This window comes from Anas platyrhynchos, chromosome 13 (genome assembly GCF_047663525.1).
Source record: "Anas platyrhynchos isolate ZD024472 breed Pekin duck chromosome 13, IASCAAS_PekinDuck_T2T, whole genome shotgun sequence".
Taxonomy (NCBI): domain Eukaryota; kingdom Metazoa; phylum Chordata; class Aves; order Anseriformes; family Anatidae; genus Anas; species Anas platyrhynchos.
The window spans coordinates 22,457,039-22,601,217 of NC_092599.1; the positions used below are offsets into that span (position 1 = coordinate 22,457,039).

The following is a 144,179-nucleotide window of genomic DNA, read 5'->3' on the forward strand; positions in this document are numbered from 1 at the left end:
TAGCCACAACAGCAGGAGGGGTGTACTTAATGATACTGAAGACTGTGCCTCTTAAAGAGCAGCAAGGGTATGGTCCAGCAACTAAGTTTCAGGCTTTTGGTTTATCCAAGTGTGCCAGGGTGAGCATAGGATTCAGAGCCACTTTGTGCTGACTTTAGGAGCTTGGAGTAAAGGGACAGAACTTCAGAAGTTGCCCACTAACCAGTAGTGATCCACCCTCTGACTTTTCTAGAAGCAGATGGACTAATTTGGATATAACACCCTGGAACTTCATCCACCCTATAGCCATAGCAAAAAGTTAATAAGGACTCAAATTATTTATTTTTGTTATCCACTGAAGTTTAAATGTATTGCAATGGGACCTCTTCCTGGCAGTCCTAATGCTGTCCATTTATTTACCAAATGGCTGGAGAACCATTTTGTGAAGTTTTCTGCAAAGTCTCCCAATATTTCAGCGACAGGGGTACATGGCTTGAGTTGCCACTTAACAAATGCATTGCTGCTCATCTCAGTGAGATACCATTAATTAGCTGCAGACAGCACCAACAGGTTTTAAACTACCTTTACTTATTTGGGGGGAGGCTAAGGGGTGGGAAAGGGAGCAGAGAGGACACACCAAATTAGTCTGATCCACACTGGACAGGAAACAGAGGTAGCAGATATTGGTATGCTATGGCCTCAGTTTCACCACTGTTCCAGTAAAGATAATGTAAGTAAAATTTAACTGAAGAAAAAAACAGATGAGAAAAGGATTCATCTGTAATAGCTACCAGCTATGCTCTAGCAGTTTTTCAGACATTAAAACCAAGGATTAGCATGTCAGCCTGAGGACAGTGCAGCTGTACTAAGTGCCAGCTGAAGGAAGTTCTCCTTCAAGCACCAGATTCTTCTCCACAACAGACACCACTCAGTTGAAAACCAGCACAGCTCTGACAGGATGGGGCACTTCACTTTCACAGGTGATGGGCACCACCCATACAGAAGGGATAAGAGAACAGTAGAGCAGTTTAAATATATTAGGTATATTAGATAGGCCCTTAATACCTGGATAGCATACAGTTATGCAATACTTAATTGGGCCTCAATTATGATTTTCATGACTGACAAGAACAACCCACAAGAAACATCCAATGTCTCCCTGTAACAAGGGAGCCTGGACAGTCAGATACAAATACCACCTAATCCTTACATTTCCAAAGTTTCTAATGCTAGAAATAGTATTAAAGAGAGGCAAGGAACCAAGATGATGGCTCAGACTGCAAATGCAGCAATGAATAGCTAATGCAGAAACCAGATACTGTGCTTTGTGAATGGAGGAATTGTGACTTCAAATCTCGGGACAACTAACAGGGAAAACCCTTGGAACTAACATGACCCCAATGATAGCTAGGAAAAGTGGCTGAAGAATGAGAGAAGAGGTTAAACCATCAGCAAAGTGGTTTCAAATCAGGGGAAGATGATATAGCAGGAAGGAAGATGCTGTTTCGGTTAGCAACCGACTATTATCCTGCTTCTCAACTGATCCTGGTTAATTTATGACTTCCAAGAAATAAGGCTGTAAACATGAAGCATGCTACCAAGCTGAGGGGTTCAAATATGTCTTTTAAAAGTAGCCATGATCTATAAACCTACCCTTTTCTCTTAGAATCATAGAATATCCTGAGTTAGAAGGAGCCCACAAGAACCTCCAAGTCCAACCCCTGGCTCTACAGAGAACCAACCCAAAAACAAACCCCATGTCTGACAAAATCGTCCAAATGCTTCTTGATCTCTGGCAGGCTCGGTGCCATGCCAACTGCCCCAGGGGAACCTGTTCCAGTGACTGACCCTCCTTGTGAAGAACCTTTCCCTAAAACCCAGCCTGACCCTCCCCTGTCCCAGCTCCATGCCATTCCCTCGGGTCCTGTCGCTGTCCCCAGAGAGCAGAGCTCAGTGCCTCTTCCTCCGCTCTCCTCACGAGGGAGCTGCAGGCCACCATGAGGTCTCCCCTCAGCCTGTTATGCAGGCAAGAGGCAAGGCTGAATGAACCCAGACCTCACCCACTCCTCATACATCTCGCCCTCCAAACCCTTCACCATTTTCATAGCCCTCCTTTGGACACTAATAGTTTTACGCCATTGTATTGTAGCACACAAAGCCACACACAGTGCTTGAGATGAGACTGCACCACAGCAGAGGGGGAAAATCCCTTCCCTCAACCAGCTAGCTACACCATGCCTGATGCACCTGAGGAGACAGCTGGCCCTTTTGGCCAGGGCACACCGACACATTCATCTTGCCATCAACATGAGAACCCAATTTGTGACTGACATGCGAAGTAAGAGTCCTGGCCAGCACAGCAGTTGAATGTGCATAGAAAAACAAGGCACTTGAATTTAGTCTTTGTCCTGTACTCGCAAATTCCCTTTCTTCTGACTAATCAGACACAAAAAACACTCTTGGAACTAGGTGTCATGGCTGATGAATGTTAGGTTGATTATCAGGGACAAGTTGTGCCAAGGGATATAATGATGAGCTGATGGATTCTGAACAGGCTTTTCTTTATTCACATTAGGCTTTTGTGGCTCATGTCCTTTACCAGGAAAGGAAGGAGCTGAACGGTTCTCCCCCCTGAAAAATCCTCAGCAAGAGAAAAACAAACAAACAAACAAACAAAAAAAGGAAAAACAAAAACAAAAACAAAAACAAAAAACCAAAACAAAACACAACTTTTTCTGATGAGGAACCTATTCTTCCACTCCCCAGCTTTCTTGCTAACATGCAAACATCAAAAGTTACATGCAGGATGAGATCATGTTGGTGATCTCAATCTGAATGTTACCATATGGGTTAATAATTTTGCTGGCTTCCAGACTGGAAGTAGTTTAAATTTTCCGTAAGTTCAGCAGCCCAATGTAAGAAAACAAAACACTCCCTAAATTTTAGACAATCTCTGGTGCAATTCCAGTGCAATCAAAGAAGCCACATGATGCAAAAAAAGTAGCAATTTCTTTGCATCTCAGACAAGATTAAGGTTACATGGGCCATATATACAAAAATTTTCTTCCAAGTCGAAAATGAAACTAAACATTGACAAAAAGAAAACTGGTTCAGGCTACATTCAAATACTACACTTATATTTGTTAACACCTACATTTCATATACATCAAGGACACAGTAATGAAATAAAATACTCAAAATCTCATTCCTGCCCCAAGCCATGATCAAATTTAATCCTAAGGTAAGGTTTTCCATTTTTTAAAATATATTATATAACTGGATCTGAAATTTGCATATGTGCACATCAGCTGTAAATAGCTTACAGCAATGGATTCCATCTATGGGTAGTAACTGAGGTCTGGAGTCTGGTTTTATAACCCTTTAGAACTAGAGGATTATGCTCATTATTATTAAAAAACAAAAACAAACAAACAAAAACAAAAGCAAAGCAAAACAAAACAAAAACAAACAACAACAACAACAACAACAAAACACTAAGGTCCCTTCTATTGAAGGGTTTGGACTTTTTTGGAAACGTAACCTATTGAAATCTTTATGCAATATGAAATTGTTCTGGTACACTGTACTCGTGGAAGCAGATAAAGCTTTTAGTGAGATGGAGTTTTCATTGCTTTTGCAGTGAAACATTGTTGAAATTAACAATTCTCTGTGTAAGAGTTCAGGAAAATGAAGGAAGAAATAATGCATGTAATTCTTCCGAACTTTGTAGATGGAATAAGTACAATAAGAATCAAATGACATAATGAGAATTTAATATTTTAACTACTTAAGTAGACTTTTGTAGTATTGTGCCTCTATAAATAGTGGTGATAATTCTCCCTGTACAAGTTTGGCAGTGTTGTCAGTAGCTTGCTATATGTACTTAGTTGCATAGCAAAGCTTATTAATTGTCTAATATAAGGCATAGTTCTTGCCTGTAACTTTGCACAGGACTTATCACAGTAGAACCATCTCTTCTCAAAAGCAGCTCAGTACATTTACAATCTTAAAGCCATTGAAAATATACAGCCAGCAGGTCTTTCCAATTACTGTGGAAGAACAAGCACAGGGAGTACCATCTGAATATGACAGGGCATTTCTTTACTGTGAGGGTGACAGAGCAGTGGAACAGGTTGCCCAGAGAGGCTGTAGAGTCTCCTTCTCCGGAGATACTCAAAACCCACCAGGATGCCATCCTGCACAATGTGCTTTAGGTGATCCTGCTTGGCAGGGGGGTTGGACTAGCTGATCTTCAGAAGTCCCTTCCAACATTCCGTGATTCTGTAACAGAAAGTAGCATGAAACATTGAAGCTGTAACTCACGTGTTTCTCCAGCAATTCATATTCTGCTACTGCTTCTTAGAAAGCTACAGAGGAGGTAGAGCTGATGAGGGCAGGGAGGTATAAAGAGATCACTTCAGTTAAAGCTTCTTAAAACTTAACATGAAGCACCCTTGACATAGTCTCTGTCTCACAAACCAAAAATAAGTAAACAGTATACTTTCATTGAAAAGTATAAAAAACTATTGTTGAACAGAGGACTTCAGTAAGAGTGAATGAAACTTATAAGAAATATCTTATTCTTCCTGTTGTTCCATCCCCTCCCCTCCCAGATTTTGATAGTTTTTCCAGAATTAGGTATGTTATTTTTCTGAAACACAGTAGAACTATGTATTTATTGTTGCTAACTACATTTTATAGCATAAGCTGTAGTCAATTTCTGACTTACACCTGTTCGGTGACATTTCACTATCAGCTTGTTCAAATGTCATTAAATACAGTATTTTTAGTAGTTAAGCATCAGATTTCCCATCTCTACTCAGTGAATTATTTTTTACTGCTCTTTTAACATGTCAAAGCTGATCACTCTGAGCACTGCTAGACATTTAGTGGGAACATGTAACCCAGGAGGGATTGGGAACAACAGAGGAGTGAAACTTGCAGAAACAGTAAACAAGCTGTTGTATTAGCTTGCAATTTCATAGAACAGTCCAATTAGGCAGGTTCTAACAGAGCAACGTTTAAGTACTTTGTTCAGAAACTATGAGCTAGAGGTTTTATAGTCTCTATTGGGACTTAACTGGCTGCAATACTATAGTATCATTTGAGATGGAGGTAATGGACATCAGTGAGAAACTGAAGTTGTGAAGTTACCATAGTAACTTCCGCAGTAGATATTCTTATGACTCTTTTAAAAACATAGTGGTACAACTATAAGCACAGTTAAAAGAACTGCATCTCTATCAGTGAACATGGTACAGAGCAGTGTGCTTATTCTATAGCATGTGAGAATTATTTCCTGGCTGGATGAAAACAATAGAAAATCATTACTTCTAGAGTAGAGTTCTTTACGGAGAGATGAAATGTGAAACTAGTGCACTTGGAAGCTGAGGGAAGAATATTACTGAAGAGGAAAAATAAGGCATGGAATGGTTGAAATTTGCAGGAGATTGATTGTATGAGAAGCTGGTGGTTGGGTCATAGATGGATCTAAATGTGAATCATTCTTATGATTAAGGACAAAAAAATCTGTCATTGCAATGAAATTAATCTGATAGAAAGGTAGTTATTTTCTTTACATCTATCAGAAATGATTGACTTCCTTGGCAATTAATAGTGAAAGCTTTTATTTTACGCAGACTTTTAATTTTGATTTTCAACAACTACATTGGGCAGAATACATGGAACACTACTGCATGGGAACAAAGAAATATGCATTGAAGGAAGAAATGTCTGGCCTCCCTGCAGCTTGGAAACACTTGAATAAGTAAGTGTGCATCTTATTTTTGTTTCTCTGTCTTTGTCAAGTTTTGCTTTTCCATTTTATAATTTACTCTTCTTTATAGCACTTGTTTAGTTCCACCAGAGTTCTTCTATTCCAGGCATATTGTCTAAAGCATTTCCTAATGCTTTTGTCAGGTGCCATCTTTCTTCTTTCATTTGTAGATTTTGCTTTGTGCTCTGTATTAGTAATCCTAGTATGTCTGGGTTTATGCATATAGCTCTGATCACTAGTGTATACTGGAATCCAGGTTTCTGATGTTGTGTATACTTTCTGGAACATCAAAAAGGTACACAATAATATGGGGTAATAATGGTTTGTTCAACTACAGTGGTTTAATACAACAATAATTGTTTCTTTTGGGAACATGACTGCTGGAAGCAGGCAATTAAACAGGCATGGACTTCTCACCTCAGCACAGGAAACTTTGATGTTGGTGCTGTAAGATGAAGTCTTTTAGCCTCTTATCTGTGGCTTAATTTCTCCAATTTGAATGTGTTGTAATTATTCAGAACTTTGATGGCATAGTTCCATTTGTTTTATTCTTGGGCAATTCATAGAGACAGTTGATAATCTTTTTGATTTTTCTCTTTAAAGAATGAAACAAAGAACAATTTATCTTGTTCTGCAATATTGCTTATCTGTTATGCTGACAACCTGAAGGAAAGTGGACTAGATCATCTTCAAAAGAGATTGGCATGTCACAATCTCAGTGAGAATTCTGGCCAAACTTGCCAGTGTTAACCTTACAACAGCATATTCAGAGACACAGCTGTAATACATGCTTGTAATATACACATGGTATAGCAACAAAGTAATCTGAATTTATGTGAGAAATTATGGGCTTCAGCTAGATGTGTTGTAGGCCTGAATTACACATTTACAGGCAATTTTTAATGAATTAACACTGATAGAATAAAAAGATTGAAAAAAAGTGAGGGATCTAAAGGACTAAGTGAATATGCTAGTATGTTTACTTTAACTCATTTTTCCTGAATTCTCTTATGATGTGTCTCTTTACAAAAAAAAAAAAAAAAGAAAAAAAATACAAATAAATTTAAAATCTCAAATATACTCTTTAAAGATGGTGATCTTTGATAATGGTGGGCATAGCTGAAGAGGTGTCCCCTTCTAGTTTTGGACTTAGATGCAGTTCAGAAATGCGCTGAATACAATTGACATTCTTTGTACAAAGGATCATGCCAAAATAACACCCAGTATGCCTGCACAGTGACATAAGGCCAGTGAGTATTTTCTTAAGAAGAGCTGCCTTTCAAATACAAATTGTTATGGTTTACTGAACCAAAGATGTCATGTTCTTTTTAAGAAATCTGAGCAAATTCTGGTTTCAAGTCATCTTGGAGTTTCTATTTTTACATGAGAAGGTTGCTAAAAATCACAGATACCCTAAAACAGCACTTCCTTTTTCCTAATCCTTAAAGGATTAAGAAGGAAGTTCTCTGAGAAAGAACGAGTTTAAAATTGCCATGGAGACTATGAACTTTGCAGATGGAAAAATCTTAAACTTTTTTGTCAGCAGTAATAGATGTTTTTACAAATACATCATTTTAAATACATACCTATAAGTGCTAGGAAGGGAGCTAGGGTGAAATTAGCCTGGTTTTGGGTGAATGGCTGTCTTAAGGTGAGTCAATGTGGCATTCAAAGGTTTTACCAAGCAAATTCTGAAGCAGTAATATAAGTAGTTAGCTACAAGGCTGGTTCTATTCCTGAATTTTCACGCTTCTCTTTGAGCAGCAAACAATTGAAAAGGCCTTCTCTGCTTGTTCTTCAACTTACTAGCTTACTTAATGCACTAACTTAATATAAATTTAATAAAGTATCTTGAGTTGAATAGATGAACAAATTAAATTCTACATTAGAAGTTATTTTAATGTTCTTTTCCCTGTAGTTCTTGGTACCTTGGCTTTTATGTTTTGTTTTGTTTTCTTTTCTTTTCTTTTTCCCCACTTAGGTTAAGGAATATATGCTATGGATTCAATACAAGTCTTGTGATCCTGATCTGGCGTATCTTTATTGCAAAATCACAAAAGGCAAGAAATATCTGGTACTTTGTGGTTAGTCTGTCTTACAAGCTCCTCTCGTACTTCAGAGCCTCCAGTACTATGAGATACTGAAGAAGAGACCTGAACATTAGGGCATGTATGCATATGGTGGTCTAACTACACAAAGCCTGTAATGTAATCATCTCACATTTTGTAAAAGCATAATTTCATCTTAAATTGGAGTGCAAAATATGTGGTATGGTATATGTACTGTTAGTTGTATATCTTCCAGAAGACATAGAAAATAAAATGGTCAAGTGCCGGTCTCAATTGGCATTAGACAAGTATTTAAATAACTTTAATTCATTGACCTGGGGAGAGAATGTTTTAGACCACTGACCAACATAACTGTGCAATTTGGAACGTTTTGATTGAAGTCTGCCTTAACATACTTATTTTTTTCTTTTAATTTTTACACCACATTGAGGAAGGTAAATATTGTCATCGTAATTGTTAGTTATTGACCTATTTATTTGAAATCCTAAAACTACAAAGGATTTTGATTTTCAGAAGTGTATAAAAGCGGGTGGATATCCTGGAAAAAACTAGTGGAGGACTTCTATAATTTCTTTACTTTTGCCACTTCTTCCCTTCTCAAAGTAGGGTCATAATGGTGACTACTTTGCTTTTAAAAGGAAAAAAAAAAAAACTCCCGTCATTATGGAAAAGCCTTTTGTCCTATCTGTTTTTCAGAATGCACTCAGTGATTCAGTTCTGTGATCAAAATTAGCCCAAAATTTTGCTTAAAATCTGTGTTTGGCAGCATGAGCAATTTGCTTTTCCAAAAGCAGAACTGATCTTATCATTGAAAAGATGCAAGGGAACATTACCATGAGGGGGGAAAATATTAATTGATCAACCATCCTCTTTTTTTTAGTGATTTTTGTTGGGAATACAGAGCCAGCACTTGATTGTTACATTTCCGACTTCAAAAGGTAAATGTATTTAAAAAGAATTTATTATGCCTAGTTGATGCTTATGTTACTGGTAACTGTAGTTGGACAAACTGTAGGCCTTTATTGATAGATAGCTGTTCTTAAATTCTAAGTAATGCTAGCAAATACTTCATGAATTAATAGCTTTTTAAAAACTCTGAGCTATGAAATTTGATGCATGGATAGACCAATGCATAAGCACGCTCTCATCCCTGCCCCAATAAAACCGTTTTGTTTCACCGGGCAAGCAGAGCAAGAGACATCTTGCTTCAAAGTTTGAAATATGTTAACAGTTTTTCATCTATTACTTAGATTTCTTCAGATTTAAACCTAATAATTTAAACTTTTTCTGTGTAATTTGTTTTGGTAGGTAAAACTCAGACAAATAACAAGTTGTAAGAAAAGCCTGAGTCCCTGTTTAAGGCAATACATAAAGTTTCCTTGAAACTCTGGTTGCACAGAATTCTATTTGAGAGCACTGTTCCTCTTACTGATGCACCCTTGCCCAGTGTTTGTTCATTAAAATCAATTTATACTGTGTGTGAATGTTCTGGAATCTGCTTGGAAAGGCAAATAATAACTTAACTACACAAGAGCTACATTTTACTTGCCCTTGGTAGTTTTTTGTCCTATTTGAATTAAGTATGTAAAGAACTTATTTTGCTGTTCTTGTGGAAACTTACTTTAAAGAGAACACCTTTCATGCAGGTATATATCATTTTGAAAAGATAATGGCTTCCTTGTTGAAGCTAAGTATTATGTAGTTAGTAGTTCAGCTGTAATTCCTTTTTAAATTGTCCTGTGTGTGTATATATATGTAAGGCTAGCAATGGAAAGCCTAAATGTTCTGGGACCACACCTTGTGTGAGAGACCTGACTGTGGCTGAAAATAAATTATGGCTTCTGTGACTGAAGATGTTATCCTTTAACAAGTACAATAGGTATGTTACATTTTAACTTACCTCCCCAGACTTTTTACTAGATCTGAAAGTATGCTTAAGCATTCCTGCACTGCAGACGTTTTTTCAGAGGTGACTACAATCCAATGATGTCCCTCTACCTGTGTTGGCATGTGACTGAAGTTTGCAAAAATGCATGCATCATATTCTGAAAATTATGTCTGTGAAGCAGTTGACTTAGAATTTTTGTTCTTTATCACCATTATACGTGATACTTTTAATGTTGATTTGTTAATACTGGGAACTATGAAGCAAATTAATTGATTATTTCTGATCCATACTGCTTAGGAATCTATTCTGTTGACTATGAAACTGAAGAAAAGAATTGCTTCAAATGTAAGGACACTTAACCTCTACTCCTTAAACACTTGGCAGTTTAGAAACCCACCTTTCTCTTTGGAGGTTGTGGTTATGTATCTGTTGACTATTGGTATCTTTACCAAGTGGATGTTGGTAATGGATGTTGGTCAGAAACAGACTTAAACTTTATTTTGATAGAGAAAGTTTGATTCACTGTACTGACTAGGAGGTTACACAAGGTATTCTAATTGGTTAGGTAAGAGAAGAAGTTGAAACAAGAAACAACTTGGTCACTTAACAGTTACTGGTATTTAAATTTGGGACCAGGGAAAATCTGCTTTTTCCTGTAATGTTTTTCTGCTATAGGAACACACGTTTGGAAACAAATGCTAAATCTGTGAGCTTTTATAAGATAAACAGAAATATTGTGTGCCTTTGTTTGTAAACCAAAAATAAACAAAACCCCTTAAAATGTTGTTAGTGTTTATTGCATTTTTGCATGGTTTTAGTGTAATTTGTAGAAAATAGCTAAAATGTATAAATTCTGTCCTACTATACATATACATGAACATGTTCTTTCCCTTACAAGAGACTTGGAAAATCAAGTTAATGGCGAAAATTGCACTTAAAAATCAAAAAAGCAATCCAACAACACCTTCTTTCTCTCCCAGCATCCTCCCAAATCAACCCCAAAATAACCAAAAGGTAAAAAATTAAATCTTTATGAGGTGATAACGAAACACGTGGTGCATGGTCATGGAAACTTTTTGAACTTCAGGTAGTTTTCTCTTTACTGTTACTGTCATCTCACTTGTAGTATCAATTTCAGTTTTGCTTAAATAGGTAGGTGCTTTTTCACATAAGTTAAAGGAGCCCTGTAGTTTAGCAGTAGCTTGTGGATTACCATTTCAACAACTGCAAGCAACCACAGCTGTTGTAGCACCTACATTTTTTGGTGAGGTAGAGGAAAGTACCATTGTTAGTGTATTACCTAAATGCGGTGGCTTAGTCTGTTTGGCTTCTGTTTAAAATGTTAATTGCTCAGAATCCTCAAACTTAATGGATAACAACCTTAAGGTGCTATCCCTCATGTTTTGTGCTGTTAAACATTTTGCCCTTTCTGTGTATTACATAATGTATTTTCAAAAATGATGTACAGGCTGATAGTGGTAACTTGAATCTGGAAAGTATTCTGTACAGTGTTGGGAAGCATAACTCTTCATAATACCTTTTTTTACATATTTCACAATCTGCTGAGACTAAAAGAGAAGTGAAACAGTAACCAGAGAAAGGCTACTCAGGAAAAATGTGGGTTGCATTAAAATGTGTTTTGCTGGTTTTCCATCTCTGTGCCGACATATGTGAGATTTGTTTGGGGTCATTCATTGTGTATTTGAATAAATCCATAGAAATTTTAAAACAGCTTCAAAGGAGCTAATATGTATTGTCTACCCCAAGTTTTAAAATATACTATAACTGTAAACTTAAACACAAAAGTTGGCAGGTACTTTAAACTCTAGGTTTTCTTGCTTTCTTTTTCTAGAGCATTCTTTAGAGCTTCTTCAGACACCTTTGTCTTCCTTTCTGTCTGGAGATGACTGCAAGTTAAAGGCTATTTAACCAAACTAACTTAACCAAACTGAGCTACTTCTGTCATCCTGAACTAAACGTAACCCTGTGCTGCTTTTTAGATATTTGTTGTCTTCTCTAATGCTATACTGGAGCTTCAGTGCATAGTTGATATGTACTTTGGCTTTCTTTGCTTTGCAACCACTATGACTTACTAATAGTAGTTATACAATTGGTGATAGTAATTATACAATAGGTTTGTGTGGAATATTGAACAGTGACAGCTTTGAATGGCTTTTATTCTGTACATGTGTGCTCTTAATTCAGCTATATTCATTAATTGCAGGTGTAGCAATTATTACCAGAAGCTTTTAATTTCATTCTAATTGATTTTTATTTTTTTCAGGATGGTAATTCTGTAGTTACAAACAAACAAACAAACAAAAAGATAACATCCTGGTGTAGAAGCAAGATCTACTGATTTTTTTTTTTATGGACACAAGGAAAATTAAAGCATTAACTTTTATCCTAAGTCATTATCAAATTTCCATAAGGTTCTTTGAGGAAGTGAAAAGTTAAAAACCACTGCTTGATTAACCTTTTATGGATATAGGAAAAGCATTAAATCTTCAATTGCTCTTGGCTCATAAAGTATGGCATACAAAGGACATATGGGACAGTTCTATCTGTACTGTAGAAACAGCAGTTTGGCCTCTTACCAGAAGGGTCAGAAAGTAGTTGTACTCTTGTTTTTTGTTGACAGAAGTCTTATTTACTAATTGCACTTCAGTGCAAATTATTTAATGCTTAGCCACTATTAACTTTAAAGTAGCATGTTAGCCTTAATCCAGATTCAAGACAGTGTCATGTACCTGAAAATTTTTATCCTTATGAAGTTCCATATTTCATCTGTTCCTTCATTTCTGATGAAATTATCTCAGAAATGGATGTCTAGAGACACAAATAGTTACTGTTTTAGACACATAACTAAGGTGGAATTCAAGAATCTGAAGTTAGGAGGCACGATTTGCTCTATTATAGGTATTTTCTTAGTAAGATTCAGAATCATAAGGCAAATGCTTAAAATAATCAGGGTCTTCTCAAAAGCAGTCATACTGCAGGGTGGAGAGAAATATATCCTTTGGAAGTGGAAGGAAATAGTATCAAGACTGTTCCCATCATTCAACTGTCAGTATTTGTTCTCATTTTAATAGGTATGTGGCGTGGCTGTATTGACACTGTTCTGTGGATTGTAATTTGCATTGTATATAAAGCTTCTTGTCCAAGAAGATAAATCAGGGAGCAGAAGTTAACTCTTAGTCTGAGTAAGTCTGTCATTAGGTAGGTTCTCACTTAATATACTCTCATAGGACAGTAGTCATTCCAAGTTAAGGGACAGCAGCTAAGGAGATGCCTGTTTACAATATTGCTTACAGTGCATGGAAACTTGCGGAGTCTGTGGAAGCTGAGATCTTTTTCGCAATTTATGGCATAGAAACATTTTTGCAAGTTTATTTACATGACATAAAAGGCAGCAGTGTGTTCCTCAAGCACACATTAACCACTCCTATGCAATATCTTTTCAAATGGGCTTAAAATGTATCATATACTTCAAGGAGCTAACAGATCTTGAACAAATTGCGTAGGCTAGAACAAGACATCTTGGTATCTACTGCAAGTCCTTAGCAGGAAGAATGGACACTTCCAGATCCATTTGCTGTACTGTTACACTTTCTTGCTTCATGTTCCCTCAAGGACATCTTGTTCAACACAATTTTTAAATTGTAAATTAATAGGTAAGTATAATTATTCAGCTGTTAGTCTAGCTTTTTCTTTGCCTGTATCTTTCAAATCCATCTTACCTTTTCAATTTCACACAGGCCCTCCCAATTTTCATCAGCAAGATGCTTTTTGTTGCATAAAGCACACAGCACATACTTTCAGAGTTTTGTGCATAGTAACTAGGAAAAGGATTCAAGTCTAATATAGGCCAGAACAGCACAATCCTCCTGAATCTGATGAGCCTTCACAGAGTAAACTGTGAATCAACATATGCTATTCTGACTGTTAATGTGATGTTTTCCAAAACTGCAAGTGAAAGACCTCTCTTCTAATGCTGTGTTGGAGGATTCATAAAATAATTTCTCACTACATTGTTCGTTTGTTGTCAGAGCACTTGTCTGTAATTCTGTATCTGTTATTTAACAACAGATAGCTTAGGACTCACAATCATCACTCATCTCTATATCATACTGTACAAATGACAATCCTGTAGGTTGCTTCTGTGTTTGGATTTTTACTCTCCCATTTCTGAGGGCGTGCTTTTTTTGGCTTCTCGGGTTTCTTCCTCCACTCAAGTTTTACCATTGGTTCCTATGCTCTTGCCACCCACTCAGTTGACTGACCCTAGTCATAGTGCTAGGCTTACTGAGATTAAAAAATGGTATGCTTTTGATGGTAAACACTTCTTTAATTCCAGGCACTGATCACATCGGGAAATTGGCCAGATTGTTACTTTAAGAAAGAATATTAAATTCTGACTCTTGGAAACAAATGAAAGACTTCTAGGTCCTCTGTGATAACAAATATCAGTCTAAATTATACACTTGTGTGGCCACTGAGCAGAGCAGATCCCTCTACTTTTCGATCTGTGTGTGTGGTTTTAAGCTACAACTAATCTTTCTTTATCAGTCACACCTGTGTTTTTCCTGTTAAATATTTTATTTTGAAAGAAAAACATGCAATGTAACTTCCACTCTTTGACTTCAATTTAAAACCAAGCCTATTCATTTTTAACAGGAATGTGTTGCTCTTAAGCTAGTAAGTCAGTTTCTGGACGAATTAGTTACTTTATTGCTGTTTCATGTGCCATGTAGTTTCTGCATTTCAGAACCAATAGGTGCTTAGCATCTATATATACATATTCAAAGCGTATGAAATTACTTGAAATTAGAATAGTAGGCTGCTGAAAATATTTTATATTCTTTCCAACAGTATTCCACGAAGGCTTTCTTTATAAAAATCTTTCGTTAGAGAAAGGCAAAGAACACTTGACTTTTACAAATGTTAAGTGATAACACTTTTGGATCAGTCTCCACTATTAGAATGGAGAGAGAGTTAAACCACTAGTAGGAAATACTAACTAGCTATGTCTAAATTGAACTGTTTTTAGATCATTAAACCAACTTCATAGAAGAGAAATACTGGAAGAATTCAGAGCTGCAAAACATGGAAGCAGCTGGTGCTTTTCTCTTTAAACATAGTGCCACTACCTATCAAATAACTTTATTTTCAATTAGAACTTTACTGTTACTTTGTTAGTTTTTTTCCTTTCAAACCCAACACCAGAAAGTAAGTATTGGGGGGTGGTGTGGAAATCAGTCCTTGACATTTTTTTGTTCTTTTTCTTCTAGAATTAAGTGTGATCTTGTCATTTTAATCATTCTGTTATAGATTCGCATTTTGTGCTTCTTGTTTGTCTTTTGTGGAAACGTCAGAAGTTATTACCCTGTGTGTCAGCAGTGATCACTTTAGCTGGCAATTAAGCTGAATGGGGAATCTGAAACAGATGCTCCCTTCACTCACAGTAGCTTCACAGGTACTTGGCATCCAGATTTAGTAATTAACCTTTTTATGTCTTACATCTCTTAGAGTAAACTGGATATGAAGCTGAATATGCAATGCCATGGTAAGATAGCTTGCCTGAAAAGGCCATCTCTTTCAGTCACCTGTGGTGGGGAGAGCAGAAAAAAACAAACACAAAACAAACAAACAAAAACAACACCTAGAATGGCAATGCAAAGTGGAAAGCCGGTGTCAATGCAGTGTCACTGTATACTTTAATACCCTTTCTAACTCCTGAGGTGGTGTTTCCACCCATGAATGTTTTTGCATTTGAATGTTTTGCTCCAAGACCTGTTAAAACACAAGTGAGGGTGATGACTTGCATCTTGATTATAATATTTAAAGCATGAAATCTCTTTCAGGACATCTATCTGTTAGTTCTTCTTCCCACCAATGAAAGCATTGGATGGCTTCTATGTTATGACAGATTGCCTTAGAAACCCAGGTGGGAGAGTTTAGAACAGGTACTTAATATCTGTTTTTGTAAAAAGACACAGGTATTGCACATAATTAACTGCCTGGGGCTCTGATATGGAACAAGAATCCCACCTGGGACCCCAGTCCTGGTGAAAGAATGGGCTGCTACTGCTTTCAACTGAAAGTATCTGTTGTTAGTCTTTCTGCACATTTTGCTTCCCATTCCTTTCATTCCTTGATCTTCAAGGTTGTTCACAGCTTCATCTTCTCAATCACTTTTAGAAGCTTTTGCTTACTGTCTTCATCAGCAGTTTCATAAGGTTCCATGGAAAATTGGTTTAGAGATGAACGCAGGCTTTCAGGTAAGGCAGAAGCATAAATGCGTTGTTTATCTACGAGGAGAGAACAGAAAAAGACTGAGATGTTCTTCTGAATAGCCACTTGGTTGAACTGACCCACAGTGAACTCCTTGCTGATCTGCCTCTTTATCTTTTCCATGTAATAGACACGCCCCTCCATGCTGGCTTATAAAGAGTTGCTTCCAGAAAGACTGTTTGCTTCCTCCACTTCACTGCAAATAATTAAAGTATTTGTCCTCAAATGCAGGCCTTTTGGCAAGCGTAGTTGTTTTGATATGACAGCATTTTTTTTTTCTGTTAGAATTTATATTGTGTTAGCTGGCATTCAAATTTGTTTAATGGATTTTGGGTTTTGTAGAGCTTCTGAACTGTCCTAATAAATATATATATATATATTTTTAATGTGAAATGTTGTATACTTAAAAATGACTCTTTGACTTTTCCAGATGGGTAATGTGCTATTTTTTAATTGTTAAGTTTTATGTGACTAACTTTACATGCAGTACATACAGTTTCTGTTGTCCAGCCTTCTGGCTCTTCTATTTACGCTCCTTGGAAATAGTAACCAGTAGTTTCTTGCATGATTCTTTACTTCCTGTAACAATGAAAATGCTAGACGCTAGTTGAATTATTAACTCTTCATGGTCTTAAATCTGGAATCCTTCTGGCAAGGTGAGAAGACATTTACCCAGTGTGTAACAGACCTGAAGTCTCAGCTCTGCCTGTTTTAAAAGCAGGGACCTGGACTTCATCCCAGATACCAGTTCTTGCTGCTGGTTCTTCTTGCCTCATCTCTCCACAATTCTTTTAGCAAAGACCTCAGTTGTTGTGTTTACATATTCAGAATTCTGAAAATGCTTAATATCTTGTAAGACAGACTTCTAATTCCCTTTTTTTATTTTTTTCTTTTTTTTTTTTGTACTCATAGCTACATCTACTACTGCAGAGACAGGGAAACTGTCTCCTTGACTTCATTAGAAGGCTTTTGTACTTCTCTTTAATCCTCCTGTGTGGTATGTACTGCAGCACAGCATGCACAGTCTATTTCACTAAAAGGGAGAACTAGTAGTTCCATTGCTGGTTGATAATACCTAAGCAGTGAGTGTCCTATGGCAGAAAGTACTGCAGGTGGTTGTAGTGGTAGAAGCAGCTTGTTTCTTGGAGGCAGAGGGTTAGTTACAGAAGTAAGCATGCTAATCTAGTTAGGAAATTTTAAGCTAGCTAAAATTTAAACAATTCCAGGAAAGTTGGACAATGCTGTATCAGTGTATAACCACATGCTAGGATTATCCATGTGTACTAGGATGAATCCTGCTTAGATTTGTCAAAGGGAGAAACAATTCAGAAATGACTGTCACTTGCAGTCAGCATGGGTAAGATACAAAACTGGCAAAGCCATACAAAAATCATGTAGGGAGAGCAGTGTTGATTGTTTCACTGTTATTTCTAGTAATTTTCCTTTTGATTAGATAGCATTTTAGGCTTCTTGGTTTTCTTCAAGTTCTCTCTGCTGTCATGGAAACAGTTTAGAACTGACTTTTTGAAAGTCTGTTAAGAAGATTATGAACAAGACTTTTGATCGGTCTGATGTGACTTTAGATATTTCACTGGATTTAAATGAGGTTTGTCTTACACAACCAATAGCAGTACAGGAGGAAAAACTTTTTTCTATGGATATTTTCATTGCAGCAACTATCAGACTGTCAGATGTAGCTCAACTACACCTGTGACAGAAATGGTGTTGCTCTGCCACCTTATGGCAGAGCTGAAGCCAGAAGACACCAATTCCTACTTTAATTTCAATGGAGATTACTGTGTATGTATTAACGTGTGGAAGCTAGAACAATAAATAGGAGTGCAAATGCTTCTGAAAGGGGCTGTGTTTTAATTATAAATTAAAAAAAAAAAAGTATTTTCTCTTATTGTTCTTATTAACTTTTCACATCTCTACTAAATTACCTGCTCTTTGGGCTTGGACTGACCTTCCTTGTACTTCCTGTGTTACTGTGATAGTGTGAGATAAAAACAGAACTGTCTACTGGCTCTGTTAAAGATTTAGTCTCTGGCTTTTCTGCCTCTGTTTCCCTATTTAAATGTACAGACTGTAACTTCTGACATCTTTCACCAAGAAAAAAAAAAAAACAAAAAACAAAACACAAAACAAAAAACACAACACACCTACTGCACTCTCCCCCCAACAAAACAATAACAACAACAACAAAAAAAAACTATCATCCTGCTCTGATTTCAGTCTGAAAACTACCCCTAAAGTTTAAAAATCTGCCTTTCTGCACAAAAAGTTTTCTGGGCATGTTTCTTTTGCCTTTCTCTTCTTTTCATGCTGGACCTCTTAATCTAAACCAGTACCTGCAGGCTGTTACCCTGCTTTCTGCTTCTTCCTATGCTGACTACATTGCATACTGGGTCCTGAAAATAAGCTATTAAGCCACAGAGACCATGTATGGTCAAGACTGTGGTTATGTGCCACTTTTATACAATAGCGGAAGCTGTCTCATCAACTGCTCAGGAGCAAAAACAGGGATTACTTCAGGATGTCTTGCTCCTGGAATTTTGAGCTACTTTGACAAATCTTTCATCTCTAATACCATATCATTTGGACTTGGTTTTGCCTCTGCACTGGTAAAGCAGTGATACCCTCACTGAAATCAGCTGCACAATGATACTGAGTTTTAGACTTAGTATATTGGACTTAACGGCATCATAGAGTGTGGTCCTTTTATGTCCTTGTGTTGATGTGATGTGAAGTACAGACATCACACTGGCAGGATATCCACGCTAATGTGCTAGACATTTATATTTAGTATGTTTCTGAAAAAATATGAAAGAATTTATCTAATTGCTGTTTGACTGAGATGGAACAGTCACGTATTTTGAGCATATTTCTTAGCACTGTAGTGCTGTAACTCCTTTTCCCGAGTGTTAAAATCAGACACTAAAATGTGCATTCACTATGTTCTCTGAAAATCAAGTTATTTGTTGGCTTTATTTTGGATGATGTGTCTGTCATGCATCAATTTAATAAGAGATGTGCAATTTAATGAGAGATGTTCTCCTTCTAGGCCTCGCTCTGTTGTATGTGTGCAAAACTGCAGACTGAGACAGCTGGTGGGAATGGACGGCCTGTTTCTTCAGTGTCAATCATTTATCTCTTGTAGTTGAAATGCCTGCTGAGTGGGGACATGCCCCATGCCCTTTGTGCTCATAATAACTGTGGTACAAGGCCTCATGAGCTCAGGTTCATTGCGTTTCAGGCTTTGTTCTTCTGGATGAGAAAGGGTGCTAAGTATAAATTCTATGTGCCTGCAGAGGAGGAAAACAAACAAACAAAAAACAGTAAAAGCTAGTATGTTAGCTCAGCATATGGTAGTACAGTTGCATGGAACTAATGCTTTAGTGTTCCTACATTTGTTTTATGTTTACTGAGGAGCTTCCACTGTTCTTGGACTATGTATTTCATTAGTAAAATACATTTCTGAGAGGATGCTATATGTCTGAGAGCTAAGCAACTAGGGTACTTCTGACCAGCACTGATTTCCTTAGTACATATGGCAGTCTTTCCTTAGCTAAAAAAGTGTAGTATTGATCTTTTCTTATGAAGCATTTTGAGATACTCTGGCCAAATACTTAAGCTAAGCCAAATTTTGTTCCTTCTCTTTCTTCATTTGTCCTTTACCAATTAATCAGTCATGCTCTAGGTCTAAGGCTGGACTTTATCCAAGGAAAGCTTTGGCCTCTTTCTTAACGTGTCATGCTTTTTATAGTCTGCAGTGTTTTTGCATTTGTTGACATCATTCATCTTGATTGGTTTTGATCTTGTTTCCTCTGAAGGATAAAATCATCATCAGTTAGAAGGCTTAGTTACAGAGGGAAGAAGTATTTCATGGCATTATCCATTACAGATACAAGTAACTGAGCGTACATCTATAATACTCATATACTGCTGAGTTCTGAGAGCAGAAATAACAGAGCTACTGTGAAAAGTGGGAAAATGCTAGCAGGTGTTGTTTCTAATGGTTTTCAGTCACTTTTGGCTAGTATAGCAACTATTCCGCTTTGCGTTGCATAATGAAAAAGAGCTTAATGCATTTTCTTTTGAAGTTGCACTTTTTCTTTGCACAGGAAACTCAAATAGATTTTAATGTGTATCCAGAAGTTTGAAATGAAGACTAAATGTTCCAGGGAAATAAAGTTTTGGGTCACTTCTGAGGGCTTTTATTCTACCAAGTAGTCTTTTGAACATTCTTGCTATTGTGTGCTTTGTTTTGTGCCTTGACGGGTCAACTTAAGAATTTAGAAGGGTGTAGCAAGTTAAAGTAAAAACACTGTCAAAAGCCAACCTTTCTTGTTTTACTGCTCCCTCTGAGTCCTTGCCTTAGTTGATTAGAAGCAATAAAACATAACTGAATGTCTCTCTGTGAGGCAAGAACACTGGCCCTTTCACTTGTGCTCTAATGGGAGCACAGTGGTAATGGGGGAGGAAATGATGAACATGAAGTCTTAGAAAGTAGTCTGTATCTGAGGTAATTTGTTATATCAGGCTGACTAATGTTTGGGAGGATGAGGAGTGGGTGTAAGCTGTGCAGGGGTGGTAACAGCTATCCTGTTGAAGCTATGGAGATATAGGGTGACCGTGCCCTTTAACTTTTGTTATGCTGCATTAGGATGCTTTGTCCTTTCAGGGATCTTCATGCTCTAAGAAAAAGAACTTTTTAGTTCCCAGAGTGTGGTAGTTGAGAGTTAAATATCACAGAATGTTCATCTCCGATGTATTTGCTAACCAGATAGGAGGTCGTGGCAAAGCTTAGAACAGAACTGAAAACTCTTAAGTCTGGTTTCAGGACAATATCATGTCTAAAGTCCAATCTGGCTTCAGTTTCATGGTTGGTTTAGGTATTCTTAATCATGGAGGTTGCAATCAAAAGCAGAGGTTGCAATCAAAAAGAATGAACTGATCTGTTTAATGTATGTATTCATTTCTCCTCCTTTGTGTTGGCACAAGCATTCAATTTTTGAGTAACAGCTTTAATCAAGAAGCCAATCCAGCTATAAAATCAAACCCAGCTACATTAAAAAAAGAAGAATATTCAGCTCTCCTCACATCCTGACCGTAACTGGGGCTAGTGAAAGGGGAATAGTAGTAAGAGTGGCTTTTTTTAAGATTGGCACAGCTGTCTTTTTGGTAGCAGCCTGAACTTGGGTTGGTTTAAAGCAACTGAACCTACAAGCACAAAGGGAACATACTTATCACTTGTGAAGAATTTGCCTTGTGTGTTTTTAACAGTTTGTCCTTTGTAGAGTAGCAATCCATCATCAGCGCTGTTTTTGTTAGTAGATTCAGAATGGTCAGAACAGTCCTTGCCGAACACTTTTATCTCTGGCCATTTTTAATAAATATTTATTTGCTGAATTTTCAGTCAAAATCTGTCTTCCTAAAAATGTTCTAACTGAAAAAACATGGGTATAAATCTTTCTGGAAAATGAGTTGATAGCATTGTGAGTATTATTTAGCAAAATTTTAGTTTGTTGATCTTTTCAGCAATGTTTGCCAAGCTTAGCTATAATCATAAACCATAAAATAGCTGAACTAGGAGCTGCAGGATTGATGTGGGAATATTGAGGTGAAACTCTGTGGTTTGTAGTATGCAGGAGGTCAAACAAATTTATTGAATTATCTCTGCTGGTCTAAAAGTACACAAATCCCAGCCGTGTAAATCCCAGCTGAAGGTATAAAAATATGGCAGAGTAGCATGGTTATGCTCTGAGATGAAACATAATTTGTGGAGGCAGAGGAGAAAATATGTTTGTGAGTAGATGAATTATTGAATATTTTTGACTCTAGGAATGGATGATTTCAAGGAGGGAACTCCTCCAGCTTTTCAATACACTGCTCTCTGAAGTAAGATGAAGGTTTTGTCTGAAAAAAGTGAACAAAAAGTTAACCATTCATGTGTGCGGTTTGTTTTTATGCTCATTAAAAATGAAGTGACTGGTTTTTGTGCTGGTTACATGTGGTGTCTTTTATATGTATCTAAATTACTTTTACTTTTGGAAGATGTTAGGCAATAATGGAATTATGAAAGTTAAACTTGATTTGTTGTTACATCAGACTGAAGCATGATTTGAATCAAGTAATTGGAATTACAGTAGGCTAAAATTGCTGAAAAATGAGTTTGGAAAGTTGAAATACATTTATTTCCTATTAAACCTTAATTAAAATATTTGGTTCTGTTTTCAGTTAAGAACTACTGGATTCATAAGTGTAATACACAAATGATAACATTTATGAAGTTTAATATTTACTATTTAATATTTAAACCATATTTTCAAAATACAGAATTGTTCATTTTATCAAATAAGTTTTCCAGTTTTCAGGCAGTGACCTTGCAAACAGTTCAAATGATCGGTGACCCTTAAAAGCACAAGCCAGTGTTTTCAAAACAAAACAACAAATCTCTTATTTATAGCAATTGCTGATCAATTGCTGCTTATGTTACCGTCCTCATCCTCCATCCTTCACTCCTCATCTCTTCTCTTAAACTTCATGTTTTCACTGTTATTTTCCACCTTTCTTCTTAGATGGATGGAACAACACGAAACAACATGAAACAACTTTTCTAGTCAGGCTAGAATAATTTCTGAAATTTATGTATTTACATATTTCAGTCTGGTCGTATCAGTGGTCCACTGACCTTAACTGAACAGCAGCATTCATTCTCTCCTACCAGCCCCAACCACCCCCCAGACGAGAAGAACTGAGCAAACATGCTGGAAGGTTCTGATGATGAATGTTATCTATATTATTTTCATTCCTCCAGTCTTAAACTTATTTGTACTTTTTTTGTTTAATAACCTGATAGGAAGAAGTAGCTATATACGTTTCTACAGCATTAAGCATCCTATGGAGAATAAAATGTTTGTAAATCAAATGTACAGCAAAAGAAGAGACAGAACAGACAATGTTATTGATTCATGCTGTTATTCTGTGGCTAGGGACTGGATCTACCTGCTAAAATGGGGATCAAATCTAGATTTTAAGCACAAAGTAATTTTGGAAAACAGGTGATTTAGTGGCTTTGACTGGTCTTACTTTGAAGATACAGGATGCTAATGAGGTATGTAGCTAGCTCTGCACTGGGATTTGGAGCACGTGTGGATGGAGATGAAGTCTGAGATCTGATCTTTGCTGTTCTTTCAGGAACAATGCTGGTGGTGCTGCCTGCCAAAGCCACAAGTTTTAGGAGCATCAGCAGCTAGCCAGTGAGAAAAGTAGATAAAATCATTGGTGCCTTTGTCCGTGGACACAGTAACAGCTTCAGAAGGAGAAAGATAAATCAGTAGTGAATGAGGAAAACAAAGAATAGTTAGATGAGAAAGGCTGCACTCCTGTTTTGTCATCCCAGACGAAGGGCAGGTTGTACAGAACATGCCATTCTGTGCTTTGTCTTTCTGACCTTTTTGGCTGCTGCACAGTAAGTGTTGCCTCACTGTCATGAATTTGAAATGAGCTGATTGTTTCTCTGTTTGCCAGTGGGCTGGATGTTTCTATTTCTCATCAGTAATGTGACAGGTAATGTTTGCACAGTGTCACTTAAAAATGCTGAGATTGATTCTTCTTTTTTTTTTTTTTTTTTTTTTTTAATATCATCCTGTTGGATGGCATCATTCCAAGAGATGTCATTGTGGTGGTTAACCAGAGAGCTCAACGTTACACAGAGCTGATTTGGGGGATTGGGACTCTTGTTTTGTCACAAAGGAACTAATGATAGAAAGCAGCCTTCAAAGTTTTTGATTATAGCTCATCCTGTCTGTTTGGAATGATGTCGGTGATGCAGGTTTCAGAAGTTGCAGAATTAGGGATCACTGCGTAACCAGTAGAAAACCTGCAATCTTAAGAAGCTCTGTATATTGATAACAGAAGAAACAACAGTTTCCATAACAGGGTTTGTATTCAATTGCTTGTTATGAAATTGCACATTCAGGGTAAAATCTTCATCTGACTGGCAGAGGAGAAGAATAACGAAAACCTAGAACTGAATAAATACATAAACGATTGTTGGGATGTTTATTGGTGCAGTATTTGGGGATAGGAGGTATTGTGAAATCTTTGGTCAAATAATAGAACACAGTAGACTGGGGCTGGGTATAAGATAGTTTTCTTTGGGAGACAGAGCAGAGTCAAAAAATGTAAGTCTTCTCCGTTCGGATGATAACTACAAAAAGAGAAGCTGTTTCATTACTGTTGTAAATTATGTTAAAAGCAGATATATCTTGCTTTTTCCTGTTGGCATCTTGAAAAAATAGTTTTTTTTAATAGGTTATGTCTATGAAACTGTTCAGAATTGAAATGCATATTAGCATGCATATATTGTTCACCTTGTATCTCTCTGTCTTCAAAGTTTAATGCATCTCTCATGAAAAAATTATGTTTCTTGTGGGATAGTTTAAGGTGAAAATATTGAATCATTTTTTTCAAAGACAGGGAAAGCTGAGGATCTCAATCAGTTAAGCCGTGGGGGGGGGGTGGGGGAACAACAACTATCCTTTTCCCTGTCTTGTATAAATATTTATTTATTCCCAGGTATAAATATCCTTTTCCCTTTCTGGCATAAATGAAACTTATTGCTTCTGTCATCTAGAGTTAGTTCTGCTGATTTTCTCGATGTTTTTAATGTCTTTCTTGGTGCTTATATTTTTCATATGGATTTAAGATTGTTTGGATAATATTTTGATTGTAATTACCACTTCATTCAGTCATTTCTAATGCAGTACCTTCTAAAAATGATGAGACAAAAGTTTTAAGTGGTGAATTCACAGGGTAATTTAACCTACGGTTTCTGTTTTGTGAAATTTCTTAATTTAGCTGCTGTGTTCTTTATCTAGGATTCAAATATCCTTCTAAGAGACTCACACTTAAATTATTTTTAAAAATGGAGCTTAGCCATTGAAGTGACTGGTGCTGCTGACTGCAAAAAAGCTGAAATTATTTTTAAAAAGCTGAGCCCTGTCTTCCTTAATTGCTTTTAAAAATGGGTTGACAACACCAGTCCTTTGGAAGAATGATGCTTTGACGCAGGGAGCTATCTTTGTTGACAGTATGCTGTGTTGTATGTGACAAAGTGATAATCTCTTGGTATGTTTCTGAGGTCTTTGAAACTGGCTAAATATAAAATATACAGGAAATAAAAAGTATTGCCTGTTCAAGAGACGTAGAAATTGTCAGTGCAAATAGCAACTGATATTTTATTCAGGTGTGTTCTATGTGCAAATTAGCCTGGGTAAGTGTTGATAGAAGAGTGTGCAATGGTAACTTCTGGTTCTGTCATTTTGCTTGGAAAAAAAAAAAAAAAGTTCTGGGGGGATTTCAGCTACTATTTTACAGCAAATGCCAGTATTGAATTATAAAAGAATCATGCTCTGGTAAATTTGGAAAACATATTTGTACAGTTAAGTGCTCTATGTCTGGATTAATGAGTAACTTCTACTTCAATTAGTTGTTCTCCTGCGGTGTAATAGTTGGGCTTCTTTTTCTCTATAAAAACTCTCCTTGTTTTCATTTCATCACTTAGCACCCCAAGATGCACATTCCCCCTGGTAAGCTGCCATTACTCCTGATGGGGATAGTTTGTATTACAGAATTTCATGCTGTACCATTCGTTCTTCAGAAAGGTAGGATCAAAATTTCACACCTAACTTTAAGAGTTTTCTAAATACTAAAACTTTTGTTCATACCCAGTGAAAAGCAAAGAAGTTTTTATTCTTATGCAGCTTTTGTCAGATTCCTTAATGATTCAGTATGAATAAAATTAAATAAATGTGATTTTTTATAACTAAGTAAATAAAATTAAGTACTCTCAAAGTAGCAGCAAGTTAATGAAGGTCCTGGTTTAGCATGTTACCCTTGAGCTGCAAACAAAATACAGTGAGTCTTCTCTTACATTCTTGTATCTTACAATCCGGAGCACACTTCTTTTTGGCACAATTAATGATTGTAATTGTTCCATTTCCTTCATTAAGATTTACTAATTTGTGTAATTGTACACAAATGTACATTAGTGTACAATTGTACATTTGTGTACAAAACGTACACATTGTACATTAGTGCCTCTGTGCCAGGCCATGCCTTCCAATTTCAATCTGCTAAAAAGCAGAAAAACATTAACCTAAAATAAATCATTCCTTCTTTTTCCCCTTCTATTTCTCAGATCCTAAGTGTGGGCAGAAAGTTCATGAGACAAATCCATGGAGTTACCTTAACCTTTTCACTCGGATTGTTGGGGGAAGCCAGGTGAAACAAGGCTCACATCCGTGGCAGGTTTGCACAAGCATATGTCGTTTTATCTTCAGAACAAAGTCCTTTCTTTCTTCATATTCACAGAAATGACAAAAGAAGACTGGTATACTTTGTGCTTACTGACACTTAATGACATATTGTTGAGCTCCACCTTGCATTTATGAAAAGCGGTGAAGCAGGCTGAGAGGACATGAATCTGTCCTGCTCTCTAAGAAACCTTTGCGTATTGTTTATCATTAATCTAAAGATACTCTTTCAGAATTAGTCTATGTAAAGATGCATGGGTGAAACTGCTTAGAAATAGGATTACCCCAACACCCATAAACATTGTCAGGCATCATGGATTTGCATTTTGGAAGATAGGGTACCTCATGATGCTTGTGGTGATTTAAGCTTACAAACTGAATAAAGGTTATGGAATAGATGTCAAGGGCTCTGCGGTGCTCCCAGTGACCTACAAAGGAAAAATTCTTGACTAGCCAGTAGCCTTTACAGCATGCTGAATAAGTCCGTGAATTGGCATTTTTTATATGTAAGATGCTTTTATCTAGGTATCAAGTCATAGACAATGAAAACAGCAAGGTTTAACATCTCTTAATCTCAAGGAAAGTAGGAATACTGTGAATTCATCTTTGCTTGAAGTGCAGCATGTACCTTAGCTATCTGAATCTGCAAAGTCTTCTTTATGTGATACAGGTTTCCTTGAAACGAAGGCAGAAGCATTTCTGTGGAGGCACCATTGTTTCTGCTCAGTGGGTGGTCACAGCAGCTCACTGTATCTTAGAAAGGTATGGATGTGATATTTCAGGAGCATTTTGCAGGTGCAGAAAAATATTGTGTGTGCCGTAGCATTTTTCTTTGGAGATTACTTCCAAGTACTGCTCTTCCACCAATATTTTCCATCTTTTAACAAGAAGGGAGAGGGAAAAAAAAAAAAAAAAAAGACAAACAAAACCTTTGAACGTTTCAAAAACTAAGAATAAAATAGCCATACAAAGTGAGATGAAGACTGACTTTCAAGTAGGTAAAGAGTAGGTAAAAATCTATTATGGATGTAACCTAATTATAATTATCAGGTGATTGCAATATTTTTTTTCCAGAGGTAGTATCTAGCACCAGAGGTGCAATTAAATGGTGAATAGACACAGTACTTACTTATTGCATGCTGATGACATTAATGACATTCAGCCTTAGTTGAAAAACAAAAACAAAACACAAGGTTTCAGTCCTGATTCTGTTGTGGCTTCAAAGAGATTTTGAGATTCTACATTCTAATTCCCTGGCAGTTAATACTGAATCTTTATACTAATGGATCACTTAGAATTTTACATTTGATTTGAAATAGTGTGTGACCACATCTTGGTTAAATTAGCTATAACTAACTACAGAAGAACTGGCAGTACCTGAATCAGCATAAAGCCTCCTGACACAAAAGTAATACATCAAGTTGGTGAATAAATCTGAAGCAGAATAGCAAGTTCATCATTATTGTTTTTTTTTGTTTGTTTGTTTTTGTTTCCTTGCTGTACATTTTGATTCAGTACTAGGAACCCCAAAGCAGGATTCACTATGTTTGAAGGCATAAACAGGGAATGCTAAAGAAGTGTTTTTTTTTTTTTTTTTTTTTTGTACTTCCCTATACTCAAATTTTCCATTCTCTGAAAATTCAGTATGATCAAACATTTTTAAACAGAAGAATAGGAGCTGGTTCTATAGCGAACCACTTAAGCACAGTCAGGGGTGTAGCAAAACGTATTTCTCTCGGTCCTTTTATTTCTCAATTTCTACTGTTGGGCATGCATATTGACTGTAGATGTCCATGTAAATGCTTTAAAATTTGAAGATGAAAGGTATTAAGTATCAGTAGTAATAACTTCTCTGTTTGTAAACAACTACATTTTTACTTTCATTTTGAATATTCTATAGTTGAATTTTTATTTTACTCTTCTGCAGGAACATACTCGAGTATTTGAATGTCACTGCAGGAGAGTATGATTTGAGGATCAGGGAGAATGGAGAGCAGACACTCCCTGTTAAATATGTCATTAAGCACCCAAACTTTGACCCCAGAAGGCCGATGAACTACGACGTTGCCCTTCTGAAGCTAGATGGAGTCTTCAAATTCAGTAAGACCATAGTTAAATATGGGAAATGTGAAGATGGAAAAGCAAGGATAAATTGTCAAATACCTAATTAACATTTCAGACACCACAAAAATAATTAGAGAACTAGACAAAAAATAAAGTATTTTTTTGTTAATGCTTTTTCAAATATTTATCAAGAAACTTCATGTCCATGTGTGGCAGGTTCATCAGTTTTGCCAGCATGTCTTCCTGATCCAGGTGAGAAGTTTGAAGCAGGATATATCTGTACTACTTGTGGCTGGGGACGTTTAAATGAGAGTAAGTCACTGGAATTGTTCTTAAACATTCTAGTTTTATTGACACTGGCTGTGTCAGTCTTTACTTCCTTTGTGCATCCTTCTCTTGCCAATGGGCAAGGACTTGTATAGCAACTTTGTATCTGTGTAGCAGGTAGTTATTTTCAGATGAGCAAACATTCTCTTACCATATTGTTTGGTTTCAGATATTTACTTGAAAATTATGTCTGTCCCAACATGCAGTGTTAGCTTATTTCTGAAGCTAAGAGCTTTGCATAGGCTATAGATAGCCCAGAAGAAATGATAAACTGGTCATAAGAACTGTAATCTCAAAATGGGATCTTTGCTAGCTTTTATGTCTACCTGTGAATTACCTCGATGGATCACTAGAGTACATGGACCCGTATTTCATGTTGGAGACACTTTGAAGTTTATTTAAGTAAAATTGCCTATGTATGCAAAACTGGATGTTTATCAAAATATGCTTGTAAACATAAAATGGCCCAGAGCAAGTTTCCAATTGTTTTTGTTTGTGTATTAGCAGTGACATTAAGTTCATCTCTCAACACTTCTTATGAACAGGTTTTTTGTGTTTCAGACGGAGTACTCCCTCAAGTTTTATATGAAGTCAATCTACCAATTCTGAATAGGAAGGAATGTTCAAGAGCATTGTCATCTTTAAAGAAGCCCATCCAAGGTGACACTATAATGTGTGCTGGATTTCCAGATGGAGGAAAAGATGCCTGTCAGGTCAGCTGAACAGAGGGCATTGTCTACTTACAAGTATTCCTCTGATGCTCAAGGCTCTGTGCACATAAATGAATAAATACACTGCACATAGTGATATTTGGAGTGTATTTCTTTTGATGTGTGAATTCTTGGAAAAGTTCTGTATGGAGGAATGCTATTAATTGCATGATTCTATTTTAATTATTGTGTGAATTGCATGATAAGTGTCTGACAGCATTTTCACAGTGTATCCCACTGCAGTAATGCATAGAGCTTTCTAACTTTAGAAAACTTGATACACATTGATTAGTGAATGCAGCTAACATAGTATTGAGGAAGTTAGAAAGTTTTGCCTTGGAAGAAAGTGAGATAAGATTGATTGTTGCTTATCATGTAAAATTAAAAAAAAAAAAAAGTTCTTCACTCCCTTTTTCATGCTGAAGCACAGCAGATGTGCGCTTCAGAGTGAATTAATCTCTCCCCATCTTCAAAATCCTGCCTACTATGTCTTTTTTTTCTTTTTTTGCTTTTTTTTTTTTTTGAAACTACTATTTTGTTTTGTGGCAAGTTTATTAGTATGATTAAAAAAAGGCAACTCAAATTCTTAGAGGTTTGCTCAGTGGTTGGTATGCATGCACTTTAAGCTGTGGGTTCTGGGGGTTCTTACAGGGAGACTCAGGGGGCCCTCTTTTGTGCCAACGTAAGCATGGTGTGTGGATTCTCGCTGGTGTGGTCTCCTGGGGGATGGGATGTGCTCGTGGCTGGATAGGTAATGAGAAGAAGAAATATTATGAAAGAGGATCACCAGGAATATTCACAGACCTCAGTGCAGTACTTTCGTGGATTCAAGAAAATATGAGTGCTGGTATTAAGTCTCCACAGTAATTTCTCTTTGTGAAAACTTTTCTGTCTCATAACAACATTTCATTTATCTTTTTCAAGATACAGTACTAATATTATCCCATTATTCCTGTCAAAGTATTATAGCTTTTCACAATGCCTTTAAGTAGATGGTACTGATTGGTAATTGCCAAAACCAAACTGAGATTATTGTAAACAATTGTTTCTCTTCCACTTTGTCTTCTACCTGGATGATATATATATTTATTTATTTAGTATTACTTATTCATATATTACCTTTAAGGAGGATCCTTTTATCCAGCTAGCCAGTTAGCCTGGTATTTTTGGTTTTAAGTGGAAATTTAACCAGTTGAAAGTCTCTGAAATTCCATATGCACCTCTTTGAAGTTGCTTATCATTTTTCTCAGCTAAAATGTGTTTATTGGGCATTTGACTGGATGGGGAAAAGTCATGGTCTCAGAAGCATTTCTGCTTACTCTGCCCAAAAGGCTACATGTCCTCTGTACAACGGAGCAGCATGAAAATTATCAACCACTTCCAAAGTCATGCAGATAGAGATATAAATAACATCATGTCTAGGTGTTAATGTCACTCAGAGCATTAAGACTCTGAATTAATATTTTCTCCCAGTTTGAGCTATGTTCTTTAAAAGATGTTTGTAATAAAATGTATGTGGAGAATTGGAAAACTGAGGAGGTGTGTTTGAGAGGTTTTGTTAGTCAATGCTTTAAAAAAAATGATGAGGAAAAAAAAAAAATGTCCTAGCTTCACTTGCCACTCTTTTACACTGTTGCACTGGCACAAAGAATCTGCAGTGTAACTGCTGTCAGGCTCAATGTCTCTGTGTCCCTGATGTGGTGGAAGCAGTTGGATTCTGCTTCCCTGAAATGTATCATATCTACTCAAAACAGAGAGAGAGTGCTGCTCAGATTGAGCAGTGGCCTATCAATGTGTGGTTAATTCTAGAAGTGGTTGCTCTAGAATTGTTTATTCTGAAATTAGCATTGCATGAACTTACAATTTTGTTTTAGTTCCAAGCCTAATTTACTGTAGGTGCTATGTCCCCAGGAAGCATTCAAATTTGTGTCAGTGCTAGCTGTATAAACTTACTATTTCACACTGTTAAAATTAGAATGTATGTTGTGAATACAAAACTACAGTAATATATTCTTCTTTTTTTCACCCCCTTCCTCCCTTATGAGACCTGAAAATGAAAAGTTCTACACGTGAGTACAGTATTTTTTCAGAATCTTTTATCTGTGTTAGAGCATAACCAATCTGCTCCCTGAATAGTCTGATATATAATCCGTGAAGGAAGAAACATATTTATAGCATGACTCATCAATGCACTTTAAAATGTATACTTTAAAAATACACTTTTTTCTTCTGACTCAATTAAAAAAAAAAAAAAAAAAAACCAACAAACAACTTATGTAGGATACTACTTATGTGCTGGTGACTTCAAAAAGGAATTTCCCTTAAGACAGCTACGTATGAAAAGCAATACCTTTTTTTGAAATGTAAATAGGATTAATGGGAAAAATATAGAACAGAGCCTCAAGCAATGCAAGAAATCCAGTTAGTGAGGTTGATTCTGTATAATAATATAGATTATTATACAGGAAGTATGAGATAAATTGATAGTATTTCTGAGCAGTTTATGATGAATCTACTTGTCTGATGTCCATTTCTGTGAATAAAATATAAAAAACAAAATCAAAAGCAAAAATAACTAAAAAAACGAAATATGATATAATTTGTTTTACAATTGAAGTTTTATTTTGATTTTGGTATGTTTATGGTTTTTTTGGGCACAGTTCAACTACATACAATTTCACATAAGGATAATAGTAACTCCTGTGAACTAGATCATAGAATTTCAGTTTTTACTATCTAGAAATTTCTCAGATGACAAATGACACAGTCAGTTTGCATAGACTTGTTTATACCAATGAGCATTCGGTGTTTAAGTGCTGTCAGTCTTTTTTAAATTTTTTACTGGTCTTCCTAGGACAATTTAGGTAAGATAATCGTTAAAATTGTTAAAGTACATGACTCTTTTTTTTTTTTCCCCGTGAAGTGTTGATAAATGTCTTACTAGCTTATCTTGGCAAGGAGAAAGAAAGGCAAGAGGAGGTAATTTTTGTAAGTAGTTATAGTTTCCAGCAGTAGCTATCTCGACAGAAAATCTTTTGCTTCTTCCAATACCATGTTACAGAAGTTTCCTGCTGTAATATAGCTAAGAACATTATTATAAATGGACAGCAATGAATACTTATGTCTTGTGATATGCATTTTTTGTCCCTGAAAAATACTTCAACCAAAATCTTAATTTAGCAAATAGTTTATTCAAGGTAAAAAGCAAGCACTGCCATTTTTACAGTAAAATATGATAGGGCACTGGCAGTGCTTGGTTTTTGCCTTCAAATTCTGTGCTTTAAAAGTGGCTTGCTGTAATTTTAAATAAAAGAAGGAAGACAGGAAAGACCCAGCATCATTCTGCCATCAGTTACAAGTTACAACATCAGTTACAGTTACAACATCAGTTACAAGTTACTGCTGAGCAGTCTTGAGTCTCACAATAGTCTCAGATAATTGCAAATGTATTCTTCCTATTTTGTTTTTACACTGCAATGCAGCATTTTGTGGTGTTCAAGATGGCAAACTCCCAGACAATGAAGGAGAATTACATTTTCCTGGAAGTCTCAAACAGTTCTATCAAAACCACCAGTGAGTAGACAATACGGAAACCTTGCCCAGAAACTCTTCCTGGTACCTGTGTGGTTGTTTTATATTGTAGTTTTGACAACAGGAACAAATCTATCATTCCAGATTGTGTGTATGGACTCTACTTGTACCGGAAGGAAATTATATATTGCTTCATTTTTCCCACTTTGATATAGAGCCAGAAACATTTTGTGACTTTGATTCTTTATCAGTATATTCAAAAGACAACAGACTTCTTGGTGAGTTACTGTCCTCTTGTTCTTTGGAATAATCTGTTAGCATAACCTTTCGTTCTAAAGGTAACCGAACCTAGAGAGGACATTGCAGTTGATGATGTTTTGCTCATGTTTTCATAATAAACACATTGTGACATGTGATCTAAACTAAATGATGAGAGGTTATGAGGGGAAAAGAATGGAAGAATACCTGTTACGGAGCTGTGTCAGCATGTGAATTGATGGTGTCAAGGATTTTCAAATTTTAATATTTTAATTCTACTTTTAATATTTTTATTTTCTTTTATTTGGGCTAATGGATTAATAGTGAATAGAGGGGATTGGGTAGGCAATTTCCTTTTCATCTTTGTTTTTTTATAGCCAGGTACAAAAAATAGTACCTCAAAGTTTTCTCAAGTGACTAAATATTCTGAACTATGATTACTATGATTATTACTATGATTACTGAACTATGATTATATCTTGTTACAGGAAAATTCTGTGGAGGAGATCTTCCATTACCTATTTTGATTGGCTCCAATAGTATAAGGCTGAAATTTGTTTCTGACAGCAAGGATTATGGAACTGGTTTTTCCGTGATGTATAAAGCTCTTACACCAGATATACTTCCTAGTAAGTCTAAGTCTAGTAATATACCTGTCTGTGCTCTTGGGCGGTTGCCTGAAAAAATAAACTGGAGGAGAACACAGAAGAATTTAGCTTGCTGCTCTTTTTCTGTTTTCTTTCTCAATTGTGTGAAAGCACCATGAGAGGTTTTCTGGATTTTATTTTTATTTTTTTCCAAATGATTTAAGAGGTGCCTCCTTTTTTGTTTTTCTCTGGATTTCCAGATTCTGACTGTGAGTCCATAGCTGTCCTTTTTGAAGAAGGAGTGTTACAAAGTATGCACTATCCAGAACAGTACAGTAATCTGGCAGACTGTCAATGGATTATTTATGCACCAGAGGACCATGTAATCAAGGTATAATATGAGTGCTTCTTGTGTCTACAGAATGGAAGCGGATAACATTTAGTAGACACGAAAGCGTGCTGCTAAGGACAAACAAGATCTCGCAGCATAACCTTTAATAATGCCACTGGATACAGTTAAGAGAAATTGCTTTCCATCCCAAAAGCCAGATAGGTTTTGATTTCTCCTTTAGGTTAATAGTAAAATAGGATTTTCTGGTTTATCATGTGTCATCTTATTTTGACACATTTTTCTATGAAATTTAATATGACGTGTCACTTGTTAGAGGTCTGAATGCCACAGAAACCAGACCCTAAAATAATCTTTGAGACTATTAAAGATATTTTTGTAGATAATTGAATTTTAATTTGTGAATTTAACAATATTTTTTTTCTTTAATGTAAAGCTTACATACAAATCTTTTGAAGTAGAAGAGAGTGAAGATTGCTCTTACGATGCTGTGACTGTATATGAAGATGTGGGAAAAGAGGAGGAAATTGGTTTGACTTTCAATTTTCAACATATTTTGGGGATGAACTATCAGTCCTATGATTTTCAGTAGCTCTGTTTTACAGTGTAAAACCAAGTTCAACATTAGAATATCGGGTGATGTTGAAGGTACCAGTCTGAGTACCTTGAAAATACATGTATTGATTCTTCTGTTCCACTTGTTGAGGCAAAAAGACATCTAATAACTATTTGGTGTATTTAAGTTCTATATGGAATGAAATCTGAATTCATGTAAATGAAGAGAAGAATTTAGGACAATAATTTGTTTTTATAGTAATTATGTTGGTCAGATCAGGAACAGAAAGCAACCCATGGGTTTCAGAGTCCAGTTTTTCTTCACTCCAGATGTGCATTCATGTTATTCTTACCACCCTGATAGAGATTCCCCTGGCTTATATCAAAAGAAAGGAAGACCTGTGCCAATCGAATCTTTTCAACACTAATTAATGCTGTTGCTTAGATTAGCACTGGCAGATGTTAGTGCTGAAACAGCAGTAAGGAAACCAATTTAACAGTGTGTTCTATATGTAATGGCAACCTAAGAGCGTGAGTGCTGCAATATTATCTTGCAAAATGATACATGATTCTCCTTGCTCTTACGAGATAATTACTAAACAGACTGACAAGAATAATAGAATTGTCCTTCAGCCTCAGTCTGGTTATCTATTTCTCTCTTGTGTACAGTTCTTTTTTTTATTATTATTTTTTAACCTTCCTATGTGGCAGCTGGAATGCACAGACTGTTGAAAGAGATAAGGATGAAAAACTACCTTCTAATCTTCTGTGAACATCTGCTTTCTGATCTCTAGCTAAGTCTTGTGGATTTGACCTACCAGCACCTGTTTTAAGCTCCTCTGCTCTGATGTTTGTTGTCTTTCACTCTGATGAAACAAAGACCTTTGGAGGATTCAAAGCTACAATCTCTTTTGTTCGTGTAACAGGTAATAGAAGTAACTTGGGAGACTGCCTCACTGGGGCAGCACAAAGGGCTCTGCACTGAATCTGGATATTCAGAATGATTTTGTTCTAGGAGATTTTCACATAGTACATAGTTTCAGTGAAAAATAATATGAACCTATTGAGACATTGAACAAATGACTTACTGAGCAGGTAAAGAGAAACAATGGATCTCCCCCAAACCTCAGGGTTTTGTTTTGTGTAAAAGTATTTTGGTGCATTTTAAATGGTACTTTAGTACCATGTGAATATGTAATAACACAGGCCCCTGCTGTAGAAATCTATTCCTTCTACAAAAATGATAATAGGGAAATAAAAATAATTTTGAAATAAAAGTATCATTCAAGACAACCCACTAACACATTTGTTATTTTCATTTGCTAGATTTAGATACTCTGAATTCAACTAGTGAAGAAGTTTTTGAAGATATGGATACGACTGTAGAAGAAATACAGGTTACAACAGGTATGTCAACCTGAAGTATGTTTTCTTCATGGGAATGTGGAGTACCTCTAGGACTGAAATAGTGTTTTCTCCAAATATTTGATGGCTGCATTCTGAGTTGTCCTAAGATTTTTTCCTTAGGATGCGTTGAGGAAATAAAAAGATGAATAGTAACCTTTCTATGTTTTAGCTTTTGAATAATAGAAGACTTTTTTGCTTGTTTCCTTCATCTTCTTCAGTCACTTAGAGCAATACACTGTCATTTTTACAGCCTGTCAGTCAGTTTTACACCCTGCTTCTTGGAAAATAATTGCAAAGAGTATAGGGTCTTTTCTGTTTCAGATGATATTTGTGGAGTGCCTTCAAATCAGCCCAGGTTCATCTTCAGTAGGATAATTGGAGGTGAAGAAGCAGTACCATACTCATGGCCTTGGCAGGTCAGCATACAAATTTCAAATGAGCATATCTGTGGAGGAGCTGTCCTTGCCAAAGAATGGGTTGTCACAGCTGCTCATTGCTTTAATTCTAAGTAAGTACACTGGGATGAACCCTTTGCTGTGAATATCTGCAATTGCACAGTGCATCTCTGCAGTGTGGTGGTCCTGCCTAGGGAGGCTGGTATGGTTTTGGTTACTACCTACTTGCAACTCAGTCAGGACTCTTTCTCTACACACACATATTAGCCTTACAGTGGCTACTTAGGAAGCAGCCTCATTCTGTAGGATTGGTTTCCTTTCAGATCAGTCTACAGAGGAGATGACAAGACACTGTCATCTTGTCATCCATTGTTTATTCTCAGGCAGTTTTTCTCTGGGTCATTTGCAGAGCATGATTTCCTCTAGGTAGAATCAACCTATCAAAAAGTCTTAAAATTACTAAATTTATATAGACTTTAAGAGGACATAAAGGTAGGTTTTGTGCACAGAAGCCAAGAGGGCAGTCTGTGAGACTTTCAGACTCTTTTTAAAAACACTTTATAAAATGTGCTTTAATTATTCATCTCATAGACTGAACTACCAATTTCAAATGAATCACACTTAGATTTTTAAATTAAACTTCACATACTTCACATAAATTAAACTTCACATACATCTTGAGTCATTAAAAATGACACATCTTGAGTCATTAAAATATTTTATAAAAATCCTCCCTGATAATGAGATATTCTGGACCAATTTTTAAATAAAGTAGTAATTACTTGAAAATGAGAGGAAGTGTTCAAAAGCTAAGAATGACAAAGATGTTTAGATATGTACATGTATATTTTCTATTGAACTCTGAAATGGAAATGTTGTTTTGAATTTTTGACTTTGTCTTTTAAGTTTCTAAATATTAGTTTGCAAAATTTTATGTCTGGAGCATTGTTGTACTGTGTTGAAAGTACTGCTCTAAGAGCAACAATATGGAGGATTTTTCTGTCACACATTGCCATTGCATCAGAATTTGTGTACATGGCTTAATGTGATTTTATCAAGGAGTTATGACATGTTTTCAAGGAGCTGAAAGGATTTGGTTAAGATAACAGAGGATGAAATGAAATGCACCTGTTGCATTTCTTCATATCATTTGATGAGTAGTTATGATGTATAGGTTACCCATTTTTTTTCATTAAGATAGGGACCAGCGCCATCCCTGGATGGTATTGACCATGCAGGCCTTGAGTCCTGCAGCAGACACTCTAAGTCTTTTATAAAGCTTATCTTTCTGTTAGTTCACTATGTGTTTGAGATATGCTATGGCTTCATCATGAGATTTCCATAGATTTGTATGGTAGTGTGGTCCTCAGGTGGTGTTGGTCCAGGAATATGTAGGGCTCTAGTATTTGTTTTGGGTGAGGGAGGTTATAAGATTCTCACGTTTTATGAATGTTGTTATAGCAGCCTGAGAATGTGCTTATATTGTATTTACATTTTTTTGGCAGGGAATTGTACAGAGACCTATGGATGGTGGTCACAGGACTTCATGATCTTACAGAGCAAGAATACAGACAGGTACTATAAGTTCTGCTTAATAACAGAAAGCATATTAATCTTACAAAATACATTTTAAATGTAAATGTATCTTTCAAGTTGTTCATGATGCAGCAATTTAACAGCCTGAATGCTGGTTTTAATCTGCATTTGTGCAACATTTTTTATTTGTCTGACAGAGAACTTGCATCAATATAGTGTCAATTAATCCATCAATTAATGGTGTCTTCACCATTAATGAAGTGTAAAGCTCAGTATCCTGGAAGATGTCTGAGGAGTATATTGTTTCTAAATTTTGGTAATAGTTGGCTTGGTAATAGTTCCCAGAAATAATGAGGACACAGCTTTGCTTTCCACTTTGCTCAGACTGGACAAATGTTTTTCCAAGACCCTTTTCCTACATTTGGTGGATGAAGTTTCTTGCACATTTCCTGATCCATGTCCAAGAAGCATAACCCTGACTTCTTAATAAAAGCAGCTGCTGAAGTTACCTGCTTTCTTATAAATATTTCTTCCTCCTCAGACATTGTGCAAATTTATAAGAGATTTTAAAAGAGCTTTAAAAGAAGATCTATAAAACCAAAGACTCAAATTCTCAAGTCACTCAGCAAATGTCAATGTCCTTGCTTTCCTAGAAAAGATCAGTGAAGCAGTATATTATACATCCAAGCTTTAACAAAACCACAATGGACTCAGATATTGCTTTACTGCAACTGGCCAAGCCCTTAGAATTCAACCACTATGTGCGGCCAGTGTGCCTCCCTGCGAAGGACGAAGTGATTCAGCCCTCAACAGTGTGCATCGTCACAGGATGGGGGACACATGAAGAAGGTATGTAGTCTTTGCCCTTTTGAGGGCTGATCAAACTGTGGCTGTCTCTTATGGTTCGTTCTGTGTTGTAATGTTAATTCTATCTATACTTAGTCTCCTGGAGAACTGATTTGCTAAGAAGTTTTCACTTGTGTAAGCTCAGCTAGACGTGCGTGGATCTGAGTAGGAGTAAAGCAATCAGATAATACAGATTTATGCTATTTGAAAAAGAGAAGAGTAAAGCTGCTTTCTGGAAGCCTTAAATAATCAGGCTGTCAAAAGCACTAGAGATATACTGTGGAGAGCAGTCCTGCTCTGGAGGAAGAAAAAACTGAAGGGACCCAGAGATATTTCTCCCTTTTTGTGATGTCAGGTGAGGCAGGTATTGTATCATTAATCAAAACCTCTGCTGGTTTCTAAAATGTTTTTTTTTGTTGTTTTTTTTTTTTTTTTTTTTTTAATTTTTTTTAAAGACAGAGAAAAGAGTAAAAAACTACGTCAGCTGGAAGTCCCTATCCTGGTGCTTGACAGATGTCAGACCTATTACATAAATCTGCCCAGTAAAGTGACTCAGAGGATGATCTGTGCTGGATTCCCTCTGGAAGAAGGCAAGGACTCATGCACAGTAAGTTGCACACATCACCTTTGCTTTCTAATACTTGGGGTATGTCCAGATGTGTTCTGAAAAGACGGGAATGTTGAAACCTCCCTAGGAGCTGTTCTCTTGCAAACAGGTTGTAGGTGATTTACAGTGGAACACACCTTAACAGTAGGATTTTAATTAGTCGTATTGTATAAAAAGGTACATCCCTTGATGAACGGTTATTTCTCTCACTGCCCTTAAAAACATGGGCACCCAAACACGTGAGCAACCTTGAGCCTATTGTGTAGCTGAAGTTATCTTTCAAAAACATAAGGAGTGCTTTTGGATTGTAACAGGATTCCTTTGTCCTTGAGCAGGGTGATTCTGGTGGTCCATTAGTTTGTCCTTCAGAAGATGACTCACGATTTTATACCCTTCATGGAATCACTAGTTGGGGCTCGGGCTGTGGAAGGAAGAGCTACCCAGGAGTATACACAAATATCGCGTTTTTTGTGGACTGGATCAAGCAGAGTGTTAATACTAGTGGTATGTATGCAAGCAAGCAAAAACTGATTAAATTAATCCTTTTGCTGTTGCTAGCGGCTCTCTTTGAGGCCTTTTCCAGGATGCCACTTTTATACTTGGGCGTCTAGCACTTTCTGAAATCTAGGCTGCTTAAAATACAACTAGCTGAGTGCCCAGAAGCTGGTGAATCTAAATCAATAGTCAGTTCTGAAAATCTTACTACTTCAGGATGTATTGTTATTCCTCTTCACCGCATTTCCCCTCCTGAAGAACAGTGCTTTTTATTGTTGCTGCTTTGCTGCCTCATTTCTAAGGGTTGGGGGAGGTAGGGAGGTGTGAAATGATGCTTGATGACAGGTGAGTCCACTTCGAGGAGTTGACTGACAGACTTTGGTGTTTGCAAAGTTTACCTGGTGTTTTTTTTTCCTTTCTTGTAGATCTTCCCATGTTCATGGTGTAGCTGTCAAAAGAGCAGTTCTGATGGACTACATTGTAAAACACTTCCAAAGTACAAATGTCATTGAAAGCAACATTTGGTGAAGCGTATTAGATTATGACTGGTGAACAGATTACAAAGTAGCTGATACTTAGCTTGATTCTTGTACTGCCTATTTATCCAAGAGAGACTTTGACCATACCTGTATGTTCTTGGGAAATACAAAGGTTACTCACATGCTTCTGGCACTGTCGGTCTGTATTAGAAGGAACGATAGGAAAAATGAGTCACCTTATACATGTACTGTATGTCAAGCATGTCCTTGAATGTAGCACTGGAGAGAACAAAAACTAAGATGAAATAAGCACTTGTGTAAAACAGCTTGAGGAATAGTCCGTTATCTTTCCATTAAGGTCAATGAGAGTGTTACCTCTGGCTCTGAAAGGACCTAGGCAGTGGCAGTAGTAGTGCATTTGTGAGGAGCAGAAGAACATTGTCTAGTGATTAGTCAATCAAATTGCTGTGAAAATTATATTTTAATATGACCAAGCGATGGTCCCTATAGGCCTGATCTGACCAATTTGATTGTTAAAATACTCTTTTCAGCTGAAAAACCTGGCCAGTCATACCAGTAATAAAGGTACCCGCTGCAGCAAGGAAGTTGAATTGCAGTGTAAAATACATTTTTTTTTCCCTCTGGTTCTTTCCTATTATTTTTAATTTTTAAAAGCAATGTTTTGTTTAAAGAAGTCATGCAGTTTTGAGGAGTTAGAATGTGCTTACACCATCAATCCCCCATTGTTGTAACAATTTTTCTACATGTAACTGCATCAAAAGAACTTCAGTGCTTGTAGAAAGTCACTACCAAATGAGGAGAAGGCATAACTATCTCCAAAACTATTCAGGCTTTTAAGATGTAAGGTAGGATCGGCAATGAGCCAGGATGACTTGCATGACCACTACCTTCTGGTCTGCCTTCACAGTGGAATTGTCCATTAGTGTGAAGCCCTATGTATTAGCTCATGTATTCTGCAAGATTTTCATGGCTTGTTAAGATTAAAATTCCTCTGAAAGACATTTTCTTGACATTACATAAGTTGTTGTGGATGTATGGAATTCTACAAAGTCAGGGCTGTGCTAGTTGGAAATGCTGATCTCAGCTATCCACAACTTTTCAATAATCTCTACAACCTGGGATGATGGAGGTATGCTTAATCAAATGTTTCCCTTGCATCAGCCATGCACCCACTTTAATTCCATGGTTGCAATATTTTTTTATTGATTGAGAGAAAAGAGAATCTGGGTCATTAGCTTAAGTTTTCACTATACTTTTGTGAAGTCTGTATTTAACTGAACTGTTTGACATCAGCTATGTAAAGTATATTACTTAAGGTCGGTTCATCTTGGTTAGCAATGCAAGTATAGACTGAGGTCTAAATGAAGTCTTGATGACTTGTCCAATATTTGTAGTGTGGTGTTGCTATGCCTGTGGGGAATCTGAAAATGGCTGAGATTCCAATTACTTGTATTCAGGACTTCAGTAATGGTCATCAAAGTTAACAGATGTGCTCACAAAGCATTAGGTATTGGATTGTCTTTGGAATCAAACCACTTGCTGGTTGCAAACTGTTGCAATTTTCTGGATTGAAGGAAAGTTGATGTTTTGATTAAAAAGTAACATCAGTTTTTCAAGCTGCTGGACATTTCATATATTCATTAAGTTTTGAAAACAACAACTAGTATTTGCTATTTTAACAAATTGTTTGTTGTTCAAATAGAAATATTTGAAAACTCTGGTGTTCTAGGCCAACCACCTTTGGCACCATGCAATAACTGGCAAATTAATCTATTAATTAATATATCCATATAGCCCAATTAATCTATCCATATAATCAAAGAGGTACTGTGTAATCCACATGCTTCTAAGTGAGCACGTCTGCTTGTAAACAGCAATTTGTTTAATGCCTCAATGGCTGCTTGCACAAAAAGATGTGATGACAAGCTCCAATTAGATTTGCAAATTGTGGTGTGTGAGGGGTTGCATAGAGGCTCCCAAAGGGGGTTCAGGTCCACCCAAAGGCTTCCATTGGGAGCACTTTTTGATGGGAGAAACTGACGACATACATGTTTTTTAGGGTCATATTTAGTGTTAGGGTTACATTTAGAGTTGTTTGGAAAGAGAGAAAATGCAGAGTGCTGTTGTGTGTCAGGTTGCATAAAGGCTACCAGAGGTAGTTCAGGTCCACTCAAAGGTTTCCACTGGGAGCACTTTTTGATGGGAGAAACCCCTGACGCATGTTTTTTTTTTTTTTTAGGATCCTAATTACAGCTAGGCTTAGTATTTCATTTAGGGTTACATTTAGTTTTGTTTGGAAAGAGAGAAAGCAAAGAGTCCTGTTATGTGTTGTGTTGGAGCGTGGCCATGGGGGTCGACAAGCCCCATGGTTGGCGATAACATTGGACTCAATCATGAGGCCAGGAGGAATGTAAAGTGTTTAGAAGGAACAAAGAAGGACTATTCAGGAGACGCTTTGCCATCTGGGACTGCTTTTTCTTCAGTTGTTAAGACACGTAAGTTTCTGGGTGTTAGTGGTTGGTGGGCAAAGTTGTTTTACCAATTAATATTTAGTGGAAAAGTAATGCTGTAGAGCGAATGCTATAAGAAGGGAGGCTGTCCTCAATAAGAGATAGTTAAAGTTATGTCCTCAGTGAGAGAGTCCTGTCATCTGGAATGAGCCTGAGAAAGTGCATTTTGATAGGGGACTGCCCTGCACTCAGATTTTGTCCTTCCTTCTTGCCTTCCCCTCCTCACCTTCGCCTTTTCCAGCTGTGAGCATTTCTGTGCTCTCAAGACCTTTTCCAGGCACTGCTGTAGACCTGCAGTTTGCTGACCACAGCAAGGTAATGCTAAATAAAGGTAATGCTAAGGGTTAGGGTAAGGGTAAGGCAAAGGGTAAGGGTAAAGATATTCATAAGGGTAAGGATAAAGGTATGGGTAAGGGTAAAGCTAAGGATAACTGTAAGGCTTAGGGTATGGTTTAGTGTAACTGTTATGGTTAGGGTAAGGGTAAAGGTAAGGTTATGGATTAGAATAAGTGTATGGTTATGGGTAAGGATTAAGGTAAGTGTTACGGTAAGAGTAAGGATAAGGGTTAGGGTAAGGGTAGGTGTAATGTTTACAGTAAGGGTCAGGTTAAGGGTAAGGTGAGGATAAGGGTAAGGTTTAGGGTAAGGGTAAGAATAAAGGTTTGGGTAAGGGTAAAGGAAAAGGTAAGGGTAAGATTAACTTTTATTGTTTAGGGTTAAGGGTAAGAATAAAGGTAAGAGTATGGGTTAGCATAAGTGTATGGTTTAGGGTAAGGGTAAATGTAAGGGTTAGAGTAAGGGTAAGGATAAGGGTAAGAAGGGTTAGGGTAAGGGTTACGGTAGGGGTTTGCTTAAGCGTTAGGGTAAGGTTAAGGGTTAGGGTAAGGGTAATGGTAAGTGTATGGATAAGTGTAATGGTAAGGGTAAGGACCCTTATGGTAATGGTAAGGACCCTAACTGTAATGGTAAGGACCCTTACCATTACACTTATCCATACACTTACCATTACCCTTAGGTGAAGGGTAAGATTAAGAGTAAGGGTAAGAGTAAGGATAAGAATAAGGGGAAGGGGAAGGATACGGGTAAGGTTAAGAGTTAGGGTAAGGGTAATGTTAAGGGTTAGGGTAAGGGATAGAGAAGGGATAGGGTAAGGGTAAGGTTAGGGCAAGGCTTAGGGTAAGGGTAAGTGTAAGGGTATGGGTAAGGTTATTGGTAATGGTAAGTGTAAGGGTAAGTGTAACGGTAAGGGAAAGGGTTAGCGTAAGGCTTAGGGTAAGGGTATTGTTTAGGGTAAGGATAAGGGTAAGCTTTAGGTTTAGGGTAAGGGTAAAGGTAAGGGTATGGGTTTGCATAAGTGTATGGTTACGGGTAAGGGTAAAGGTAAGGGTTAGGTTAAGGGATAGGGTAAGGTTAAGGGTAATGGTAAGGGTAAGAGTTAGGGTTATGGCAATGATTAGGGTAAGGATAAGAGTAAGTGTTAGGGCAATTGTTAGGGTAACGGTAAGTGTTACGTATGGGTTAGGGTAAGGGTAAGAAGGGATAGGGTAAGGGTTAGGGTAAGGATTAGGTTAAGCATTAGGGTAAGGGTAAGTGGTAGGGTAAATGATAGGGTAAGGGTAAGTTTTAGAGTATGGGTAGCGTAAGGGTTAGGATAAGGGTAAGTGTACGTGTTAGGGTAAGGGTAATAGTAAGGTTTAGGTTAATGGTAAGGGTAAGGATAAGGTTAAGGGTAAGGGTACAGGTTAGGGTAAGGGTAAGAGGGTATGGGTAAGTTCAGGGTAAGGGTAAATGTAGAGGTTAGGGTAAGGATAAGTGTTAGGGTAAGGGATAAGGTAAGGGTAAGGGTAATGGTTAGGGTTAGGGTAAGGATAAGGGTAAGGGTAAATGTTAGGGTAAGGGTTTGGGTTATTGTAAGTGTTTGGGTTAGAGTAAAGGTTAGGGTAAGTGTAAGCGTAAGGGTTAGGGTAAGTTTAAGGGTAAGGGTAAGGATATCGTTAGGGTTTGGGTAAGTGTTAGGGTAATGGTAAGTGTAACGTTTAGGGTAAGAGTAAGAGCAAGGGTTAGGGTAAGGGTACAAGTGTTAGGGTTACAGGTTATTTTAAGGGTAACGGTAAGAGTAAGGGTTAGGTTAAGGGTAAGGGTTAGGGTAAGTGTAAGGGTTATGGTTAGTGTAAGGGTAAGAGTTAGGTTTAGTGTAAGAGTAAGGGTAAGGATAAGTGTAAATGTAAGGGTTAGGGTAAGGGATAGGGTAAGGGTAAGAGTAAGTGTTAAGGTAGGCGTTAAGGGTAAGTGTAACGTTAAGGGTAAGTTTAAAGGAAAGGGGAAGGGTAAGGATTTGGGTAATGTTAAGGATAAGAAGGGTTAGAGTAAGTGTTACGGTAAGGGTTAGGTAACGCAGTGTACAACCTGGGACGTCACACCCAGAGCTGCCTCTGGCAAGGTAAGTGAGGAACAGATGTAGCAGTTGTTGTGTTGTAGGTCTCACTGTTACTCTAAGCATCCCCTCTTTGTCTTTTAGAGGTGGTGTAGCTGTTTGAAGAGGGTAGATTGAAGCATACGCCTTGGGGGCTGGTAAGCAGGCAGAGGTAAGGGAGCAGATGAGAGTAACTTACCTAGTTGTGCTGTGTGTTTGGATGCTGCCTCGGCCTATGCTTTTCTTTTTCTTTTACAGGTGTCTCGCACAGGCTCAAAGGAGCAAACTGTACTCTGAAGAGCTGTGTAAGAAGAGGGGCTGGTCATGAGCTGGGTTGGAGCAGAACGGCCAAGTAGCACAAGGTGACTATGAAAGGTGTCAGTCTTGCTTTGCGGGTGCCGTGGCAGGCTCTCCACAGAAGCGACTGAGGATATGAGATAAAGTCAGAGTGCGACAAGGAGCGGCACGTGCAGGGATGGTTGCCAGGCGCTGCGGTGGCTTTCTCTTCTGTTCATCAGGTGCCACAGGCAAGGTGGGTTGTAACATCAGTCTTTATATTCACATGAAAGCAGTTCACTTGAATGCCACAGTGCATCTGAGAAGGGTGTTCTAGCAGAAAAAGCTTGTCTGGCACGGTGGTTCCTGATGGCAGCGTGTTTCCTCAGGTGAAGAGGTTCCTGGAGCCCCATCTCACGTAGTCTGCGTGTGCCTTGAGGAGGAATTCTGCTTTCCAGCCGTCCCTAAAGCTAAGTTTGGCTTGAAATGCCCTGTCTGTGTGTTGGGTGGGGTTGTACCTTGGCATGTGCGTGGTATGTGCATGGGGATGGCTTTTAAGTCAGTGCAGCAGGGGAAAGGGATCCAGTAACAACTGGGTAAAGAGGCTATGGATTCATCCTTTTCAGCCCAGCGTGTGGCAGTCAGGGCAGTTCCGGTATGTGTTCTATGGTGTATGGTTGTTTCTGTGTACTATAGTATCCATTACCAGGTCTTGTTCCCATAGTTGTTGGCTTCTGCAGTGCTTGCTGAGCGGGACTTGGAAAGGCTGATCTCTCTCAAGAGCTTGATGTTGTCTGCTTTTCTTGATGGTAGCCATCATGGCCTGCAGTCTCTTGCTTGTGTGTGTTCGTGCTCATGTACGGTTTGGGAGCCTGGCTCCATGTGGTTTTGGGTCCCGGTTCTGTACTTTTTGACTACTGTTTCTGGTCTGGGGGGAGGGATGGCTCCCTGCATTGCTCTGGCTGGCCCGCCCTGCGCCGCCCCCCTCCCGCTGCCGCCGCCGCGTGGTGCCGGTCCCCCCGCCCCCGCCACCCACTTCCCCCGCCGCCGCCGCGTGGTGCCGGTCCGCCCTGGCCCGGCCGCATTGAAGCTGTGAGGAGCTGAAGAAGACCTAGTGAAAGAGAGGTATTGCAGCAGGTAGGCTGTGCCTGTGAGGTGCCTGAGGATCTGCCTTTTTTTTTTTTTTTTCTTTTGTGGCTGCTTCTTGCAGTCTCGGAGAGGTGAATCCTCTCCAGAGTGCTGAGGAAACGCGGGAGGGTCGTCAGCCTAGTCAGTGTCCCTAAGTAAGGGTCCCCCTAAGGCAAGGCTCTGAAGTGTTTCCCCTCTGTTTTAGTGGTGCTGTGGTAGGCGTTGCTCAGAATCTGCTGAGGGTCTGAGGTGGTGGGGGGGGGGGGAGCTGCTTGTACACTGTTGGAGCCTGGGTTGGGGGGGGAGGTTTGGAGCTGCTTCTACACCTTTGGGGCTGGCCTCGGGGGTAGAGGGGTTGGGTGCAGGTTGTATACTGTAGGGGCCTGTGTTTGGGGGGGCTTGGGGCCTCCGTCTGTGGGAGGGGTGGGAGCTGTTTGTACACCTTTGGGGTCTGCATCTGGGGGTGGTTGGGAACTGCTTGTACACTATAGGGGCCTGCATCTTGAGGGAGGGTTGGGGCTGTTTGTACAACTTTGGGGCCTGCATCTGGGGGGTGTTGGGAGGTGCTTGTACACTGTAGGGGCCTATGTTTAGGGGGGCTTGGGGGCCTCCCGGGGGAGGGGTTGGGAGCTGCTTATATAGGGTAGGGGGCCTGCCTTTTGCAGAGGTTGGGAGCTGCTTGTAGAATTTGGGGCCCTGTGTCTGGGGGGGGGGTTGGGGCCTGTGTCTCAGGGGTGTCGGGGACTGGTTGTATGCCTTTGGGGCCTGTCTCTGGTGGGGGGGAGCTACTTGTGCACTTTTTGGGCCTGTATTTGAGGGGGGTTGGGAGCTGCTTGTACACTTTAGCGGCCTGGGTCTCAGAGGGGGGTCTGGGCTGTTTGTACACCTTTGTGGCCTGTGTTTGGGGGGGGGGGCTGTGCCTGGGGGAGTTGGGAGGTGCTAGTACACTCTAGGTGCCTCCATTTGGGGGTCTTTGGGGCCTCCCTTTGAGAGGGAGGGAGCTGGGAGTTGGTTGTACACCTCTGCGTCCCATGTTTTGAGGAGGGGGGCGGGGGGTTGGGACCTCTCTGAAGGGGTGGCTTGTGAGCTGCTTGTACACCTTTGGGACCTGTGTCTGGGGGAGGGGGGGGGGGCGGGTCTGGGGCCAGTGTCTGGGTGGAGTCCAGTTCTTGGGAGGGGGTGGGAGCTGCTTGTGGGCAGTTTGGGTCTGCATCTGGGTGTGGTTGGTGCCTGCTTCTGTTGGCAGTTTGGGGCCTGCTTGTAGACTTCTGCAGCCTGGGTTTGGGGGGCTTTTCTGTAACATTTGGGGTCTGCATTTTTTCTTTGGGATGCATCTTGAGCTTTTGAGGCCTAGCTGTAGCATTCGGGGCCTGCGTCTGGGACTTTCCTGTAGCATTTTGGTCACATATTTGTGATTTGGGGCCTGTATCTACGCTTCCCACTATACCTCCTATTATTTTCCTTAACATGGTAATTCCTGCTCTGGCAATTTCTCTAGGACACTTATTAAACAGAAGTCTAGGCATATAAGTCACATTTCAAGTAATCTATTTCAATTCAGACAATTTCAAGAGTTAAATACATAGCTTATCCATGAGTTCCTTGAGAACTCCGTAGTGAAATGCTGCCTGAGCCTTTTGACTTGTTACTTCTGTTTCTGAGTCAAAACTTGTTCTGTATCATTTCAGTTGGAGATGGATTCTTTGATATCTGTGCCAAGAAAAACCTTTCTTCTGTAGGAGCCCTTCAGTGTACACAGAGCAGAGAAAGAGCAGCTATTCTGCAAGTTGGTACTCAGGCTGGTTTTGGCTTCCCATATTGTTAGTACATTCCCATGTTGTTTTGCAATCTTTTCTCTTTTCAGTAGTTACATAATAAAACTTTTTCAAAGGATGCCTCCCTGTTTTCAGTAGCCTCCTTATGCCCTGAGATTTAGCTGTCCTTGTATTCTTTTGCTCTTCATCTTTTTGATATAAGTCGTATAGTTGTTGGACCCCCGGACTCTGGGACGGCCACCGTGCTGAGCTCTAGGTTGCCTACCTCTGGAGGGGCGGGAGGCGGCTGTCCTGATCTTCTGGGTTCTGGCCTCGGGCGGTGCGGGGGCTGATGTCAAAGGGCCAGGGAGTCCGGCAATGGGTGGCACGGGGGCTGGCTGCCCCGTGGTCTGTCCTCGGGCAGATGGGGGGGCAGCATTCCCAGGGCCCAGAGAACTGGCCTTGGGCAGCCTGGCGGCCAGCAGTCCCAAGCCCCGAGGGGGCAAGTTTCGGGTGGCAAGGGGGCCCAGCTGTCCCTTTACCTGGGGTGGACGTCCTCAGGCTCATGAGGCCCAGGTTTCCCGGGATCCTGGGAGCCGGCTTCTGGAGGCACGGTGGCCAGTTGTCCCGTGTCCTGGGGGGCCATCCTTGGGTGCCGTCGGTACTGGCCGTGCCATGAAGCGGGAGGCTGTGGTCTGCCGGCTCGGGGACTGGCCGTCACGGAGACCGGGGGTTCTCTCCCGCAGAGCGGCGGCCTGCCTTCCCGACCTCCTGGTTGCCCCCATCCGGAGGCACGGGATCCAACCGTCCCGAGCCCCTGGGCTCCGGTCTTGGGCGCCATGTGTTCTATCCGCATTGTCGTCCGGGTCCAACGTCAGGCGGCTCGGGGACGGCGATCCCAGGACATGGGTATCCGGCCACAAGCGGCGTGGGGGTTGGTGTACAGTGAAGCAGGAGGCTGTCCTCTGCCGGCTTGGGGACTGGCTGTCCCGGAGACTGGCGGTTCTGTCCTGTGCGGAGCGGCAGCCAGCGGTCCCAAGCCCCTGGGCTCCAGTCCTGGGCGACGTGTGTGCTAGCCGCACTGGGGTCCGGGGCCAACCTCAAGCAGCTCTTGGACGTGGTCCCGTGTGCGGGAGTTCAGCCACAGGCTGAACGGGTGCCGGCTGTCCCGTGTTCCTGGGGTCCATCCTTGGGTGCCATGGGTGCCGGCCGTGCCGTGATCGGGAGGCTTTTGTCCGCTGGCTCGGGGACTGGCTGTCCTGGAGACCAGCGGATAGGTCCCGTGCGGAGCAGCCAACATCCTTCCCAAGCTCACGGTTGCCTCCTTCCGGAAACGCGGGATCCGACTGTCCCGAGCCCCTGGGCTCCGGTCTTGGGCGACGTGTGTGCTAGCCGCACCAGGGTCCAGGGCCAAACTCTAGTGGATCGGGGACTGGCCCAGCCGGAGACTGCTGATTCTGTCCTGTGCGGAGCGGCAGCCGGCGGTCCTGAGCCCCTGGGCTCTGGTCTTGGGTGACGTGTGTGCTAGCCGCACCGGGGTCCGGATCTGACCTCGGGCGGCTCGGGGACGGCAGTCCCAGTTGCAGGAATTGGGCCACGGGCTGCGTGGGGGCTGTCCCGTGTCCCGGGAGGTCCGTCCTCGGGCGCCGTCTATGTCGGCCATGCCGTGATCGGGAGGCTATCTTCCGCCCAGCTCAGGGACTGGTTGTCCCGGAGACCAGCGGATCGGTCCTGTGCGGAGCTGCAGACGTTCCCGGTTGCCTCCATCTGGAGGTGCGGGATCTGACCGTCCCGAGCTCCTGCTCTCCGGTATTGTTTGCCTTGTGTGCTAGCCGTACTGGGGACCTGGGCTGACCTCGAGTGGTTCGGGGACAGCGGTCCCGTGTGCTGGAGTTCAGCCACGGGCTGTGCGGTGGCTGGCTGTCCCGTGTTCCGGGGGTCCGTCCTCAGGCGCTGTGGGTGCCGACCATGCCGTGAAGCGGGAGGCTGTCTTCCACCGGCTCGGGGACTGGCTGTCATGGAAGATGGGGTTACTGTCCCATGTGGTGCGGTGGCCGGCCTTCCCGAGTTCCCTGTGTCCTCCATCCGCAGGCGCGGGATCCGACCATCCTGAGCCCCTTGGCTATGGTCTTGTACGATGCGTGTGCTAGCCACACTGGGGTGCGGGGCCGACCTAGAGCGGCTTGGGGATGGTGGTCCCGTGTGTGGGAGTTCGGCCATGGGCTGTGCAGGGGCCAGCTTTCCCATGTTCTGGGGGTCCATCCTTGGGCACCGGCCGTGCCGTGAAGCGGGAGGCTGTCATCCACCGGCTCAGGGACTGGCCATCACAGAGACCAGGGTGTTCTGTCCCGTGCGGAACTGTGCCCTGCTGTCCCGAACCACTGGGCTCCGGTCTTGAGCGACGTGTGTGCTAGCTGCACCGGTGTCCGGGGCCAACCTCAACTGGTTCAGAGAGAGTCGTCCCATTTTGTGGGAGTTGGGCCACGGGCTTCATGGGGGCCAGCTTTCCTGTGTTCCAAGGGTCCGTCCTCGGGCACCGTGGGTGCCGGCTGTGCCGTGAAGCGGGAGGCTGTTGTCCGCAGGCTCGGGGACTGGCCATCCCGGAGACCGGGGTGTTCTGTCCCGTGCAGAGCGGCGGACGGCCTTCCCGAGCCCCTGGGCTTCGGTCTTGGGCGATGTGTGTGCTAGCCGCACCAGGGTCCGGGATCGACCTTGAGCGCCTCGGGGACGGCGGTCTCGTGTGCGGGAGTTCGGCCACGGGCTGCGCGAGGGCTGGTTATACTGTGTCCCGGGGATCCATCCTCGGGCGCCATGGGTTTCGGCCGTGCTGTGATTGGGTGGCTGTCGTCCGACAGCTTGGGGACTGGCTGTCCTGGAGACCGGGGGGTTCTGTCCCATGCGGAGCAGCGCCTGGCTGTACCAAACCCCTGGGCTCTGGTCCTGGGCGAAGTGTGTGCTAGCCGCACTGGGGTCCTGGTGCCATCTCGGCCAGCTTCTGGACGGCAATCCCAGGACACTAGTGTCCGGCCACAAGCAGCGTAGGGACCGGCCATGCCGGGAAGCCAGAGGTTGTCGTCTGCCGGCTCGGGGACAGCCGTCGTGGAGACAAGTGGATCGGTCCCGTGCAGAGCGGCGGACGGCCTTCCCGAGCTCCCAGTTACCTCCATCCGGAGGCACGGGATTTCACCGTCCTTAGCCCCTAAGATCCGATTTTGGGCACCATGCGTGCTATCCGCTACGTCATCCGGGTCCGACGTCGGGCGACTGGGGTATGGCGATCCCAGGACATGGATGTCCGGTTATGAGCGGCATGGGGGTCGGCCATGCCGGGAAGCCGGAGGCTGTCGTGTGCCGGCTCGGGAATGTGCTGTCCTGGAGACCGAAGTTTGGGTCCCGTTTGGAGCGGTGGCCGGTCTTCACGAGCTCCCGGTTGCCTTCATGCGGAGGCGTGGGATCCGACCGTCCGGAACACCTGGGATCCTGTCCTGGGCAACGTGTATGCTAGCCGCACCAGGGTCCAGGTGCCATCTCGGGTAGCTTTTGGACGGCGATCCCAGGACACTGGTGTCCAGCCACCGCCGATGTTAGGGCCGGCATTCTGGAGCCCCTTGGATCCGATCCTGGGCGACGTGTGTGCTAGCCGCACCAGTGAATGGAGCCGACCTTGAGCGGCTCGTGGACGGCGATCCCTGAAAACAGGTGTCTGGCCACGAGCAGTGTGGGTGTCGGCCTTGCCGTGAATCGGGTGGCTGTCGTCCACCGGCTTAGGGACTGGCTGTCCTGGAGACCGCGGGGTTCGGTTCCGTGCGGAGCAGTGGCCAGCCGTCCCAAACCCCTGGGCTCTGGTCCTGGGCAACGTGTGTGCTAGCCACACTGGGGTCCAGGGCCGACTTCGTGAGTTTCGGGGACGGCGATCCCGGAGACTGCGTGCCCAGCCATGGGCGGTGTGGGGGCCGGCTGTTCCATGTCCCGAGGGTCCTCAAACTCTTCCAACATCCTGTTCCAGATAAAATAAATACCATGAAGCTAGTCTGATCCTTTTTTTTTTTTTCTTTTTCATCTAGCTTAACCAGTCAGACTTTTGCTGTATTCCTTACAGTACTTTTGCTGCTCGTTAGTATTTGCTAGATGTCATCAATGCTGCTATTACAGGCAGAACTCCACACACACACTTCATAGCAATACTTCATTGCCACTGCTGTGGTTTTTCATCCTGACTATCACATTAGGTCAGTTATAGTCAAGCTAAAAGGTCTTTCTATGTCTTTCAGGATACCTAAATATGTGTCTGTTCAGGTTCTTCAAACAAGTTTTCTAATCAACTATACACGTATACACGTGTATTCAACTACTATCAAACTATCATTTAATCATGTTAAATCATGCTAGAATAGCAGAAGTGAACCTCTGCAATACATTTAAAATCTGATAATCTAAAAGTTCAAAGCAAACTTTCCAGTTCAAATTTTATTAAATTGAAATTAAAGCCTGAGTTTTGCAGCACACTAGTACAGTCTTCAAAAACACCCACACAACAGAAATAAAAATACTACACTGAGAAACCTGTTTATGGAAAAAGGTGATGCTTCTGCTTTCTAAAAATACCCAAGCCCAAACAGTGCTTCCCCTAAAATTGATTCGACGAGTCCACACAAGTGGTTACAACTTGCAGCAGAATAAGGACTACACAATACTTTGAGAGTGATTTTTTTTTAAACCATAGCTAACCAGGTAAGTAGAACAGAGAAAATGGATACTGTTCCTACCCTCTCCCCCCCCCCAAGACATTCTCAAAAAGAATTACAAGTTCTTGCAAAGACTCTGAGGTGGCACTTCCAGGTGTTTACTAAGGTTCACTCCATACATATTTAGGTGCAAAAATACAAGTAGCCACTGGTTAATACTGCTTCTGTTCTTGTACTAATTAATGTTTAAAATATTGCTTCTTTTCTTGATCAGCCACTCTGACTGAGAATAAGAAGTAATCCTTTCAGTTAAGGCCTTGCATATTTTCTTAGATGAAGAAATAAAGTCATCATATACCATGAAACTTTGCAAAAAAAAAAACAAAACAACAAACAAAACAGTTTTACATTCAGACAGACTGAAGCAAAAGGCACAAATCACCAGGTGTCATGCTTGGACAGGGGAAATCATGACACATAAATGGTATTACAAAATAAATCAAGGATACAGAAATATTTCTACATAAAGAGCAAGAAAACCCTAATTAAGCGCAAATCTTCATATATAAAAAGCCTGGAAGCGTCACTTTTTAATGAAAAACAGCAAACCCCTTCAAAACATTGTATAAAATTGATTTTTGGCATGGAGGAAAGGGTTAAAAAAAATCAAGCTTTAATGATGAAATACTGTCCTTTAACAAAACAAAAGATCTAATATGACTATTTCACCACAGAAAACTAGCTTCTTGGCAGTAAAACGTCAGCCCAGTCCATTTAGAAAAATATGTTTACTTGGAGCAATGAATTCTATTGTTGGTGTAAAAGCAGACAACAATTAATTCTGATGCCAGCACAGGAATCTTTGTGTAGTCAGAAAGAAAATCGGGGAACGGGCTTCTGCCTGTAATGAGGAAATCTGCAGGTGCACTACGGAAACAGCATTCCCTTTGTGGAGAAATACAATGTGTTTTTGACTTCCAATTTTACGGAAGATTTGAAAGCTTGTATTTTCTTATAAAAAGTCATTCTACTCAAAGATTCTTAATACCAAAACAGTTTTCAAGTTTCTTTAAAAAAAAAAATGTGCAAGGACAGGTCTGAGAAAAGAAAACAGCACGTTTGTGTTACCTGATCTTTATAGAGTAACCATCGTTCCTCAGTGAATAAAACAGCTCCGTCATTTCAAGGACAGACTGCACTTGCATTGTCTGGAAAGACCTTGTCTAAAAGCTTTTTTTTTTTTTTTTTTTTTTTTTTTTAAGAATTAAAAAACAAAATGAGTCATTTACATCATCAAATTCTTCTTTCTACATGGTGCACACCAGCTCAAGATGTTAGTAACAGCAATTAACTGAATGCCACTTTCATTCAGGTACTTCAATTATAAGAAGCTCAGAATAAATAATACTTTTTATTTCATTTTCAGCCTGAAGCTATCATTGATTACCTACCTTTAGAATGCCACAAAAAGTAATGTTTCATGAACTGAGATAAGAAAACATACACATGTCAAAGATGTAAGCATCACCAAATCAGGCTAAGCAAGCTAGAACAACATGGGATCTATGAAGATTAATCACCAATACTTCCAGCCACATTTTACCACTAGAAGCAGTGTTTGTGACATTCCTACAGAGCTCACAGATCTGTAAGAAAAGGTGAGGTAAGGAACAGTCTGTCTTCACTTCAAGTCAATGATGTCCTCATTGTATAAAGAAGTCAGATGGAACGGATAGCTAGACCGTGAGCTCTCCTCTCTGTTTGCTACAGTATCAGGATCTGAACTAGTGGAAAGATGATGAAAAGCTTTCAAAAGTGGCTGAGATTATTCTGCAAAGGTGAAGACAAAAGTTACGGAGAAACAATACACAGGTAAGGGCAAGCAGGGTCAGTGGCTATTTCTGCATACAATCAAGTTATCCTAAAGGCAGAGACAAACCATTAAAACTGAATTTCTCTCTGTTTTACTCTGCTTCCACACCAGGCTAGCACTGAACCAGAGCCTTGATAACAACTCATATTAAAACAGAGATTACATACATCAGATTATTGCCCGAAGGTAATGTTAATGAATGCTCCCCTCCATATAATTTTCCAATAGTGGAATAAATATAATAAAGTCTTACATTGCAGTAGATTGAAAAAAAATAATCTCAGTCTACTGTATCTTGGCTGAATTCTGCTTCTACTTATCACAAATGCAGGTTAAAAAACAATGAAAGAAACACAATGGCGGGGGTCTGGTAAGCAGATACAAACAGACATATGCAATAGTGTTTCTTTACAAAATTTATTTTGGCAATAATGAGACACAAGGATATGAAGAAAATAGCAAGTGAGTCTGCACAGTGCAGACGCTGTAGGCCTGATGACTGTCTCAACTGCACCAGGTCCCCACAAAGTCCCATTTAATCTTGCTTTGCTCATAACATATCTTTAGCAAGAGGTATAACCATTTCAGTACTGATGGTATTCAGATACTCTAATACACATTAGGATGAAATTCTCAGTAGTATACAAGGGCCTCAGTCAGTCTATACCGAACTAAGATTAGAGTAAAAAGGTTGAGAAACAATCAATTCCCAAAATACAGTCTAACTTAGGTTATTTTCTAAAGCCCATATATTTACCTGTCGCTACTAGTTGATCTTATCACTCCCTGCTTGGGATCTGACTGTCTTCGAGGAGCCTTTTTTTGCTTCTGTGCACCTTCTGTCTTGGGAATAGGTTCATGCAAAAGGACTCAATAAAGGAATAAAAGTCTTAATACTCTCAAAAGGAAATAAAACATTCACAAAAAACATTGTGATCTCTCCTGATGGTTTTCATTACTAACTAAAAAGTTCGTAGCTGGCTTAGAATACGGTTACAATAGAATCATCATAGAATGGCTTGTGTTAGAAGGGATCTTAAAGATCATCTAACTCCAACCTCCCTGCCATAGATAGGGACGCCACCCACTAGATCAGGTTGGCCAAAGCCCCATCCAGCCTTGCCTTGAACACCTCCAGGTATGGGGCATCGACTTTTGGTAACACGTTCCAGTGCCTCACTACCCTTACAGTGAAGCATTTCCTCCTAGTCTAGTCTAAACCTATCTTCTTTTAGTTTAAGACCACTTCCCACATCCTATCATTATCTACCCGAGTAAAGAGTCCTTCTCCATCTTTTTTACAAGACTCCTTTAATTATTGAAAGGTCACAGTGAGGTCCTCCCTGTAACCTTCTCTCCTCCAGGCTGAACGGTTGCAGCTCTCTCAGCCTTTCTTCATAGGAGAGGTGCTCCAGTCCTCTGATCATCTTTGTAGCCCCGCCTCTGTACTCACACTAACAGGTCCAAATCTTTCTTGTGCTGGGGGTCCAGACCTGGATGCAGTACTCCAAGTGAGGCCTCAGAAGGGCGGAGTAGAGGGGGGACAATAATCCCCTCCCTTAACTGGCTGGCCACTTGTCGTGGTTTAACCCGGCCAGCAGCTAAACACCACACAGCCATTCGCTCACCTTCCCCCTCCCTCTCTGGGACAGGGGAGAGAAATGGAAAGTGAAGCCCGTGAGTTCAGATAAAGACAACAGGTTTGATTGGGCAGGTCCAGCTCGGTTGGTAGATCCCCTAGTATTGACTAACCAGGTGGCCTTTGCCAAATGCGTATCCCAATTTTGAATGTCCCAGCACCCATTGCTTTCAATGTAGTCTTTAACAGTCCATTGTATCGTTCAATTTTCCCGGAGGCTGGTGCATGATAGGGGATGTGATATCATGTCAATACCATGCTCTTTGGCCCAAGTGTCTATAAGGTTGTTTCAGAAGTGAGTCCCATTGTCTGACTCTATTCTTTCTGGGGTGCCATGTTGCCGTAGGACTTGCTTTTCCAGGCCCAGGATAGTGTTTCGGGCGGTGGCATGAGGCACAGGATATGTTTCCAGCCATCCGGTGGTTGCTTCCACCATTGTAAGTACGTGGCGCTTGCCATTGCGAGTTTGAGGGAGTGTGATGTAATCAATCTGCCAGGTCTCTCCATATTTATATTTCAGCCATCGTCCTCCATACCAAAGAGGCTTTGACCATTTGGCTTGCTTGATTGCAGCACACGTTTCACAGTCATGAATAACCTGTGCTATGGCATCCATGGTCAGGTCCACCCCTCGGTCACGAGCCTATCTGTATGTTGCATCTCTGCCTTGATGGCCTGAGGTGTCATGGGCCCATCAGGCTATAAATAATTCACCTTTATGTTGCCAATCCAGGTCCACCTGAGCTACTTCAATCTTAGCAGCCTGATCCACCTGCTGGTTGTTTTGATGTTCTTCAGTAGCCTGATTCTTGGGCAAATGAGCATCTACGTGGCATACCTTTACAGCCAGGTTCTCTACCCGAGCAGCAATATCTTGCCACAATGCAGCAGCCCAGATGGGTTTGCCCTTGCGCTGCCAGTTGTTTTGCTTCCATTGCTGTAACCATCCCCACAGGGCATTTGCTACCATCCATGAATCAGTGTAGAGATAGAGAACTGGCCATTTTTCTCATTCAGCAATGTCTAAAGCCAGCTGAATGACCTTCACTTCTGCAAACTGACTCGATTCACCTTCTCCTTCAGCAGCTTCTGCAACTCGTCGCGTAGGACTCCATACAGCAGCCTTCCATCTCCGATGCTTCCCCACAATACAACAGAACCCATCAGTGAACAGGGCATATTTCTTTTCATTCTCTGGTAACTGGTTGTACAGTGGGGCTTCTTCAGCACGACCCACCTCCTCCTCTGATGATATCCCAAAGTATTTGCCTTCTGGCCAGTCCATAATCACTTCCAATATTCCTGGGCGACTGGGGTTTCCTATTCGAGCCCGCTGAGTAATCAATGCAACCAACTTGCTCCATGTAGCATCAGTTGCATGATGTGCAGAGGAGACCCTTCCTTTGAACATCCAGCCTAGTACTGGCAATCGGGGTGCTAGGAGGAGCTGCACTTCAATACCGACCACCTCCAAAGCAGATCGAACTCCTTTGTATGCTGCCAATATCTCCTTTTCAGTTGGAGTATAGCGGGCCTCAGATCCTCTGTATCCCCAACTCCAAAACCCCAGGGGCCGACCTTGAGTTTCCCCAGGTTCTTTCTGCCAGAGGCTCCAGGTGGGGCCGTTCTCCCCGGATGCAGTGTAGAGCACATTCTTTACATCTGGTCCTGTTCAAACTGGCCCAAGGGCTACTGCATGAACTATTTCCTGCTTGATTTGTTCAAAGGCTTGTCGTTGCTCCGGGCCCCATTCAAACTCATTCTTCTTACGGGTTACTTGGTAGAGTGGGTTTACAATCAGACTAATTTGGGATGTGCATTCTCCAAAACCCCACAACACCTAGGAAAGTCTGTGTTTCTTTTTTGCTAGTTGGTGGAGACATAGCTGTTATTTTGTTGATCACATCCATTGGGATTTGCCGACGTCCATCTTGCCATTTTATTCCTAAAAACTGGATCTTTCGTGCAGGTCCTTTGACTTTATTTTGTTTTATGGCAAAACCGGCTTTCAGAAGGACTTGGACTATTTTCTTCCCTTTCTCGAAAACTTCCTCTGCTGTGTCACCCCACACAATAATGTCATCGATGTATTGCAGGTGTTCAGGAGCTTCCCCCTGCTCTAGCGCAGACTGGATCAGTCCATGGCAAATGGTAGGGCTGTGTTTCCACCCCTGGGGCAGCCGATTCCAAGTATATTGGACTCCCCTCCAAGTGAAAGCAAATTGTGGCCTGCACTCTGCTGCTAGAGGGATGGAGAAAAATGCATGAGCGATATCAATTGTGGCGTAACACTTGGCTGCCTTCGATTCAAGTTCGTACTGAAGTTCCAGCATGTCCGGCACTGCAGCACTCAGTGGTGGCGTGACTTCGTTCAGGCCATGATAGTCCACTGTTAGTCTCCACTCGCCATTAGACTTTCGCACTGGCCATATGGGGCTATTGAAAGGTGAATGGGTCTTGCTGATCACTCCTTGGCTCTCCAATTGACGAATTAGCTTATGGATGGGAATCAGGGAGTCTCGGTTAGTGCGATATTGCCGCCGGTGCACAGTTGTGGTAGCGATTGGCACTTGCTGTTCTTTGACCCTCAGCAACCCCACAACAGAGGGGTCCTCTGAGAGACCAGGCAAGGTAGATAATTGTTTAATGCCCTCTGTCTCTAAGGCAGCTATACCAAAAGCCCACTGGAACCCTTTTGGGTCCTTGCAATATCCTCTTCTAAGATAGTCTATGCCAAGGATACATGGAGCATCCGGGCCAGTCACAATGTGGTGCTTTTCCCACTCATTCCCAGTCAGACTCACTTCAGCCTCCAATACAGTCAACTGCTGGGATCCCCCTGTCACTCCACAAATACAGATGGGCTCTGGTCCTTTATAGCTCGATGGCATTATAGTACATTGTGCACCAGTGTCTACTAAAGCCTTATACTTCTGTGCGTCTGACGTGCCAGGCCATCGAATCCACACAGTCCAATAAACTCAATTGTCCCTTTCCTCCCCCTGGCTGGAGGCAGGGCCCCCCTAATCCTGGTCAGAATCTTCTTCGTTTCTGTGTTTGAAGGACTGTCTGCTGGAAGTTGGAGCAGCAAACTTTTCAGAGAATCCCTTTTTCCTGATTGTTTTCTTTTGCAACTCACGTACCCGTGCCTCTAGGGTCGCGGTAGATTTTCCATCCCATTTTCTCATGTCCTCTCCATGGTCTCGTAAGTAAAACCACAGGGTGGCACGGGGTGAGTACCCACCATATCGTCTTCCTTGTGTGGATGAACGCCTACCCCTGATAGCTGAGACACTGCTTTGTACAGGTGCGGAGGAGAATAATCTCTCTTCAAGTTGGTGAACCTTTTCAGAAAGTTTCTCCCAAGTGTTCTCTTTTGATCGGTGGACACTGGTTGGTTCAGGTGGGGTGGAAGATAGATTCTCTTCAAGTTGGTGAACCTTTTCAGAAAGTTTCTCCACAGCTGAGATGCAGGCCTGTAAGGAAGAGGAGAGACTTTCTTCGTACTGCCGGAGTTGTTTAGCCACTTCATCCACTGTGGGTTCCTCATCCTCTTTCCAGGCCATTATTGCCAATGAGCTGGCATATGATGATGGTGCACTCCGTACAAACTTCCGCCACATGGGTCGTGTACACCTGACTTCATCTGGATCTTTGGATGTTTGTCTGAGGTCTGGATCCTCATAAATCACTTCCCGTATGGCTAATTCCCTCAGGTACTGGATTCCTTTCTCCATAGTGGTCCACTTGCCTGGTAGACATAAAAGTTCTTCCTTGAAGGGATACCTTTCCCTCACAGCTGAGAGGAGAAGCCTCCAGAGGCTGTTAGATTGTGCTCCATCTGCAATTGCTTTGTCAATGCCGGCGTCTTGAGCAAGGGATCCCAGCCACCTGGCTTCCCTGCCATCTAATTCCACACAATTGGCTCCAGAGTCCCAGCACCGGAGCAGCCAGGTGACAAGCTGCTCACCTATACAACGACCAAAATTTTTTCGCACATCTCGTAGCTTGTGTTCGTATAGGCTTCGGGTAGTTACTGTTGATCTTTCGGCATCCTCATCTTCCTCCTCCTGAATCCTTGATGGCCCAGTGTTGTCGTCGTCTCTATACCTAGATTTGGCAGAAGGCTTTCTGCGTTCTAAACAACCTGAATCTCTATACCATTTTTTCACCTTCTCTACAGGGGCAGCTTGCACTGCTACAGCTCATTTCTCTGACCCCGTTACAGGGTCTGCCACAGGGGTTGGAATACCCTCCGCAGGGTCAACTTGCACTGCTACAGCTAATTTCTCTGACCCAGCCACAGGAGCTGGAGCAGCTGCAGGAGCTGGAGCATCTGCAGGAACTGGAGCTGAGGTGGATGCAGGAGCTGGAGCTGGAGCGGCTGCAGGAGCAGCTGCAGAGTCCACCGTAGGGGTCACAGTGGCCGTTGGATCTGTCACAGGGCTTGGAGTGGCCGCAGGGTCTGTCACTAAGTTGATAGTATCAATGGCAGCTCGATAGGCATGAGCCAGGCCCCAGCACGTTACAATGATTTGTGTTACTTTGGAACTGCCAGAATCATGACACTTTTTTTCAAGCATTCTGCCAATTTTTGAGGATTTTGCAGTCGTTCAGGGGTGAATTTCCAAAACAATGGGGGTGCCAACTGCTCTAGATGCCTGCCCATATCCTCCCACACTCCCTGCCACCCACAACTATACTGCCTCTGGGCAGATCTCCAGATGAACTTCCTAAGTAGTTGTTTAACTTTAAGCAGAATCTGAAGTGCATTCAGGAGGCAGAACAACAAGACTATGCTGGTCTGAGTATCCCAAGGATATTCAATATCTTGGAGAGCTATTGTAACAAGCTCGGAGGATAAGAGGGTGGTGAAGGAGGAAGGGAGAGTGATCAAGGAGGATACAGGGGTGGTGAAGGAGAAAGGGAGAGTAATCAAGTAAGAAAAAATATCTTCCTCTTTCCCCTCCACAGATTGACTCTCTAATGAAAAAAAACAATAGGTATAATTGCTAATAGTTTCCAAGATACAGTTTCCAAAGTACAGAGTCGACAATGTTACTGAGTACAAATACCAAGTTAGAGTCATGACCAGATATCTCATCGTCTCGTAAGCCATTGCTACGAGACAATGCAGTACCATAATGATCTGAGACCAGGGCCCGGAGAGGATAAACAACATGACAGAGAGCAAATACGGAAAATAATGTGCTATAATACTCAATTTGGAAAACAGGCACAGCAGAGTTGAGATTAAAGCAATCAGCATTATGACAAGTGACTATTAAGCAGGTCTAATACTTACACCAATTTTAGTTTAACACCCTGTGGTCAGATCTGCCGTTATCTCAACCTTTCGGGCCCCATGTTGGGCACCAAAAAGACTGTCATGGTTTAACCCGGCCGGCACCTAAACACCACGCAGCCGTTCGCTCCCCCTCCCCCTCCCTCTCTGGGACAGGATGGAAAGTGAAGCCCGTGAGTTGAGATAAAGACAGTTTAATAAGACAGGAAAATAATAATAACAATAATAACAATAATAACAACAACAACAACAATAAATAATAATAATAATAATAATAATAATAATAATAATAATAATAATAATAATAATAATAATAATAATAATAATAATAATACAATGGTGATAATAGTACTACTACTACTAATATGTACAAACAAGTGATGCACAATGCAGTTGCTCACCACCTGCTGACCGATGCCCAGCCTAACCCCGAGCAGTCCGGCCCCCTCCCCCCGGCTAGCCACCCCTATATATTGTTTAGCATGACGTCAGATGGTATGGAATACCCCTTTGGCTAGTTTGGGTCACCTGTCCTGGGTCTGTCCCCTCCCAGCTCTTACTGCACCCCCAGCCTGCCTGTTGGCAAGACAGAGCAAAAGGCTGAGATGTCCTTGGCTTGGTATAAGCACTGCTCTGCAACAATTAAAACATCAGGGTGTTATCAGCACTCTTCTCATCCCAAGCCAAAACACAGCATTCCACCAGCTACTAGGAAGAAAATTCTGTTCTAACTGAAACCAGGACACCACTCCTCTGTTGATACAGCCCAGGATGCAGTTGGCCTTTTGGCCTGCAAGTGCACGCTGCTGGTTCATGTCGAGCCTTTTGTCCACCAGAACTCCCAAGTCCTCCTCTGCAGGTCTGCTCTCAATGAGTGCTTCTCCTAGTCTGTCCTCATATCTGGGATTTCCCTGACTCAGGTGCAGCACCTTGCACTTGGACTTGTTGAACCTCATCAGGTTCACGTGGGCCCACTTCTCCAGCCTGGAACTTCACCTGAAATGCAGAAGGAAAAAAGAACATTACACTTTCATACCAGTATCAGTTCTAAATACTTCCAATGAAAAGTTATACAGAAAAGTTATAAACATTATGTGGGGTGCTTTTTAACCCAAGTAACAAAGATCTTTCTTGTACTCTATCTTTCACTATAAATAGGCTAGGAGGAGGAAGAAATACGTCCACATTTTGCAGACTGACAACTTGGCTTACTGAGAAAAAGCATATTGCCTGTCTTAAAAACTGAAATTCAGATTCCTTTCTCTTTTCCTCTTCTGTCAACAGTGCAGCAGCAGATTTAAATACATCTAAATGAACAAGATCTACATACATCTTGCATTATCTAGTTGGTGTTCCTTTGTTTCTCTATTATTTATCCCTGTAGATCAATTGTTGGTGAGACCATGTCACACCAAATTTACTGTGCATTTATTAACTTTAAATTTATTAACTCTTTTGAGACTAGAAATACTTCTTGCCTTTAGTTTTCATTAGTTTAATTAGCTATCGATAGTTTAGCTGTTCATAAATGAAAGGAATGGCATATGTGAAGTCTGAAAGTTTTCCCACAATTTTATACCTCTTTTTGCTTTATAGTCTTGGCCATATTGCCAAAGGCTCATTAAGGTAGTGAAGCTTAATTCTTCCCCTCCTACAGACATGATTTCTTCAAAACAGTGCTGCTGTGCATTCAGAAGAGATACTATGGGGCAAAAGCTCAGCCAGGTGTTTCAGATCTCTGGATAAGGTTTCCATCTTCCAGACTCAGCCATGAAAACAAAATCTTTTAACAGATTGATTTCATTTTACTAAAGATAATAATCAAAGCTTCAAGCAGCCTGGAAACCATGTTACCTTCTGAAGAAGAAAGAGGACATTCTGGTATTTCATAAGCCGTCGGTGCTTGAGGAGAACTTGAACTCATTTCCTTAGAACTGCTATGAGATGATCCCCTTACTGCAGCAGTAGCTTTCAAATAAATATCTGACTGAAATCACAAAGAACTCATCATTAGTACAGCAAAACTTTCTTAAACACTTGCTGAAGAAGAGCTTAAATGTTTGTCCACTATGTTCTATTGCCACTGTTGCTGTATTGCTGCTAAGTTAACTACAGCTGGCCACAGAAAGGCTATCTCACTGTAAATGGGGAGAACTTCTGTGATGTTCAGAAGAGCATTTGCCCTGTAAATAATCAAATACTTCAGCTCTGCATTACTGCAAGCAATAAAGGACAGTTAGATCAATATTGATTCTCACTGTACTCACTACAAGCTAAGAGCACACAAATTAACAGTTAATGCAAATCAGAAAATGTGTCAGTTTTGGTTTGGTTTGGGCTTCAGCAACTCTTTATGTGAATTAGGTCCCAACACCTCACAAATAGTCAAACATGCTTTTCTCGTGTCTTACCCTTGATACTGCAAGCTGAAGCTCAGGCACAACTGCTGTGTGGACTAAGTTTCCACTCACCACTAATCGGATCTCAATGGAATCAGTAGTGAAGGCAAGGATAGAAGGGAAAGCACAGACTGCAATGAAACAAAAATTATTTTGCAAGGAAGAATGATTAATGTAAATGTTTCTCAGATGCTCCCTGAAAACAATTCTTGAGTATCTGACCTACTCTGGTATCTCCCTTTCCTATGACAAGATTTGTCAACTGTACTGATGGACATTCAGATACAAGCCTGAAGAAAACTTCACTCTCCATGCCTGGCAGAATATAAACTGAATGGAAAATAAAAAACAGAAAAAAAAGAAAGGAAAAAAAAAGTTTATCAGAGGAAAAACTTGGCCCCAAGGCTCCACTTATTAAAGATACCATATGCAGAATCTTAGCTGAAGTGGCATCATGAATGCAACACACTTAGAGAATCACAGAATCATCTCGGTTGGAAAAAACGTTCAAGTCCAACAATCAACCTGACCTACCAAGTTCCATCATTATGTCCCTTGGTGTTGCAGGAAGCACGGCTGAAAGCATGACAGATACCAGTAGAGTCAGATCATGCTCCATTTTATTGCTCGAATAGCCTAACTTTTATAGAGAACTTAACAGGGGTGGATAGTGTTTCACACAAAATTATTGGTCAGATAAAAAAACTACAAGAAAACAACCCCACCTGCAAGAAAACAACCCCTCTTGTGATTAGCAGTCACGTAGACCTTGTCCTTGAAGCCAGAGGCTGGTAACAGTATTTTTTTAAATTCCTCAATTGGGCGATGTGGGAACACTGTCAGGGGAACTTCTCATAGTTGCCCTGGTAGCTTGGTTTTCTCAGCTGCAGCAAGCCATGGGATTTTTGCTGTTTCAAAAAATCCTTCAACACCTTGGTGTTATGTCAACACCTCTCCAGGGATAGGGATTCCACCACTTCCCTGGGCAGTCCATTCTAATGGTTAACCACCCTCTCCATGAAGAAATTCTTATTTATAGGAATTTATTAACCCATATTTATTAAATTTTATTATATTAAAAATAGATGTATGTATGTTAAATTATTTTTATTTTTATATTTATTCTTATATATTCCTAGCACACATGCTGCAATTCCACCAACAGCCAAGTGCAAGCCTAAACAGTAATGAAAAAGGGTAAAAGAGGTATGTTCTTACCAACAGCATAAGGAACTTGATTCCAGATAAAGTGAAAGTCGTAAGCCGATGACTGGACGAGTGGAGAACCTCCATTAAAAGGATACACCTTTCTATATTGGCAAACATATGTAACAAAAAAAGGAAAAAAAGAAACCTCCAATATCTTACAGCACAAATGACAAACACCAACATTATAGGTAGATTTTACAGAAGTGTGGATAATGCACAGATAAATATCAAACACTTATGTAGAAGTCCCTCTATATCTAAACAGACCATAAGGGAAACGTGCTTCCTTTGTGAATACATTTACAAGATAAAAATAGTAGTGCTACATTTTAATAACTTGTCAGATTTCACAAAGTAAGTATTGTTCTGTTTCAGCAATCATCAGCTCCTTACTTTGTCTATGGATGGAGGAATAGTTAAGAACATTTCTGAAAGTGATGTAAGCAGAGCTGTACCCCTCTGACTGTAAGTACTACCCTTCAAGCAGCTACATACTAGCACAGTTTGTGTTCTTTGAGGATTGTAATACCCATGGGATACTACAGATACCAAGATTTCATTAATCATATAACTTGTGAATCTACTACTTCTCTATTTTTAGGTAAAATCTCTCTTTTTTTTTTTCTTCTGTAATCGCTGTCCTTAAACTTAAACTAACTTTATATCCACAAGTGTTAAAAAAAGGTCTTGTTTGAAATCCAAACTTAGAACACTGTCAAATCATGTGTTTTCATACTTGTTCCATGATGATACTTTCATAATTGTAAAACTGTCACAAGACCATAAGAGGTTTCCCTGTGACAGGGCCCTACAAATAGGGATTCAAGTTGCTGCAACCCTGTGCAACAGGCGTTAGGACCTTAGGATCAACCAAGTTTGTTAGCTTTGGCTCTGTGACGAGCCTACTAGAGTAGGACTGATTCTGCACAGAAGTACAGGTTTGGGAATTCACACTACTCTGTCTCAGACCTTCTAGTTCTGAAGCAGTACTGAGTGAACCAGAACTAGGTAGGATTTGTTAAACTACCGAAACCAATGAGGCCTCACAGAGCATACAAAGATACGCTTTAGAGACTTTTTCCCTGTGGTACCAATCTAACGGCCAATGCTAGAATACATAGATGTATTTATCCTGTTTCCATCAATGCTCTCTTTGGAAAGGCAAATAGGGCATGCCATCTGAAACAGAAAGTTGTGCTTTGTCCTTCAGCATCGCCTCATGAAGGACATTTCATACTCATAACTTTGATTTTCCTAAGGACTGAAAGCAAAACTACATGTGTACAGCACAGAAGAGCATATCCATATGAAATCCAAGGCCATTTTATAAAAAGAGATTAAGAGAATTACAATTTTAAAATGTGCCAGCACAAAGAAGTGTGCAGAAGGAAAGAGAGCACAATGACAGAATGGGAAAGCACAAAGAAGAAAAGGGGTGGAATACTAATTTGTACATGTCCTAGAAACACCCAGTGTGAGACTAGGCAAAGAATAAGATAGATCTGAAGAAACAGGACTTTTGTGAGTAAGATGGTAATGTCTGTCCAATTACACACACCACAATAAAACAGTACTTCCATTTCTAGTCCTTCTAATATGCACTTAAATTGAAAAAAAAAAAAGTATTTTGAAATACTTTCCATGAAACACTGAAACTTTAAAATACAGATCTAAACTCCAATGAAGAAAGAATTACATGTTGAAATATTATCATTTCCAGCCTTCCCTAACTACTTACAGTTATAACATAACAGTAGGCCAGCTTCACCATCTTCATATACATCAATAGCTGCAACAAAATTTACCTGCAATGATAATAGGAAAGGGTAATGATCAGGCAGATAGGATACTGATGTTACTATGACCAGGTTTTGACTAAGAAGCAATCAAATCAGTTGGTGCACAATTACAGATAAAAGAAAAAAATATATATTTCTTTTTTGTGATTCATTTTCAGGATGCTGATAGGATGGAAATCAATTTCTTTTGTATTCAATGCTGTATTTCAGTAATGCATATTCAATTTTGTACCTTCAGTATAAATACATACCTACAGTATAAAATGATACAAACATACCTAACTTACTTGACAATATAAATTTTGGGAAACTGAGTTATTTCAGGGTAGCTTTGAATTAACATGCTATGCTAAAAATAGCAATTCTTTCCAAAAAGTGAAATCTAAAAAGCTTGACTGAAAATCATGACTAGCAGAAAGATCAAAAGTGTCAATTACTGGATCAAAACCACTAACAGGTACATTGATTGACGTGGATGTACTTCGAGAATTACTGAATAAGCTGAATTTAGAAACTGAGAACCACTGCTGGATAAACTAAAATGGTTTTTGCATAGCATAGGCTACTTATATTCTCATACTTTAATCCTGTCTTTGTCTTTTACAGTTAAATTAAAAGAAAAACAAGACACCCATGTATATAGTAGTATATACATTCAGAAAGGAGACCTCCCTGATGAAATACTTAAGACTGGATTAGACAAATGTCTCCTAGACCACATTATTTGCTACTTGGGCAGGGCTGGAGATTGACTTCATGAACTTCATGGCTTTCCTTTGTGCAATAAAGTAGGTGTTCTCTTGATTTAAGACAAATATAAGGCAAGAACTGTTAAACAGACCTGGAAGCTTATATATATCTATACAAAACACTTTTTGACCCATCCTTTGTAGCAACTGAAAGACATTTCTGCTTTGTGACCTGTGGAAATAATTTGGTAACCAATTTCAACAACACAAAAATCACTAGCACAGATCTAATTAACTTCCTGCTTTGTCTGTGTTCTCAAAGGAAATAAGGGTTACTGGGGAAGAGAACAGAGGGGGGCGATTCTTGACTGTCCACATTCTTTAATTTTATTTCCTTCTTAATCCAGATTAAAATAGATTCCCATTGCTGTGGAGAATCTTAACACTGTATTGCCAATGCTAGGAGTACCAACCCTCTTCATCATCAAATCTGAATAAAAACACAGATGATTTAAAAAAAAATCAACAAGAAGCATCAAATCAAAAGAGACGTCCCTTATACCATTATGAGCAGAGAAGTCAACAGAACACAAGAGTAACCCTGTAAAAGATTCTTCTTTTTTTTTAAATTACGCTTAAAGCTATACATTCACATCCATATTAAGAAATTATTGAAATTATTTGATTTTCAAAATGGTGAAGATCATTATCTTCCCAGCAACAGGAAACATTTGAACCCTTTTCCAAAAATCAGGATGTTTACTTAAATCCCAACCCTATGTCCCAGTTAGTAAGATACAGTTAATGTATTACTTGGCTGGGCAGCAGTTTAGAACTAAAAGATATACGCAAATATTTCAGTTTTAGTACATGCAAATAGGCAAATCTGAATGAGATAATGGTGGCCAAAACCTGAAATTATTTTGCTGCAACCTCCTAAAGAATAAAACACTGAGACCATGAAGAAAAGACAAAAATAAAAATATTGACTAAGGAAGGAGAAAAAATGGCTTTGCATTTATACTGACAACAATATTCCAGAGCTTGAAACACAGGCTCTTTCCTAATATGTCATACCTTATAACTACCTCTCTTAGGAGTGATTATTATCACACATTCCAAAAGGAAAAAATGCCTCCGAGTACTCTAAAGTAGAAGTTAAAAAAAGTGAAAAGTAAAGGAGAAGAGAGGATCTCCGTAAATGCTGCTCCCAGGAGGTCAGCACAGCATGGACCTATAAATAGTTTAAATGCTAGAAATTTACTTTGTTTGCTTCAACATGATGCAGTCTATAGGACTCCCCAATACTTTCATTAACTAAATCAAACTGATGCCGATATGCCACACAGATCATATCGTCACTGTCTCCAGTAGGTCCATCCACCAGTGTCATAACCACTGGAGGGTCAGAAAGGCGTATCTCCTATGAGATAAATAATAGTATTATTCTCTTTTTCAGGCTCTTAGTGTGAATATTGAATTACTCCATGAATTTACAAGGATGTAATCTAAGCAGAGAAGCATGATACAGAACAAGATGACAATTTAAGAAGTCTGAAATATTTCTTTGGCATATCAATGATGGATCTCCATCGTATTGCTTCTCATTTACATCTGTCTGGAGGTTCCAGACGATAAAATGCATGCTCTTTGCCTTTTTCCTCCACTAGCTGAGTGCTGCCCAGTCTGTAAAAGTGATTAGTGATTAGATTACACATACCCAGATGTACTGGAACTCGTCTACTGGAGATTCAGGTAATGACAGCAGAGAGCTGCTGGTTAAACTGTTGCATGGATTGTATTTCTTTGTGATGAGAAGTAGTTTGTTCCCAATAGCCACAACAATCCTCAGTTCACTACCATGGTGAGTATTAATGGCATACAAATGGCATCCTAAGAAAAAAAACAATTTAGGTTGTAAGTATTTGGGGTAAAGACTGTTTTTTTTTTATTTTTTAATTTTTGTTCTGTATTTGTATGATGGTTAGTACAATGGGTATCTGATACCTAAGCAACACACAATTACAAACATCTCAACAGGATAATATTAAATTCTAGAAAAAGACAAGAGGCAGGAACTCTTTTGAAAACAATTTTCCCCCGTACTCCTTTTGCAAGTAAAAGAGTAAATATGTTTTTTTCTTTACTATTCTGCAGTTTCCAGCTTTCCAAGGAAGCTTGATGCTGAATATCGGAAAATGTTTACATCTACTAAAATAATCTGCAATACCCAAACTATTCTAAGCATTATTAATTAAAAAAGATTTGCCATTGTTCTTCTACCTCACAGTGACCTTTATTTCAGTCTTACATCCATGCGTAATTTTTCTTACACCCCTCAATCCTGAAAGCAACATATCTGTTTTTCACCAGAGCTTTTCATCAGCAGTGATTGCCAAGTAACATGGTATTTTTTTTACCAAGTTCTCAAATGACAGGCTGGACTGTACCCTATGTTATTTTCACACATAAACTTAAAGTTTGAATTAACTGTCCAGGGATAAAACTAAAGGTGAATACCTACAACAGCCTCAAGGGAGCTAATAAACCCTGGCAACTACTGGCACAATACCACAGTGGACACTTTTAATACAAGATAATAAAGCTACCTTTTGTTCTCTCCAATTTATTTTCTCTGCAGTCATATTTGCTTCTTATCATCTGCTTTGTTTCTGTATCTTTTTGGACAGCACTCAATCTGAAGACAAGGAGACGAGAGTCTTTTCCTGAAGATGGAGAAAGTCAGGAAACAGCAAATTAGAAAAAGACAGTGGTGGTTTGAAATTAATACTTCCAAAGAGATGAATCACCTAACAGACAGCATTGCCATAAAAGCAAAGTTAAACAATTTTGCTTCTCTGAGTGTAAGCAGCAATGTGACAGGAAGACTGTTCGTGAACTCTATCTAGACTCTACAGTTCCAGTAAGCAACCCTTTCAGTTCACTAGCAGAGTTTCCCATCAGATGGAGCTGTGGCAATAAATAATAGGAGCCTCAAAACAGTGAAACCTACACTGCTAGGAGACGGTGAAAATACGACAGATACAAACTAAAGGCAAGAGAAGAAGGGTTAACTTTAAATTCTGGAACCATCCAACCTAGCAGCTGATATCTGGATCCTTAACAGAGTCTGAAAACCTTTTGGATGTGGACTGGTTTTGCTTATCAGTTCTTCAAAGTTAGGCAAGTTAGGTTCAAGGCATATTCCAACTGCAAAAATAGCACAGCATCCACCACCACGGCTAAATGTTTTTTTCCACAAAGATAGACATGAGTGGAATACACAACTCTGAAATTTAAAATAAATAAATAAATAAATGATACACTACTATTTGCAGTTGGAAATAAGCTATTGTTAAGAGTAGTTTCTTAACTAAAAGCCAAGTTTCTTAAAATGGAAGTAAAACAAGATTTTCTGACAAAAGTATACTCTCTTACTAGTCTAGCTGGTATAGCTGGAAACATAAGCACGCTTTCTTAATATACATGTATAGTCAGTGTGGATCCAACCATAAATACAAAAGCAAGATCACATGTGCTGCCTTCAATTCTGATAATAGATAAACATGAATCCAGCTTCTGGAACCTTTATGACCTTCTTTTCCCATAGAAAGTGTAAGAGAAAAGAAGATGCAATGTTTCCTTAAGTCCACCACAACTTGAAACACTGATCAACCAGCAAATTCTTACTGTCAACACCGATAAAAGGAAAATGAAATATATGCAATCTCTCTCTTTTCAAGAATGTACATACAAGAATGCGTGCTTCCATGAATGAGTTCATGGAGGAAGAATGGCAAGCAAAATTCACCCTTTTGAAAGGAAGGCTAGAAAACATAAGCTAAATCAAATGTTCAAGAACAGCGTTACTACTCATTAATTCAGCTCTGTCTCTTTGTCAGGTGTGTCCTATAGGATGCATCCTAGAGATTGCACTCCTCAATGCGTTCCTCTTTCAGGATACTAGTTGTTTTGCAAATGTCCCAAATAACCCCACTGCGGTGTTACATCTGTGGCTGCTCATGAAACTGACTATCATCCAAGCTTTTCTTTGGTGTCGTTTTTTTTTAAGAGAGTTTTTCTTCACCTCCTACAGACTTGATTATTCCAAGTGAAGGAGCTCTTCCTCCTTCCCCCTCACCATGTCTAAGTGTTTCACAAAATAAGTTGTAGCAAAAAAATAAACAAACATGTTTGGAGGACAAAGTGGATCCACTTGGAGGACAAAGTGGATCCACTTCTATAACTCATCTCTCATTACTAAGTCAAATTTAATTAACATTAGAAAAGAGAGCACTGCTACCTAAGCAATTTCTGCATCTGTCATTAATACCAGATGTATTGTTGGTGCCTGAAATACCCCCTTCTTTTGGTATGCTGACCTGAAAAATCTCAGTGATAGCATTATCTTCAGTTCTAGTTTCACTGTTAACATTTCCTCTCTCCCAGAAATGCAGAGGGTACTAGAAAGCAGTAGAAACAGGATTTTCTTCTGAAATGAGCTACCTTAAAGTGCTCTCAAACCTGGTTGTTAGAACTGAGTGCTGGATAATACCACATTCTATAGGAACATTTTCATAACACAAACATCAGTCTTTCTGCTTGAGTCTTAAAATACCAGTTCTACATCGATGCACTTAAAGTACATCAGAAGGACGCATTTAAAGTACATACAAAATTAACCTTTTAATATATTATTGTATCCTAAAAAACCATATAGTCTTTAATACCAATTTGTACACCCAATATAAGATTGCTTTTACCCATCTAACATTTAACTAGACTAAGGCATAATCTGAAAATAAAGGGCAATGATAACTTCCACTCCAGATCTCAGTTTCACTATGGTATACAAATACAAAACAAGAGGCAAGGATACTAGCAAGAACAAAAGACCTTTCTCTCCTCTAAATGATTCAGAAAGCACCCACAACAGCAGTCAAAAATCTCTTCAACTTTTTACACAAAAACTCTTTATCAAAATATGCTTGAAGCATCATGAATTGATGCCAGTAATGCCTAATCCTGTTACCTCAAAATGGCTTGTAACATCTCTCTCTTCAGGTTTAACCAATCATCACAGAGTTTTGACTATTAAATGCAATTATCTATTCTAGAAGTTTCATAAACTAAGCTTCAGATACAACTACCCTTTTCAGATCTTCAAAAATGTCACCCACCCGCCAGGTGTCTTCAGAGATGACTGCAAATGCCTCTCAGGTAATCTCAGCTGGTTCTGCAAGGGTTCCAGGATGAATTTCATCAGGTCCAGCCAAAATGGGCAACTCCCAATGATATGAAAGGAACCACATTTTACCCTTAGCTTGGGTAAATGTCATTTCAGCTAATATTGAGCAAACAGACATAATGTGGTAAAAAACAATAAAACAACCAGATTTCTAATTATTTTATCTGTGTTACACATACAGATCCTGTTCTTGCACTGTGCGTATTCACTTCACAGACTTTTGGGTAAAAAGTACCTAACTGAAAAAGTGCATATTTTAGGGACATTTAATCCTTTTGAAAAGAGGGTAAAAAAAAGTAAAAATAAAAAATTGTTTGGACAGACGGGTTTTAAGGTTTTTTTTTTGTTTGTTTTTTGTTTTTTTAATACCAGAATATTTAAGAGAATATAATCTATAGCACTAGAATGTGGTTACACATCACAGAACAAAAACCAGTAACACATTTGGTAGAACAGTGACAGCATAAGTAATTTCCTCCACGTTTTTGTACAACTGAACAAACACATTATTCAGCTAGGGAGATTTCCAGAGTGTTGAGTTCTAAGAGTAGCTGGAGACCAACTATATACTGGTGGATGACAAATCTGACATGAGCCAGTAATGTCTACCTTCAGCCCAGAAACTTAATCATATCCTGTGCTGCACAAAAAGAAGTGTGGCCTAGAAGGTCGAGGGAAGTGATACTCCCCCACTTCACACTGCCCCTCTAAGATACAACCTGGAGTACTGTGTTCAGCTCAGGTGCGCCCAGCACAAGAAGGACATGGACCTGTTAAAGTGGATCCAGAGAAGGGTCACAAAAATGATAAGAGGGCTGGAACACCTACAAGAAAGGCTGAGAAAGCTGTGTTCTTTTAACCTGGATAAAAGAAGGCTCTGAGGAGACGTTATTGTGGCCTTTCAATACTTAAAGGAGGCTTATAAGAAAGAGAGAGAGAGACATTTTACAAGGGCACGTAGTGACAGCACAAAGCGTAATAGTTTCAAACAGAAAGACGGTAGATTTAGCGAAGAATTTATTCCTTTTATCTAATCTATGAGAGTGGTGAGGCACTGGAACAGGTTGCCCAGAGAAGATGTGGATGTCCCATCTGAAGTGTTCAAGGTCAGGCTGGATGAGGCTTTGGGCAACCTCATTACTGAAAGATGTACCTGACCATGGCAGGGAGGTCGGACTAAAAGGTCTTGAAAAGTTATTTCCAACCAAAACCATTTGATGATTCAATATGGCCAGTTTCAGGTTTGCTCTGAAGCATGATTCTGAGCATCTAGAGATTTTTTTCCACACCTTTTAGAAAAACAAGCAAACAAACAACAAACAGTACTTGTTGTATGCACTCCCTTATTCTAAATGAGACATCTAATGCACTTGCCACTGATAAAAACATGATTACCTCAAGACACTTACAAACCCTAAAGCCATAGGGCATGTACGTAAGCAGCCCAGGGGAAATCAGCAAAGGGAAAGTAGTGGAAAGATCTGAAAAGGAGAACAATAAACTCAGAGCTCAAAAACCTAATTACAATAATTAAGAATAGCTATGTGATGGGACAAAAGGACAAAAGGTGATTATATAAATCTAGTGCTGTGGGAATTAAAATTCTACAGCATGCTTCCAAGTTAAAAAACAAAAACAACTCTTAAAGAAAAGCACCTAAGGCATTCCCTTCTACTGATATGTCTGCCAAATAAACAGTTAAACAGACATTCAAATAAGAACCAAATAACAAGGACCTTTCCTACTTTCGTCTGTTCGGGCAATCAAAAGATCCAGAGCTTCCAACACATGCATCTGCTTTATTTGGAGAGTTTTATCAAATACTTGAACTGATGGCTGACCATCTAAAAAAGAAAACACACATATTTCTTTAAAATTCTGCTAAAATTTGGTAGTCAATGGTTCTGAACTATTTCTTTCTAATAAAATAAGTCTTGTTTTTCTCATGAAAATGAAACATTCTGCACAAAGCTCGTATGTATGCTGCAGCATCATAACCAGTACTTCCTTATAGGAGTGTTTTATCATTGCCATGGATGAAATTATGCAACTGAAGCCTGAAAGGGACCTTTCTTTCGAAAGTCTGAAAATTTTCACTGATAACTAACTTCATTCCCTTAGTCCCAATGGTCTTATGTGGCACACAGAAGATAAGAGGTCAAACTAGTAAAAGCACTGCTATGGAAGAAACAGGCTTTCATCACCACATAAGCCTTGTGCTTCATATTCATTAGTATCATCAAGGGCTAAAAAATCCAGACGCTCCTTGAGTTTGGGTTTGACTTCAAAAATCTTTTCAGATGGCCATGATAACAGCATCTGAAATAACAAAACATTCAGAAATCTGCACGAAAATTGGCTCCAAATAAGAATTCTGATGCAGAGAAAAAATTTGCAGCTAGATTACATAAATGTAATAGATTCACTTGGATTGGTACTCTCCTTGCAGGTGAGGACTTACCAATTACCTAAACAGAGCTTATGAACATTTATTTTGAAGAAAATGGTCAGATACATAAATAATTGACACAAGAACACAACATCATTTACTAACCATCAATTAACAAGATGCCAGCGTCTGTAGAAACCAGCAAGGACTGGCCCCAGGAATCTGAACAGACAACTTCATGAGGGCTTCAGAAGGGCAGAATAGAGGGAGACAATCCCCTTCCTTAATCTGCTGGCCATTCCTCTGTTGATGCAGCCCAGGATTCAGTTGGCATTCTGGCCTGCAACCATGCACTCCTGGCTCATTTCAAGCTTTTCATTCACCAGAACCCCCAAGCCCTTCTCTGCAGGACTGCTCTCAAAGAGTGCTTCTCCTAGTCCGTCTTCATGTCCAGGATTGACCCAAACCACGGAGGCCATGTTGGGTGCGCGGAGCATGCCGGGAGATGCAGTTCTCGGGCACTGGACTTCCTGGAGGCCATGTTGGGTGCCCAGAGCATGTCGGGAGATGCAGTTCTCCAGCATGGGCTTTCGGGCGGCCATGTTGGGTGCCTCTTTTGTTCAAAAACACTGCTGCAAAGCTCATGTAACCATCTCCTGATAAGTTGATAAACTAGTGTATCAACATCCTGCCTTCCTGTCTCACGCTGGGCCAACATGACCAAATAAAGAAAGAAGTTGAACCACAACACCGAGGAAGACTACGGCCTTCATCTTCACGACCACCATAGGGACAGAGACGACCCCCTACCAACAGTGCGTGCAGTCGCAGAATATACCAGGATGTGCTGCGTAATCCTGAAATTACCAAGATATAAAAAGGGACCCTGGCGGGGGTGAGGTGCACGCCGTTGGCGGAGCTGAGACTCCCCGGCTGCCCAGCGCTGTTTTGCTTGCTGTTGCTTACTCAATAAATTCCTTTCTATTATTAATGCAATGCTCTCTGAAAATTAATTACGGGGGCAACTTATAACAAATTTGGTGCTGTGACTTGGATGAAGGCAAGTTGATTGAAAGACCTTCAGAGGGGTCGCCCCGCTGATTTCAGCGGCCTTCGCTAGGATTAGTTTCATTCAAACCCTTCACCGACGAACCCAAGATTCGGCAGCAAGCAAATAAAGCCAGCAACCCCTAGTAATCTTTGTGCACGAAGACCGAACGAAGACTCGGGAGTGAGTAAGTATAGGCCGGTGATCCGTTCGGTTGGGGTTGGGTATCCTGGAGTGTAGCATTGTGAGACGTCCAATTGCGGACGAAGCGAGTGCGGACCCCTCGGTAGTGCGGTTCCCACATCCCGCGAGGGACTGGGCCACGAAAAGGGGGAAGCGATTTGTGTGTGTGTGTGTGAAGGCGCTCCAGAAGATGGGACAGAAGAAGAGTAAGCCTTCTGGTCCCATGGGCGGGGTAACGACAGATGTTAGGTTACCCCCTATTCCTCCAGATAGTGGAGGAATAATGGGATTAATTGGGATTAATGATCAAAAATTGGGATGATTCCCCTTTTAGGCGGGGAAGAAATAAAGTAAAAATGATACATTATTGCATTGAAGTTTGGGATGGTAAACAGATTCGAGGAGACCACCTTTACTGGCCTGTATTTGGGTCCTTTGATGATTGGGTTTGCCAGGCCCTAAATATTTATGTGAACTCAAAGGAACCCTTTAGTTTAGAAGAGAGTGAGTATGCACATTTGTGGATCAGTTCGGAAACTCAGACCAAATTATACCCTCTAAAAGAAAAAGGAGGGGACAGGAGGCATAAGAAAACCCGAGAATTAGAGATCCCAGCCCCACCGCCTCCCTATGTTTCACCAATCCCACCTGCAGCCCCTCCGACTCCCGGGCCTCCTAATCCGCAGCCCCAGGGAGATGCCGACAGTGACTCTGACTCTAGTGCTCAGGGACCAATAACTAGGAGTCAGGCCAGAAGACAGCAGCTTAAAAATGAAGAGGGGTTGTATCCACTAAGGGAAATAGCAATGGGAGGACCACAACCCGGTATGGGATATGTGGCCATCCCCATGAACTCCGGAGATGTCCGAGACTTTAAGAAAGAAATGGGAAACCTATTGGAGGACCCCTTAGGGGTGGCAGAATGGGTAGATCAGTTCTTAGGGCCCAATATCTACACCTGGGAAGAGATGCAATCTATTTTAGGGATATTATTTACATCGGAAGAGAGAGGAATGATTAGAAAAGCTGGAATGTGAATTTGGGATCAGCAACACCAGCAAGGTCCTGCAGCAGATGTTAAATGGCCATTACAGAGGCCCAATTGGGATAATCAGGACCCTATACATCGTGGCCATATGCAGGACCTTAGGACCATTATCATTCAGGGAATTAGGGAATCAGTCCCGAGAGGGCAAAACATTAATAAGGCCTTTAATGAGCAACAAAAGAAAGATGAAACGCCAACAGAATGGTTGGAGAGATTACGCAAAAGTTTGCAACTATACTCGGGATTAGATCCAGGAACCCCTGTTGGAGAGGCTTTGCTAAAAACTCAGTTTGTAGCAAAGTCTTGGATAGACATTAGGAAAAAATTAGAGAAAATAGAGAATTGGCAAGACCGGGGTCTAGACGAATTGTTAAGGGAGGCACAGAAAGTGTATGTAAGGAGGGAAGATGAAAAGGAGAAGAAGCAAGCACGAATAATGATGGCTGTGATGCGGGAGGGGCAGAGAAGAGGCGAATACAGAAAAGATTCAAAGGTGGTTCGCCAAAAACTAGAGGGAGAAGGGAAAGTGATGGGAGGATTGAGGGATGTGACTTGTTTTTACTGCAATAAGAAAGGTCATAAGAAGAAGCAATGTTGACTGAGAATGGAGGATGAGAAGATGTTTAAGGAAGACTAGGGGTGTCAGGGGCTCTATCTGCTGGGGATCCGAAAGAAAACTGAGCCCTTGATAAAGTTAAAAATAGGTCCCCAGTGTGAGGAAATTGAGTTCCTCATAGATACAGGGGCTGAAAGATCTACAGTCCAAAATCTGCCTTTAGGATGTAAAATCTCGACAGAAAAGGTTCAAGTAATTGGAGCAAAAGGGGAACCCTTTGGGGTCCCTGTTATCAAAGAGGTGTTAATTGAATCGGATTCTAAATTAGGGGTGGGATCCTTACTCTTAGCACCTGAGGCAGAATATAACTTGTTAGGGAGAGACTTAATAGTAGAATTAGGCATAAGTTTAGAGGTAGTAGATAAAGAGCTAAAAATTATGTTGTGTCCTCTTAGAGCTGAGGACAAGCAAAGTATAAATCCTGAAGTCTGGTACACTCCAGAAAGTGTAGGAAGATTAGATATTAAACCTTTTAAGGTAACTATAACCAACCCGGGTGTACCAACGAGAATTAAACAATACCTCCTGTCTGAGGAAGGCAGACAAGAGTTAAAACCTGAAATTCAAAGGTTATTACAACAAGGGTTGCTAGAACCTTGTACGTCCCCGTTTAATACTCCAATATTACCAGTGAAAAAGAAAGATGGCAAATATAGATTGGTACATGATCTAAGAGAAATTAATAAGAGAACCGTGACCAGATTTCCTGTTGTGGCAAATCCCCATACCCTATTAGGTCAATTGCACCCAGATGATCAGTGGTATAGCGTAGTGGATTTAAAGGATGCATTTTGGGCATGTCCTCTGGAGGAAGGTAGTAGGGATTATTTTGCCTTTGAATGGGAAGACCCAGATGCCCACCGAAAGCAGCAATTACGGTGGACTGTCCTTCCTCAAGGAATCACTGAATCACATAATTTATTTGGACAAGCCCTGGAGCAAATTTTACAAAACTACAATAAGCCACCAGGAGTAACATTAGTACAGTATGTAGATGATTTGTTATTAGCAGGGAGAGACGAAGATACTGTTAGGCAGGCCAGCATACAGCTGTTGAATTTTCTTAGCTTGCAGGGACTGAAAGTCTCGAAATCAAAGCTGCAGTTTGTAGAACAAGAGGTAAAATACTTGGGCCACCGACTAAGTGAGGGAACTAAGAAATTAGACCCGGACAGAATCAGTGGGATATTGGCTTTAACGACCCCACGAACTAAGAGGCAGGTACAACAATTATTAGGGTTGACTGGCTATTGTAGACAATGGATTGAAGATTACAGCGGCAAAGTTAAATTTCTTTATAAAAAATTGACTAAGGATGGGTTGCTAAAATGGACCAAAGAGGATGAAAAACAATTAGAAAAATTAAAAGAAGAATTAGCACGCCCTCCGGTGTTGAGTCTTCCAGATTTGAGGAGATCGTTTTTCTTATTAACAGCAATGAGGGCACTGCATATGGAGTATTAGCCCAAGAATGGGCAGGGAGTTAAAAACCTGTGGCTTACCTATCCAAATTGCTGGACCCAGTTAGTCGGGGCTGGCCAAGTTGTTTACAGGTAGTAGTAGCAGCTGCTTTATTAGTAGAAGCACAGAAAATTACCTTCGGAGGAGAAATCAAGGTGATATCCCCACACAATATCCGGGGAGTACTACAGCAAAAAGCATAAAAATGCATCACAGATGCTAGGTTACTAAAATATGAAGGAATTTTAATTTCCTCCCCAAAACTAACGTTAACAACAACTTCCCTGCAAAATCCTGCTCAGTTTCTTTATGGGGAACCGAACTAGCCCTTAGAACATGATTGCCTCCAAAATATAGAAGAACAAACAAAATTGAGACCTGATTTGGAGGAAGAAGAGTTACTTATAGGGGAACAGATATATGTAGATGGTTCTTCACGAATAGTGGAAGGGAAACGGAAATCGGGGTACGCATTAGTGAATGGGAAAACTTTTGAAATAATTGAATCCGGACCTTTAAGTCCAAGTTGGTCTGCCCAGGCTTGTGAATTATATGCTGTACTACGGGCCTTAAGACTGTTAAAGGGCAAAAGTGGCACAATATATACAGATTCAGAATATGCATATGGGGTATTACATACATTTGGTAAAATATGGAAAGAGCAAGGGCTCATTAATTCACAGGAAAAGGGATTAGTACACCAAGAACTGATTACCCAAGTCTTACAGGCTATCAGAGGACCTAAAGAAATTGCTGTAGTACACGTTAAAGGACACCAGCGAGGCCTCACCCCTCAGATCAGAGGGAATAATTTGGCAGACCAGGAGGCTAAAAGAGCAGCAATAATGACCGTGCGAATTATAAAAACACGCGAAGACTGCTCAGACTGCAGGAATGATTCAATGAAATTTCCATGCTATGATTATGAATGGGGGGACAGGAAGAAATATACACATTGTTACCATCATAGGCCAATTAATACTCTGCTTAGCTTCACATTACAAGAAAAAAGCAAAATGATTCAAATGGGGATAAAAGAAACAGATAAAGGCAAATGGGTGCTGCCTGATGGACGGGGAATGCTTTCAAAATCCGCAGCTCTGAGGGTATTACAAAGGTTTCACGAAAACACCCACTGGGGAACTCAAGCATTGGTGGATCAATTTGCAATAAAGTATATGTGTATTGGAATTTATAATATAGCAAAACAAATTGTAAATGATTGTTTAACTTGCAGAAAGGTAAACGCCCAACACTTGAGAAAAAAAGTATCGGGAGGTCGGGAATTGGCTCACCGACCTTTTGCTAAAATTCAATTGGACTTTACAGACCTCCCAAAAACAAGGAGGTACAAATATCTATTGGTGATTGTAGATCATCTTACACATTTTGTGGAAGCTTTTCCGACAGCAAGGCCACGGCTCAAACCGTGGTAAAAATACTACTTGAGAATATTATTCCTAGATATGGAATTGTAGAAACAATTGACTCTGACCGAGGCCCTCATTTTGTCTCCAAAGTGTCTCGAGAGACCATGAAAGCTCTAGGAACAAGCTGGGAATACCACACTCCATGGCATCCCCAAAGTTCTGGAAAGGTGGAGTGAATGAATGGTGAAATTAAAAAACAACTAACTAAACTAATGCTGGAAACAAAAGCCTCTTGGGTAAAATGTTTACCTCTTGCGCTGTTAAACATACGGACACAGCCCAGGACTGATGTAGGAATTTCTCCTTTTGAAATGTTATATGGTATGCCCTATGACTTGGAATTGCCGCTTGATCACCCTCAGTTACAGGATGCCCAGTTAAGACCTTATTTAATACAACTCACGAACCGACAGAGGGAGCTCCGAGCGAAAGGTTTGGTAGCACAACACCCTCCGTTACACATAGCAATTCACAAGATACAACCCGGGGACAAGGTTTTAATTAAGACTCGGAAAGAGTCCAAGCTCAGGGAAGGATTGGAGAAGATAAAATGGGAATATGAAGACTGACAGAATTGGTAGGAATCTTGGTTTAATTATTCACCTTGGCTTACTATCTTACTATCAACTATAGCAGGACCTTTATTGTTATTAATAGCAGCGCTAACTTTCGGGCCATGTATTTTTAATAAACTGATTGCGATTGTAAAAGGTCATTTAGAAGCGGCACATATAATGCTCATACGTGCCAAATATGAACCAGTAAGTACTAACTAAGAAATCGAGGAAACATTAGTTCTTAGTAGCCAAGCATTGCAGAGATTCAATGAACAAAATGAGTAACTAAAACAAAGAGGAGGGATTGTAATACACAATAAATGTTTGTTCATTGTCTTTTGTATCCTGCGTAAAAGCTCCCCTGAGGAGTTCAGTTATACCCAAAGCCCATCTTGGGTGAAGCTCAACTCACCAGGGGAGCCTTTACACAGCCCCACATGCAACTGGACCCTCCGTATTCGCTCTTTCACAGCAACCCTAAATATAGCCCTGGCCCGCCTGGCAGTCGACTGAAAACTCGGGCCTCAGAAAATGCGTTACAAGCCCCATTCGCCCATCCAAAAGTGCCCCCAAAGGAAGGCTTTGGGTACAGCTGAACTCCCAGGGGAGCCTTTACGCAGCCCCATGTGCAACTGGACCCTCTGTGTTTGCTCTTTCCGAGCAACACTAAACATAGCCCTAGCCGGCATGGGAGATGACTGAAAGATCAGGTCCCAGAAAACGCGTTCCGAGACACTTATGCCCATCCAAAAGTGCCCCCAAAGGAAGGCGTTGGGAACAGCTGAACTCTCAGGGGAGCCTTGACTCAGCCCCTCATGAAACTGGACCCTCCAGGTTTGCTCTTTCCGAGAAACCCTAAACATAGCCCTAGCCGGCATCAGAGACGACTGAAAATTCGGGCCGCAGAAAACGCGTTCCGAGCCCCAATCGCCCATCCAAAAGTGGCCCCAAAGGAAGGCTTTGGGTACAGCTGAACTCCCCAGGGGAGCCTTTATGCAGCCCCACATGCAACTGGACCCTGTGTGTTTGCTCTTTCCGAGCAACCCTAAACATATCCCTAGCCAGCATAGGAGACGACTGAAAGATCAGGCCCCAGAAAACGCGTTCTGAGCCCCATTCGACCATCCAAAAGTGCCCCCAAAGGAAGGCTTTGGGTACAAGTGAACTCCCCACGAGAGCCTTTACGCAGCCCCACATGCAACTGGACCCTCTGTGTTCGCTCTTTCCGAACAACCCTAAACATATCCCTAGCCTGCATCGGAAATGACTGAAAACTCGGGCCCCAGAAAACGCGTTGCGAGCCACTTTTGCCCATCCAAAAGTGGCCCCAAAGGAAGGCTTTGGGTACAGCTGAACTCCCCAGGGGAGCCTTTACGCAGTCCCACATGCAACTGGACCCTGCGTGTTCGCTCTTTCCGAGGAAGCCTAAACATAGCCCTAGCCGGCATCGGAGGCAACTGAAAACTCGGGCCCTAGGAAACGCGTTCTGAGCCCCTTTCGCCAATCCAAAAGTTCCCCCAAAGGAAGGCTTTGGGTACAACTGAACTCCCCAGGGGAGCCTTGACTCAGCCCCACATGCAACTGCACCCTACGTGTTCGCTCTTTCCGAGCAAGCCTAAACATAGCCCTAGCCGGCATCGGAGACAACTGAAATATCGTGCCCTAGAAAACGCATTGCGAGCCCCTTTCGCCCATCCAAAAGTTCCCCCAAAGGAAGGCGTTGGGAACAACTGAACTCCCCAGGGGAGCCTTTACGCAGCCCCTAATGAAACTGGACTCTCCGCCTTTGCTCTCTCCGAGCAACTCTAAAAATAGCCCTAGCCAGCATAGGAGATGACTGAAAAATCGGGCCCCAGAAAACGTGTTCCGAGCCCTTTTTGCCCATCCAAAAGTGCCCCCAAAGGAAGGCTTTGGGCACAGCTGAACTCCCCAGGGGAGATTTTACGCAGCCCCACATGCAACTGGACCCTCTGTGTTCGCTCTTTCCAAAAAACCCTAAATAAACCCTAGCCAGCATCGGAGACGACTGAAAAATCAGGCCCCAGAAAACACATTCCAAACCCCTTTTATTCCATCAAAAATGCCCCCAAAGGAAGGCTTTGGGAACAACTGAACTCCCCAGGGGAGACTTTACGCAGCCCCACATGCAACTGGACCCACCGTGTACACACTTTCACAGCAAGGCCAAATATAGCCCTAGCCTGGATCGGAGACGACTGAAAAGTCAGGCCCCAGAAAACGTGTTCCGAGCCCCTTTCGTGCATCCAAAAGTACCCCCAAAGGAAGGCTTTGGATACAGCTGAACTCCCCAGGAGAACCTTTACGCAGCCCCATATGCATCTGGACCCTCAGGGTTTGCTGATTCTGTGCAACGCTAAACACAGCCCTTCTCCGCATCGTACACGACTGAAAAATCAAGCCCCAAAAACACGTTCCGAGCCCCTTACGCCCATCCAAAAGTGCCCCCAAAGGAAGACTTTGGGTACAGCTGAACTCCCCAGGGGAGACTTTACGCAGCCCCACATGCAACTGGACCCTCTGTGTTCGCTCTTTCCAAACTACCCTAAATATAGCCCTAGCCGGCATCGGAGACGACTGAAAAATCAGGCACCAGAAAACACGTTCCGAACCCCTTTTGCCCATCCAAAAGAGCCCCCAAAGGAAGACTTTGGGTTCAGCTGAACTCCCCAGGGGAGACTTTACGCAGCCCCACATGCAACTGGACTCTCCGCCTTTGCTCTCTCCGAGCAACCCTAAACGTAGCCCTAGCCAGCATAGGAGACGACTGAAAAATCGGGCCCCAGAAAACACGTTCTGAGCCCCTTTCGCCCATCCAAAAGTGCCCCCAAAGGAAAGATTTGGGTACAGCTGAACTCCCCAGGGGAGCCTTTAAGCAGCCCCACATGCAACTGGACCCGCTGTGTACACACTTTCACAGCAAGGCGAAATATAGCCTTAGACTGCATCAGAGATGACTGAAAAATCAGGCCCCAGAAAACACGTTCTGAGCCCGTTTCGCCCATTGAAAAGTGCCCCCAAAGGAAGGCTTTGTGAACAAATGAACTCCCCAGGGGAGCCTTTACACAGCCCCACATGCAACTGGACCCTCTGTGTTCGCTCTTTCTGAGCAACCCTAAACGTAGCCCTAGCCAGCATAGGAGACGTCTGAAAAATCGGGCCCCAGAAAACACGTTCTGAGCCCCTTTCGCCCATCCAAAAGTGCCCCAAAGGGAGGCTTTGTGAACAACTGAACTCCCAGGGGAGCCTTTTGGCAGCCCCACATGCAACTGGACCCTCCATGTTCGCTCTTTCCGAGCAAGCCTAAACATAGCCCTAGCCTGGATCGGAGACGACTGAAAAATCGGGCCCCAGAAAACGTGTTCCGTGCCTTTTTCGCCCATCCAAGTGTGCCCCCAAAGGAAGGCTTTGGGTACAGCTGAACTCCCCAGGGGAGTCTTTACGCAGCCCCAGATACAACTGGACCCGCCGTGTACACGCTTTCACAGCAAGGCCAAATATAGCCCTAGCCTGGATCGGAGACGACTGAAAAATCAGGCACCAGAAAACACGTTCCGAACCCCTTTTGCCCATCCAAAAGTGCCCCCAAAGGAAGACTTTGGGCACAGCTGAACTCCCCAGGGGAGACTTTACGCAGCCCCACATGCAACTGGACTCTCCGCCTTTGCTCTCTCCGAGCAACCCTAAATGTAGCCCTAGCCAGCATCGGAGACGACTGAAAAATCGGGCCCCAGAAAACACGTTCTGAGCCCGTTTCGCCCATTGAAAAGTGCCCCCAAAGGAAGGCTTTGTGAACAACTGAACTCCCCAGGGGAGCCTTTACACAGCCCCACATGCAACTGGACGCTCCGTGTACGCACTTTCAAAGCAAGGCAAAATATAACCCGAACCGGCATTGGAGACGACTGAAAAATCAGGCCCGAGCCTGAAAAAATGCGTTCCGAGCCCCTTTCGCCCATCCAAAAGTGCCCCCAAAGGAAGGCTTTGGGTACAAGTGAACTCCCCAGGGGAGCCCTTACGCAGCCCCAAATGAAACTGGACCCTCCATGTTCGCTCTTTCCGAGCAAGCCTAAACATAGCCCTAGCCTGGATCGGAGACGACTGAAAAATCAGGCCCCAGAAAACACGTTCCGAGCCCCTTTTGCCCATCCAAAAGAGCTCCCAAAGGAAAGCGTTGGGAACAACTGAACTCCCCAGGGGAGACTTTACGCAGCCCCACATGCAACTGGACCCTCTGTGTTCGCTCTTTCTGAGCAACCCTAAACGTAGCCCTAGCCAGCATAGGAGACGACTGAAAAATCGGGCCCCAGAAAACACGTTCTGAGCCCCTATCGCCCATCCAAAAGTGGCCCCAAAGGAAAGATTTGGGTACAGCTGAACTCCCCAGGGGAGCCCTTACGCAGCCCCACATGCAACTGGACCCTTTGTGTTTGCTCTTTTCGAGCAAGCCTAAACATATCCCTAGTCAGCATCGGAGACGACTAAAAACTCGGGCTGCAGAAAACGCGTTCCGAGCCCCTTTCGCCCATCCAAAAGTGCCCCCAAAGGAAAGCTTTGGGCACAGCTGAACTCCCAGGGGAGCCTTGACTCAGCCCCACATGCAACTGGACCCTCCGTGTACGCACTTTGAGAGCAAGGCAAAATATAGTCCGAACCTGCATCGGAGACGACTGAAAAATCAGGCCCCAGAAAACGTGTTCCGAGCCCCTTTTGTGCATCCAAAAGTGCCCCCAAAGGAAGACTTTGGATACAGCTGAACTCCCCAGGGGAGCCTTTATGCAGCCCCAGATACAACTGGACCCACCGTGTACATGCTTTCACAGCAAGGCCAAATATAGCCTTAACCGGCATCGGAGACGACTGAAAATTCAGGCCCCAGAAAACGCGTTCCGAGCCCCTTTTGCCCATCCAAAAGTACTCCCAAAGAAGGCTTTGGGTACAGCTGTACTCCCCAGGAGAACCTTTACGCAGCCCCATATGCATCTGGACCCTCAGGGTTTGCTGATTCTGTGCAACGCTAAACACAGCCCTTCTCCGCATCATACACGACTGAAAAATCAAGCCCCAGAAAACACGTTCCGAGCCCCTTACGCCCATCCAAAAGTGCCCCCAAAGGAAGACTTTGGGTACAGCTGAACTCCCCAGGGGAGACTTTACGCAGCCCCTCATGCAACTGGACCCTCTGTGTTCGCTCTTTCCAAACAACCCTAAATATAGCACTAGCCGGCATCGGAGACGACTGAAAAATCAGGCCCCAGAAAACACGTTCCGAACCCCTTTTGCCCATCCAAAAGTGCCCCCGAAGGAAAGCTTTGGGTACAGCTGAACTCCCCAGGGGAGCCTTTAAGCAGCCCCACATGCAACTGGACCCGCTGTGTACACACTTTCACAGCAAGGCGAAATATAGCCTTAGACTGCATCAGAGATGACTGAAAAATCAGGCCCCAGAAAACGCGTTTTGAGCCCCTTTCGTGCATACAAAAGCGCCCCCAATGGAAGGCTATAGGTACAGCTGAACTCTCCATGGGAGCCTTTTGGCAGTCCTGCATGCAAGTGGACCCTCTGTGCTCGCTCTTTCCAAACAACCCTAAATAAACCCTAGCCGGCATCAGAGATGACTGAAAACTCGGGCCGCAGAAAACGCGTTCCGAGCCCCTATCGCCCATCCAAAAGTGGCCCCAAAGGAAAGCTTTGGGTACAGCTGAACTCCCCAGGGGAGCCCTTACGCAGCCCCACATGCAACTGGACCCTTTGTGTTTGCTGTTTCCGAGCAAGCCTAAACATATCCCTAGTCAGCATCGGAGACGACTAAAAACTCGGGCCGCAGAAAACGCGTTCCGAGCCCCTTTCGCCCATCCAAAAGTGCCTCCAAAGGAAGGCTTTGGGTACAGCTGAACTCCCCAGGAGAACCTTTACGCAGCTCTATATGCATCTGGACCCTCAGGGTTTGCTGATTCTGTGCAACGCTAAACACAGCCCTTCTCCGCATCGTACACAACTGAAAAATCGGGCCCCAGAAAACGCTTTGCGAGACCATTTCGCCCAACCAAAAGTGCCCCCAAAGGAAGACTTTGGGCACAGCTGAACTCCCCAGGGGAGCCTTGACTCAGCCCCACATGCAACTGGACCCTCTGTGTTCGCTCTTTCCAAACAACCCTAAATATAGCCTAGCCGGCATCGGAGACGACTGAAAAATCAGGCCCCAGAAAACACGTTCTGAGCCCGTTTTGCCCATTGAAAAGTGCCCCCAAAGGAAGGCTTTGTGAACAACTGAACTCCCCAGGGGAGCCTTTACACAGCCCCACATGCAACTGGACCCTCTGTGTTCGCTCTTTCTGAGCAACCCTAAACGTAGCCCTAGCCAGCATAGGAGACGTCTGAAAAATCGGGCCCCAGAAAACACGTTCTGAGCCCCTTTCGCGCATCCAAAAGTGCCCCAAAAGGAAGGCTTTGTGAACAACTGAACTCCCAGGGGAGCCTTTTGGCAGCCCCACATGCAACTGGACCCTTTGTGTTTGCTCTTTCCAAACAACCCTAAATATAGCTCTAGCCGGCATCGGAGACGACTGAAAAATCGGTCCCCAGAAAACGTGTTCCGTGCCTTTTTCGCCCATCCAAGTGTGCCCCCAAAGGAAGGCTTTGGGTACAGCTGAACTCCCCAGGGGAGACTTTACGCAGCCCCAGATACAACTGGACCCGCCGTGTACACTCTTTCACAGCAAGGCCAAATATAGCCCTAGCCTGGATCGGAGACGACTGAAAAATCAGGCACCAGAAAACACGTTCCGAACCCCTTTTGCCCATCCAAAAGTGCCCCCAAAGGAAGACTTTGGGTACAGCTGAACTCCCCAGGGGAGACTTTACGCAGCCCCACATGCAACTGGACTCTCCGCCTTTGCTCTCTCCGAGCAACCCTAAATGTAGCCCTAGCCAGCATAGGAGACGACTGAAAAATCGGGCCCCAGAAAACACGTTCTGAGCCCCTTTCGCCCATCCAAAAGTGCCCCCAAAGGAAAGATTTGGGTACAGCTGAACTCCCCAGGGGAGCCTTTAAGCAGCCCCACATGCAACTGGACCCGCTGTGTACACACTTTCACAGCAAGGCGAAATATAGCCTTAGACTGCATCAGAGATGACTGAAAAATCAGGCCCCAGAAAACGCGTTTTGAGCCCCTTTCGTGCATACAAAAGCGCCCCCAATGGAAGGCTATAGGTACAGCTGAACTCCCCATGGGAGCCTTTTGGCAGTCCTACATGCAAGTGGACCCTCTGTGCTCGCTCTTTCCAAACAACCCTAAATAAACCCTAGCCGGCATCAGAGATGACTGAAAACTCGGGCCGCAGAAAACGCGTTCCGAGCCCCTATCGCCCATCCAAAAGTGGCCCCAAAGGAAAGCTTTGGGTACAGCTGAACTCCCCAGGGGAGCCCTTACGCAGCCCCACATGCAACTGGACCCTTTGTGTTTGCTCTTTCGAACAAGCCTAAACATATCCCTAGTCAGCATCGGAGACGACTAAAAACTCGAGCCGCAGAAAACGCGTTCCGAGCCCCTTTCGCCCATCCAAAAGTGCCCCGAAAGGAAAGCTTTGGGTACAGCTGAACTCCCCAGGAGAACCTTTACGCAGCTCTATATGCATCTGGACCCTCAGGGTTTGCTGATTCTGTGCAACGCTAAACACAGCCCTTCTCCGCATCGTACACGACTGAAAAATCGGGCCCCAGAAAACGCTTTGCGAGACCATTTCGCCCAACCAAAAGTGCCCCCAAAGGAAGACTTTGGGCACAGCTGAACTCCCAGGGGAGCCTTGACTCAGCCCCACATGCAACTGGACCCTCTGTGTTCGCTCTTTCCAAACAACCCCAAATATAGCCTAGCCGGCATCGGAGACGACTGAAAAATCAGGCCCCAGAAAACACGTTCTGAGCCCGTTTCGCCCATTGAAAAGTGCCCCCAAAGGAAGGCTTTGTGAACAACTGAACTCCCCAGGGGAGCCTTTACACAGCCCCACATGCAACTGGACCCTCCGTGTACGCACTTTCAAAGCAAGGCAAAATATAACCCGAACCGGCATTGGAGACGACTGAAAAATCAGGCCCGAGCCTGAAAAAATGCGTTCCGAGCCCCTTTCGCCCATCCAAAAGTGCCCCCAAAGGAAGGCTTTGGGTACAAGTGAACTCCCCAGGGGAGCCCTTACGCAGCCCCAAATGAAACTGGACCCTCCATGTTCGCTCTTTCCGAGCAAGCCTAAACATAGCCCTAGCCTGGATCGGAGACGACTGAAAAATCAGGCCCCAGAAAACACGTTCCGAGCCCCTTTTGCCCATCCAAAAGAGCTCCCAAAGGAAAGCGTTGGGAACAACTGAACTCCCCAGGGGAGACTTTACGCAGCCCCACATGCAACTGGACCCTCTGTGTTCGCTCTTTCTGAGCAACCCTAAACGTAGCCCTAGCCAGCATAGGAGACGACTGAAAAATCGGGCCCCAGAAAACACGTTCTGAGCCCCTATCGCCCATCCAAAAGTGGCCCCAAAGGAAAGATTTGGGTACAGCTGAACTCCCCAGGGGAGCCCTTACGCAGCCCCACATGCAACTGGACCCTTTGTGTTTGCTCTTTTCGAGCAAGCCTAAACATATCCCTAGTCAGCATCGGAGACGACTAAAAACTCGGGCTGCAGAAAACGCGTTCCAAGCCCCTTTCGCCCATCCAAAAGTGCCCCCAAAGGAAAGCTTTGGGCACAGCTGAACTCCCAGGGGAGCCTTGACTCAGCCCCACATGCAACTGGACCCTCCGTGTACGCACTTTCAGAGCAAGGCAAAATATAGTCCGAACCTGCATCGGAGACGACTGAAAAATCAGGCCCCAGAAAACGTGTTCCGAGCCCCTTTTGTGCATCCAAAAGTGCCCCCAAAGGAAGACTTTGGATACAGCTGAACTCCCCAGGGGAGCCTTTATGCAGCCCCAGATACAACTGGACCCACCGTGTACATGCTTTCACAGCAAGGCCAAATATAGCCTTAACCGGCATCGGAGACGACTGAAAAATCAGGCCCCAGAAAACGCGTTCCGAGCCCCTTTTGCCCATCCAAAAGTGCTCCCAAAGAAGGCTTTGGGTACAGCTGTACTCCCCAGGAGAACCTTTACGCAGCCCCATATGCATCTGGACCCTCAGGGTTTGCTGATTCTGTGCAACGCTAAACACAGCCCTTCTCCGCATCGTACACGACTGAAAAATCAAGCCCCAGAAAACACGTTCCGAGCCCCTTACGCCCATCCAAAAGTGCCCCCAAAGGAAGGCTTTGGGCACAGCTGAACTCCCCAGGGGAGATTTTACGCAGCCCCACATGCAACTGGACCCTCTGTGTTCGCTCTTTCCAAAAAACCCTAAATAAACCCTAGCCAGCATCGGAGACGACTGAAAAATCAGGCCCCAGAAAACACATTCCAAACCCCTTTTATTCCATCAAAAATGCCCCCAAAGGAAGGCTTTGGGAACAACTGAACTCCCCAGGGGAGACTTTACGCAGCCCCACATGCAACTGGACCCACCGTGTACACACTTTCACAGCAAGGCCAAATATAGCCCTAGCCTGGATCGGAGACGACTGAAAAGTCAGGCCCCAGAAAACGTGTTCCGAGCCCCTTTCGTGCATCCAAAAGTACCCCCAAAGGAAGGCTTTGGATACAGCTGAACTCCCCAGGAGAACCTTTACGCAGCCCCATATGCATCTGGACCCTCAGGGTTTGCTGATTCTGTGCAACGCTAAACACAGCCCTTCTCCGCATCGTACACGACTGAAAAATCAAGCCCCAAAAACACGTTCCGAGCCCCTTACGCCCATCCAAAAGTGCCCCCAAAGGAAGACTTTGGGTACAGCTGAACTCCCCAGGGGAGACTTTACGCAGCCCCACATGCAACTGGACCCTCTGTGTTCGCTCTTTCCAAACTACCCTAAATATAGCCCTAGCCGGCATCGGAGACGACTGAAAAATCAGGCACCAGAAAACACGTTCCGAACCCCTTTTGCCCATCCAAAAGAGCCCCCAAAGGAAGACTTTGGGTTCAGCTGAACTCCCCAGGGGAGACTTTACGCAGCCCCACATGCAACTGGACTCTCCGCCTTTGCTCTCTCCGAGCAACCCTAAATGTAGCCCTAGCCAGCATAGGAGACGACTGAAAAATCGGGCCCCAGAAAACACGTTCTGAGCCCCTTTCGCCCATCCAAAAGTGCCCCCAAAGGAAAGATTTGGGTACAGCTGAACTCCCCAGGGGAGCCTTTAAGCAGCCCCACATGCAACTGGACCCGCTGTGTACACACTTTCACAGCAAGGCGAAATATAGCCTTAGACTGCATCAGAGATGACTGAAAAATCAGGCCCCAGAAAACACGTTCTGAGCCCGTTTCGCCCATTGAAAAGTGCCCCCAAAGGAAGGCTTTGTGAACAAATGAACTCCCCAGGGGAGCCTTTACACAGCCCCACATGCAACTGGACCCTCTGTGTTCGCTCTTTCTGAGCAACCCTAAACGTAGCCCTAGCCAGCATAGGAGACGTCTGAAAAATCGGGCCCCAGAAAACACGTTCTGAGCCCCTTTCGCCCATCCAAAAGTGCCCCAAAGGGAGGCTTTGTGAACAACTGAACTCCCAGGGGAGCCTTTTGGCAGCCCCACATGCAACTGGACCCTCCATGTTCGCTCTTTCCGAGCAAGCCTAAACATAGCCCTATCCTGGATCGGAGACGACTGAAAAATCGGGCCCCAGAAAACGTGTTCCGTGCCTTTTTCGCCCATCCAAGTGTGCCCCCAAAGGAAGGCTTTGGGTACAGCTGAACTCCCCAGGGGAGTCTTTACGCAGCCCCAGATACAACTGGACCCGCCGTGTACACGCTTTCACAGCAAGGCCAAATATAGCCCTAGCCTGGATCGGAGACGACTGAAAAATCAGGCACCAGAAAACACGTTCCGAACCCCTTTTGCCCATCCAAAAGTGCCCCCAAAGGAAGACTTTGGGCACAGCTGAACTCCCCAGGGGAGACTTTACGCAGCCCCACATGCAACTGGACTCTCCGCCTTTGCTCTCTCCGAGCAACCCTAAATGTAGCCCTAGCCAGCATCGGAGACGACTGAAAAATCGGGCCCCAGAAAACACGTTCTGAGCCCGTTTCGCCCATTGAAAAGTGCCCCCAAAGGAAGGCTTTGTGAACAACTGAACTCCCCAGGGGAGCCTTTACACAGCCCCACATGCAACTGGACGCTCCGTGTACGCACTTTCAAAGCAAGGCAAAATATAACCCGAACCGGCATTGGAGACGACTGAAAAATCAGGCCCGAGCCTGAAAAAATGCGTTCCGAGCCCCTTTCGCCCATCCAAAAGTGCCCCCAAAGGAAGGCTTTGGGTACAAGTGAACTCCCCAGGGGAGCCCTTACGCAGCCCCAAATGAAACTGGACCCTGCATGTTCGCTCTTTCCGAGCAAGCCTAAACATAGCCCTAGCCTGGATCGGAGACGACTGAAAAATCAGGCCCCAGAAAACACGTTCCGAGCCCCTTTTGCCCATCCAAAAGAGCTCCCAAAGGAAAGCGTTGGGAACAACTGAACTCCCCAGGGGAGACTTTACGCAGCCCCACATGCAACTGGACCCTTTGTGTTTGCTCTTTTCGAGCAAGCCTAAACATATCCCTAGTCAGCATCGGAGACGACTAAAAACTCGGGCTGCAGAAAACGCGTTCCGAGCCCCTTTCGCCCATCCAAAAGTGCCCCCAAAGGAAAGCTTTGGGCACAGCTGAACTCCCAGGGGAGCCTTGACTCAGCCCCACATGCAACTGGACCCTCCGTGTACGCACTTTGAGAGCAAGGCAAAATATAGTCCGAACCTGCATCGGAGACGACTGAAAAATCAGGCCCCAGAAAACGTGTTCCGAGCCCCTTTTGTGCATCCAAAAGTGCCCCCAAAGGAAGACTTTGGATACAGCTGAACTCCCCAGGGGAGCCTTTATGCAGCCCCAGATACAACTGGACCCACCGTGTACATGCTTTCACAGCAAGGCCAAATATAGCCTTAACCGGCATCGGAGACGACTGAAAATTCAGGCCCCAGAAAACGCGTTCCGAGCCCCTTTTGCCCATCCAAAAGTGCTCCCAAAGAAGGCTTTGGGTACAGCTGTACTCCCCAGGAGAACCTTTACGCAGCCCCATATGCATCTGGACCCTCAGGGTTTGCTGATTCTGTGCAACGCTAAACACAGCCCTTCTCCGCATCATACACGACTGAAAAATCAAGCCCCAGAAAACACGTTCCGAGCCCCTTACGCCCATCCAAAAGTGCCCCCAAAGGAAGACTTTGGGTACAGCTGAACTCCCCAGGGGAGACTTTACGCAGCCCCTCATGCAACTGGACCCTCTGTGTTCGCTCTTTCCAAACAACCCTAAATATAGCACTAGCCGGCATCGGAGACGACTGAAAAATCAGGCCCCAGAAAACACGTTCCGAACCCCTTTTGCCCATCCAAAAGTGCCCCCGAAGGAAAGCTTTGGGTACAGCTGAACTCCCCAGGGGAGCCTTTAAGCAGCCCCACATGCAACTGGACCCGCTGTGTACACACTTTCACAGCAAGGCGAAATATAGCCTTAGACTGCATCAGAGATGACTGAAAAATCAGGCCCCAGAAAACGCGTTTTGAGCCCCTTTCGTGCATACAAAAGCGCCCCCAATGGAAGGCTATAGGTACAGCTGAACTCTCCATGGGAGCCTTTTGGCAGTCCTGCATGCAAGTGGACCCTCTTTGCTCGCTCTTTCCAAACAACCCTAAATAAACCCTAGCCGGCATCAGAGATGACTGAAAACTCGGGCCGCAGAAAACGCGTTCCGAGCCCCTATCGCCCATCCAAAAGTGGCCCCAAAGGAAAGCTTTGGGTACAGCTGAACTCCCCAGGGGAGCCCTTACGCAGCCCCACATGCAACTGGACCCTTTGTGTTTGCTGTTTCCGAGCAAGCCTAAACATATCCCTAGTCAGCATCGGAGACGACTAAAAACTCGGGCCGCAGAAAACGCGTTCCGAGCCCCTTTCGCCCATCCAAAAGTGCCTCCAAAGGAAGGCTTTGGGTACAGCTGAACTCCCCAGGAGAACCTTTACGCAGCTCTATATGCATCTGGACCCTCAGGGTTTGCTGATTCTGTGCAACGCTAAACACAGCCCTTCTCCGCATCGTACACAACTGAAAAATCGGGCCCCAGAAAACGCTTTGCGAGACCATTTCGCCCAACCAAAAGTGCCCCCAAAGGAAGACTTTGGGCACAGCTGAACTCCCCAGGGGAGCCTTGACTCAGCCCCACATGCAACTGGACCCTCTGTGTTCGCTCTTTCCAAACAACCCTAAATATAGCCTAGCCGGCATCGGAGACGACTGAAAAATCAGGCCCCAGAAAACACGTTCTGAGCCCGTTTCGCCCATTGAAAAGTGCCCCCAAAGGAAGGCTTTGTGAACAACTGAACTCCCCAGGGGAGCCTTTACACAGCCCCACATGCAACTGGACCCTCTGTGTTCGCTCTTTCTGAGCAACCCTAAACGTAGCCCTAGCCAGCATAGGAGACGTCTGAAAAATCGGGCCCCAGAAAACACGTTCTGAGCCCCTTTCGCGCATCCAAAAGTGCCCCAAAAGGAAGGCTTTGTGAACAACTGAACTCCCAGGGGAGCCTTTTGGCAGCCCCACATGCAACTGGACCCTTTGTGTTTGCTCTTTCCAAACAACCCTAAATATAGCTCTAGCCGGCATCGGAGACGACTGAAAAATCGGTCCCCAGAAAACGTGTTCCGTGCCTTTTTCGCCCATCCAAGTGTGCCCCCAAAGGAAGGCTTTGGGTACAGCTGAACTCCCCAGGGGAGCCTTTACGCAGCCCCAGATACAACTGGACCCGCCGTGTACACTCTTTCACAGCAAGGCCAAATATAGCCCTAGCCTGGATCGGAGACGACTGAAAAATCAGGCACCAGAAAACACGTTCCGAACCCCTTTTGCCCATCCAAAAGTGCCCCCAAAGGAAGACTTTGGGTACAGCTGAACTCCCCAGGGGAGACTTTACGCAGCCCCACATGCAACTGGACTCTCCGCCTTTGCTCTCTCCGAGCAACCCTAAATGTAGCCCTAGCCAGCATAGGAGACGACTGAAAAATCGGGCCCCAGAAAACACGTTCTGAGCCCCTTTCGCCCATCCAAAAGTGCCCCCAAAGGAAAGATTTGGGTACAGCTGAACTCCCCAGGGGAGCCTTTAAGCAGCCCCACATGCAACTGGACCCGCTGTGTACACACTTTCACAGCAAGGCGAAATATAGCCTTAGACTGCATCAGAGATGACTGAAAAATCAGGCCCCAGAAAACGCGTTTTGAGCCCCTTTCGTGCATACAAAAGCGCCCCCAATGGAAGGCTATAGGTACAGCTGAACTCCCCATGGGAGCCTTTTGGCAGTCCTACATGCAAGTGGACCCTCTGTGCTCGCTCTTTCCAAACAACCCTAAATAAACCCTAGCCGGCATCAGAGATGACTGAAAACTCGGGCCGCAGAAAACGCGTTCCGAGCCCCTATCGCCCATCCAAAAGTGGCCCCAAAGGAAAGCTTTGGGTACAGCTGAACTCCCCAGGGGAGCCCTTACGCAGCCCCACATGCAACTGGACCCTTTGTGTTTGCTCTTTCGAACAAGCCTAAACATATCCCTAGTCAGCATCGGAGACGACTAAAAACTCGAGCCGCAGAAAACGCGTTCCGAGCCCCTTTCGCCCATCCAAAAGTGCCCCGAAAGGAAAGCTTTGGGTACAGCTGAACTCCCCAGGAGAACCTTTACGCAGCTCTATATGCATCTGGACCCTCAGGGTTTGCTGATTCTGTGCAACGCTAAACACAGCCCTTCTCCGCATCGTACACGACTGAAAAATCGGGCCCCAGAAAACGCTTTGCGAGACCATTTCGCCCAACCAAAAGTGCCCCCAAAGGAAGACTTTGGGCACAGCTGAACTCCCAGGGGAGCCTTGACTCAGCCCCACATGCAACTGGACCCTCTGTGTTCGCTCTTTCCAAACAACCCCAAATATAGCCTAGCCGGCATCGGAGACGACTGAAAAATCAGGCCCCAGAAAACACGTTCTGAGCCCGTTTCGCCCATTGAAAAGTGCCCCCAAAGGAAGGCTTTGAGAACAACTGAACTCCCCAGGGGAGCCTTTACACAGCCCCACATGCAACTGGACCCTCCGTGTACGCACTTTCAAAGCAAGGCAAAATATAACCCGAACCGGCATTGGAGACGACTGAAAAATCAGGCCCGAGCCTGAAAAAATGCGTTCCGAGCCCCTTTCGCCCATCCAAAAGTGCCCCCAAAGGAAGGCTTTGGGTACAAGTGAACTCCCCAGGGGAGCCCTTACGCAGCCCCAAATGAAACTGGACCCTCCATGTTCGCTCTTTCCGAGCAAGCCTAAACATAGCCCTAGCCTGGATCGGAGACGACTGAAAAATCAGGCCCCAGAAAACACGTTCCGAGCCCCTTTTGCCCATCCAAAAGAGCTCCCAAAGGAAAGCGTTGGGAACAACTGAACTCCCCAGGGGAGACTTTACGCAGCCCCACATGCAACTGGACCCTCTGTGTTCGCTCTTTCTGAGCAACCCTAAACGTAGCCCTAGCCAGCATAGGAGACGACTGAAAAATCGGGCCCCAGAAAACACGTTCTGAGCCCCTATCGCCCATCCAAAAGTGGCCCCAAAGGAAAGATTTGGGTACAGCTGAACTCCCCAGGGGAGCCCTTACGCAGCCCCACATGCAACTGGACCCTTTGTGTTTGCTCTTTTCGAGCAAGCCTAAACATATCCCTAGTCAGCATCGGAGACGACTAAAAACTCGGGCTGCAGAAAACGCGTTCCAAGCCCCTTTCGCCCATCCAAAAGTGCCCCCAAAGGAAAGCTTTGGGCACAGCTGAACTCCCAGGGGAGCCTTGACTCAGCCCCACATGCAACTGGACCCTCCGTGTACGCACTTTCAGAGCAAGGCAAAATATAGTCCGAACCTGCATCGGAGACGACTGAAAAATCAGGCCCCAGAAAACGTGTTCCGAGCCCCTTTTGTGCATCCAAAAGTGCCCCCAAAGGAAGACTTTGGATACAGCTGAACTCCCCAGGGGAGCCTTTATGCAGCCCCAGATACAACTGGACCCACCGTGTACATGCTTTCACAGCAAGGCCAAATATATCCTTAACCGGCATCGGAGACGACTGAAAATTCAGGCCCCAGAAAACGCGTTCCGAGCCCCTTTTGCCCATCCAAAAGTGCTCCCAAAGAAGGCTTTGGGTACAGCTGTACTCCCCAGGAGAACCTTTACGCAGCCCCATATGCATCTGGACCCTCAGGGTTTGCTGATTCTGTGCAACGCTAAACACAGCCCTTCTCCGCATCGTACACGACTGAAAAATCAAGCCCCAGAAAACACGTTCCGAGCCCCTTACGCCCATCCAAAAGTGCCCCCAAAGGAAGACTTTGGGTACAGCTGAACTCCCCAGGGGAGACTTTACGCAGCCCCTCATGCAACTGGACCCTCTGTGTTCGCTCTTTCCAAACAACCCTAAATATAGCACTAGCCGGCATCGGAGACGACTGAAAAATCAGGCCCCAGAAAACACGTTCCGAACCCCTTTTGCCCATCCAAAAGTGCCCCCAAAGGAAGACTTTGGGTACAGCTGAACTCCCCAGGGGAGCCTTTAAGCAGCCCCACATGCAACTGGACCCGCTGTGTACACACTTTCACAGCAAGGCGAAATATAGCCTTAGACTGCATCAGAGATGACTGAAAAATCAGGCCCCAGAAAACGCGTTTTGAGCCCCTTTCGTGCATACAAAAGCGCCCCCAATGGAAGGCTATAGGTACAGCTGAACTCTCCATGGGAGCCTTTTGGCAGTCCTGCATGCAAGTGGACCCTCTGTGCTCGCTCTTTCCAAACAACCCTAAATAAACCCTAGCCGGCATCAGAGATGACTGAAAACTCGGGCCGCAGAAAACGCGTTCCGAGCCCCTATCGCCCATCCAAAAGTGGCCCCAAAGGAAAGCTTTGGGTACAGCTGAACTCCCCAGGGGAGCCCTTACGCAGCCCCACATGCAACTGGACCCTTTGTGTTTGCTGTTTCCGAGCAAGCCTAAACATATCCCTAGTCAGCATCGGAGACGACTAAAAACTCGGGCCGCAGAAAACGCGTTCCGAGCCCCTTTCGCCCATCCAAAAGTGCCTCCAAAGGAAGGCTTTGGGTACAGCTGAACTCCCCAGGAGAACCTTTACGCAGCTCTATATGCATCTGGACCCTCAGGGTTTGCTGATTCTGTGCAACGCTAAACACAGCCCTTCTCCGCATCGTACACAACTGAAAAATCGGGCCCCAGAAAACGCTTTGCGAGACCATTTCGCCCAACCAAAAGTGCCCCCAAAGGAAGACTTTGGGCACAGCTGAACTCCCCAGGGGAGCCTTGACTCAGCCCCACATGCAACTGGACCCTCTGTGTTCGCTCTTTCCAAACAACCCTAAATATAGCCTAGCCGGCATCGGAGACGACTGAAAAATCAGGCCCCAGAAAACACGTTCTGAGCCCGTTTCGCCCATTGAAAAGTGCCCCCAAAGGAAGGCTTTGTGAACAACTGAACTCCCCAGGGGAGCCTTTACACAGCCCCACATGCAACTGGACCCTCTGTGTTCGCTCTTTCTGAGCAACCCTAAACGTAGCCCTAGCCAGCATAGGAGACGTCTGAAAAATCGGGCCCCAGAAAACACGTTCTGAGCCCCTTTCGCGCATCCAAAAGTGCCCCAAAAGGAAGGCTTTGTGAACAACTGAACTCCCAGGGGAGCCTTTTGGCAGCCCCACATGCAACTGGACCCTTTGTGTTTGCTCTTTCCAAACAACCCTAAATATAGCTCTAGCCGGCATCGGAGACGACTGAAAAATCGGTCCCCAGAAAACGTGTTCCGTGCCTTTTTCGCCCATCCAAGTGTGCCCCCAAAGGAAGGCTTTGGGTACAGCTGAACTCCCCAGGGGAGCCTTTACGCAGCCCCAGATACAACTGGACCCGCCGTGTACACTCTTTCACAGCAAGGCCAAATATAGCCCTAGCCTGGATCGGAGACGACTGAAAAATCAGGCACCAGAAAACACGTTCCGAACCCCTTTTGCCCATCCAAAAGTGCCCCCAAAGGAAGACTTTGGGTACAGCTGAACTCCCCAGGGGAGACTTTACGCAGCCCCACATGCAACTGGACTCTCCGCCTTTGCTCTCTCCGAGCAACCCTAAATGTAGCCCTAGCCAGCATAGGAGACGACTGAAAAATCGGGCCCCAGAAAACACGTTCTGAGCCCCTTTCGCCCATCCAAAAGTGCCCCCAAAGGAAAGATTTGGGTACAGCTGAACTCCCCAGGGGAGCCTTTAAGCAGCCCCACATGCAACTGGACCCGCTGTGTACACACTTTCACAGCAAGGCGAAATATAGCCTTAGACTGCATCAGAGATGACTGAAAAATCAGGCCCCAGAAAACGCGTTTTGAGCCCCTTTCGTGCATACAAAAGCGCCCCCAATGGAAGGCTATAGGTACAGCTGAACTCCCCATGGGAGCCTTTTGGCAGTCCTACATGCAAGTGGACCCTCTGTGCTCGCTCTTTCCAAACAACCCTAAATAAACCCTAGCCGGCATCAGAGATGACTGAAAACTCGGGCCGCAGAAAACGCGTTCCGAGCCCCTATCGCCCATCCAAAAGTGGCCCCAAAGGAAAGCTTTGGGTACAGCTGAACTCCCCAGGGGAGCCCTTACGCAGCCCCACATGCAACTGGACCCTTTGTGTTTGCTCTTTCGAACAAGCCTAAACATATCCCTAGTCAGCATCGGAGACGACTAAAAACTCGAGCCGCAGAAAACGCGTTCCGAGCCCCTTTCGCCCATCCAAAAGTGCCCCGAAAGGAAAGCTTTGGGTACAGCTGAACTCCCCAGGAGAACCTTTACGCAGCTCTATATGCATCTGGACCCTCAGGGTTTGCTGATTCTGTGCAACGCTAAACACAGCCCTTCTCCGCATCGTACACGACTGAAAAATCGGGCCCCAGAAAACGCTTTGCGAGACCATTTCGCCCAACCAAAAGTGCCCCCAAAGGAAGACTTTGGGCACAGCTGAACTCCCAGGGGAGCCTTGACTCAGCCCCACATGCAACTGGACCCTCTGTGTTCGCTCTTTCCAAACAACCCCAAATATAGCCTAGCCGGCATCGGAGACGACTGAAAAATCAGGCCCCAGAAAACACGTTCTGAGCCCGTTTCGCCCATTGAAAAGTGCCCCCAAAGGAAGGCTTTGTGAACAACTGAACTCCCCAGGGGAGCCTTTACACAGCCCCACATGCAACTGGACCCTCCGTGTACGCACTTTCAAAGCAAGGCAAAATATAACCCGAACCGGCATTGGAGACGACTGAAAAATCAGGCCCGAGCCTGAAAAAATGCGTTCCGAGCCCCTTTCGCCCATCCAAAAGTGCCCCCAAAGGAAGGCTTTGGGTACAAGTGAACTCCCCAGGGGAGCCCTTACGCAGCCCCAAATGAAACTGGACCCTCCATGTTCGCTCTTTCCGAGCAAGCCTAAACATAGCCCTAGCCTGGATCGGAGACGACTGAAAAATCAGGCCCCAGAAAACACGTTCCGAGCCCCTTTTGCCCATCCAAAAGAGCTCCCAAAGGAAAGCGTTGGGAACAACTGAACTCCCCAGGGGAGACTTTACGCAGCCCCACATGCAACTGGACCCTCTGTGTTCGCTCTTTCTGAGCAACCCTAAACGTAGCCCTAGCCAGCATAGGAGACGACTGAAAAATCGGGCCCCAGAAAACACGTTCTGAGCCCCTATCGCCCATCCAAAAGTGGCCCCAAAGGAAAGATTTGGGTACAGCTGAACTCCCCAGGGGAGCCCTTACGCAGCCCCACATGCAACTGGACCCTTTGTGTTTGCTCTTTTCGAGCAAGCCTAAACATATCCCTAGTCAGCATCGGAGACGACTAAAAACTCGGGCTGCAGAAAACGCGTTCCAAGCCCCTTTCGCCCATCCAAAAGTGCCCCCAAAGGAAAGCTTTGGGCACAGCTGAACTCCCAGGGGAGCCTTGACTCAGCCCCACATGCAACTGGACCCTCCGTGTACGCACTTTGAGAGCAAGGCAAAATATAGTCCGAACCTGCATCGGAGACGACTGAAAAATCAGGCCCCAGAAAACGTGTTCCGAGCCCCTTTTGTGCATCCAAAAGTGCCCCCAAAGGAAGACTTTGGATACAGCTGAACTCCCCAGGGGAGCCTTTATGCAGCCCCAGATACAACTGGACCCACCGTGTACATGCTTTCACAGCAAGGCCAAATATAGCCTTAACCGGCATCGGAGACGACTGAAAAATCAGGCCCCAGAAAACGCGTTCCGAGCCCCTTTTGCCCATCCAAAAGTGCTCCCAAAGAAGGCTTTGGGTACAGCTGTACTCCCCAGGAGAACCTTTACGCAGCCCCATATGCATCTGGACCCTCAGGGTTTGCTGATTCTGTGCAACGCTAAACACAGCCCTTCTCCGCATCGTACACGACTGAAAAATCAAGCCCCAGAAAACACGTTCCGAGCCCCTTACGCCCATCCAAAAGTGCCCCCAAAGGAAGACTTTGGGTACAGCTGAACTCCCCAGGGGAGACTTTACGCAGCCCCACATGCAACTGGACTCTCCGCCTTTGCTCTCTCTGAGCAACCCTAAATGTAGCCCTAGACAGCATAGGAGACGACTGAAAAATCGGGCCCCAGAAAACGCGTTCCGAGCCCCTATCGCCCATCCAAAAGTGGCCCCAAAGGAAAGCTTTGGGTACAGCTGAACTCCCCAGGGGAGCCTTTAAGCAGCCCCACATGCAACTGGACCCTTTGTGTTTGCTGTTTCCGAGCAAGCCTAAACATATCCCTAGTCAGCATCGGAGATGACTAAAAACTCGAGCCGCAGAAAACGCGTTCTGAGCCCCTTTCGCCCATCCAAAAGTGCCCCCAAAGGAAGGCTTTGGGTACAGCTGAACTCCCCAGGAGAACCTTTACGCAGCTCCATATGCATTTGGACCCTCAGGGTTTGCTGATTCTGTGCAACGCTAAACACAGCCCTTCTCCGCATCGTACACGACTGAAAAATCGGGCCCCAGAAAACGCTTTGCGAGACCATTTCGCCCAACCAAAAGTGCCCCCAAAGGAAGACTTTGGGCACAGCTGAACTCCCAGGGGAGCCTTGACTCAGCCCCACATTCAACTGGACCCTCTGTGTTCTCTCTTTCCAAACAACCCTAAATATAGCACTAGCCGGCATCGGAGACGACTGAAAAATCAGGCCCCAGAAAACACGTTCTGAGCCCGTTTCGCCCATTGAAAAGTGCCCCCAAAGGAAGGCTTTGTGACCAACTGAACTCTCCAGGGGAGCCTTTACACAGCCCCACATGCAACTGGACCCTCCGTGTACGCACTTTCAAAGCAAGGCAAAATATAACCCGAACCGGCATCGGAGACGACTGAAAAATCAGGCCCGAGCCTGAAAAAATGCGTTCCGAGCCCCTTTCGCCCATCCAGAAGTGCCCCCAAAGGAAGGCTTTGGGTACAGCTGAACTCCCCAGGGGAGCCTTTACGCAGCCCCACATGCAACTGGACCCTCTGTGTTCGCTCTTTCTGAGCAACCCTAAACGTAGCCCTAGCCAGCTTAGGAGACGACTGAAAAATCGGGCCCCAGAAAACACGTTCTGAGCCCCTATCGCCCATCCAAAAGTGGCCCCAAAGGAAAGATTTGGGTACAGCTGAACTCCCCAGGGGAGCCCTTACGCAGCCCCACATGCAACTGGACCCTTTGTGTTTGCTCTTTCCGAGCAAGCCTAAACATATCCCTAGTCAGCATCGGAGACGACTAAAAACTCGGGCTGCAGAAAACGCGTTCCGAGCCCCTTTCGCCCATCCAAAAGTGCCCCCAAAGGAAAGCTTTGGGCACAGCTGAACTCCCCAGGGGAGCCTTTATGCAGCCCCAGATACAACTGGACCCACCGTGTACATGCTTTCACAGCAAGGCCAAATATAGCCTTAACCGGCATCGGAGACGACTGAAAAATCAGGCCCCAGAAAACGCGTTCCGAGCCCCTTTTGCCCATCCAAAAGTGCCCCCAAAGAAGGCTTTGGGTACAGCTGTACTCCCCAGGAGAACCTTTCCGGACCCCATATGCATCTGGACCCTCAGGGTTTGCTGATTCTGTGCAACGCTAAACACTGCCCTTCTCCGCATCGTACACGACTGAAAAATCAAGCCCCAGAAAACACGTTCCGAGCCCCTTACGCCCATCCAAAAGTGCCCCCAAAGGAAGACTTTGGGTACAGCTGAACTCCCCAGGGGAGACTTTACACAGCCCCACATGCAACTGGACCCTCTGTGTTCGCTCTTTCCAAACAACCCTAAATATAGCACTAGCCGGCATCAGAGACGACTGAAAAATCAGGCCCCAGAAAACACGTTCCGAACCCCTTTTGCCCATCCAAAAGTGCCCCCAAAGGAAGACTTTGGGTACAGCTGAACTCCCCAGGGGAGACTTTACGCAGCCCCACATGCAACTGGACTCTCCGCCTTTGCTCTCTCCGAGCAACCCTAAATGTAGCCCTAGCCGGCATCGGAGACGACTGAAAAATCGGGCCCCAGAAAACGCGTTCCGAGCCCCTATCGCCCATCCAAAAGTGGCCCCAAAGGAAGGCTTTGGGTACAGCTGAACTCCCCAGGGGAGACTTTATGCAGCCCCACATGCAACTGGACCCTCTGTGTTCGCTCTTTCCAAACAACCCTAAATAAAACCTAGCCGGCATCGGAGACGACTGAAAAATCAGGCCCCAGAAAACGCGTTCCGAGCCCCTTTCGCCCATCCAAAAGTGCCCCCAAAGGAAGGCTTTGGGTACAGCTGAACTCCCCAGGAGAACCTTTACGCAGCCCCATATGCATCTGGACCCTCAGAGTTTGCTCATTCTGTGCAATGCTAAACACAGCCCTTCTCCGCCTCGTACACGACTGAAAAATCAAGCCCCAAAAAAAAGGTTTGCGAGACCATTTCGCCCATCCAATAGTGCCCCCAAAGGTAGACATTGGGCACAGCTGAACTCCCAGGGGAGCCTTGACTCAGCCCCACATGCAACTGGACCCTCTGTGTTCCCTCTTTCCAAACAACCCTAAATATAGCCCTAGCCGGCATCGGAGACGACTGAAAAGTCAGGCCCCAGAAAAGGTGTTCCGAGCCCCTTTTCCCATCCAAAAGTGCCCCCAAAGGAAGACTTTGGGTACAGCTGAACTCCCCAGGGGAGACTTTACGCAGCCCCACAGGCAACTGGACTCTCCGCCTTCGCTCTCTCCGAGCAACCCTAAACGTAGCCCTAGCCAGTATAGGAGACGACTGAAAAATCAGGCCCCAGAAAACACTTTCCGAGCCACTTTCACCCATCCAAAAGTGCCCCCAAAGGAAGACTTTGGGCACAGCTGAACTCCCAGGGGAGCCTTTATGCAGACCCACATGCAACTGGACCCGCCGTGTACACGCTTTCACAGCAAGGCCAAATATAGCCCTAGCCGGCTTGGGAGACGACTGAAAAATCAGGCCCCAGAAAACACGTTCTGAGCCCCTTTCGCCCATCCAAAAGTGCCCCCAAAGGAAGGCTTTGGGTACAGCTGAACTCCCCAGGAGAACCTTTACGCAGCCCCATATGCATCTGGACCCCCAGGGTTTGCTGATTCTGTGAAATGCTAAACACATCCCTTCTCAGCATCGTACACGGCTGAAAAATCAAGCCCCAGAAAACGATTTGCGAGAAAATTTCGCCCATCCAAAAGTGCCCCCAAAGGAAGACTTTGGGTACAGCTGAACTCCCCAGGGGAGACTTTACGCAGCTCCACATGCAACTGGACTCTCCGCGTTCGCTCTCTCCGAGCTACCCTAAACGTAGCCCTAGACAGCATAGGAGACGACTGAAAAATCGGGCCCCAGAAAACACGTTCTGAGCCCCTTTCGCCCATCCAAAATTGCCCCCAAAGGAAAGATTTGGGTACAGCTGAACTCCCCAGGGGAGCCTTTTGGCAGCTCGACATGCAACTGGACCCGCCGTGTACACACTTTCATAGCAAGGCGAAATATAGCCTTAGCCTGCATCAGAGATGACTGAAAAATCAGGCCCCAGAAAACGCGTTTTGAGCCCCTTTCGTGCATACAAAAGCGCCCCCAATGGAAGGCTATAGGTACAGCTGAACTCTCCATGGGAGCCTTTTGGCAGTCCTACATGCAACTGGACCCTCTGTGTTCGCTCTTTCCAAACAACCCTAAATAAACCGTAGCCGGCATCAGAGACGAATGAAAACTCGGGCCGCAGAAAACGCGTTCCGAGCCCCTATCGCCCATCCAAAAGTGCCCCCAAATGAAGGCTTTGGGTACAGCTGAACTCCCCAGGGGAGCCCTTACGCAGCCCCACATGCAACTGGACCCTTTGTGTTTGCTCTTTCCGAGCAAGCCTAAACATAACCCTAGTCAGGATCGGAGACGACTAAAAGCTCGGGCCGTAGAAAACACGTTCCGAGCCCCTTTCGCCCATCCAAAAGTGCCACCAAAGGAAGGCTTTGGGTACAGCTGAACTCCCCAGGAGAACCTTTACGCAGCTCCCTATGCATCTGGACCCTCAGGGTTTGCTGATTCTGTGCAATGCTAAACACAGCCCTTCTCCGCATCGTACACGACTGAAAAATCAAGCCCCAGAAAACGCTTTGCGAGACCATTTCGCCCAACCAAAAGTGCCCCCAAAGGAAGACTTTGGGCACAGCTGAACTCCCAGGGGAGCCTTGACTCAGCCCCACATGCAACTGGACCCTCTGTGTTCCCTCTTTCCAAACAACCCTAAATATAGCACTAGCCGGCATCGGAGACGACTGAAAAATCATGCCCCAGAAAACACGTTCTGAGCCTCTTTCGCCCATTGGAAAATGCCCCCAAAGGAAGGCTTTGTGAACAACTGAACTCCCCAGGGGAGCCTTTACACAGCCCCACATGCAACTGGACCCTCCGTGTATGCACTTTCAAAGCAAGGCAAAATATAACCCGAATCGGCATTGGAGACGACTGAAAAATCAGGCCCCAAAAAATGCGTTCCGAGCCCCTTTCGCCCATCCAAAAGTGCCCCCAAAGTCAGGCTTTGGTTACAAGTGAACTCCCCAGGGGATTTTTTATGTAGCCCCACATGGAACTGGACCCTCTGTGTCCGCTCTTTTATGAGCAAGCCTAAACATATCCCTAGCCGGCATCGGAGACGACTGAAAAGTCGGGCCGCATAAAAGGCGTTCCGAACCCCTAACGCCCATCCAAAACTGGCCCCAAAGGAAGGCGTTGGGAACAACTGAACTCCCCAGGGGAGCATTGACTCAGCCCCACATGCAACTGGACCCTCTGTGTTCGCTCTTTCCAAACAACCCTAAATATAGCCCTAGCCGGCATCGGAGACGACTGAAAAATCGGGCCCCAGAAAACACGTTCTGAGCCCCTTTCGGCCATCCAAAAGTGCCCCCAAAGGAAGGCTTTGGGAATAGCTGAACTCCCCAAGGGAGCCTTTACACAGCCCCACATGCAACTGGACCCGCCGTGTACACACTTTCACAGCAAGGCCAAATATAGCCCTAGCCTGCATCGGAGACGACTGAAAAGTCAGGCCCCAAAAAACACGTTCTGAGCCCCTTTCGGCCATGCAAAAGTGCCCCCAAAGGAAGGCTTTGGGAATAGCAGAACTCCCCAAGGGAGCCTTGACTCAGCCCCACATGCAACTGGACCCTCTGTGTTCCCTCTTTCCAAACAACCCTAAATATATCCCTAGCCGGCATCGGAGACGACTTAGAAGTCAGGCCCCAGAAAAGGTGCTCCGAGCCCCTTTTGCCCATCCAAAAGTGCCCCCAAAGGAAGGCTTTGGGTACAGCTGAACTCCCCAGGAGAACCTTTACGCAGCTCCATATGCATCTGGACCCTCAGGGTTTGCTGATTCTGTGCAATGCTAAACACAGCCCTTCTCCGCATCGTACACGACTGAAAAATCAAGCCCCAGAAAACGCTTTGCGAGACCATTTCGCCCAACCAAAAGTGCCCCCAAAGGAAGACTTTGGGCACAGCTGAACTCCCAGGGGAGCCTTGACTCAGCCCCACATGCAACTGGACCCTCTGTGTTCGCTCTTTCCAAACAACCCTAAATATAGCACTAGCCGGCATCGGAGACGACTGAAAAATCAGGCCCCAGAAAACACGTTCTGAGCCCCTTTCGCCCATTGAAAAGTGCCCCCAAAGGAAGGCTTTGTGAACAACTGAACTCCCCAGGGGAGCCTTTACACAGCCCCACATGCAACTGGACCCTCCGTGTACGCACTTTCAAAGCAAGGCAAAATATAACCCAAACCGGCATCGGAGACAACTGAAAAATCAGGCCCGAGCCTTAAAAAAATGCGTTCCGAGCCCCTTTCGCCCATCCAAAATTGTCCCTAAAGGAAGGCTTTGGGTACAAGTGAACTCCCCAGGGGAGCCCTTACGCAGCCCCACATGAAACTGGACCCTCCATGTTCGCTCTTTCCGAGCAAGCCTAAACATATCCCTAGCCGGCATCGGAGACGACTGAAAAATCGGGCCCCAGAAAGCACTTTCCGAGCCCCTTTTATTCCATCCAAAAGTGCCCCCAAAGGAAGGCTTTGGGTACAACTGAACTCCCAGGGGAGCCTTGACTCAGCCCCACGTGCAACTGGACCCTCTGTGTTCGCTCTTTCCCAGGAATCCTCAACGTAGCCCTAGCCAGCATAGGAGACGACTGAAAAATCGGGCCCCAGAAAACGTGTTCCGAGCCCCTTTCGCCCATCCAAAAGTGTCCCAAAAGGAAGGCTTTGTGAACAACTGAACTCCCCGGAGGGAGACTTTACACAGCCCCACATGCAACTGGACCCTCCGTGTACGCACTTTCAGAGCAAGGCAAAATATAGTCCGAACCTGCATCGGAGACGACTGAAAAATCAGGCCCCAAAAAGCACGTTACGAGCCACTTTTGCCCATCCAAAAGTGCCCCCAAAGGAAGGCTTTGGGTACAGCTGAACTCCCAGGGGAGCCTTGACTTAGCCCCACATGCAACTGGACCCTCTGTGTTCGCTCTTTCCAAACAAACCTAAATAAACCCTAGCCGGCATCGGAGACGACTGAAAAATCAGGCCCCAGAAAACTCGTTCCGAGCCCCTTTTGCCCATCCAAAAGTGCCCCCAATGGAAGGCTTTGGGTACAGCTGAACTCCCCAGGAGAACCTTTACGCAGCCCCATATGCATCTGGACCCTCAGGGTTTGCTCATTCTGTGCAACGCTAAACACAGCCCTTCTCCGCATTGTACACGACTGAAAAATCAAGCCCCCAAAAAAAGGTTTGCGAGACCATTTCGCCCATCCAATAGTGCCCCCAAAGGTAGACTTTGGGCACAGCTGAACTCCCAGGGGAGCCTTGACTCAGCCCCACATGCAACTGGACCCTCTGTGTTCGCTCTTTCCAAACAACCCTAAATATAGCCCTAGCCGGCATCGGAGACGACTGAAAAATCATGCCCCAGAAAACACGTTCCGAACCGCTTTTATTCAATCCAAAAATGCCCCCAAAGGAAGGCTTTGTGAACAACTGAACTCCCCAGGGGAGCCTTTACGCAGCCCCACATGCAACTGGACGCGCCATGTACACGCTTTCACAGCAAGGCCAAATATATCCCTAGCCTGGATCGGAGACGACTGAAAAATCGGGTCCCAGAAAACACGTTCCGAGCCACTTTCGCCCATCCAAAAGTGCCCCCAAAGGAAGACTTTGGGCACAGCTGAACTCCCAGGGGAGCTTTTATGCAGCCCCACATGCAACTGGACCCGCCGTGTACACACTTTCACAGCAAGGCCAAATATAGCCCTATCCGGCTTGGGAGAAGACTGAAAAATCAGGCCCCAGAAAACGCGTTCCGAGCCCTTTTCGCCCATCCAAAAGTGCCCCCAAAGAAAGGCTTTGGGTACAGCTGAACTCCCCATGGGAGACTTTATGCAGCCCCACATGCAACTGGACCCTCTGTGTTCGCTCTTTCCAAACAACACTAAATAAACCCTAGCCGGCATCGGAGACGACTGAAAAATCAGGCCCCAGAAAACACGTTCTGAGCCCCTTTCGCCCATCGAAAAGTGCCCCCAAAGGAAGGCTTTGGGTACAGCTGAACTCCCAGGGGAGCCTTTACGCAGCCCCACATGCAACTGGACCCGCCGCGTACACGCTTTCACAGCAAGGCCAAATACAGCCCTAGCCGGCATGGGAGACGACTGAAAAATCAGGCCACAGAAAACACGTTCTGAACCCCTTTTGCCCATTCCAAAGTGCCCCCAAAGGAAGACTTTGGTTTCAGCTGAACTCCCCAGGGGAGACTTTACGCAGCCCCACATGCAACTGGACTCTCTGCCTTCGCTCTCTCCGAGCAAGCCTAAACATAGCCCTAGCCGGCATCGGAGACGACTGAAAAATCAGGCCCCAGAAAACACTTTCCGAGCCCCTTTTATTCCATCCAAAAGTGCCCCCAAAGGAAGGCTTTAGGAACAACTGAACTCCCCGTGGGAGCATTAAGGCATCCCCACATTCAAGTGGAACCTCCAGGTTTGCTCTTTTTGAGCAACCCTAAACATTACCCTAGCCGGCATCAGAGACGACTGAAAAGTCGGGCCGCAGAAAACGCGTTCCGAGCCCCTAACGCCCATCCAAAAGTGGCCCCAAAGGAAGGCGTTGGGAACAACTGAACTCCCCAGTGGAGCATTGACTCAGCCCCACATGCAACTGGACCCTCTGTGTTCGCTCTTTCCAAACAACCCTAAAAGTAGCCCTAGCCAACATAGGAGACGACTCAAAAATCGGGCCCAAGAAAACGCGTTCCGAGCCCATTTTGCCCATCCAAAAGTGCCCCCAAAGGAAGACTTTGGATACAGCTGATCTCCCAGGGGAGCCTTGACTCAGCCCCACATGCAACTGGACCCTCTGTGTTCGCTCTTTCCAAACAACCCTAAATATAGCCCTAGCCGGCATCGGAGACGACTGAAAAATCAGGCCCCAGAAAATACGTCCGAGCCCCTTTCGCCCATCCAAAAGTGCCCCCAAAGGAAGGCTTTGGGTATAGCTGAACTCCCCAGGGGAGCCTTTACGCAGCCCCACATGCAACTGGACGCGCCGTGTACACACTTTCACAGCAAGGCCAAATATAGCCCTAGCCTGCATCGGAGACGACTGAAAAGTCAGGCCCCAAGAAACACGTTCCGAGCCCCTTTCGTGCATCCAAAAGCGCCCCCAAAGGAAGGCTATGGGTACAGCTGAACTCCCCATGGGAGCCTTTTGGCAAGCCTACATGCAACTGGACCCTCTGTGTTCGCTCTTTCCAAACAACCCTAAATAAACCCTAGGCAGCATAAGGAGACGATTGAAAAATCGGGCCCCAGAAAACGTTTCCGAGCCCCTTTCGCCCATCCGAAAGTGCCCCCAAAGGAAGGCTTTGGGTACAGCTGAACTCCCCAGGGGAGCCTTTACGCAGCCCCACGTGCAACTGGACCCTCTGTGTTCGCTCTTTCCAAACAACACTAAAAAAACCCTAGCTGGCATCGGAGACGACTGAAAAATCCGGCCCCAGAAAACGCGTTCCGAGCGCCTTTCGCCCATCCAAAAGTGCCCCCAAAGGAAGGCTTTGGGTACAGCTGAACTCCCCAGGAGAACCTTTACGCAGCCCCATATGCATCTGGACCCCCAGGGTTTCTGATTCTGTGCAACGCTAAACACAGCCCTTCTCCGCATCGTACACGACTGAAAAATCGGGCCCCAGAAAACGCTTTGCGAGACCATTTCGCCCAACCAAAAGTGCCCCCAAAGGAAGACTTTGGGCACAGCTGAACTCCCAGGGGAGCCTTTACGCAGCCCCACGTGCAACTGGATCCTCTGTGTTCGCTCTTTCCAAGCAAGCCTAAACATAGCCCTAGCCGGCATCGGAGACGACTGAAAACTCGGGCCCTAGAAAACACTTTCCGAGCCCCTTTTATTCCATCCAAAAGTGCCCCCGAAGGAAGACTTTGGGCACAGATGAACACCCCAGGGGAGACTTTACGCAGCCCCACATGCAACTGGACCCTCCGCCTTCGCTCTCTCCGAGCAACCCTAAACGTAGCCCTAGCCAGCATAGGAGACGACTGAAAAATCGGGCCCCAGAAAACGTGTTCCGAGCCTTTTTCGCCCATCCAAAAGTGCCCCCAATGTTAGGCTTTGGTTACAAGTGAACTCCCCAGGGGAGCCTTTACTCAGCCCCACATGAAACTGGACCCTCCATGTTCGCTCTTTCCGAGCAAGCCTAAACATAGCCCTAGCCTGCATCGGAGACAACTGAAATATCGTGCCCCAGAAAACGCGTTGCGAGCCCCTTTCAACCATCCAAAAGTGCCCCCAATGTTAGGCTTTGGTTACAAGTGAACTCCCCAGGGGAGCCTTTACGCAGCCCCACATGCAACTGGACCCTCCGCCTTCGCTCTCTCCGAGCAACCCTAAAAATAGCCCTAGCCAGCATAGGAGAGGACTGAAAAATCGGGCCCCAGAAAACGTGTTCCGAGCCTTTTTCGCCCATCCAAAAGTGCCCCCAATGTTAGGCTTTGGTTACAAGTGAACTCCCCAGGGGAGTCTTTACTCAGCCCCACATGAAACTGGACCCTCCATGTTCGCTCTTTCCGAGCAAGCCTAAACATAGCCCTAGCCTGCATCGGAGACAACTGAAATATCGTGCCCCAGAAAACGCGTTGCGAGCCCCTTTCAACCATCCAAAAGTGCCCCCAATGTTAGGCTTTGGTTACAAGTGAACTCCCCAGGGGAGACTTTACGCAGCCCCACATGCAACTGGACCCTCCGCCTTCGCTCTCTCCGAGCAACCCTAAACGTAGCCCTAGCCAGGATAGGAGACGACTGAAAAATCGGGCCCCAGAAAACGTGTTCCGAGACCTTTTCGCCCATCCAAAAGTGCCCCCAAAGGAAGGCTTTGGGTACAACTGAACTCCCCAGGGGAGACTTTACGCAGCCCCACATGCAACTGGACCCTCCGCCTTCGCTCTCTCCGAGCAACCCTAAACGTAGCCCTAGCCAGCATAGGAGACGACTGAAAAATCGGGCCCCAGAAAACGTGTTCCGAGCCTTTTTCGCCCATCCAAAAGTGCCCCCAAAGGAAGGCTTTGGGTACAGATGAACTCCCCAGGGGAGACTTTACGCAGCCCCACATGCAACTGGACCCTGCGTGTTCGCTCTTTCCGAGCAAGCCTAAACATAGCCCTAGTCAGCATCGGAGACGACTGAAAAATCAGGCCCCAGAAAACGCATTGCGAGCCCCTTTCAAACATCTAAAAGTGCCCCCAAAGGAAGGCTTTAGGAACAACTGAACTACCCAGGGGAGCATTAAGGCATCCCCAAATGCAAGAGGACCTTCCAGGTTTGCTCTTTCCGAGCAAGCCTAAACATAGCCCTAGCCGGCATGAGAGACGACTGAAAACTCGGGCCGCAGAAAACGCGTTCCGAGCCACTAACGCACATCCAAAAGTGCCCCCAAAGGAAGGATTTGGGTATAGCTGAACTCCCCAGGGGAACCTTTACGGAGACCCACATGCAACTGGACCCTTTGTGTTCGCTCTTTCCAAACAACCCTAAATAAATGCTAGCTGGCATCGGAGACGACTGAAAAATCAGGCCAAGGAAAACACGTTCTGAGCCCCTTTCGCCCATCCAAAAGTGCCCCCAAAGGAAGGCTTTGGGTATAGCTGAACTCCCCAGGGGAGCCTTTACGCAGCCCCACATGCAACTGGACCCGCCGTGTACACACTTTCACAGCAAGGCCAAATAAAGCCCTAGCCTGCATCGGCGATGACTAAAAAATCAGTCCCCAGAAAACGCGTTGCGAGTCCCTTTCGTGCATGCAAAAGCACCCCCAAAGGAAGACTTTGGGCACAGCTGAACTACCAGGGGAGCCTTTTGGCAGCCCTACATGAAACTGGACCCTCTGTGTTCGCTCTTTCCAAACAACCCCAAATATAGCCCTAGCCGGCATTGGAGATGACTGGAAAATCAGGCCCCAGAAAACACGTTCCGAGCCCCTTTCGCCCATCCAAAAGTGCTCCCAGAGGAAGGCTTTGGGAACAACTGAACTCCCCAGGGGAGACTTTACGCAGCCCCACATGCAACTGGACCCTCTGTGTTCGCTCTTTCCAAACAAGCCTAAATAAACCCTAGCCGGCATCGGAGACGACTGAAAAATCAGGCCCCAGAAAACACGTTCCGAACCCCTTTTATTCCATCCAAAAGTGCCCACAAATGAAGGCTTTGGGAACAACTGAACTCCCCAGGGGAGACTTTACGCAGCCCCACATGCAACTGGACCCTCCGCCTTCGCTCTCTCCGATCAACCCTAAACGTAGCCCTAGCCAGCATAGGAGACGACTGAAAAATCGCGCCCCAGAAAACGTGTTCCAAGCCGTTTTCGCCCATCCAAAAGTGCCCGCAAAGGAAGGCTTTGGGTACAGCTGAACTCCCAGGGGAGCCTTTACACAGCCCCACATGCAACTGGACCCTCCGCGTACGCGCTTTCAGAGCAAGGCAAAATATAGTCCGAACCGGCATCGGAGACGACTGAAAAATCAGGCCCCAGAAAACACGTTCCGAGCCCCTTTCACCCATCCAAAAGAGCCCCTAAAGATAGGCTTTGGTTACAGGTGAACTCCCCAGGGGAGCCTTTACGCAGCCCCACATGAAACTGGACCCTCCATGTTCGATCTTTCCGAGCAAGCCTAAACATAGCCCTAGCCGGCATCGGAGACAACTGAAATATTGTGCCCCAGAAAACGCGTTGCGAGCCCCTTTCAAGCATCCAAAAGTGCCCCCAAAGGAAGGCGTTGGGAACAACTGAACTCCCCAGGGGAGCCTTTACGCAGCCCCACATGCATCTGGAACTCTGAGTTCGCTCTTCCCCAGCAACCCTAAAAATATCCCTTCGCCGCATCGTAGACGAGTGAAAAATTGAGCCCCAGAAAGCACTTTCCGAGCCCCTTTTGTTCCATCCAAAAGTGCCCCCAAAGGAAGGCTTTGGGTACAGCTGAACTCCCCAGGGGAGACTTTACGCAGCCCCACGTGCAACTGGACCCGCCGCGTACACGCTTTCACAGCAAGGCCAAATACAGCCCTAGCCGGCATGGGAGACGACTGAAAAATCAGGCCACAGAAAACACGTTCTGAACCCCTTTTGCCCATTCCAAAGTGCCCCCAAAGGAAGACTTTGGGTACAGCTGAACTCCCCAGGGGAGACTTTACGCAGCCCCACATGCAACTGGACTCTCTGCCTTCGCTCTCTCCGAGCAAGCCTAAACATAGCCCTAGCCGGCATCGGAGACGACTGAAAAATCAGGCCCCAGAAAACACTTTCCGAGCCCCTTTTATTCCATCCAAAAGTGCCCCCAAAGGAAGGCTTTAGGAACAACTGAACTCCCCGTGGGAGCATTAAGGCATCCCCACATTCAAGTGGAACCTCCAGGTTTGCTCTTTTTGAGCAACCCTAAACATTACCCTAGCCGGCATCAGAGACGACTGAAAAGTCGGGCCGCAGAAAACGCGTTCCGAGCCCCTAACGCCCATCCAAAAGTGGCCCCAAAGGAAGGCGTTGGGAACAACTGAACTCCCCAGTGGAGCATTGACTCAGCCCCACATGCAACTGGACCCTCTGTGTTCGCTCTTTCCAAACAACCCTAAAAGTAGCCCTAGCCAACATAGGAGACGACTCAAAAATCGGGCCCAAGAAAACGCGTTCCGAGCCCATTTTGCCCATCCAAAAGTGCCCCCAAAGGAAGACTTTGGATACAGCTGATCTCCCAGGGGAGCCTTGACTCAGCCCCACATGCAACTGGACCCTCTGTGTTCGCTCTTTCCAAACAACCCTAAATATAGCCCTAGCCGGCATCGGAGACGACTGAAAAATCGGGCCCCAGAAAATACGTCCGAGCCCCTTTCGCCCATCCAAAAGTGCCCCCAAAGGAAGGCTTTGGGTATAGCTGAACTCCCCAGGGGAGCCTTTACGCAGCCCCACATGCAACTGGACGCGCCGTGTACACACTTTCACAGCAAGGCCAAATATAGCCCTAGCCTGCATCGGAGACGACTGAAAAGTCAGGCCCCAAGAAACACGTTCCGAGCCCCTTTCGTGCATCCAAAAGCGCCCCCAAAGGAAGGCTATGGGTACAGCTGAACTCCCCATGGGAGCCTTTTGGCAAGCCTACATGCAACTGGACCCTCTGTGTTCGCTCTTTCCAAACAACCCTAAATAAACCCTAGGCAGCATAAGGAGACGATTGAAAAATCGGGCCCCAGAAAACGTTTCCGAGCCCCTTTCGCCCATCCGAAAGTGCCCCCAAAGGAAGGCTTTGGGTACAGCTGAACTCCCCAGGGGAGCCTTTACGCAGCCCCACGTGCAACTGGACCCTCTGTGTTCGCTCTTTCCAAACAACACTAAAAAAACCCTAGCTGGCATCGGAGACGACTGAAAAATCCGGCCCCAGAAAACGCGTTCCGAGCGCCTTTCGCCCATCCAAAAGTGCCCCCAAAGGAAGGCTTTGGGTACAGCTGAACTCCCCAGGAGAACCTTTACGCAGCCCCATATGCATCTGGACCCCCAGGGTTTCTGATTCTGTGCAACGCTAAACACAGCCCTTCTCCGCATCGTACACGACTGAAAAATCGGGCCCCAGAAAACGCTTTGCGAGACCATTTCGCCCAACCAAAAGTGCCCCCAAAGGAAGACTTTGGGCACAGCTGAACTCCCAGGGGAGCCTTTACGCAGCCCCACGTGCAACTGGATCCTCTGTGTTCGCTCTTTCCAAGCAAGCCTAAACATAGCCCTAGCCGGCATCGGAGACGACTGAAAACTCGGGCCCTAGAAAACACTTTCCGAGCCCCTTTTATTCCATCCAAAAGTGCCCCCGAAGGAAGACTTTGGGCACAGATGAACACCCCAGGGGAGACTTTACGCAGCCCCACATGCAACTGGACCCTCCGCCTTCGCTCTCTCCGAGCAACCCTAAACGTAGCCCTAGCCAGCATAGGAGACGACTGAAAAATCGGGCCCCAGAAAACGTGTTCCGAGCCTTTTTCGCCCATCCAAAAGTGCCCCCAATGTTAGGCTTTGGTTACAAGTGAACTCCCCAGGGGAGCCTTTACTCAGCCCCACATGAAACTGGACCCTCCATGTTCGCTCTTTCCGAGCAAGCCTAAACATAGCCCTAGCCTGCATCGGAGACAACTGAAATATCGTGCCCCAGAAAACGCGTTGCGAGCCCCTTTCAACCATCCAAAAGTGCCCCCAATGTTAGGCTTTGGTTACAAGTGAACTCCCCAGGGGAGCCTTTACGCAGCCCCACATGCAACTGGACCCTCCGCCTTCGCTCTCTCCGAGCAACCCTAAAAATAGCCCTAGCCAGCATAGGAGAGGACTGAAAAATCGGGCCCCAGAAAACGTGTTCCGAGCCTTTTTCGCCCATCCAAAAGTGCCCCCAATGTTAGGCTTTGGTTACAAGTGAACTCCCCAGGGGAGCCTTTACTCAGCCCCACATGAAACTGGACCCTCCATGTTCGCTCTTTCCGAGCAAGCCTAAACATAGCCCTAGCCTGCATCGGAGACAACTGAAATATCGTGCCCCAGAAAACGCGTTGCGAGCCCCTTTCAACCATCCAAAAGTGCCCCCAATGTTAGGCTTTGGTTACAAGTGAACTCCCCAGGGGAGACTTTACGCAGCCCCACATGCAACTGGACCCTCCGCCTTCGCTCTCTCCGAGCAACCCTAAACGTAGCCCTAGCCAGGATAGGAGACGACTGAAAAATCGGGCCCCAGAAAACGTGTTCCGAGACCTTTTCGCCCATCCAAAAGTGCCCCCAAAGGAAGGCTTTGGGTACAACTGAACTCCCCAGGGGAGACTTTACGCAGCCCCACATGCAACTGGACCCTCCGCCTTCGCTCTCTCCGAGCAACCCTAAACGTAGCCCTAGCCAGCATAGGAGACGACTGAAAAATCGGGCCCCAGAAAACGTGTTCCGAGCCTTTTTCGCCCATCCAAAAGTGCCCCCAAAGGAAGGCTTTGGGTACAGCTGAACTCCCCAGGGGAGACTTTACGCAGCCCCACATGCAACTGGACCCTGCGTGTTCGCTCTTTCCGAGCAAGCCTAAACATAGCCCTAGTCAGCATCGGAGACGACTGAAAAATCAGGCCCCAGAAAACGCATTGCGAGCCCCTTTCAAACATCTAAAAGTGCCCCCAAAGGAAGGCTTTAGGAACAACTGAACTACCCAGGGGAGCATTAAGGCATCCCCAAATGCAAGAGGACCTTCCAGGTTTGCTCTTTCCGAGCAAGCCTAAACATAGCCCTAGCCGGCATGAGAGACGACTGAAAACTCGGGCCGCAGAAAACGCGTTCCGAGCCACTAACGCACATCCAAAAGTGCCCCCAAAGGAAGGATTTGGGTATAGCTGAACTCCCCAGGGGAACCTTTACGGAGACCCACATGCAACTGGATCCTTTGTGTTCGCTCTTTCCAAACAACCCTAAATAAATGCTAGCTGGCATCGGAGACGACTGAAAAATCAGGCCAAGGAAAACACGTTCTGAGCCCCTTTCAAACATCCAAAAGTGCCCCCAAAGGAAGACTTTGGGTATAGTGAACTCCCCAGGGGAGCCTTTTGGCAGCCCGACATGCAACTGGACCCGCCGTGTACACACTTTCACAGCAAGGCCAAATAAAGCCCTAGCCTGCATCGGCGATGACTAAAAAATCAGTCCCCAGAAAACGCGTTGCGAGTCCCTTTCGTGCATGCAAAAGCACCCCCAAAGGAAGACTTTGGGCACAGCTGAACTACCAGGGGAGCCTTTTGGCAGCCCTACATGAAACTGGACCCTCTGTGTTCGCTCTTTCCAAACAACCCCAAATATAGCCCTAGCCGGCATTGGAGATGACTGGAAAATCAGGCCCCAGAAAACACGTTCCGAGCCCCTTTCGCCCATCCAAAAGTGCTCCCAGAGGAAGGCTTTGGGAACAACTGAACTCCCCAGGGGAGACTTTACGCAGCCCCACATGCAACTGGACCCTCTGTGTTCGCTCTTTCCAAACAAGCCTAAATAAACCCTAGCCGGCATCGGAGACGACTGAAAAATCAGGCCCCAGAAAACACGTTCCGAACCCCTTTTATTCCATCCAAAAGTGCCCACAAATGAAGGCTTTGGGAACAACTGAACTCCCCAGGGGAGACTTTACGCAGCCCCACATGCAACTGGACCCTCCGCCTTCGCTCTCTCCGATCAACCCTAAACGTAGCCCTAGCCAGCATAGGAGACGACTGAAAAATCGCGCCCCAGAAAACGTGTTCCAAGCCGTTTTCGCCCATCCAAAAGTGCCCGCAAAGGAAGGCTTTGGGTACAGCTGAACTCCCAGGGGAGCCTTTACACAGCCCCACATGCAACTGGACCCTCCGCGTACGCGCTTTCAGAGCAAGGCAAAATATAGTCCGAACCGGCATCGGAGACGACTGAAAAATCAGGCCCCAGAAAACACGTTCCGAGCCCCTTTCACCCATCCAAAAGAGCCCCTAAAGATAGGCTTTGGTTACAGGTGAACTCCCCAGGGGAGCCTTTACGCAGCCCCACATGAAACTGGACCCTCCATGTTCGATCTTTCCGAGCAAGCCTAAACATAGCCCTAGCCGGCATCGGAGACAACTGAAATATTGTGCCCCAGAAAACGCGTTGCGAGCCCCTTTCAAGCATCCAAAAGTGCCCCCAAAGGAAGGCGTTGGGAACAACTGAACTCCCCAGGGGAGCCTTTACGCAGCCCCACATGCATCTGGAACTCTGAGTTCGCTCTTCCCCAGCAACCCTAAAAATATCCCTTCGCCACATCGTAGACGAGTGAAAAATTGAGCCCCAGAAAGCACTTTCCGAGCCCCTTTTGTTCCATCCAAAAGTGCCCCCAAAGGAAGGCTTTGGGTACAGCTGAACTCCCCAGGGGAGACTTTACGCAGCCCCACGTGCAACTGGACCCTCCGCCTTCGCTCTCTCCGAGCAACCCTAAACGTAGCCCTAGCCAGCATAGGAGACGACTGAAAAATCGGGCCCCAGAAAACGTGTTCCGAGCCCTTTTCGCCCATCCAAAAGTGCCCCCAAAGGAAGGGTTTGGGTACAACTGAACTCCCCAGGGGAGACTTTACGCAGCCCCACATGCAACTGGGCTCTCCGCCTTCGCTCTCTCGGAGCAACCCTAAACGTAGCCCTAGCCAGCATAGGAGACGACTGAAAAGTCGGGCCGCAGAAAACGTGTTCCGAGCCCCTTTCGCCCATCCAAAAGTGCCCCCAAAGGAAGGGTTTGGGTACAACTGAACTCCCCAGGGGAGACTTTACGCAGCCCCACATGCAACTGGGCCCTCCGCCTTCGCTCTCTCGGAGCAACCCTAAACGTAGCCCTAGCCAGGATAGGAGACGACTGAAAAATCGGGCCCCAGAAAACGTGTTCCGAGCCCCTTTCGCCCATCCAAAAGTGCCCCCAAAGGAAGGCTTTGGGTACAGCTGAAATCCCCAGGAGAACCTTTACGCAGCCCCATATGCATCTGGACCCTCAGGGTTTGCTGATTCTGTGCAATGCTAAACACAGCCCTTCTCCGCATCGTACACGACTGAAAAATCAAGCCCCACAAAAAAGGTTTGCGAGACCATTTCGCCCATCCAATAGTGCCCCCAAAGGTAGACATTGGGCACAGCTGAACTCCCAGGGGAGCCTTGACTCAGCCCCACATGCAACTGGACCCTCTGTGTTCGCTCTTTCCAAACAACCCTAAATATAGCCCTAGCCGGCATCGGAGACGACTGAAAAGTCAGGCCCCAGAAAAGGTGTTCCGAGCCCCTTCTGCCCATCCAAAAGAGCCCCCAAAGGAAGACTTTGGGTACAGCTGAACTCCCCAGGGGAGACTTTACGCAGCCCCACATGCAACTGGACTCTCCGCCTTCGCTCTCTCCGAGCAACCCTAAACGTAATCCTAGCCAGCATAGGAGACGACTGAGAAATCGGGCCCCAGAAAACACGTTCTGAGCCCCTTTCGCCCATCCAAAAGTGCCCCCAAAGGAAAGCTTTGGGTATAGCTGAACTCCCCAGGGGAGACTTTACGCAGCCCCACATGCAACTGCACCCGCCGTGTACACGCTTTTTCATCAAGGCCAAATATATCCTTAGCCTGCATCGGAGACGACTGAAAAATCAGGCCCCAGAAAACGCGTTTTGAGCCCCTTTCGTGCATACAAAAGTGCCCCCAATGGAAGGCTATAGGTACAGCTGAACTCGCCATGGGAGCCTTTTGGCAGCCCCACATGAAACTGGACCCTCTGTGTTCGCTCTTTCCAAACAACCCTAAATAAACCCTAGCCGGCATCTGAGACGACTGAAAACTCGGGCCGCAGAAAACACGTTCCGAGCCCCTATCGCCAATCCAAAAATGGCCCCAAAAGAAAGCTTTGGGTATAGTGAACTCCACAGGGGAGCCTTTTGGCAGCCCGACATGCAACTGGACCCGCCGTGTACACACTTTCACAGCAAGGCCAAATATAGCCCTAGCCTGCATTGGAGATGACTGAAAAATCAGTCCCCAGAAAACGCGTTGCGAGCCCCTTTCGCGCATCCAAAAGCGCCCCCAAAGGAAGGCTATGGGTACAGCAAACTCCCCATGGGAGACTTTTGGCAGCCCCACATGCAACTGGACTCTCTGTGTTTGCTCTTTCCAAACAACCCTAAATTTAGCCCTAGCCGGCATCGGAGAAGACTGAAAAATCGGGCCCCAGAAAACACGTTCCGAGCCCCTTTCGCCCATCCAAAATTGCCCCCAAGGGAAGGCTATGGGTACAGCTTAACTCCCCATGGGAGACTATTGGCAGCCCTACATGCAACTGGACTCTCTGTGTTTGCTCTTTCCAAACAACCCTAAATTTAGCCCTAGCCGGCATTGGAGACGACTGAAAAATCAGGCCCCAGAAAACACGTTCCGAGCCCCTTTCGCCAATCCAGAAGTGCCCCCAAAGGAAGGCTTTGGGTACAGCTGATCTCCCAGGGGAGCCTTGACTCAGCCCCACATGCAACTGGACCTTCCGTGTTCGCTCTTTCCAAACAACCCTAAACGTAGCCCTAGCCAACATAGGAGACGACTCAAATATCGAGCCCAAGAAAACGCGTTCCGAGCCCCTTTCGCCCATACAAAAGTGCCCCCAAAGGAAGGCTTTGGGTACAGCTGAACTCCCCAGGAGAACCTTTACGCAGCTCCATATGCATCTGGACCCTCAGGGTTTGCTGATTCTGTGCAACGCTAAACACAGCCCTTCTCCGCATCGTACACGACTGAAAAATCGGGCCCCAGAAAACGCATTCCGAGACCATTTCGCCCAACCAAAAGTGCCCCCAAAGGAAGACTTTGGGCACAGCTGAACTCCCAGGGGAGCCTTGACTAAGCCCCACATGCAACTGGAACCTTTGCGTACGCGCTTACAGAGCAAGGCAAAATATAGTCCGAACCGGCATCGGAGACGACTGAAAAATCAGGCCCCAGAAAACACGTTCCGAGCCCCTTTCGCCCATCCAAAAGAGCCCCTAAAGATAGGCTTTGGTTACAGGTGAACTCCCCAGGGGAGCCTTTACGCAGCCCCACATGCAACTGGACCCTCTGTGTTCGCTCTTTCCGAGCAAGCCTAAACATAGCCCTAGCCGGCATCGGAGACAATTGAAATATTGTGCCCCAGAAAACGCGTTGCGAGCCCCTTTCAAGCATCCAAAAGTGCCCCCAAAGGAAGGCGTTGGGAACAACTGAACTCCCCAGGGGAGCCTTTACGCAGCCCCACATGAAACTGGACCCTCCATGTTCACTCTTTCCGAGGAAGCCTAAACATAGCCCTAGCCGGCATCGGAGACAACTGAAATATTGTGCCCCAGAAAACGCATTGCGAGCCCCTTTCAACCAGCCAAAAGTGCTCCCAAAGGAAGGCTTTGGGTACAGCTGAACTCCCCAGGGGAGACTTTACGCAGCCCCACATGCAACTGGACCCTCCGCCTTCGCTCTCTCCGAGCAACCCTAAACGTAGCCCTAGCCAGCATAGGAGATGACTGAAAAATTGGGCCGCAGAAAACGTGTTCCGAGCCTTTTTACGCCCATCCAAAAGTGCCCCCAAAGGAAGGGTTTGGGTACAACTGAACTCCCCAGGGGAGATTTTATGCAGCCCCACATGCAACTGGACCCTCTGTGTTCGCTCTTTCCAAACAACCCTAAATAAACCCTAGCCGGCATCGTACACGACTGAAAAATCAAGCCCCCAAAAAAAGGTTTGCGAGACCATTTCGCCCATCCAATAGTGCCCCCAAAGGTAGACATTGGGCACAGCTGAACTCCCAGGGGAGCCTTGACTCAGCCCCACATGCAACTGGACCCTCTGTGTTCACTCTTTCCAAACAACCCTAAATATAGCCTTAGCTGGCATCGGAGACGACTGAAAAGTCAGGCCCCAGAGAAGGTGTTCCGAGCCCCTTTTGCCCATCCAAAAGAGCCCCCAAAGGAAGACTTTGGGTACAGCTGAACTCCCCAGGGGAGACTTTACGCAGCCCCACATGCAACTGGACTCTCCGCCTTCGCTCTCTCAGAGCAACCCTAAACGTAGCCCTAGCCAGCATAGGAGACGACTGAAAAATCGGGCCCCAGAAAACACGTTCTGAGCCCCTTTCGCCCATCCAAAAGTGCCCCCAAAGGAAAGCTTTGGGTATAGCTGAACTCCCCAGGGGAGACTTTACACAGCCCCACATGCAACTGCACCCGCCGTGTACACGCTTTTACATCAAGGCCAAATATAGCCTTAGCCTGCATCACAGACAACTGAAAAATCATGCCCCAGAAAACACGTTCCGAGCCCCTTTCGCCAATCCAAAAGCCCCCCAAAGGAAGGCTATGGGTACAGCAAACTCCCCATGGGAGACTTTTGGCAGCCCTACATGCAACTGGACCCTCTGTGTTCGCTCTTTCCAAACAACCCTAAATATAGCCCTAGCCGGCATCGGAGACGACTGAAAACTCGGGCCCCAGAAAACGCATTATTAGAACCTTTCGCCCATCCAAAAGTGCCCGCAGAGAAAGGCTTTCGGTACAATTGAACTCCCCAGGGGAGCCTTTATGCAGCCCCACATGCAACTGGACCCTCCTTATTCGCTCTTCACAGCAAGCCTAAATATAGCCCTAGCAGGCATCGGAGACGACTGAAAACTCAGGCCAAAGAAAATGGGTTACAAGCCCCTTTCGCCCATCCAAAAGTGCCCCCAAAGGAAGGGTTTGGATAAAAGTAAACTCCCCAGGGGAGCCTTTATGCAGCCCCACATGCAATTGGACCATCCGTGTTCGCTTTTTCCAAGCAACCCTAAATATATCCCTAGACTGCATCGAAGACGACTGAAAATTCGGGCCCCAGAAAACGCGTTACAAGCCCCTTTCGCCCATCCAATAGTGCCCCCAAAGGAAGGCTTTGGTTGCAACTGAACTCCCCAGGGGAGCCTTTATGCATCCCCACATGCAACTGGACCCTCCGTATTAGCTCTTTCACAGCAAGCCTAAATATAGCCTTAGCCGACATCGGAGACGACTGAAAAATCAGGCCAAAGAAAGGGCGTTACAAGCCCCATTCGCCCATCAAAAAGTGCCCGCAAAGGAAGGCTTTGGGTACAACTGAATATCCCAGGGGAGACTTTATGCAACCCCACATGCAATTGGACCCTCCGGGTTCGCTCTTTCCCAAAAAAACTAAATAAAGCCCTGGCCGGCATCGGAGACTACTTAAAATATCGGGCCCCAGAAAAGGTGTTATTAGACCCTTTCGCCCATCCAAAAGTGCCCCCAAAGGGAGGCTTTACGTACATCTGAACTCCCCAGGAGAGCCTTTACGCATGCAACTGGACCCTCCGTGTTTTCTGTTTCCGAGCAACACTAAATATAGCCCTAGCTGGCATGGGAGACGACTGAAAACTCGGGCCCCAGAAAAAGTGTTAATAGACCATTTGGACCAACCAAAAGTGCCCCCAGAGGAAGGCTTTGGGTACATCTGAACTCCCCAGGGGAGCCTTTATGCAGCCCCACATGCAACTGGACCCTCCACGTTCGGTCTTTCACAGCAACCCTAAATATAGCCCTAGACGGCATCAGAGTCTACTGAAAATTCGGGCCCCAGAAAACGCATTCCGAGCCCCTTTCGCCCATCCAAAAGTGCCCTCAGAGGACGCTTTGGGTACAAGAGAACTCCCCAGGGAGCCTTTACGCAGCCCCACATGCATCTGGACACTCCGCGTTCACTCTTTCACAGCAAGCCAAAATATAGCCCTAGCCGCAATGGGAGAAGACTGAAAAAGCGGGCCTCAGAAAACGCATAGCGATTCCCCTTGGACCATCCAAAAGTGCCCTCAAAGGAAGGATATGGGTACAAGTGAACTCCCCAGGGGAGCCTTTATGCAGCCCCACAAGCAACTGGACCTTCCGGTTTCGCTGTTTCCGAGCAACTCTAAATATAACCCTAGCCGGCATTGGAGACGACTGAAAACTCGGGCCCCAGAAAACACGTTCTGAGCCCCTTTCGCCCATCCAAAAGTGCCCCCAAAGGAAGGCTTTGGGTACAGCTGAACTCCCAGGGGAGCCTTTACGCAGCCCCACGTGCAACTGGACCCGCCGCGTACACGCTTTCACAGCAAGGCCAAATACAGCCCTAGCCGGCATGGGAGACGACTGAAAAATCAGGCCACAGAAAACACGTTCTGAACCCCTTTTGCCCATTCCAAAGTGCCCCCAAAGGAAGACTTTGGTTTCAGCTGAACTCCCCAGGGGAGACTTTACGCAGCCCCACATGCAACTGGACTCTCTGCCTTCGCTCTCTCCGAGCAAGCCTAAACATAGCCCTAGCCGGCATCGGAGACGACTGAAAAATCAGGCCCCAGAAAACACTTTCCGAGCCCCTTTTATTCCATCCAAAAGTGCCCCCAAAGGAAGGCTTTAGGAACAACTGAACTCCCCGTGGGAGCATTAAGGCATCCCCATATTCAAGTGGAACCTCCAGGTTTGCTCTTTTTGAGCAACCCTAAACATTACCCTAGCCGGCATCAGAGACGACTGAAAAGTCGGGCCGCAGAAAACGCGTTCCGAGCCCCTAACGCCCATCCAAAAGTGGCCCCAAAGGAAGGCGTTGGGAACAACTGAACTCCCCAGTGGAGCATTGACTCAGCCCCACATGCAACTGGACCCTCTGTGTTCGCTCTTTCCAAACAACCCTAAAAGTAGCCCTAGCCAACATAGGAGACGACTCAAAAATCGGGCCCAAGAAAACGCGTTCCGAGCCCATTTTGCCCATCCAAAAGTGCCCCCAAAGGAAGACTTTGGATACAGCTGATCTCCCAGGGGAGCCTTGACTCAGCCCCACATGCAACTGGACCCTCTGTGTTCGCTCTTTCCAAACAACCCTAAATATAGCCCTAGCCGGCATCGGAGACGACTGAAAAATCGGGCCCCAGAAAATACGTCCGAGCCCCTTTCGCCCATCCAAAAGTGCCCCCAAAGGAAGGCTTTGGGTATAGCTGAACTCCCCAGGGGAGCCTTTACGCAGCCCCACATGCAACTGGACGCGCCGTGTACACACTTTCACAGCAAGGCCAAATATAGCCCTAGCCTGCATCGGAGACGACTGAAAAGTCAGGCCCCAAGAAACACGTTCCGAGCCCCTTTCGTGCATCCAAAAGCACCCCCAAAGGAAGGCTATGGGTACAGCTGAACTCCCCATGGGAGCCTTTTGGCAAGCCTACATGCAACTGGACCCTCTGTGTTCGCTCTTTCCAAACAACCCTAAATAAACCCTAGGCAGCATAAGGAGACGATTGAAAAATCGGGCCCCAGAAAACGTTTCCGAGCCCCTTTCGCCCATCCGAAAGTGCCCCCAAAGGAAGGCTTTGGGTACAGCTGAACTCCCCAGGGGAGCCTTTACGCAGCCCCACGTGCAACTGGACCCTCTGTGTTCGCTCTTTCCAAACAACACTAAAAAAACCCTAGCTGGCATCGGAGACGACTGAAAAATCCGGCCCCAGAAAACGCGTTCCGAGCGCCTTTCGCCCATCCAAAAGTGCCCCCAAAGGAAGGCTTTGGGTACAGCTGAACTCCCCAGGAGAACCTTTACGCAGCCCCATATGCATCTGGACCCCCAGGGTTTCTGATTCTGTGCAACGCTAAACACAGCCCTTCTCCGCATCGTACACGACTGAAAAATCGGGCCCCAGAAAACGCTTTGCGAGACCATTTCGCCCAACCAAAAGTGCCCCCAAAGGAAGACTTTGGGCACAGCTGAACTCCCAGGGGAGCCTTTACGCAGCCCCACGTGCAACTGGATCCTCTGTGTTCGCTCTTTCCAAGCAAGCCTAAACATAGCCCTAGCCGGCATCGGAGACGACTGAAAACTCGGGCCCTAGAAAACACTTTCCGAGCCCCTTTTATTCCATCCAAAAGTGCCCCCGAAGGAAGACTTTGGGCACAGATGAACACCCCAGGGGAGACTTTACGCAGCCCCACATGCAACTGGACCCTCCGCCTTCGCTCTCTCCGAGCAACCCTAAACGTAGCCCTAGCCAGCATAGGAGACGACTGAAAAATCGGGCCCCAGAAAACGTGTTCCGAGCCTTTTTCGCCCATCCAAAAGTGCCCCCAATGTTAGGCTTTGGTTACAAGTGAACTCCCCAGGGGAGCCTTTACTCAGCCCCACATGAAACTGGACCCTCCATGTTCGCTCTTTCCGAGCAAGCCTAAACATAGCCCTAGCCTGCATCGGAGACAACTGAAATATCGTGCCCCAGAAAACGCGTTGCGAGCCCCTTTCAACCATCCAAAAGTGCCCCCAATGTTAGGCTTTGGTTACAAGTGAACTCCCCAGGGGAGACTTTACGCAGCCCCACATGCAACTGGACCCTCCGCCTTCGCTCTCTCCGAGCAACCCTAAAAATAGCCCTAGCCAGCATAGGAGACGACTGAAAAATCGGGCCCCAGAAAACGTGTTCCGAGACCTTTTCGCCCATCCAAAAGTACCCCCAAAGGAAGGGTTTGGGTACAACTGAACTCCCCAGGGGAGACTTTACGCAGCCCCACATGCAACTGGACCCTCCGCCTTCGCTCTCTCCGAGCAACCCTAAACGTAGCCCTAGCCAGCATAGGAGACAACTGAAAAATCGGGCCCCAGAAAACGTGTTCCGAGCCTTTTTCGCCCATCCAAAAGTGCCCCCAAAGGAAGGCTTTGGGTACAGCTGAACTCCCCAGGGGAGACTTTACGCAGCCCCACATGCAACTGGACCCTGCGTGTTCGCTCTTTCCGAGCAAGCCTAAACATAGCCCTAGTCAGCATCGGAGACGACTGAAAAATCAGGCCCCAGAAAACGCATTGCGAGCCCCTTTCAAACATCTAAAAGTGCCCCCAAAGGAAGGCTTTAGGAACAACTGAACTACCCAGGGGAGCATTAAGGCATCCCCAAATGCAAGAGGACCTTCCAGGTTTGCTCTTTCCGAGCAAGCCTAAACATAGCCCTAGCCGGCATGAGAGATGACTGAAAACTCGGGCCGCAGAAAACGTGTTCCGAGCCACTAACGCACATCCAAAAGTGGCCCCAAAGGAAGGATTTGGGTATAGCTGAACTCCCCAGGGGAACCTTTACGGAGACCCACATGCAACTGGACCCTTTGTGTTCGCTCTTTCCAAACAACCCTAAATAAATGCTAGCTGGCATCGGAGACGACTGAAAAATCAGGCCAAGGAAAACACGTTCTGAGCCCCTTTCAAACATCCAAAAGTGCCCCCAAAGGAAGACTTTGGGTATAGTGAACTCCCCAGGGGAGCCTTTTGGCAGCCCGACATGCAACTGGACCCGCCGTGTACACACTTTCACAGCAAGGCCAAATAAAGCCCTGGCCTGCATCGGCGATGACTAAAAAATCAGTCCCCAGAAAACGCGTTGCGAGTCCCTTTCGTGCATGCAAAAGCACCCCCAAAGGAAGACTTTGGGCACAGCTGAACTACCAGGGGAGCCTTTTGGCAGCCCTACATGAAACTGGACCCTCTGTGTTCGCTCTTTCCAAACAACCCCAAATATAGCCCTAGCCGGCATTGGAGATGACTGGAAAATCAGGCCCCAGAAAACACGTTCCGAGCCCCTTTCGCCCATCCAAAAGTGCTCCCAGAGGAAGGCTTTGGGAACAACTGAACTCTCCAGGGGAGACTTTACACAGCCCCACATGCAACTGGACCCTCTGTGTTCGCTCTTTCCAAACAAGCCTAAATAAACCCTAGCCGGCATCGGAGACGACTGAAAAATCAGGCCCCAGAAAACACGTTCCGAACCCCTTTTATTCCATCCAAAAGTGCCCACAAATGAAGGCTTTGGGAACAACTGAACTCCCCAGGGGAGACTTTACGCAGCCCCACATGCAACTGGACCCTCCGCCTTCGCTCTCTCCGATCAACCCTAAACGTAGCCCTAGCCAGCATAGGAGACGACTGAAAAATCGCGCCCCAGAAAACGTGTTCCAAGCCGTTTTCGCCCATCCAAAAGTGCCCGCAAAGGAAGGCTTTGGGTACAGCTGAACTCCCAGGGGAGCCTTTACACAGCCCCACATGCAACTGGACCCTCCGCGTACGCGCTTTCAGAGCAAGGCAAAATATAGTCCGAACCGGCATCGGAGACGACTGAAAAATCAGGCCCCAGAAAACACGTTCCGAGCCCCTTTCACCCATCCAAAAGAGCCCCTAAAGATAGGCTTTGGTTACAGGTGAACTCCCCAGGGGAGCCTTTACGCAGCCCCACATGAAACTGGACCCTCCATGTTCGATCTTTCCGAGCAAGCCTAAACATAGCCCTAGCCGGCATCGGAGACAACTGAAATATTGTGCCCCAGAAAACGCGTTGCGAGCCCCTTTCAAGCATCCAAAAGTGCCCCCAAAGGAAGGCGTTGGGAACAACTGAACTCCCCAGGGGAGCCTTTACGCAGCCCCACATGCATCTGGAACTCTGAGTTCGCTCTTCCCCAGCAACCCTAAAAATATCCCTTCGCCGCATCGTAGACGAGTGAAAAATTGAGCCCCAGAAAGCACTTTCCGAGCCCCTTTTGTTCCATCCAAAAGTGCCCCCAAAGGAAGGGTTTGGGTACAACTGAACTCCCCAGGGGAGACTTTACGCAGCCCCACATGCAACTGGGCCCTCCGCCTTCGCTCTCTCGGAGCAACCCTAAACGTAGCCCTAGCCAGCATAGGAGACGACTGAAAAATCGGGCCGCAGAAAACGTGTTCCGAGCCCCTTTCGCCCATCCAAAAGTGCCCCCAAAGGAAGGGTTTGGGTACAACTGAACTCCCCAGGGGAGACTTTACGCAGCCCCACATGCAACTGGGCCCTCCGCCTTCGCTCTCTCGGAGCAACCCTAAACGTAGCCCTAGCCAGGATAGGAGACGACTGAAAAATCGGGCCCCAGAAAACACGTTCTGAGCCCCTTTCGCCCATCCAAAAGTGCCCCCAAAGGAAGGCTTTGGGTACAGCTGAAATCCCCAGGAGAACCTTTACGCAGCCCCATATGCATCTGGACCCTCAGGGTTTGCTGATTCTGTGCAATGCTAAACACAGCCCTTCTCCGCATCGTACACGACTGAAAAATCAAGCCCCACAAAAAAGGTTTGCGAGACCTTTTCGCCCATCCAATAGTGCCCCCAAAGGTAGACATTGGGCACAGCTGAACTCCCAGGGGAGCCTTGACTCAGCCCCACATGCAACTGGACCCTCTGTGTTCGCTCTTTCCAAACAACCCTAAATATAGCCCTAGCCGGCATCGGAGACGACTGAAAAGTCAGGCCCCAGAAAAGGTGTTCCGAGCCCCTTCTGCCCATCCAAAAGAGCCCCCAAAGGAAGACTTTGGGTACAGCTGAACTCCCCAGGGGAGACTTTACGCAGCCCCACATGCAACTGGACTCTCCGCCTTCGCTCTCTCCGAGCAACCCTAAACGTAATCCTAGCCAGCATAGGAGACGACTGAGAAATCGGGCCCCAGAAAACACGTTCTGAGCCCCTTTCGCCCATCCAAAAGTGCCCCCAAAGGAAAGCTTTGGGTATAGCTGAACTCCCCAGGGGAGACTTTACGCAGCCCCACATGCAACTGCACCTGCCGTGTACACGCTTTTTCATCAAGGCCAAATATATCCTTAGCCTGCATCGGAGACGACTGAAAAATCAGGCCCCAGAAAACGCGTTTTGAGCCCCTTTCGTGCATACAAAAGTGCCCCCAATGGAAGGCTATAGGTACAGCTGAACTCGCCATGGGAGCCTTTTGGCAGCCCCACATGAAACTGGACCCTCTGTGTTCGCTCTTTCCAAACAACCCTAAATAAACCCTAGCTGGCATCAGAGACGACTGAAAACTCGGGCCGCAGAAAACACGTTCCGAGCCCCTATCGCCAATCCAAAAGTGGCCCCAAAAGAAAGCTTTGGGTATAGTGAACTCCACAGGGGAGCCTTTTGGCAGCCCCACATGCAACTGCACCCGCCGTGTACACACTTTCACAGCAAGGCCAAATATAGCCCTAGCCTGCATCGGAGATGACTGAAAAATCAGTCCCCAGAAAACGCGTTGCGAGCCCCTTTCGCGCATCCAAAAGCGCCCCCAAAGGAAGGCTATGGGTACAGCAAACTCCCCATGGGAGACTTTTGGCAGCCCCACATGCAACTGGACCCTCTGTGTTCGCTCTTTCCAAACAACCCTAAATATAGCCCTAGCCGGCATCGGAGACGACTGAAAAATCAGGCCCCAGAAAACACGTTCCGAGCCCCTATCGCCCATTCAAAAGTGGCCCCAAAAGAAAGCTTTGGGTACAGCTGAAGTCCCAGGGGAGCCTTGACTCAGCCCCACGTGCAACTGGACCCTCTGTGTTCGCTCTTTCCAAACAACCCTAAATATAGCCCTAGCCGGTATCGGAGAAGACTGAAAAATCGGGCCCCAGAAAACACGTTCCGAGCCCCTTTCGCCCATCCAAAATTGCCCCCAAGGGAAGGCTATGGGTACAGCTTAACTCCCCATGGGAGACTTTTGGCAGCCCTACATGCAACTGGACTCTCTGTGTTTGCTCTTTCCAAACAACCCTAAATTTAGCCCTAGCCGGCATTGGAGACGACTGAAAAATCAGGCCCCAGAAAACACGTTCCGAGCCCCTTTCGCCAATCCAGAAGTGCCCCCAAAGGAAGGCTTTGGGTACAGCTGATCTCCCAGGGGAGCCTTGACTCAGCCCCACATGCAACTGGACCTTCCGTGTTCGCTCTTTCCAAACAACCCTAAACGTAGCCCTAGCCAACATAGGAGACGACTCAAATATCGAGCCCAAGAAAACGCGTTCCGAGCCCCTTTCGCCCATACAAAAGTGCCCCCAAAGGAAGGCTTTGGGTACAGCTGAACTCCCCAGGAGAACCTTTACGCAGCTCCATATGCATCTGGACCCTCAGGGTTTGCTGATTCTGTGCAACGCTAAACACAGCCCTTCTCCGCATCGTACACGACTGAAAAATCGGGCCCCAGAAAACGCATTCCGAGACCATTTCGCCCAACCAAAAGTGCCCCCAAAGGAAGACTTTGGGCACAGCTGAACTCCCAGGGGAGCCTTGACTAAGCCCCACATGCAACTGGAACCTTTGCGTACGCGCTTACAGAGCAAGGCAAAATATAGTCCGAACCGGCATCGGAGACGACTGAAAAATCAGGCCCCAGAAAACACGTTCCGAGCCCCTTTCGCCCATCCAAAAGAGCCCCTAAAGATAGGCTTTGGTTACAGGTGAACTCCCCAGGGGAGCCTTTACGCAGCCCCACATGCAACTGGACCCTCTGTGTTCGCTCTTTCCGAGCAAGCCTAAACATAGCCCTAGCCGGCATCGGAGACAATTGAAATATTGTGCCCCAGAAAACGCGTTGCGAGCCCCTTTCAAGCATCCAAAAGTGCCCCCAAAGGAAGGCGTTGGGAACAACTGAACTCCCCAGGGGAGCCTTTACGCAGCCCCACATGAAACTGGACCCTCCATGTTCACTCTTTCCGAGGAAGCCTAAACATAGCCCTAGCCGGCATCGGAGACAACTGAAATATTGTGCCCCAGAAAACGCATTGCGAGCCCCTTTCAACCAGCCAAAAGTGCTCCCAAAGGAAGGCTTTGGGTACAGCTGAACTCCCCAGGGGAGACTTTACGCAGCCCCACATGCAACTGGACCCTCCGCCTTCGCTCTCTCCGAGCAACCCTAAACGTAGCCCTAGCCAGCATAGGAGACGACTGAAAAATCAGGCCCCAGAAAACGTGTTCCGAGCCCTTTTCGCCCATCCAAAAGTGCCCCCAAAGAAAGGGTTTGGGTACAACTGAACTCCCCAGGGGAGACTTTACACAGCCCCACATGCAACTGGGCCCTCCGCCTTCGCTCTCTCGGAGCAACCCTAAACGTAGCCCTAGCCAGCATAGGAGATGACTGAAAAATTGGGCCGCAGAAAACGTGTTCCGAGCCTTTTTACACCCATCCAAAAGTGCCCCCAAAGGAAGGGTTTGGGTACAACTGAACTCCCCAGGGGAGATTTTACGCAGCCCCACATGCAACTGGACCCTCTGTGTTCGCTCTTTCCAAACAACCCTAAATAAACCCTAGCCGGCATCGTACACGACTGAAAAATCAAGCCCCCAAAAAAAGGTTTGCGAGACCATTTCGCCCATCCAATAGTGCCCCCAAAGGTAGACATTGGGCACAGCTGAACTCCCAGGGGAGCCTTGACTCAGCCCCACATGCAACTGGACCCTCTGTGTTCACTCTTTCCAAACAACCCTAAATATAGCCTTAGCTGGCATCGGAGACGACTGAAAAGTCAGGCCCCAGAAAAGGTGTTCCGAGCCCCTTTTGCCCATCCAAAAGAGCCCCCAAAGGAAGACTTTGGGTACAGCTGAACTCCCCAGGGGAGACTTTACGCAGCCCCACATGCAACTGGACTCTCCGCCTTCGCTCTCTCAGGGCAACCCTAAACGTAGCCCTAGCCAGCATAGGAGACGACTGAAAAATCGGGCCCCAGAAAACACGTTCTGAGCCCCTTTCGCCCATCCAAAAGTGCCCCCAAAGGAAAGCTTTGGGTATAGCTGAACTCCCCAGGGGAGACTTTACACAGCCCCACATGCAACTGCACCCGCCGTGTACACGCTTTTACATCAAGGCCAAATATAGCCTTAGCCTGCATCACAGACAACTGAAAAATCATGCCCCAGAAAACACGTTCCGAGCCCCTTTCGCCAATCCAAAAGCCCCCCAAAGGAAGGCTATGGGTACAGCAAACTCCCCATGGGAGACTTTTGGCAGCCCTACATGCAACTGGACCCTCTGTGTTCGCTCTTTCCAAACAACCCTAAATATAGCCCTAGCCGGCATCGGAGACGACTGAAAACTCGGGCCCCAGAAAACTCATTATTAGAACCTTTCGCCCATCCAAAAGTGCCCGCAGAGAAAGGCTTTTGGTACAATTGAACTCCCCAGGGGAGCCTTTATGCAGCCCCACATGCAACTGGACCCTCCTTATTCGCTCTTCACAGCAAGCCTAAATATAGCCCTAGCAGGCATCGGAGACGACTGAAAACTCAGGCCAAAGAAAATGGGTTACAAGCCCCTTTCGCCCATCCAAAAGTGCCCCCAAAGGAAGGGTTTGGATAAAAGTAAACTCCCCAGGGGAGCCTTTATGCAGCCCCACATGCAATTGGACCATCCGTGTTCGCTTTTTCCAAGCAACCCTAAATATATCCCTAGACTGCATCGAAGACGACTGAAAATTCGGGCCCCAGAAAACGCGTTACAAGCCCCTTTCGCCCATCCAATAGTGCCCCCAAAGGAATGCTTTGGTTGCAACTGAACTCCCCAGGGGAGCCTTTATGCATCCCCACATGCAACTGGACCCTCCGTATTAGCTCTTTCACAGCAAGCCTAAATATAGCCTTAGCCGACATCGGAGACGACTGAAAAATCAGGCCAAAGAAAGGGCGTTACAAGCCCCATTCGCCCATCAAAAAGTGCCCGCAAAGGAAGGCTTTGGGTACATCTGAACTCCCCAGGGGAGCCTTTACGCAGCTCCACATGCCACTGGACCCTCCGTGTTTGCTGTTTCTGAGCAACCTGAAACATATCCCTTCCAGGCATGGGAGAGGAATTTAAAAGAGGGCCCCAGAAAATGCGTTCAAATCCCCTTTCGCCCTTCAAATACTGCCCCCTTATAAAGGCTATGGGTAAACTGAACTCCCCAGGGGAGCGTTCACACAGCCCCTAATGGAAATGTACCCTCTGACTTCGATCTTCCTGAGCAATCTGAAACAATGCCCTACCCGGAATTTGAGACGAATGAAAAATTGGGCCCTAGAAAATACATTCAAAGCCCCTTTCGCCCATCCATAAGTTCCCCCAAAGTAATGCTTTCGGTACAACTGAACTCCCCACGGGAGCCTTTACGCAGACCCACATGTAACTGGACCCTCTGTGTTTGATCTTTCTGAACAACCAGAAACAGAGCCCTACCTTGAATATGATGCGAATCAAAGATCGAGCCCCAGGAAACGCATTCCGAGCCCCTTTTGCCAATCCAAAAGTGCCCCCTTTGAAAGACTTTGAGGACAAATAAATTCCCCAGGGGAGCCTTCACGCAGCCCAATATGCCAATGGAGCCTCCTTATTCGCTCTTACACTGCCAGCCCACGAGCCGGCGGATGACAGCCTGACGCTTCGCGGCAAGTCTGGCTCCCATGCCGCTCATGGCCGGACAACCGTGTCATGGGATCGTTGTCCCCAATCCGCCCGAAACGGGATTTTTACCCTTGCGCGGCTAGCGTACATGTCTCCCAGGACCGGAGTCTTGGCGTTCGGGAAGGACGGCGGCTGTTCCGGGACGGACAGTTCCTGAGCGAACGGAACACAGCCTTCTGCTTCGCGGCAAGGCTGGCACCCACACCGCTTGTGGCCGGTCACCCGTGTCTTGCGATCACTTTCGTGGAGCCGCCCAAGGCGGGACCCGGACCCCGGCGCGGCTAGCACACACGTCACCCAGGACCGGAGCCCAGGGACCACATCCGGACGCCTGCCACTCTGGACTGTCTGAATCCCCGGTCCCAGGGACGGCGTAACTCCTAGCCGGTGAACGACAGCCTGACGCTTCGCGGCAAGTCTGGCTCCCATGCCGCTCGTGGCTGGACAACTGTGTCTTGGGATCGTTGTCCCCAGTCCGCCCGAGACGGGACCCGGACCCCGGTGCGGCTAGCACACATGTCGCGCAGGACCGGAGCCTAGGGGCTCGGGAAGCCGGACCCACGCAGCCCGTAGAGGGACACACGTGTCCTGCGATCGAAATAGCGGAGCCGACAGAGGTTCGACCGGGTCCCCGTGCAGCTAGAACACACGTCGCCCAGGACCGGAGCCCAGGGTCCACATCCGGATGCCTGCCGCTCTGGACTGTCTGAATCCCCGGTCCCCGGCACTGCGTAACTCCGAGCCGCTGAACGACAGCCTCCACTTCTCGACACGGCTGGCAACCAGAGCGCTTGTGGCTGGACAACCGTGTCGTAGGATCTCCTTCCCCGAGGCGCCCGAAATGGGATCCGGACGCCGGTGCGGCGAGCAAACACGACACCCAGGATGGAGCCAAAGGGCTCGGGAAGCCGGACCCACGCTGCCCGTGGAGGGACACCCGTGTCCCGCAATCGCTTGCCCGGAGCTGATCGAAGTGCGACCCGGACCGCGGTCCGGCTAGCACACACGTCGCCCAGGATTGGAGCCCAGGGTGTCGGTACGGACGGCTGCCTCTCCGGACAATAAAGAACCCCGGGTCCGCGTGATTGCTAGCCTCCGAGCCGGCGGACGAGAGCCTCCACTTCTCGACACGGCTGGCACCCACACCACTTGTGGCCGGACAACAATGTCGTGCGATTGCTGTCCCCAATCCACACAGACGGGATTCTTAGCCCAGTGCGGCTATCACACTCATCGCCCAGGATCGGAGAGAGTTTCCTCGGGAACCCACACCCACGCTGTCCGTGGAGGGACACTCGTGTCCTGCCATCGCCATAGCGGAGCCGACCGAGGTCCCCCCCGGACCCCAGTGCGGCTATCACACACGTCGCCCAGGATAGGAGCGTGGGTGTTCGGGACGAACAGCTGCCGCTCCGGAGAGGACAGAACCCCATGTCCCCGCGACTGCCAGCCCACGAGCCGGCGGATGACAGCCTGACGCTTCGCGGCAAGTCTGGCTCCCATGCCGCTCGTGGCCGGACAACCGTGTCATGGGATCGTTGTCCCCAATCCGCCCGAAACGGGATTCTTACCCTTGTGCGGCTAGCATACACGTCTCCCAGGACCAGAGTCTTGGCGTTCGGGAAGGACGACGGCCGCTCCGGGATGGACAGTTGCCGAGCGAACGGAACACAGCCTCCTGCTTCACGGCAAGGCTGGCACCCACTCCGCTTGTGGCCGGTCACCCGTGTCTTGTGATCACTTTCGTCGAGCCGCCCAAGGCGGGACCCGGACCCTGGTGCGGCTAGAACACACGTTGCGCAGGACCAGAGCCTAGGGGCTCGGGAAGCCGGACCCACCCTGCTCATTGAGGGACACACGTGTCCTGCGATCGAAATAGCGGAGCCGACAGAGGTTCGACTGGGTCCTTGTGCGGCTAGCACACACATCGCCCAGGACCGGACCACAGAGTCCCCATACGGATGCCTGCTTCACCGTACAGAACAGAACACTTGGTCTCAAGGAAGACCAGCCCCCGAGCCGGCGGATGACAGCCTCCTGTTTCACGACACGGCTGCTACGCATGCAGCTCGTGGCCGGACCACTGTGTCGTGGGATCTCCTTCCCCGAGCCGCCCAAGACAGAACCCGGACCCCCGTGCAGCTAGCACACACGTCGCCCAGGACCGGAGCCCAGGGTCCACATCCGGACGCCTGCTGCTCTGCACTGTTTGAATCCCCGGTCCGCGGCACTGCGTAACTCCGAGCCGCTGAACGACAGCCTCCACTTCTCGACACGGCTGGCAACCAGAGCGCTTGTGGCTGGACAACCGTGTCGTAGGATCTCCTTCCCCGAGGCGCCCGAAATGGGATCCGGACGCCGGTGCGGCGAGCAAACACGACACCCAGGATGGAGCCAAAGGGCTCGGGAAGCCGGACCCACGCTGCCCGTGGAGGGACACTCGTGTCCTGCGATCGAAATAGCGGAGCCGACCGAGGTCCCCCCCGGACCCCAGTGCGGCTAGCACACACGTCGTCCAGGACCGGAGTGTGGGTGTTCGGGACGGACGGCTGCCGCTCCGGACAGGACAGAAGCTTTGGTCTCGGGGACAGGCAGCCCCCGAGCCTGCGGATGACAACCTCCTGTTTCAGAACACTGCTGCTACGCATGCAGCTCGTGGCTGCACAACCGTGTCGTGGGATCGCCTTTTCCGATCCGCCCGAGACGGGGCCCGGACCGTGGTGTGGCTAGCACACACGTTGCCCACGACCTGAGTCAAGGGGCTCGGGACGGTCGGCTCCCACGCCTCCGAACGGATATAACCGGGAGCGTGGGATGGTCTTTCGCCGATCCGCACGGGATAGAACGGTAACGGCGAGTCCCAATAGCAGCGGACACCAGCCTCCCGCTTGACGGCACGGCCGGCCAACGTGCCGATCGAGGCCGGACACCCGGGACACGGGACAGTCTGCCGGCATGCCGCCCGACACAGTCCACAGAACAGCCAGACCCCGAACGTCTCGACAGCAGCAACCTCGTTCAACGCACGGCAAGCACCGCGCCGTATGTGGCCAGATACCTGTGCCATTGGATAGCCGTCTCTGAGACACCCGAGGTCGGCTCTGGACCCCGGTGTGGCTAGCACTATTGTCTCCCAAGACCGGAACCAAGGGGCTCGGGACGGTCTGCTTCCTCGCCTCCGGACGGAGGCACCTGGGAGCTCGGGACGGCAAGCCTCCCATCCGCATAGGACTGAACCCCGGCACCGGGACGGCCACTACATTAACCCTTCCCGTTCCTATTCCCGTTCCCGTTACCCTTCTCCTTCCCCTTCCCCTTTCCATTCCCCTTCCTCTTCCCCTTCCTCTAACCCTTTAACACTTACCCTGACTCTAACCCTTACTCTTATCCAAAACTTAACCCTTAACCTTACGCTAAAAAAAAGTTACACTAAACCTAAAACTTACCCTTAAACTAATCCTAATTCTCTAACCCTATCCCTAAACCTAACCCTAATACTCTCACCCTAACCTAAACCTAGCCAGAACCCGAAACATTAACCTAACCCACTCACCATATCCTTAAATGAACGCGTTTTCTGGGGCCCAATTTTTCAGGCTGGGTGAAGGTCCCCTGGGGAGTTCAGTTGTACCCAAAGCCTTCCTTTGGGGGCTCTTCTGGATGGGCAAAAGAGACTCGCAATGCGTTTTCTGAGGCCCGCTTTTTCAGTCTTCTCCCTTTGTGGCTAGGGCTATATTTAGGCTTGCGGTGAAAGAGTGAACCCGGAGGGTCCAGCTGCATGTGGGGCTGCATAAAGGCTCCCCTGGGGAGTTCACTTGTACCCAAAGCCTTCCTTTGGGGGCACTTTTGGATGGGCGAATGGGGCTTGTAGCACGTTTTCTTGGGCCCGATTTTTCAGTAGTCTACCATGCGGACAAGGGATATATTTAGGGTTGCTGTGAAAGAACGAATACAGAGGGTCCAGTTGCATGTGGGGCTGCATAAAGGCTCCCCTGGGAAGTTCACTTGTACCCAAAGTCTTCCTTTGGGGGCACTTCTGGATGGGCGAATGGGGCTTGAAACGCTTTTTCTGTGGCCCGAGTTTTCAGTCTTCTGCCATGCTGGCTAGGGCTATATTTAGGGTTGCTCGTAAACAGCGAACACGGAGGTTCTAGTTGCATGTGGGGCTGCGTAAAGGCTCCCCTGGGGAGTTCACTTGTACCCAAAGCCTTTTTCTGGAGGCACTTTTGGATGGGCGAAAGGGGCTCGAAAAGCGTTTTCTGGGGCCCAAGTTTTCAGTCGTCTCCCATGCCGGCTAGGGCTATGTATAGTGTTGCTCGGAAAGAGCGAACCCGGAGGGTCGAGTTGCATGTGGGGCTGCATAAAGGCTCCCGTGGGGACTTCAGATGTACCCAAAGCCTTCCTTTGGGGGCACTTTTGGATGGGCGAAAGGGGCTCGGAATGCATTTTCTAGGGCCCGAGTCTACAGTCGTCTCCCATGCCGGCTAGGGCTATGTTTAGTGTATCTCGGAAATAGCGATTCCGGATGGTCCAGTTGCATGTGGGGCTGCATAAAGGCTCCCCTGGGGAGTTCACTTGTACCCAAAGCCTTCCTTTGGGGGCACTTTTGGATGGTCCAAGGGGAATCGCAATGCGTTTTCTGAGGCCCGTTATTTCAGTCTTCTCCCTTTGAGGCTAGGGATATATTTAGTCTTGCGGTGAAAGAGTGAACCCGGAGGGTCCAGTTGCATGTGGGGCTGCATAAAGGCTCCCCTAGGGAGTTCACTTGTACCCAAAGCCTTCCTTTGAGGGCACTTTTGGATGGGCGAATGGGGCTTGTAGCGCGTTTTCTGGGGCCCGATTTTTCAGTAGTCTGCCATGCGGGCCAGGGTTATATTTAGCGTTGCTGTGAAAGAGCGAATAAGGAGGGTCCAGTTGCATGTGGGGCTGCATAAAGGCTCCCCTGGGGAGTTCACTTGTACCCAAAGCCTTTTTCTGGGGGCACTTTTGGATGGGCTAAAGGGTCTTGTAAGGCCTTTTCATTGGCCCGATTTTTAAGTCATCTGTGATTACGGCTAGGGCTATATTTAGGCTTGCTGTGAAAGTGCAAAAACGGAGGATCCAGTTGTATGTGGGGCTGCGTAAAGGCTCCCCTGGGGATTTCCCTCGTACTCAAAGCCTTCCTCTGGGGGCACTTTTGAATGGGCGTAAGGGGCTCGGAATGCGTTTTCTGGGTCCCGAGTTTTCAGTCGTCTCCCATGCCGGCAAGGGATATCTTTAGTGTTGCTCGGAAACAGCGAACCCGGAGGGTCCAGTTGCATGTGGGGCTGCATAAAGGCTCCCCTGGGGAGTTCACTTGTACCCAAAGCCTTCCTTTGGGGGCTCTTCTGGATGGGCAAAAGAGACTCGCAATGCGTTTTCTGAGGCCCGCTTTTTCAGTCTTCTCCCTTTGTGGCTAGGGCTATATTTAGGCTTGCGGTGAAAGAGTGAACCCGGAGGGTCCAGCTGCATGTGGGGCTGCATAAAGGCTCCCCTGGGGAGTTCACTTGTACCCAAAGCCTTCCTTTGGGGGCACTTTTGGATGGGCGAATGGGGCTTGTAGCGCGTTTTCTTGGGCCCGATTTTTCAGTCGTCTGCCATGCGGACAAGGGCTATATTTAGGGTTGCTGTGAAAGAACGAATACGGAGGGTCCAGTTGCATGTGGGGCTGCATAAAGGCTCCCCTGGGAAGTTCACTTGTACCCAAAGTCTTCCTTTGGGGGCACTTCTGGATGGGCGAATGGGGCTTGGAACACTTTTTCTGTGGCCCGAGTTTTCAGTCTTCTGCCATGGTGGCTAGGGGTATATTTAGGGTTGCTCGTAAACAGCGAAAACGGAGGTTCTAGTTGCATGTGGGGCTGCGTAAAGGCTCCCCTGGGGAGTTCACTTGTACCCAAAGCCTTTTTCTGGAGGCACTTTTGGATGGGCGAAAGGGGCTCGAAAAGCGTTTTCTGGGGCCCAAGTTTTCAGTCGTCTCCCATGCCGGCTAGGGCTATGTATAGTGTTGCTCGGAAAGAGCGAACCCGGAGGGTCGAGTTGCATGTGGGGCTGCGTAAAGGCTCCCGTGGGGACTTCAGATGTACCCAAAGCCTTCCTTTGGGGGCACTTTTGGATGGGCGAAAGGGGTTCAAAAAGCGTTTTCTGGGGCCCAAGTTTTCAGTCGTCTCCCATGCCGGCTAGGGCTATGTATAGTGTTGCTCGGAAATAGCGATTCCGGATGGTCCAGTTGCATGTGGGGCTGCATAAAGGCTCCCCTGGGAGTTCAGTTGTACCCAAAGCCTTCGTCTGGAGGCACTTTTGGATGGGCGAAAGGGTCTTGTAAGGCCTTTACTTTGGCCCGATTTTTCAGTCATCTCTGAATACGGCTAGGGATATTTAGGCAAGCTGTGAAAGTGCAAAAACGGAGGGTCCAGTTGCATGTGGGGCTGCGTAAAGGCTCCCCTGGGGAGTTCACTTGTATTCAAAGCCTTCCTCTGGGGGCACTTTTGGATGGTCAAAAGAGACTCGCAATGCGTTTTCTGAGGCCCGCTTTTTCAGTCTTTTCCCTTTGCGGCTAGGGATATATTTAGGCTTGTGTAGAAAGAGTGTACGCGGAGGGTCGAGTTGCATGTGGGGCTGCATAAAGGCTCCCCTGGGGAGTTCACTTGTACCCAAAGCCTTCCTTTGGGGGAACTTTTGGATGGGTGAATGGGGCTCGTAAAGCGTTTTCTGGGGCCCGAGTTTTCAGTCGTCTGCCATGCAGGCCAGGGCTATATTTAGGGTTGCTGTGAAAGAGCGAATACGGAGGGTCCAGTTGCATGTGGGGCTGCCTAAAGGCTCCCCTGGGGAGTTCACTTGTACTCAAAGCCTTCCTCTGGGGGCACTTTTGAATGGGCGAATGGGGCTCAGAATGCGCTTTCTGGGGACCGAGTTTTCAGTCGTCTCCCATGCCGGCTAGGGGTATCTTTAGTGTTGCTCGGAAACAGCGAACCCGGAGGGTCCAGTTGCATGTGGGGCTGCATAAAGGCTCCCCTGGGGAGTTCTGTTGTACCCAAAGCCTTCCTTTGGGGGCACTTTTGGATGTGTGAAAGGGTCTTGTAAGGCATTTTCTTTGGCCCGATTTTTCAGTCATCTCCGATGCCGGCTAGGGCTATATTTAGGCTTGCTGTGAAAGAGCGAATACGGAGGGTCCAGTTGCATGTGGGGCTGCATAAAGGCTCCCCTGGGGAGTTCACTTGTACCCAAAGCCTTCCTTTGGGGGCACTTTTGGATGGGCGAACGGGGCTCGTAACGCGTTTTTTGGGGATCGAGTTTTCAGTCGTCTGCCATGCAGGCCAGGGCTATATTTAGGGTTGCTTTAAAAGAGAGAACACGGAGGGTCCAGTTGCATGTGGGGCTGCCTAAAGGCTCCCCTGGGGATTTCCCTCGTACTCAAAGCCTTCCTCTGGGGGCACTTTTGAATGGGCGTAAGGGGCTCGGAATGCGTTTTCTGGGTCCCGAGTTTTCAGTCGTCTCCCATGCCGGCAAGGGATATCTTTAGTGTTGCTCGGAAACAGCGAACCCGGAGGGTCGAGTTGCATGTGGGGCTGCATAAAGGCTCCCCTGGGGAGTTCACTTGTACCCAAAGCCTTCCTTTGGGGGCTCTTCTGGATGGGCAAAAGAGACTCGCAATGCGTTTTCTGAGGCCCGCTTTTTCAGTCTTCTCCCTTTGTGGCTAGGGCTATATTTAGGCTTGCGGTGAAAGAGTGAACCCGGAGGGTCCAGCTGCATGTGGGGCTGCATAAAGGCTCCCCTGGGGAGTTCACTTGTACCCAAAGCCTTCCTTTGGGGGCACTTTTGGATGGGCGAATGGGGCTTGTAGCGCGTTTTCTTGGGCCCGATTTTTCAGTCGTCTGCCATGCGGACAAGGGCTATATTTAGGGTTGCTGTGAAAGAACGAATACGGAGGGTCCAGTTGCATGTGGGGCTGCATAAAGGCTC

General features: G+C 46.2%; 1 protein-coding gene, 1 long non-coding RNA gene and 1 other non-coding gene across 4 annotated transcripts; 2 read left to right on the plus strand and 1 right to left on the minus strand.

Moving 5' to 3' along the window:
- Nucleotides 1–15,705: 15,705 nt before the first annotated feature.
- OVCH2 (ovochymase 2) lies at nucleotides 15,706–42,060 on the plus strand. The gene is made up of 22 exons (XM_021271809.4): nucleotides 15,706–15,993; nucleotides 25,578–25,677; nucleotides 26,214–26,323; nucleotides 26,999–27,090; nucleotides 28,256–28,428; nucleotides 28,609–28,704; nucleotides 29,281–29,432; nucleotides 30,081–30,276; nucleotides 31,475–31,498; nucleotides 32,912–33,002; nucleotides 33,105–33,238; nucleotides 33,707–33,847; nucleotides 34,066–34,196; nucleotides 34,591–34,684; nucleotides 35,504–35,635; nucleotides 36,036–36,116; nucleotides 36,438–36,624; nucleotides 38,017–38,086; nucleotides 38,701–38,896; nucleotides 39,349–39,500; nucleotides 39,836–40,004; nucleotides 40,421–42,060. The coding sequence occupies exons 1-22, from the start codon at nucleotides 15,976–15,978 to the stop codon at nucleotides 40,441–40,443; spliced, it is 2,562 nt and encodes an 853-aa protein (XP_021127484.2). The 5' UTR covers nucleotides 15,706–15,975; the 3' UTR covers nucleotides 40,444–42,060.
- A 4,489-nt stretch (nucleotides 42,061–46,549) lies between these two features.
- Nucleotides 46,550–76,802, plus strand: LOC140003550 (uncharacterized). Of its 2 annotated transcripts, none has more exons than XR_011812417.1 (5): nucleotides 46,550–46,831; nucleotides 66,062–66,151; nucleotides 68,092–68,273; nucleotides 69,845–69,929; nucleotides 70,865–76,802. It is a non-coding gene; the product is annotated as an uncharacterized lncRNA (long non-coding RNA). The 2 variants fall into 2 exon arrangements; XR_011812416.1 differs by having other exon boundaries at nucleotides 46,556–46,831; nucleotides 69,634–69,929.
- On the minus strand, nucleotides 62,935–70,912 carry LOC119718271 (uncharacterized). The gene is made up of 7 exons (XR_011812418.1): nucleotides 70,784–70,912; nucleotides 69,895–70,067; nucleotides 67,425–67,491; nucleotides 65,696–65,787; nucleotides 64,490–64,608; nucleotides 63,933–64,065; nucleotides 62,935–63,074 (listed from the first exon to the last, which is right to left on the minus strand). It is a non-coding gene; the product is annotated as an uncharacterized protein (transcript).
- Nucleotides 76,803–144,179: the final 67,377 nt, after the last annotated feature.

Excerpts from the sequence above, each read along its gene's own strand:
- OVCH2 (XM_021271809.4), top strand. Across the intron at positions 26,324-26,998 it reads AAGGCTCACATCCGTGGCAG|GTTTCCTTGAAACGAAGGCA; the intron begins GTTTGCACAAGC and ends TATGTGATACAG. Across the intron at positions 40,005-40,420 it reads GCAGAGTGTTAATACTAGTG|ATCTTCCCATGTTCATGGTG; the intron begins GTATGTATGCAA and ends CCTTTCTTGTAG.